Below are 144,179 nucleotides of genomic sequence, written 5' to 3' on the forward strand. Positions count from 1 at the left end.
GCTTTATCAAAAGTTGGCCTTGGCCGCAACCCACGTTAAACTGGCAGTTGGAGCAACACTGCATGAAGTCACAACAACCTGATCTCAGCCCAACGGAGCAGCTTTAGTTATTAAATACAAAACTTAAGGCAGAGACTCAGAAACAAGCGGCCGAGAGACGCCGCACTAAAGCCTGGCAGAGCATCTCAGGTAAGGAAACAGCACGTGGTGATGTCACCAGGCAGTAAAATATTACTGCAAAGACTTTTATCCAGATACTAAAATATAAAGTTTGTATTCAAATTATGTTAGGCTGACCAATTACTTCTGAGCCTCTGAGACACGGGGAAGATTTATGGGTTTTATTTATTTGAATTAAAGCTGTGAGTTACAAAAATGGTTTAATTTTCCACATATGGCCCTGACTGTACTTTCAAACAGAATATTTAATATTTACACTGAAAAAAACTTATCAAACTTTAACTTCTTTCAAATCTTTGAGGACTTCAGATTTGTACAAATTTAATTTAAAAACATTTCTAGTTTGTACAAATAAATATATTAAAATTATATCTAGTAAAACAAATACGACTGCGCCGTATAAAAACACATTAATTATAGTTTGTTATAACTTTCAGGTGACATTTATACGTTTATAACATCTTTATTATTACTAGTAGTGGGAGGAGTCATTTTATTGTTATTTAAATCTGAGGTAAAGTTTTCATTTCCAACCACTTAACTTCAGGCCAGCTTGTACCGAAGACTTTAACTTCCGTGTTGCCGTCCAATCACATTTACACCTGGAGCTCCATCGGTCTCTTGGCCAATCGGGTCTCACAACGCGCTCTGTTGTCCCGCCCCCTTTCATTCAGCTGATTGTTTACTCGACTGTAAAAGATTTTTTTGAGTTAGCTGCCGGTGTGCTAGCAGCGTTAACGTCCCTGAAACAGCGACACCGCGCTCGTTCTAACCGGATGTGAAATGCGGTGTCTGCGGTGAGTCTAGATGGAGCGAAGCGAAGTTCACACGCTGCACACAGACTTCAGTCCGTCCGCTCAGTTTTCACAGAGTTGAACGAACAATGGCAGTTTGGGCCAGCAGAGGCCGAGAGCACGCAGGACTGTAACCCGTGTGAGCCTGCGCATTGGCCGGTATGTCAGCACTGCGGCCGTGGTGGCTGTTCTTCTGTCTGTCTGTGCTCGGGCATGACCTGCGGGGGTCTCAGGCGGGCTCGGCCCCCAGCGCTGCGAACACTTTAGTATGGGGACCTGGGCTGGAGGCTAGCGTCGTCCTTCCAGCTCGATTCTTCTACATACAGGCGGCGGACAGCTCGGGGAAAAAGTGAGTAATGCCAGGCCTGTGGTATGCGAGCTGCAGAGCCTGGAGTTTACTGTCGTATCGGGGTGTCAGAATCACATCACATCACTGGTTTTCTCATTATCATGCGCATGTGCAAGCCGGAGACCTCACATGTGACCACGCAGGTGTGATTTAACAGTCAGAAGTGCCAAAGGTCTAAATGTTGCTGTGTACAAAATGACATCTTTCTCTGAGAGCAGTCTCCAATGTATCACTATCAGATATACAGTGCCATGTAAAACCCTGTTACGTTCCCCTACAAGGGTCAAGGCGATGAGGGAAAGTAACAAGAACGAGGAAAGTAACAGAGCCGGGGCGTAACAAACCCTCTGTTCTTTATGTTAGCAAAGAAAAAGGGAAACAAATGTGCCGACAAACATGGAAATACAGCAAAGAAAGAGTTTATATGATTCTAAAAAGCTTCAGAGTGAATATTTAGCATGACCGCCTTATTGTTCAGCACAGTCTGAGCTCTCTGTCAGCTCTGTGAGGATCTTCAGGAACAGTTCTCCAGGCTTCCTGAAGGACAGTCAAAGCTCTTCTTTGGATGTTTCTGCCTTTGGTTGCGTTCCCTGTCAGGATGATCCCACACCGCTTCAGTGATGCTGAGGCTCTGAGGAGGAACATCCATGATTAATATGTGTTCCTATCCGGCTCTGCTTTCACTGCACTTTCAGTGTGTTTGGGATCATCAGCATGCTGAAAAGTGTTTCCAGATGTTCCTGCGTGGTGGATCAGACTCTGTAATTCATCAGTTTATCAAAGATCTCCAACAGCACTGACTGACCTGAAACCATGACAGAGCCTCCACCGTGCTTCACAGATGGCTGCAGACTCTCACTGTTGGACCTCCTCCTGACCTCCTCGTACACACTGACCATGATGTGGATCCATCTCTCCATCACACCTGTTCCTCTGACCTTCAGTCCAGTTCTTGTGTCATTTTCAGCCTCAGCCTTTCCTCCTGTTTCCCTTCAGCCGTCCTTCACTGACAGCATTTCTGATGAGGCTTCAGTGAACGGTGACCATCGCTCGAGCTTGGTGGATTTTTATGGTTGAATCAGAGCTCCTTTGACGGGGTGTCCAAAGAAAAACACTGAGAGACCTTCAGAAAACTGGAGAACTATTGCTCAAGAGAACCTTTAGAGAACAAAGACATTTATATTTTATCTTATCCATTTGTACATGTAAGCTAAAAAACCCCCGCATGACTACAAAAGGACACTATATAAAATTTTAAATGTGGTGTTAAATCTGAAGTTTTGACCTGATCCGTAGTGTGAGAACAGATATGAAAGACAAACCACAGGCAGGACGATGTTAGACGGCCTCCAATGACCTTTTTCATCACACAGTTGCAGGAGCTTATCAAAGGTGCCGTCATCTCTGTGGTTATCATGCCTGCTACAGTCATTACTGCACCGTGAGCTGGTGCAGACACGCTAACTGTGCAAAAAGTGCACCAAACCATAAAAAACTGCAAAACAGACGTGACTCAGATTTCTGTGACAGGCAAACTTTAAACCTTCTTGTATGTAGAGAGTATAAACTGTGAGTGAGCTGAAATGAACCATACAGATGATGAACTGGCAAAGGTGAAGTCCTGTGCTTTGTAAACATTGGCTCATATTTGTTGTTATGAGATGCTGTCCGACTCTCCTGAGCAGCAGTAGATATCATTGTATTCTCGCTCCTCCCACAGTTTAACTGCATCACCTGGTGAGAAAACCTTTGAAGTAAAGATTGTGTCTCCTGTGGAGCAGTTCACCAGGATTTGGATCCAGGTCCTGGATCGTCGGGATGGGTCATTCCTGGTCCGCTACCGAATGTACGCCACCTACTCGGAGCTTCACATCCACGTTTTGCTCAAGAACGAGCACGTTGCCAAGTCACCGTTTGTTCTCAAAGGTAGGACGCAGTCCGTGAAGCTGTGATGTTCACTCTGATAAATGACGTCATGAACTTGTTTCCTGCTCACGCTCTAATCCTGAGTCTTCACCTGCTGTTTTTGCTGGATCCAGAAACTTAATGAGTCGGTGTTCCCCTCTGCAGGCCCGGTCTATCACGAGGGATGCAACTGTCCCCAGGAGAGCGGCTCTGCGTGGGAGGCCCACATGCACTGCCCTCAGTCCTTCGCACAGATAGAGAGGGACCTGTCCTTTTACCCGAGTGTCGACCCAGATCGTAACGCACAGGAGATCCCACAGCGCTTCGGACAGCGGCAGAGCCTCTGCCACTACACCGTCAAAGACAACAAGGTGATTCCACCTGTGGGAAACCAACACAGACCTATCATAGGTGTTTTATGCAGGTACGTTTTACCTGAGAGGAAGCTGAGAGAGTCAGCTTTAGTTGATGTCTGTGGGCCTCTCAGTCATCCAGTCAGGCCTTCTTAAACCATGACACCATGTAAGCCTCGGTGACACACATCAGATCCAAAGATGAGGGTAGAAGGAATGTTCCTTCATCCTGGACCCTGGAGCCGTGTGACTCACCTGTAAGAGCAGAGCCAGGTGTGCATGAGTGCTGCTGTGATAGTGATGAGTCTAAAGCCCGGTTCACACACTGCTCACATTACATGGGAATATTCAGGAACGTATCCGCTACCATGACTAGCTCCCTGTAAAAGTATGACTGTGGTAAAGTGAAATTGATGCTTTTAGTAGTAAAAACTACCACAGTACAACTTTACTACTGCATTTCATACTGTGTGTGTGTAAGTGCAGCCGAGTCCCTTTACTCAGAGGAAAATGTGATGAGCTGCTTCAGGGTTTCTGTTGCTTAGGTGAGAGTTTGCTTTGTTCTGTCCGTCCGTAAAACTGCATCAAAAACTGCTTTGTCTTTGTGTTTTTGTTGAATTTGAATGTGAGCTGTGGATCTGATAAATGTGTTCTGTGTTCATTTCATATCTGAACACTTTAAATGAATGAGAAGGATAAAAGTCATCTCTCCTTTCCACGCTTCCAAGCATGCTGAGTTGTTAGCGCTTTATTTATGTTAATGTCTGCATCGTTTTACAGCTCTGTCTGTTTTCTTTACAGTTTAATGAAATACTAAAGTCACTGTATCATTGCAGTAATGACTCATGCATAGCTGTCACTGACTCCTGTAATCCTGTGCAGCGGTGTAATCTATTAGCTGAGAAGGTAATCTTGGATTGTGAGCAGCTGTTTTCTGTAATGTGTTTCTATTGTCTTTAGATCTACGTGAGAACATTTGGGGAACATGTCGGGTTTAGAATCTTTATGGATGCCATCCTGCTGTCTCTCACCAGAAAGGTAATCTGTGTTTACTTTTGCTCAGCCGTCGCTCAGACGACCAGAAACACACTTGATTTTAAATTTCTGTATTTTATATGTTGATACATCAGGGATGAAACGTTTTAACATTCCCGTGTTCAAACAAAACTGGTGCAGTGCATGCTGGTTAGGCTTTTAGGACGTCATCATCAATGCAGATATACGGTCAGTCAGACAGTGGCAACAGTAATGATTATCATAAAACATTTTCAGGTGCGGCTCCCTGATGTGGAGTTTTTTGTTAATCTCGGTGACTGGCCGTTGGAGAAGAGGAAGCCTCCTGAGAAGCTTCATCCCATCTTCTCCTGGTGTGGCTCCAATAACACCAGAGATATCGTCATGCCGACCTATGACCTGACCGAGTCCGTCCTGGAGACCATGGGGAGGTAAAGCTGTGTGTGGAATACAGTACAATTATGGATTCAGCTAAAGTATTACTACGTTACCACAGAAACTGGCAGTAAATTCAATTCAGTTTTATTTATACAGCACCAAACAACAAAAGTCGCCTCAAGGTGCTTTATATTGTAAGGTAGACCCTACAATAATACAGACAGAGACAAATCCAACAATCATATGACCCCCTATGAGCAAGCGCTTTGGCGACAGTGGGAAGGGAAAACTCCCTTTTAACAGGAAGAAACCTCCGGCAGAACCAGGCTCAGGGAGGGGCGGGGCCATCTGCTGCGACCGGTTGGGGTGAAAGAAGGAAGACAGGATAAAGACATGCTGTGGAAGAGATAATAAGTATGAATAATAAGTATGATTCAGTGCAGAGAGGTCTATTAACACATAGTGAGTGAAGAAGAAACACCCAGTGCATCATGGGAATCCCCGGCAGCCTACACCTATTGCAGCATAACTAAGGGAGGACTCAGGGTCACCTGGTCCAGCTAAATCATCACGTGCTCCTCTTCATGTACGCTTGCTCTGCCATCACTAAGCAGCCTGAAATATGAACCTGATATAAAGCCGTGCATTTCCTCCTCTCACCTTTCTGCTCTTTGAGTTGATATTTAATGCATGTGTGATAATGAGAGCTGTTTAATGATGGACCGTCACCTGCTCACCTGTGAGGTTAGTGATGTCACAAACTGCAGAGGATGTAACATTCAGCACATCCTCTGCTCGCCGTACAGGGTGAGCCTGGACATGATGTCGGTTCAGGCCAACACGGGGCCACCGTGGCCCGAGAAGAACGCCACAGCCTTCTGGAGGGGGCGGGACAGCCGACAGGAGCGCCTGGAGCTGGTCAAGCTTTCGAGGGCTCACCCGCACATCATAGATGCCGCCTTTACTAATTTCTTCTTCTTCAAACACGATGAGAGCCTCTACGGGCCGCTTGTCAAACATGTTTCATTTTTTGACTTTTTCAAGGTGAGATGAATTATATTCCATAAAAACGCTTTTATTACGTCAGATATTCTTATACTAATGTGTGTTTTTTCATTGTTTTCATGCACCATCAGTACAAGTACCAAATAAACATTGATGGCACTGTGGCAGCTTATCGGCTGCCGTACCTGCTGGCGGGGGACAGCGTGGTCCTGAAGCAGGATTCTGGGTACTACGAACATTTCTACAAGCAGCTTCGAGCGTGGGAGCACTACATCCCTGTCAGGGCAGACCTGGGAGACCTGCTGGAGAAGATCCAGTGGGCGCGTGACCACGACGAGGAGGTGACAACAACACGTGACTGGATCCTCGCTGGTTTCACTAACGACAAGTGAAGGTGGTGTAATTTTGTTTTCTTCTTTCAGGCAAAGAAAATTGCTCTCGCAGGTCAGCAGTTTGCCCGCACTCATCTCATGGGAGACACCATCTTCTGTTATTACTACATACTGATCAAGGTAATGTGATTACAGTTTCAGAGTTACTGCACGACTGAAAAAGTATACAAAGTATACAATGTTACTACTCACGCAGTCTTACTGTGCTCGCGCTGCGTCGCATTGATACAATGCTGATTATTCTTCATTTGGACCGGCGTAAATGTGTCGCACTTCCTCACATGCCATATTTATGCGTGCGAACTAGGAGTACGCCAAACTCCAGGTCACAGAGCCGAAGATCCGGAAGGACATGGAGGTCGTGGAGCAGCCGGCTGATGACCTGTTCCCATGTTCCTGCCACAGGACAAACGTGAGAAATGCCTGAATGCTTTGTTTGCTCTGCACCTGCAGCTTGTGTCTGTGCTGTGATCAGCTTTATGAAAGATGACATGTCAGAGTCACAGGATGTCTGCGTAACCAGCAGAGGTTTTCACATGTCGTGGTAGGCAAACAGATCCTAATGATCGTATTTTACTTTTTGCATATTAAGAAGAGGAAACAACATTAAAGCTGGGATAGTTTTATTATTCTACAGTCTGTGGCGCCATCTGGTGTACGTGAGGCATCACTGCAACTAGAGTGAACGTTTGGACCAACGTGCTGTTCTAACAGGATTTTAACACGAGTGTTTTCATGTTTGTTTTTCAGGTGAAGGATGAACTGTGACTGAGCTCCTCCCACTTCATAACTGACAGCCTTTTTTAAAAAGTGCCAATTAATTGTATGACTATGGTTTGAATATCTGATTCTTATTTTTCAATAAATACTTTTAATGTGTTCAGAGTGTGTTTTTTCTCTCTGATGTCAGATTATTTACTCAGTGAGGTTTAGTGTCAGCCCTGTTGTGCAGTTGACCGCTGTGCCTGCTGGAAAATCAGCCGTGGCCACGCCTTCAGTTTACCTGACGGATAAAACAGAACTGAAAACCTTTAAAATAAAAAGCTTAACCTTGGGAAAAAGTAAACAAACTGAAGTGTCATAAAGTTAATGCTGCTGTTTATAACTGACCCTGTTACATGGTTTAGATTTGAACCACAAAGCAGCGAGTCACAGTTGCTGAGGAGTGACTGTCCTGCACAAAGTGATATTTTTGCTGAGATATTCATCCTGATATATAAAATAAAACATATAAAATCAAACATTATGCTCAGACATGGATAAAACTGGAAGTATGAAACATGATAGGGAGTATAGGGTGATGTTTCAATTGATCAGATGTCAGTAATAAACAGCAGTGTGCAGGATGACTGGGAAGGAAGGGAAGTGTTATAGAGACGAACCATTATGAAGTATGACATGCTGCGTTTCCAGTACGTCCACTGGATAAAGATATATTAAAACGTGAACAATCTGAAACAAATATTTTTAATGAAACATAACATAAACATTTCAAACCATTTTTTAAATAAAAAGTAATTTAAATACAGGTTTGGTAACGCTGTAGTGACCACTCCTCCCCGCTAGGTGTCACTAATAGGTATTGAAGTCCTCGGTGTTCCAGAGAAGAAGCTGCTTGTGATGGAGACGTTTGAGGAGGTAAGTATGAAAAATACAAAACAAACATGGCAGAAACCAGAGTCAGGTTAGAATGAAACGGCACTCGAACCAGGAACGGAGCCCGGAGCACCGACGCTAACGGCGCAGAGAGGCGGGTGCACGAGAGGCTAGCACGCGCCATTACCTGTGGGCTCGGTGTGCTTCACAAACACATAAACACCTGCGCAGGTTAGAAAGCCTGTAGGCAGCGAGAGCAGCAGAAACAGTAGGAAGTTTAAGCCTCGGTGAATTCAAAGGTTTCGAGTCTGATTTTGAATAAGTGCGTGGCTGAAACTGATCTCAGATCAGCAGGCAGCTGGTTCCAAAGATCAGGACCACAGTAAGTGAAACACCTCCAGCCCCGAGCTCTGACTCTGGAGCAGCTGATGACCTGACAGGTGTGACTGGGTTAGAGACACGGAGCAGGTCACAGAGGTGCCAAAACCACAGAGAGCTGCAGGAACTAACAGAAGGATCACAAAGGTCACAGGGACCAGTGTGAAAGTAATGTGGTCACGTGTGTGTACCTGTGAGGCTGACTGAGCTGATGATGTGGAGAGGCTTACAGTAATCTGACCTGCTGGATATGATGGACCAGTGTGTCAGAGTCAGCTTAAGACTTCTGATTTTTCAAATATCACTATGTAATCATCTTCACTGCTCTGTAAAGGTGAGGGTAAGGGTGACAGTGGTTGGCTGTGAGGTGCTGAATCAGTGCTCGCTGGCTTTCAGGAGGCGGTGAAGGTGCCGTTTGGGGCCAAATCTTTAGATGCTGCCCTGTGCGTTCCTGCCGCCGTGACAGATGCTCACACCGCCGTGATCCTCACGCACGGAGCTGGGGGAGACATGAACTTCAGTCAGCTAGTTTCTCTGGCTCACCAGCTGGCATCACACGGTTTCCTGTGCCTGCGCTTTACATGCAAAGGTTTGAACCTGGCTTACAGGCTGAAGGCCTACACTGCTGTGTGGGTACGTGTTAAAGTCAAAACTGCACTCACTGGTTTATGCGCAATATTACAAGTTTTTTGTAGTGCACCAGTATGATGTAACGTTGTGTGCTGTTAACGTGTTTCCACCTGTAGGTTTACCTGAAATCACTGCAGAGGTTCACAGTAAAACGCATATTTTTTGGAGGTAAGAAGCCTTAAGATGTTCAAAACAAAAGAGGACGGGCTCAGAACAGAAACACTAATGTCGGGTCATTTTGTAGTTGGATGCAATTTTTTGTTTCTCTCACAGCTGTCAGTGATGCAGGGAGGCTGGGCCTCACTCTAAAAGTCTCACGTACTTCAGTTTGCAAAGTATTGTTGTACTTGAACAGTTTACTTTGGTGGGAAGTTAATGTGGTAAAACAGACCCGACGTTAATGTCCTGGGCTTAAAGACCACCACCTCCGTCCATGAGTGTCTGCCTTTAACTGATGACATCACCAGATACCACATCTTTACCTCTGAACCTCCATCTGTGTTTAAAATGAAGACGAGGACGTGCAGCACTGTAGAAATAACTGAGTGGGAGTCCTTGAACACTGTGACGTTTCCACAGGCAGGTCGATGGGGTGTCGTGCAGCTGCAGCTTTAGCTAGGCGACTAAGCGAGGAATCCGAGGCCGCGGTGGAGGGTGTGATCTGCTTGTCATTCCCCCTGCACCCCCCAGGACAGACGCATGCACACCGCCAACGGAGCGAAGATCTCAGGGCGCTGCCGGCGCGCATGCGTGTGCTGTTTGTGTCGGGCACTGAGGACGACATGTGTGACAGGGTGAGGAATGAGAAGGATTCATCCCTAATGCATGTTTCCTTATTAAACTATTAGAAGACTGTCCTGTGTGCTCATTATCGTTGTTCTGTTAGTTTGCATGTAATTCTGATGTATCTGTGTAACGTGACATTGCTCTTCTAGCCTGCGGTTTGAACGTGCTGCAGTGCTCACTCTGCTCTGTGTCCTCGCTCAGGTTCACTTTGACACGACGGTGAAAGAAATGAAAGCTCAGGTTGAGATTTTGTGGCTACGAGGAGGCAGCCATGGACTGAAGGTGAAAGGCCGTTCTGAGGTGTCCGTGATGGAGGAAGTGAACCTAAAAGTCATCTCTTGGATCAGAAATCAGGCGGCACAGGCCCCTTAATGTCCTCTCGTTAAATCTGTTGCTTTTGTTCCAATAAAGGATGTCAGTATTTCACAGTGGGCGTCTGTGTGAACACACGGGGAGCTTTTATTTCTGCACAGTATGTGACAGATATTAGAAACCCGAATCTTAATGTGCACCATGCTGATGAATGTTGATAAATCAGTCTGTGCAGACATTACTCTTCCTCACACTTCCTCTCCGTATTCATCTGAAGTCATAACTCATTACAGTTTAAAGGTGTTTTTCTGCTGCTCAGACTACTTTTAACAGCACTGACAACTGATTATGCAACAAACAGTTCAGGAGTTATGCACGAGAAGAAGTTTGTTTGTGATTGAGGAACCTTAATGCGTTACATAAGAACAGTCCTGGTTTATGGGTCACGAGGAGCCCCTCAGAGGCCTGTAGGACAAAGGAGAACACAGACGTGATGATGATGCTGTCGCATCACTCTTTCACGTGCAGGTTCTCACATCAACCCCTCGCTGAAGTTTCTCTATGAGTGTAAAGTGGAAGACGACCCTCAGTTTAAAGTTGATTGTTTGCTTCCTGCCTGTACTGTCACAATAAAGTGCTTCTTCTCCTTACAGCACGTCGTAGCACAGCGGTGGTTTGTGCTGTGTTTCAATAAAAAGGTCACTTTTTCAGGGGCTTCAGTTTTGACCCTCACTGTGTTTGTTTTAATGAAATAATTATTCTGTTAATGTGTACAAACAGGAATAACATATATGTTTACAAATGCTGTGTTAATAATCCATTGCTCTATTAAAAACACTTTGAAAAATGCAGAAAAAACGTTTATTGTCATTATCCTCATTATGTTTCCATTATTTTAATATTTATTGGCTTTTATTATTTCTACTCTTTTGTTCTCATCAGTTCGTGAAAATTATTTGGAGTAATCATTTGTGTTTTTAGTACTTTAGCAGAGCAGACTCGGCGACTGCGGTGCCTTTAACACAGACGATGACGTTTACGCGTTCTCGTACGCCATTGGCTGTGGGACTTCCGGGTCGTATTTTGTTTTTGAGGCAGACTCGAGCATGGCCGTGGAGCTCTGGAACAGAGTCAACGTCCCTTTTCCCAGCGCCGTGTCCGCTGTCCGTGTGCCCTTCACCGCACAGACAGGTACGAGCCGCAGCGCGGTCACTGACGTGCTGTGTGCGAAATAACACGCCGCATGCGACCCACGTGGGAGCGCCAGGACTCGGCGCCGCGTGGCTGTGAGGTGATGATGATGGTGGTGTTTGTGTTTGTGCAGCTGCAGACGTTGAAACGCTGCTGACGGAGAGCGAAAATGTGCTGAAGCTGGTCCGCAGTGAGATCCTTCAGACGGAGGTCAGGCTGCTGTACGAGCTGCTGTACGTCCTGAACAACAGCTACAGAGGCAACAAGACGTTCAAGGCACTGAAGCAGGTGAGCGCTGTCTCCAGGGCAACCGTGGGTGTGTTCATCCCGAGCTGAGGGAAACTCGGGGCGAGCCCACCCGAGCTCCGAGTCACGTACAGGTGTACACGACAACCCGTTCCTCCTCCCGTGCCTGAACCAGCTGTCTGCAGCTACCTGTTCCTCATCCATGCAGTCAGGGCCGGAGCGTGTCGTTCACAGTAGGGATGGCAAGATACCGATAGATTTGGATATCTGCCGATACCGATATGACTCCGGTATAGTCTATTTTTAATCAGTAAAACCGTTTTTTAAATGTCATATTCAACTAAAAAAAGCAACAAAAAAACCAAACAAACTCTAAAGTTATTCTATTATACTTGTAAGCAGCCAAAGTACTGCTCAGCTCAGCTGATCTCTTTATGTAAACTTTTGAAACAAACGTCATCACCAAAACATTACAAATTACAACTTTAGATCTAAGTATTTAAAACGCAGGTTTATGCAAAGTTCTGAAAAACACATGAAGCCCAATATCAACACGAAATAATGTTTGTATTCAACAACTTGATTGATTGATTGATTGATTGATTATGCCTTAATGAAACGTTGGTGTGGCAGCACGTAGCGAGGCTCCAAAAGCTCCTTTAAGCACCAAAAACATTTTCCACAACAGAAATTCAATTCAGTTCAGCTTTATTTATACAGCGTCAGTCGCCTCAGGGCGCTTTATACTGTAAGGTCATGTGATGATGATGATGATGATGATTACAATAGTACATACAGAGACAAACCCAACAATCATATGACCCCCTATGAGCAAGCACTTTGGCGACAGTGGGAAGGAAAAACTCCCTTTTAACAGGAAGAAACCTCCGACAGAACCAGGCTCAGGGAGGGGCGGGGCCATCTGCTGTGATTGGTTGGGGTGAGAGAAGGAAACAGGATAAAGACATGCTGTGGAAGAGAGACAGAGATTAATAACACATGTGATGGTCGCTCATCGACCATCTCTGTCGATGCGTTTTCTCTGTTATCAGCTTTGCTTTGTTGCTTTCTGGATTGAGTTTCTCGCGACTCTGAATGTTTTCCAAAAGCGTTTGTTGATAATTTTCTGCTTCGCATTGAAGGCCTGGATAAACTCTGTGTACTGCTTTCTTTTGTATTTCTGTGAGTGTTTAATCATGTTTGTGGTGTTAAGGTTCCCAACACTGCTACCACATCTTCCTTTTTTCTTCTAGTAACTCCACGGCGCCGACAGATCTTGCACACGATGACCGCTCTATCACGTGACACATACTGCTCTGACGTGCTAAGGTCACGACCTCGATTATGCCGTGTCGCAAGTTTCATGAAGCATTTTTGTAATATATAAAGGATCTGGCTACATTTTTTTTATTTCTCCTGATATCCAATCAAGTAATTTAGGTCCGGATCGGACCGATGCTGTATATGGGCTCGATCCATCCCAGTTCAGAGGTTAGAAACACCCAGATTCAGGTTCAGCCTCAGACTGTTGTTGCATGTAACGTCACAGACATGGAAATCATCATTAACAGCATGAAAGGCTGTGTGTTTGTGACTCTGGGGACAATAAAACAGCTGTAATCAGACTGAGTCTGTGGGACGCTCGGTCGTTCGGTTGCTGTGTCGTCCACACTGATGAACACCTGTCTGTCACAGCTGGAGATGATGTAAATGTCTGAGTGCGGGTCAGAGGGAGTTTCTCCTGTGCAGAGGTCTGATTGTATTCTGACCACACTTCATGCTGAAATATGTATGCACATCCAGCCGCTGTGGCGATCCCAGGGGAAATACAGGAGCCGCTGAAAGTACCCGACTACAGTAACGTCTGTGGAAGTGGCTGACAGCCTGACAGCTCCCTAAATGTCCCCAGAGTCACAGCATCAGAAACACCTCCACCATAATTTATCAGTGAGCCTCCACAGACTGCTGTGTTTGTCCTTCACTGATCGATGTCAGACAAGTTTTAATACAAAGATAACCTGAGTGAAAATAAACTGCAGTTTTTAATGCTGATTGTATTTATTAAGAGAAACAAAGTATCCACAGCCTAAAACTCATACATGGCTGTGCCCAGGCAGCAGGACTGCAGTCCAGACTTTGTGATGTGTTGATGGTGAGTGTTTCATGTCTCTGTGGAGGAGCTTCGTCCCACTCTGCTTTACTGAATAGTTGTAATTCAGACACATTGGAGGTTTTTCCAGCATGAGCGCCTGTTTAAGGTCACCTTTGAGTCCACACTTTGACTCGGACGCTCCAGAACCTTCATTTTGTCTTCAGAGCCAACTTCAGAGTTGGGCCTGCTGCTGTGTTTCTGGTCATTGTGCTGCTGCATGACTGCTGGGCCCACATTCTCCTTCAGGACTTTTGGGTAGAGAGCAGCTCAGACCACCACACTCTCATCGCCGTGTCCGAGTGCTGCTGTGATGTTCTCTTTATGTTTAATGCAGATGTAACGGGACTCAAACCTCACAACGTTCAGCTTTTGTCTCGTCAGGCCACGGGATGTTCTCCCAGAAGTCTCGGAGATGATCCAGATGTTTTCACTAGCCCGGTGTTCTGGCCTTAGTCACCTCGCAGACTAACCTACATGTTCCTTCCTTCAAAGGTGGAGCAGTGTGCGAACAGGCTGAAGAACATGAAGCTCGATGCTGCTCTTCAGGAACTGTCAGATCTGTGTCCGAACAGGATCCAGAGGTAGGTCTGTGGCTCGCTGTCGTGTGTGTAACATGCAGAGCAGGTCTTTATCGAGAAGCTTTCCCTGCTGTGACCAGGTTGGATTCATGAACCAGTCCTTGGGATGCAGCTCCCTCCAAGCTTTTCACTTTATTTACTGAGTGCACAATGAAAATATGTGTAGCCCGACTTCATTCCCACAGTAGACCAGGGATGGGCAACTACATGAATGAAGTCCTCTCAGCATGCAAATGGTGAAATTCTGTGTGGATGTCAGTTTCTGCCACAGTCTGCAGTGGGGTGTGTGTGTGTGTGTTTTAGGCAGCTGAGCATCAAGGACGGCCAGTGTTTCGTTCCCAGTCAGCCCAGGCTGGAGTGGATCTGTCTCAAAGTGCTGGGGGCCGCTCGGCTGATGAGCTGCGCGCTGAGTCGCTGCAGCAGAGCTTTCACGTATCCTTCTGTGAGGCCGTTCTGTTCTCAGACTCGGCATCGATCTCCACGTGAACGACGTGCGGATGTCTCCATCTGAACCAAGTCTGACTTTCGTGCTCTCTGCGTGTCGCCTCGCAGGTTTCCCCTTAACAGCTGCTTGTTTCAGACTCTCAAAGCAGCAGATGAAGTGGGAGGAGTTTGTCATCCTGAACGTGGTGATAACCAGCATGCTCAGCCGTCTGTGGTCAGGACATTTTCTGCAGCATACGTGCATTTAGAGAGAGAGAGCACTAAGTCTGCAGAAAGTGTGAACACGTTGTATTTCGTGCGTTCTCAGGGTGATTTTCCGTGGCGTGCTGCTCGCCCTGTCCGGCCTCTACCGGCAGCTCCTGGAGCTTCTCGGAGACGTAGCCCGAGCCCAGCCCATGCCCTTCCTCACAGACTTCTCCCTGCCAGCTGATCTGGCTCAGTTCCTTGGTTCCTCTGATGCTTTGTTATTGACCAAGCATCCGGCGCACAGCAGAGCGCGGCAGGAAAAGAAGCAGGCGGCGAAGAAACTTCCAGCTGAAGCCAAGAAGACCTGCACGCAGAAAAGAAAGCTCAAAGAAGACCTCGGCGTTGCAGTTAAAAGAGGTAGTCTACATTCATGCGCTGTTTTTCCCAAAGCAAACATGACCTCAGTGAAACGTGAACATCCCCACTTACATCCCTGATATTTCTCCAGGCGTCGGCCTCGGAGCAGACAGGAAGTCTTTTTTCAAGCTCTGCAGGACTTTCGCAGAGGTATGTGAGCATGCACGTGACTCGTTTCTACTTTGACTCTTTCTAATGTTCACGTATTTAACTTCTTCTTCTTGCTACTCGAGGGCAAGTCGACGCCCAAACAAATGTGCAGAGCTGACAGGAGACACGAGTTCCAGAAACGGGTGAGAGAAGCTGCTTCTTTCTCACACATGGAGATCCGTGTAGACGAGATGATTCGCTGGTGCAAATCCCAGAGGATGGGAAAGGAAAAACGCCTTTTAACATTCCTGCGTTTAAAGTGCCGGCAGATGAAATGCCTGGAGGCAGCGGGCTACAAGTAAGAGCGACACTTTCTCAGGAAGTCTTCCTTTAGCGTTCTGCAGAGGTGCTCATGTTCTCTCTTCTCGTCCTTCAGCGTCCAGAGGAAGCTGCAAACCTTCAAAAAGGAAGCTTGCTGGGCTTCATCTCCAGAAGGATCAGCGCCAAAGACCTTACGTTCGCTCGCCTCGAGGAGGAGAAGCGTCCACGGGATAATTTGTTTTCATAGTCTCAGGAGGCGGTTTATGATGAGAGGCGGCGTAAAAAAGAAAGAGCAGGCGGGACGACAGAGACGAGCTCGACTTAGCGGGGACGACCAGAGAAGCAGGACCGCACGAGAGGCGACGCATCGGAGCACAGACTCTGACACTCACGATGACATCGATGACATTTTTGCCTCTGCAGGTCTGTGAAGCCTGAAAGCACTGATTTAACGTCACAGACAGACGAACAGTCTGACGTTTAGAAGCAGAAGCTCAGCTTTAAGTTCATCAGGCGGCGTTTTTACTCACTGTGCTCGAGATGTTTAGAGAGTTTAATGTTTTTCTCATTAAAAGCTATAAAGCATGGAAACAACTGAAATTAACCCAACCCAGTATTAGACGGTGCGCCTGATACAGTGAGTGTATGAAATCAAATGTAATAGAAAATAAATTAACTGATGGAGCTGAAATATGAGTGTGTGAGTAGAATACTTATTTATTGAGCATGCAGACTGAAGCCTGTGCTTATGGTTTGAAGCAGACTTCAGCTCCTGTCGGTCTTTACTGAAGCATGCACGCAGTGACTGCATGTTTATGTGCTTCTTCTGTCTGAAGTTTTTTCTTCTGCAAAGGAAATTAAAATCCATTTGTGCAGCTGTGCCAGTTTTTAAATCAGAATAACATTAGAAGTCACGCACTACAGATCTGAACGAGGCTTTTACAGTAGTTGGTGACACCAGCTTAGCCTTTTGTACCAGTGTATTTGGCTCCCCCTGGTGGACTCGAGGATCAGCGCACCGACAAATTCCAGGCTCGATTGATCTTTGGGAATACAGAGTGATTCTTTCATCCTACGGCTGAAGCAGCGTGAGACGGCTCAGGTGTCAGCAGGAATGAGTGTGTGCTGGAGGCGTCTCAGAGCCTGCAGTGGCTTCTGTTAGCAGGCAGACGGGCACCGGCCCTGTTCTGAGACCTTGCAGGGATCTACTGTAGCGGCTGGCACAGAACACTGTGCACCAGATTAGGAGCTAAAAGGTTTGTTTTGTTACAGCCACTATGTTTCATCATCACCTGCCAAAGAAGATGGAGTCGTCCCATCTGCACCAACGCTGCAGCTTTTATCTCCGTCAGAGCTTCACTGGGCTGAGTTACAGTCAAACATCTATTTAAACACAATACTTAACTTTGTGTTTGTCAAGGTCCACTCTGTTATTTTTCACACCCTGGAGGTGAGGAAGAGGTGCAGGAGTAAAAACATGGTCTGCATCATGTATGAGGACACAGAAACTCTGAGCTGAGGCAGAAGGTTACTGTTGATTCAACTTGTCTCATTTATCATTTAAATAAACAGTAATATTTCTGTAATATTAGGAAACTTTTTCCTGTTCACCAAAATCACCACACAGGTCTGCTGGACTTCTTAAATGTAATATCAATAACCTTGGACTAATGCTCCGTATAACACAATAAAGACAAATGTTAATAAATAATAATAATAAAAAATACAACCTACGTCAGAAGCATTAAAGCACATTTAGGTCTGTGAGTATTTTGTTGTATTTCTTTGCACTTTTGCCTTTTTACTGAGCAGTCCTGGATCACGAGAGCGCCTCTCCTGCTGATGGTCTTCAGTTCTCCCTGCAGACGTGTCTTTGTGCCGGCCAGTAACGTTCACTTCGGTCTTTGGAGGTCGGTCTACATCAGGAGTGACACATGTTTGAGGTCTTTGTCACGTTGGAAGACAAAGCAACGACCCAGACCCAGTTTTGCTGCCGAGTGTTTTCTCCATGATTCTTTCTCCTTGACGAGATTCCCAGTTCCAGATGCACAATACTCCCACCGCCGTGTTTCAGTGTGGGGACGGTTTTCTTTGGACTCCTTCCTTCTTTGTCGAGACATAAGCAGCGTCTCTAGTTTCATCTCAGCTGACCTAAGCTTGTGCTTTAGGTCTACTTGATCTTTCTCCGGGCTTCCTTCTGTTTCTCGAGTCTAAACTGGTTTCTTTAGTTTTTGATGTGACGGCTCAAACCCTCGCTGAGTCTAAACTGGGAGATGACCCTCAGTTTAGACTTGATTTTACAGCTTTGAGCGATTCTGTGATTGAGTGCAAAGATCAAAAGTGTGGAGTGAAGTTTTTCACTTGCATGTTAGCTGGTTACAGCTACACTCAGCATGCATGTGAAGGCTTAACATCAAAATAAACGGGAGCACAAACCTCGAGTCTGGGTCTGTAAACACATGAATATCCCAGTAAGATCAAACAGACTGTGCATGTGTAGCTTTCATCTTTTACAAAGTGTTGCTGTGATAAGATGAATTTATATTTCCAGGTCTTCCTTCACCTTAACTTAGACACAGCCCTTCCATTGTCCAGTATTGGTGGACTGTTTCCTGAAATAGATCCACTTTTACCATTTTCAGCATCATTATCGGGCGCGGGCAGCGAGGCGTCTGCAGCGTGTGCACCTCGGGTCAGTGTAGTGAGACCACGCTGTCTGTCTTCTGTCAGCTGGGAGGTGTTTAATAGCATAATTGTAAAGAGCTGGTTCTACACGGCTGAGTCGGCGCTGCAGATAAATATATATTTTTGTAGGTGGTTCTCCGGGGATTCATCACACGGAGCCTGTGGCCACAATAAGGCCTGAAACAGGAGAGCGGGTATAAAGGTCTGTATTCCCAGTTTACTGTTCTTCAATTTATTTTCCTCACACCTTAATAGCAGAAGAAGAATTGTGCCCATAAATGTTTAAAGGCTCTACTTTTTTTTATAGCACGGAGCTGTGGGATTGTCAACATTTATACTCTGAGGTGTGTTAAATTAATCACATCATTACCTCCACAGGAGGAAAAAAGCTGACGTGGAGTATTGGTGCCTTGCACTCCTCAGAGAGGCCTGCAGTGGAACAACAAAGGCAGAAAATCACCCAGACTGGGGAAAAGCCCAAAGAAACCATGCAAACTTTAAATTTTAAGGATGTGAGCTCTGAATATAAACAATAATTTGTGTACATCTCATCTTTGCTTTTATTTTAGAAAACTGTCTCATGTATCAGTTTTCTAGGATGAATAGAGAATAAAGAGAAGGATTAAAAAGTGTGAGAGCAGACGGTGGTTTACAAACCTCAGTGAGAACCGGCCCAGAGAGCTCACTGACATTTTATTGCCACCTCCATAAATGCAGTCTGCAAAAGTCCCCATCGTGCAGTTTCCATCCACTCATTCATTTTCTATACACACTTTTCCAGGAGGCACAGTGCCCATTACACTGCAATAAAAGGTGCACTGCCTCTGCTTCGGCTCATTCGACTAGACCAGCTTAAGGTCGGCTGGAACATCCGCTTTAACAGGACTGAGTCTCAGCATCACACCAGGAGTTTATCTTCACAGCAACAGCCATGCATCTTAAAAAAAAAGTCATCATCTCTGTTCTAACAATAGGAAGGCGAGCGGGTGCTCCAACTGTGTCTGAGAATAAAACATTTCTTCTACAAGAGGAGAACTCACATTTTGTAAAAGACAAAAACAGTCCGTGTCTGGGACGCTCTCTTTATTCTTACTTTACTTTGGTTAATATTTAGCCAGAGGTCAGGGTTCACTGATAGTAGGTGGTTTTATTGTTACAGAGCTGCTGATCTGGCATTTCTGAGCTACAACACTTGTTCTTAATATTATGTCTCAGTGGGTGTTTCCGTGAATCACAGACTGGAGGACCAACAGTGTGTATAAGAAGGGGATGAGCCGACTGGACTCTGTGAGGAAGCTCGGGTCCTTCAGTTTGTGCTGGAGAGCTTCTGTCCTACTGTAGCAGCATCAGCAAACTAGTCCACCAAGCTGGAACCTCATTGGTCAGAATCTGGAGGTGTTTGAGTCAGTGAAGGGCAGCAGGTCACTGAACAAACCGCCTTCCATCATGGACAACCGCACCTGCTCCGCTCCACAATAGGAGCAGCAGAGCTCCTCCTCCCTCAGAATTATCCAATCACGCTGCGAGAAAGAGCGGTTCAGGAAGTCCTTCCCACCGTTCTCTATAAAACGGAAATACCTCTTTGTAACAGGTGAACACACCTGTCAGGACAACTCAACAGACATCTGTTTCTCATATTTAAAGTGTTAAAGCTATAGAGCTATTTATTTGATTTTTGCTCTAATATTCACAAGAATTTGCTTTTCCACAATTCTTATTTTTTATTTTATTTTTTTCATGTTAAAAAATGATTTTCACATTGGTTTATGTAATGTTTTCCACTACCTCACATGATAAGTCCGTCAGTACTTGCTGTTTTCATTGTAGATCATACTTATTCTTTAAGCTGCTGCTGGAGCATCGTTCCCCTGTCACTGTACACCACCATCATAGGGTTCGTCTGATAGCTGTGGGGGTTTCCCTGTAGCGTCTTTACCTTACAATATAAAGCATCTTGAGGCGCATGCTGTTGTGATTTGGCGCTGTATAAATAAAACTGAATTGAATTCAGAATATTGTTTATTTTCCTGCGGTGTCACGTCACAGAAACCTGGAAGTCTTTAAAAGTTCCTACAGCATGTTTTGTGTATTGAATCCGAGGATTCATAGACAATAACTGTGCTAGTTGTACACCACTCTGTTACACTGAACTGGTTTTTGTTAATTTTTTTATTAATTAATAATTTATATTTTTTATTAATTAATAATTAATAATTATTAGTAGTAATCCCGTCCGGTTTGAAATCCAAGTAAACGCTGGCAGTCAGGCGGAGCGCTGATTACGTCACATCCTGCCGTTTGTAGCTTGTACTTCCGGAAGGTGGGGCTTTTGTTGCGGGAGCGGTTTGTATATGTGGACCGATGCCTCTGTGTTCGCTGTTAACGCGCTCAGCAAGATAGCGGCAGCCTCGGGCAGACAAGCGGATCGTGCTTCGGTAAGGCTCCGGGCAGCCCCGGTCAAGCGGAACGCCGTGAGTCCGTAACCGGGGCTTTGGGGAGGTTGACGGTACCGCACCTGCTGTAAGGACGGGCGAGCACCCCGCGGGTCCAAAGGCTGTCCTCTCAGCACCCACGGCTGTGAGGACACCGGGACACACACTGGTTACTGATTAGCTGTCTCTGTGGAAGCTAACGTCAGGCACGAGCTGTTTGTTTGGCCGGTCGTTAGGTTAGCTTCCAGTGACGGTGTAGCCTCGGTAACACGGACAGTAGCACCAGCCTGTCCTCTCCACGGCTGTGCTCTGGCACTACAGCGGCTTTACCGCTCCTGTTTGCTCTGTTGTGTAAACTTACCGTTTAGAGACGGACTGGGTAAAGTTCTACTCTGTTTGGCGGTAGTTGCTGAAAAGTTTTTACCTCTGGGGAGATGAGCGGACACACCCAGTGAGCCAGGTCCGGCTCATGTTCCTGTAGTTCAGCTGATGTCAGCTAAAAGGACAGTTTGGTGTACTAACACTGAGATCATGCTGGTGCTGTCACACCTGTCTTCTGTCTGTATGTGACGGAGAAAATCATACATGGAGGGACACCTCTGTTAGTCCCCAGACTTTGGAGGTTCTGTAATGGTCACTTTATCGACTATAACCCTCCAGTGAAGTGCAGAAATGTAAGGATGAAGGCAGCTACGTGAGTCATCCGTGTTTACATGTATACAGTACTGTTAAGGTGCTGGGTGCAGGGCCGGTGCTGGCAAAGCAGCAGCACTTTTCCTTCTCTTTGACAAAGCCAGCTGTGGGTCTGTGTGAGGGGAAAGTGACGTGTGTGGTTCATCACACAGACTGGTGTCATTCTGGGGTGACTAACACCTAATTTAAAGCAGCAGTGACATCCAGTAAGCTCGCAGTCTCATGATCTTCTGAAACCCTCGTAAACAGCTCCCGAGCACCGCGCTGATCCAAGCACAATAACAGCACTTCCAGGAAAAGCAGGTCATCAGTTTTGTGGGACTTCCTCGGGTTTCTAAAAGCTGATGGACCCATTTATTTTTGTTTTGGGGAAAATTGTGTTTAAAGGGCCCATATCCTGAAAATCAGTTTTTATTGTGTTATGAGATGTTTATGAAGTAAGTTACCTCCCAGCCCCACAAGCCTCTTCCAAGGTTCCCTTTTTTCTACACGGACACTCATGTTGAGCTAAGATCCACCCACGGTCGCTGCTTCTCTTGGGTCAGTGCTAAGTGGAGTTTGATAGCATGCTGCTAAAAAATCACTATGACTTTCACCTTAACTTTATTAAAAGTTTTTTTTTAATCTCCTTTTTTGGAAATCCTGTAATTTTATGTTCCAGAGAATGCTACAAATATCAGAAGGGCTTGTGATGGCACGTAAAGCAGGAATAACCAAGCTAACACTTTCCTGTGACCCAGAGATCTGAAATCCCAGAGAATTACTTTAGCCGGTGACATTCCCGCAGGAACAGGAAATCCTGCTGTTGCGCGTGGATAACCTAGAGTAATGGTTCGCTTTGGTCATATATCCTGAGTTCAGCGCTCTGGACAATGTGTAGCGCTGAGGAGTAACCATGAAACGACCCATTTATAACCAGCAGGGACGTACAGGCTGTGTGGAACTGTGTGCTGCATTTTAATGTAGACAAACTCACAAGTAAAGTAAGTAAATGTTTCTCTTGTCGTTGTCAGAACAACTGTGAAATCTGGGCTGTAATGTGGTCCACAGCTAAGACACAGAGCTGCTGCTCTGCACTGCTGAAGTCACATTTTCTACCCACTGTTTGTAAGTACAGCTGATCAGAGATCAGATGACAGAAAGCGATCACTGAGCAGCGGTTGAAGTCTGCTGAATGAGCCGTCCTATTGGTTGTTTCTGCCTGTCACTCACAGACGTCTCGCTGATTTGAAAGCTGCTGACACTGAAACGGTCCGTTTGCCGAGGTACTTCAGCTAGATGTCATATCGATATGAACCGAGCGTGACTGTTGTGAGTGTGGATCATTATCTTTGGTTACTCTTGACGAACCTGCTCTGTCAGACTGCTGCTGCCCACTGACTTACAGACGGTCTTTGCTGACAGTCATGCAGGTTATTTATGTAACTTAAGTTCACTGAATTATCTTGAAAGCCCGTTGCGGTCTGTTTCTGCTGTGCATTAGCATTAGTGCCATCCTCGCAGGTCTGTCATTAAATAGAAGTGAGGCTGTGTGCTGATGTAGGTAAGTGCGTAGCAGTGATAAACTGTGCCTTACTCAGCAGGGCCGACCGGGCTTTGTATATTTCTGTTTTACTTAATTAGAACTTTGTTTTTTTTGTTTTTTTTTTAACATCCTGACAGAAGTTTGGCCTGGACGAGCACTCGGTGTACTTCTCTAGAAGACGCCATTTCATACACCGACATGTACTGATGTCCAGATATTTACACACAGTAGTTGTAACTGATATGTGTAACACATCAAATATGAAAAGCATTACATCCTGTTTCCTTAAAGGAAGAGGAACTGCTTATGCAAATAAGTGTTTGCGGAACACAATGGTAGCTCAGGGTCGGTGTGTTTCAGTTTTAATTAACCCACATCTCATGCGTGGGGTCTTTTTCACTCATTCAGGCCTCTGTGGAGACCCTCAGGTTGTTTTACGTCCTTCAGGTTGTAACTGTAGCTGCTTTAATAACCGGTGGAGTTTTTTGAAGGGTAAGCACAAACACTGACATCATTTGGTTAGCAAAGCAATAAACCATCATGTTGGTACTGACTTTACAGCCGCGTCCTGGCCAACAGCCTTCTGTATCGATGCCTTGTTACAGAGTAAAATGGGTAAAGTTTAACTGTCCCGGTCGGGACTAGCAACATCTTTAAACTTCATATTTGTTGTTCGTTTCTTTTTTAGAGCATGCGTCGCTCACTCTGCTCGGGTTTTGTTGCCTTTGTTGCAGCTCGTGCTGGAAGCTCCTGGATGGTAGCTGAGCGATGTTTCAAGGTGCGACGCTGGTAGCCATGATGTTGTCATGTTAGTATGCAGGTGACGTGCGTTACAGTTTGCTCATTGTAGATGTCTGAGATTCCTCTCATCACTCAGCTCTATCCACCACTCACACCTGCAGTGTGATGCACTCTGCGCTCAGACAGGACCATCGTTTCACCAAAATCCAGCCAGAGGCCTGTCCGAGCCCGTAAACATACTGGAGTGTGCGTTTACATGAAAGCTGGATGCAAAGCCTGGGAGATTAGATTTCACACAGTTGTTCAGTCGCCTTGCTGTTTCATTAAACCCACGTCTGTGTTTAAGCTGTAGCTGCAGGCCACAGCACGATGTCTCGCTCCAGTGTGGAAGTATTACAAGGCAGATTAAGGTTGACCACTTCACCTTCTCCGATGGTACAGACCGTGTGAGAGCAGTGAAGTTTACCGCCACCGCCGGCACAGATGGAGTGGAAATGTGAGGTGGTGCTTTTATTTCTTCCAGTGGTGGCACTGCAGGCTGCTGCACTGGTGTAGGTGGTATGTAACTGGGCTCGTTGTGGTTATTTGTCAGGAAAATGAAAAAATATATTTACATTGCAATGAGAGATAAGTTGTGGGCAGCTGGGAGTTGCTCAGCAGGAACAAATACATTTGTGATGAAATGTGTGCCGAGAAGTCGACTCATCCGTCTCTCCGTGGTGAATCAGTCCAGTGGAATGCTCCGGGAATGGGAAAGACTGGAGTGTTTGGATAAGATCATCAGGGTCAGCTGCAGGATGGGGAGAAACAGCTAAAGTGTGTTTTCCATAAGTCATTCCTGTGCCACTGCAGGGATCAGTGAAGACTTCACTATCTTTGCAACTTCCATACGGGAGTATGCTTTTACGTTTGTTTGAAAAGGTCCCACTCGGTGCGGCTGGAGGGGGAGGATACAGACGATCCGGGTCTCTGCTGCCCAGTTTGGTCAAAGGCTTTTCTGTACACTCCCCTGGCTGAGGGTCGTTAGTATGCACAGTGGGGAGCTCGCTTTTTGAAGATGTCTCTCGTGCTGCTGTATGCCGTCTTTGAAAGTAGACCAAATCATTTCCTGATGCCCAGATGTTTGGTAACAATGCTCCTGATTTGCAGTGGTAAATAATCCCCGCAGGTCTTTATTTTTTTATGTGTGACCTGCTCGTACTCTCACCTCGATCATATTGTTTTATCACAGCGAGCTCTAATTATGGTTATACTGGCAGCTGTCTGGTGCCCCTTCACTTTTGCTGGAAAAGAAGGAAGTGTTGAGAGGACACGAGGACATGGCAGAAGCATTAAAGTGAAAGAGAGTTGTTTAGCATGCGACACGTATCGGTGGGCCACATAAGTGTCGTGATTGACTCAGTCGATCGGTATCGAGATGAGAAAACTAACTGATCTCCTTTGGAAATCTTTGGAATTTGGAGGTTTGTTATTTAGGGAATAAACGTCACTGTTTTCTTCATCAGACGGGGAGAGGAAATCCCTCCACCCCTGGGATCAGAGGAATGTAGAAAGACGGAGCATCCTCAGGCTCTTTACAAGTCTGGCTCAGATGTCTCGGCTTTACTCTGGCACAGAAATTCAGTTCGGGGTGCTTCACACTTTCTGTTTGCTGTAATCTTTTGTTAGGATCTGCGAGAGTCTCAGCAAACCTCCGTACGTCTTTGCCAAAGTGTGAGGATGAGTGCAGAGGGAACATCGGGCCGATCTCCAAAGGGAATCTTAATGAATTCTTGCGCTGGTGTCATCTATATTTCAGGAGCCTTAGCAACCAGAGTGGCCTTGTAGGCTCCGCCCATAACCCCACCGCCCTGAAACAGGACCAGCACCACGCAGACTCAGCTCCTGGATGTGGGTCATGCTTAAATATGAATTTTTCATATCTTTTGCAACTGTCCCTCGATTTTGACCCTACATTCAAAGTCACAGTGCAGCTGGTGGAAATGTGACACGACCCCACCCTCGCTGTGTGAACTTCCCTCGGAAACTTTCCACTAAGCACACGTGATACGCATGTTTCACACTGCCTGAGTTTATTAGCTCTGATTGCTTTATTTATGATGGTGGAGTCTGTGTCTACGCCCGCACACAGAGAAGTGGGTCACAGTAAATAATTTACATGGTGACCCCTCCTCTGTGTCAGTGCTGCCTTCCTGATGGATGTGTAAGTATGTGTAGGTTTGCGTGGGTATCCTGGCCTGTTACTGATAACAAAGACAGGAAGAGCACAGATCAGATTTCACTTCCTGCTGGATATAGGAAGACCCCGATGCCTCATCGCCTGCATCAGCAGCTATCGTGCGATGGCTGACACAGCAAGACGAGTTCTGCTCTCAGACGATGTAAAGAAACTGATGTTCTCACACACAGGTTGTTGCTGTTTAATGTCCCTCCAGGAGTTTGTAGAAGGCGTCTGCAGGGCTGTAATATTACATGTGTGAGAGGCAGGAGGTTCCTGTGTCTGTGAGCAGTGAGCTCACACTCTGTGAGCTGAAATGAATCAGCTCTGTGCTGCTGTTAGTGTGACAGCTCAGAGGAGGCTCAGCATCGTCCCGATGAGGGAACTATATGGGCTCAAAATGTGGTCATCTTTTTTACGCACGCACAAATTCTTTTTACACATACAAATCCTGATTTACAAGTACAAAACTTATTTACAAGTACAAAATATTTATGACCACATTTTGAGCCCATAGAACTAGGGTTCATATGATGTACAGACTTCATCTCAGCTCGTATGGTTTGTACACTCAAGGTAATAAGGTGACGGAGTGGCCAGGTGTTGAGCCTCAGTGGCTGATGAGTGTTCACCTGTCCGGCATGACCGTCAAGGGTGCAGCCCGGATAACAAACAGGGAGTGACGATGCTTTAAACACAGATGGGGGTTAACTAATGAGGACTGAAAGTCATCAGTGTTTATCAGGCGCTGGAATTGTGTTAGCAGGCTGCTCTGCAGGAAGCGATGGGTCATAAGCTCAGGATACAGATACAGTCACAGATGCATCCTATGATATGGATGCAAAAACAACAGTAACAAAGTGGCCGAGCTTCTCTTCATGATGATCATCTCAGTTACAGCAGTGAGCTCCTAACGTACAGGACACCTGCACAGCTGTCTGCAGTAATGTATTTCCTTAACACAGGACCTTGGACTGTTTATTGACTGCTGTGAATTTTTAGTTTAAGCTTTATGATTTTTGCAACCAAGTAAGAGAGAGCAGTAATTCTTTTTGCATGTAAAAGTGGAGCAGTTACATATAAGCACAGAGCGTGTCCCTACCACAGGTGGGGTTGCAGAAAAAAGTCCACCCTTGTGTTGGAATAATGTCAGCACGAACTGTCACATGGTTTTCATGTGTGACACTAACTGTGAAGTGTTTTTATCACCAAGGCCTGTCCACCAGCTCCACTCGTGTCTGACTTCACGCCCGTCTGTGTACAAGTTCCTGTGACACTTAGAACTTTGTGTAAAGGTGATCTGTGGTAAATAAGAAACAGTTAATGCCAGAAGAAGATTCCTCGGATCACTTTTCTAATCAGTTATTTACTAACTGATCAGATCAACAATCTTTCACACATTGCTGGTTATGACTGAAGCTGTCAGCCGCGCTCAAAGATATAATGAAGAAGCACTTTTGATTCCTGCTGGCGTCGTGCTGAGCACTGCGGGTAAATATTGTTAGACTGCTGATTTGTTGTGAACCTCATTTGATGCACTCCACAGCACCACAACAAGTCCACAGCAAAGAGCAGGCGAGGGCATGGCAGCTATCCTATCTGACACAGAGAGAAGATTGTGAAGTCAGGTAAAAGCAATTGACTGTGAGCTTTCACCTTGTGAGGGCAGAGCTATTACAGAGCAGAGAGATGGGCAGGCACGTCTCCCTGCTCTTTAACCAGTTTAGCACACGATGGCCTGTTTTAATGCATTTGTAAATGCTGCTTTGCACTGAAGAATGATGGCTTCATTACTTCTGATCAGTTGCAATGACCTTTTGATGGCGAACTTTATAAAGTTCTAGGATTCACGAGTAGGCAATTTGGCGCTTTAATGGAGATGATGGGGGTTAAGATTTAAGATTTGTTGGAGCACAGCCTGGAGTCCTGGCACAGAGTCACAGAGTGAAAGCTGCTAAGAAACAACTGCCATCTGTCCTTGCACGCGTCCACGGTATGCTTGTTTTCGGCATACGGAGGTTATTTACTGTACGCACTAATGTTTCCGCTCTTGTCCTCTACAGGTCGTGAGTGTGTGTGTGTGTGTGTGTACCTGTGCACATGTGTTTGAGTGTTTAAGAGAGGCACAAAGAAGAATCCAGTGATGGCTGCCAATAAGGGTAAAAACCAGAGCTCTCTGGTGCTGCACAAGCTGATAATGGTGGGCAGTGGCGGCGTGGGGAAGTCAGCCCTCACCCTGCAGTTCATGTACGATGAGGTGAGTTAACACAGCCTGGGAAACTAATAAGGCACCGTTGTAGCAAGGTCACGACAGCAGATGAAGGGAGGGATTTGGCTGTAGGCGTGACCAGTTCACTCTTCATTTATTTTACTATCTGGATTTTATTTGCAACATTTATGATGTTTTCAATGGTTTGCCATAAATGTGAAAATATTCCCTTGCTCCCTGTGGCCTGAGACTAACAGCCACTCCTGCCTAACAGAGGCGCTGCTGTCACTGGTCCCTGTGTCGGGGAGAGCTCCCAGCAGCATGTCTGCAGGTGTTTTTGTTCATGCGTCTGATTTGCATGTTAGCCTGCTGAATCACTTCTGATCAGGCGTCACTGCTCTGCCTCTTCATGTGTAGTTTGTGGAGGACTACGAGCCCACCAAAGCAGACAGCTACAGGAAGAAGGTGGTTCTGGACGGGGAGGAGGCTCAGATCGACATCCTGGACACCGCCGGGCAGGAGGACTATGCTGCTATCAGGGACAACTACTTTCGCAGCGGGGAGGGCTTCCTGTTGGTCTTCTCCATCACAGAGCCCGAGTCCTTCGCTGCCACTGCTGAGTTCAGGTACTGATGCGTGCGTTCAGTTTGGTACCATTAATGAAAGCTGACGAGTGGTTAAAAATGACATCGCTGATCATCATCGTCGCTCGTTACATATCTGCTGTAGAGAGTATCCAAAGTCAGCAGGAGACACTTTGGAACAAAAATATCAACAACAGTCTGCACCTAGGGCTGCTCGATTATGGCAGAAATGATAATCACGATTATTTTCACTGAAATTGAGATCTCGATTATTTGACGATATTTATTTAACAATAACAATGTATTGAATAACGGCTTTAAAGGTGTCAAAAAATAATATAAAATAGTGTGCAAATACTGATTACAGTGCAAATGTTTGCAATATAAAGAATAAATGCAAAATGTAAACATCTATGTTTAGTGAACTTCAAAATACTGCACAATATTTGATCCACGTCTGACTCCGCGAACCCAAAATGTTTCCACACCACTGAACTCGTTTTACCTCTTTTCAACCAACGGCATTCTTTCTTCAGCAGCCGTTATCCTCTCCTCTCCAAATGACTTCTGCTTAGCTTTCCGAGCTTCCCTCGAGTCCTCTTAATTGTTGTGACGCGTGTTCGAAACGCAGAGAGGTGCGCTCGATTTGCCACACGGAGCAGCGCGAGAGTAAAGCACGAGGGAGGTGCTAATAATCGGCTCAGTCATTTTTAATGATCGCTGAAAACCCAGATCGTAATCTCGATTAAAATTCGATTAATTGAGCAGCTCTATCTGCACCCACGAGTATCTTTCAGTGTCAGGCCCTGGATAATACATGAATATCCAGGTAAGACGATCGTGTAGAGTCACACCCACGTCACAGTATTAGTGGAGAGGCGTGTCAGTGTGGACGTGTTGTGGCAGGAAGGTTCAGATAGGATTAAACCACAGTCATCAGCAACAAAACACTGAAGCTTAATGCAAATGTTAGTCAGCAGCACTTTGAATCAAACACGTCAGCCGCGCTCGCTGAGGCTCGCTGAGAGGGGAGATGATTGGATACTCCAAACTGCAAATTAGATTAGTATTTTTCAGCAGTTTACATGACAGCAGCAGGTCCGTCGACAGCACGAGTGTGGAAACAGTGACTCGCTGTAAACATTAAAGCACCGTCCTGCTAATGAACCTGTAAAAGTCTTTGTTTCTGTGACGCTGCCGGCTGATTATCATGTTAACTTAGATTTGGGAAAAAGTCCTGAGAAAGACAAAATAATAATTTGTGCTCACAGGGAGCAGATCTTGCGGGTGAAGGCAGAAGAGGACAAGATCCCGCTCCTGCTGGTGGGGAACAAGTCGGACCTGGAGGACCGTCGGCAGGTGCCCGTGGACGAGGCCCGCACGAAGGCCGAGGCGTGGGGCGTCCAGTACGTGGAGACGTCAGCCAAAACCAGAGCCAACGTTGACAAGGTATCATCGCTCAGACACACCAGCACAGAGCTGCGCTCAAGTTTTAGGCACTGAAAGTGACGTAAACGTGATTCAGAAGAAATTAGTGCGCCTCCCAGTGGGGCCGTTTCCAGCATGTCCCACTGGGATGAGGCCCGCACCCAGGAAGGAGGTGGGCGGGCAGAGGGAGGTCTGGCTTCTTTGCTTGGACTCCTGAGCCCACGACCCACGCCTGCGTGCTGCTGGTCTCTGTGGGAGCCGTCACATAGACTACTGAGGAATCTGAACGTGCCTGAAGCTTTTGCACAGCTGACCTTTTGACTCTTTCACACACATGAATCCTGTATGTGTTATAAATATGTGATTGATTTCTTTCCAGGTGTTCTTTGACCTGATGCGTGAAGTGCGAGGCAAGAAAATGTCTGAAAACAAAGACAAGAACGGGAAAGGGAAGAACAAGAAGAACAAGAAGAGCTTCAGGGAGAGATGCTGTTTACTCTGAGCTCCTCATGGACCTGAAAACACAAAGCTCCACAGAACAGAGCTCAGCGTCTTTGATTTAAATGAATCTGATTATTTTTTATTGATAGCTTGTTATAGTTTCATGTCTAGAACAATCTCAACCACTATGTTGCCAATCTTAATGAATGAAAGCTGACTGGCTCTGCTGTGAGGATGGACGGTGACTGCAGGGCTTGATGGCTCACAGGAAGCCAGCGACCAAACTGCCATTGACACTAACTCTGCTGCTCGACACGTTCAGCGGTCCTACTGCCTTTCCTTTGGTTCCTTTCTCTCTACAAAGCCATGCTCTTAGTTTGTTCGCCTCCTCTAATCTGGGCCTGCAGTCACAGTGTAGGCTCCATGTAAACTGTTGCCTCTCTGTGGAGCATGTTTCCATCGCCCACTTTGTGTTTGCAGTAGCTGCTGAAACTGGAAGTTTAATGTCTGGTTTTCCCACTGCCTTCAGGTTTCTTGAATATTTTTTTTCATTTCATCTGAGGAATTGTGAGGTTTTTTTCGTCCCAGGAGGTTCATACAGTGCAGCGCAGTCGGGGCGGCTATCCTGATACGATTACCATAAATCAATGTTAAAACACATTTTCAGTGAGAAAGCTGTAAATTACATCCTCGCTGACTCAGAATCCACTCATTTCTCTTCACGTACACGCGATCAGATATTTTAACGTTTGTTCTGTATTTTAAGAATGTGTCTGTTGTTTTGGGAAATGGATCGTGAGTAGAGCTCGTCGGTGTAACGTTCCTCAGAGCGCAGACGTCACCGTTTCTACACGAGCGAGGTTTGGATCATGTCGACAATCCAGGAGGCCACCCTGCTAATGCATTCAGTCTGTGTTAGTCTCCATAGTTCTGATCTTCTTCTTCTTCCTTGTTCTTTTGAATAACATGCACTACATTGTCAGTACCTTAGAAGTGGCTTCATGCTGTGTTGAGTCACGCTGGGAGTTTTAAGCAGTCTGTGCCAACAAAATAACAACAATTCAAACTATGTTTGTGGGTGTGTGGTATGTATGTTGTGTAAGAGTGTGTGTGCATTTATGGGAGAACCTTATTACCTTACTGTGTGTCTGAGTGAAGCTCTGATGATGCTCCAGCCCAACTGTTGTGTATTCAGATGAGATGTTGATGGTGACCCTGCACCTGCTGTGTGTTTGTTGGTGGCTGAGAGCTGCTGAATAAATGCTTTTCTTCCTTTTTTCATGTCTTTGTAAGGAGCTCGATTTAATGTCCGATTTCCTGCAGACAGACGTAAAAATGTCGGTTTACTCTGTGTTGGAGCGTCAGCAGCATTTCAGCGAAAGGGGAAGCGGTGTGCTGCACAGCGCCCTCTGGTGGAGGTAGCGGAGCCACTTACTTTATGGCCGCTATACAGTTACAGCGGTATTATTCACTGAAATGCTGTCCGTAGTCCCTGTGGGGCATACGGTGGCCTAGTTTGGTCAAATAACCCAGCACTTACTCACTTTGCATCGATTGTTCCTCTGCCATCAGAAGAGTGCCAACGGCCTGTTTTTCTCCAATCTGACAGTGATATAGTAGCACCATTTATATTAACCTTACAGCCTTATCTTACACGGCAGGAATTGTGTAACGCCACCCTGGAGATGAACCGGTCGTGGGCTCTCGTAGCTGAACCCCTGGGGGCGGCCGGGTCACTGAAACTCATTTCACAGTGTGAAAACACGGTTGACTACATCAGCAGCCAAAGACTGACCATACATCACTTTGAAAATAGTTTTCATGTGAAGGGTTGGAGGAAGCTCCTTCCCTGGTGTGGTGTTACAGGAGGGGCTGGCTTTTAGTGCGCCTGCATGTCTGCTGTAGTTTCAGGTAACCCCCCCACACACACACACACACACACAGAGCTGGGATTATTCATATGTTGCTGTTAAATCTGACTTGACCTTATTCTGCTTCATTTTGAAACTTCCCCGCGTATTCACGCCGGGATTATTTATTTCCTGCGATGTTTATATAATGTTCCGGGAATATGGATTTCCTCTTTTTCAGCGGAACGCCACACTTCACCGTCCACTCTGAAACGTCCCTCACGTCCTCAGATCAATGGGTCATTTGTCGGCTGTGCAGCAGCTCCGGGCTCGGCGTCCGTACAGCGCCACAGATAAGACTGTCACTTCTCAGGTCGCTGGAGAAAATTGCATATTTACAAGTATTGATCATATAGGCCAGCGCAAATAAAGGGAAAGCTAAAGTGAGAAATAGTGTGGGGAGTTTCAGCCTGTAATGATAATGGGTCCACATTTCCTCCATACTTAACATAAACATACTAATCCCCCATAATTTCCATCTCCGGTGAAACCTACTAGGTTTAAAAGCCTGTGGCAGCACTTCCACCAGAGAAGCTAAACATGTCACAGCTCTGATAAGCACATTTACCTGCCTGACACTCACCTCTCTGGATTCCCACTCTTCGCCTGTGCCTCTAAGTAGGCAGATTAGGTGGTCTGTTAAACCCACAGGAAGGCACTTATTTAGAAATACATGAAAGGGCAAAGTGAGCCCGGCTAATGACCGATGCAGTGTCACCGGCACACTCTGGGGTCTTTTATCATTCTGCAGAGAGGGCCCCCGTCCTCTGAGTAACCCTCATTATATCTGAGCTAATGTTGGGGATGAGGATGTTCGAGTGATAAAGCACCATCACAGTCCTTCATTATACAGAAAGAGAAACAGACTCGGTGGAATTGTGCTCGCCCTGTAAGATAAATGCAGCGGGCAGAGAATAACTCCTATTTTAGCGACCGTGCCACATCCTGCTGTCTGCGTGCAGTCTCTGCGGGAAACGCCTGTTCACGCTCTGACCACAGGATGGCAGTGTTGCTGTTCTGCAGGCCTGCTCTGAGCATCAGTGACACCACTCTGCTTCCTACGACTAGGATCATTCACTGGTGACTGTTGATTGACTGAATTAATGTTTATCAGTCCTTATTAAACATTTAGTTCATGGCTGGTTTATAGCTGTGTGCATTCCATATTAATTATAGTATCGCATAATTAGTGATGGCAGATATCTTTTTATTTAATTTTTACGAATCAAGAACAGCTTTCATTGGACCAAGTTGACGTTACCTCTCGTGGTCGACTAAGCATCTAATACTATGACAGAGCTTGTTTCCACTGGTGTATGTGTGATAAACCCGCCCACTGATCTGGGAGTGAGCGCAGACAAACGCAGATACGAGATCTGCAACACAAAATAAATCAATCACCAAATATAATTTGACCATAGAGCTCCATGCTGCTCACTTTGCCCTGCATTGTGTTGCTGACATGGAGCATCATCAACAGCTGTCTCATTCTTCCTTTGGGATCGGTAAAGTCAAACCTTGGGCGAGTCCTCGGTGTGTGTTGGTCATGACAGGGTTAGGCGTCACATGATCTCTTTGCTGAATGTTGGGTTAAATGTGTCACGGTTAGGGCGCAGCAAAGATGTAGGCATACCCAGACTGACTAAACCCTGGACTGTGTGTAAAAGAAGGGTGTGGTCACCATGATGTCATCCGTTTATGAGTGCACAGTTTGAAGCTTAAAGCATTTCTTTGCTGCTATGTTTTTTGGGTTTTTTTTCTAATATTAGGGTGGAGTGCTCAGTTATCAGCTAATGCTAACAAGCTAGCTCCATCCATATACTGTATGTATCACACAGGCTCAGACACCATCTAATTATTACTAATGTGCACATGCTGCACTCTGTCAGAAGGCAAATACCCGGAGCTTCTGTTGGTGAAAGTAAGTGCAAAGCAAACAACGTGGTCCAACACTGCTAACTAGTCCTTAAAGAAAGGAAGCTAGCTTTAGCTGCCTGTATCAGTGCCCACTGACCCATGTGCAGCTGTTATGGAGGCTAATTTAGCTAAAGAGACCAAAACAGTTTGTTGAGCAGGTAGGGAAAGTTAGGCATTTTGAGCCTGAAACCCTGAAGTAGATGTGAGGGTGGTTGGATGGATGAGCAATCTAACATCAGAGACTATAGGCAACGACTAGCCATCCTCAAACAGCCACTCAGGTAATAGTATTTCTTGGCAAGTAACAACTGAAGGACCAAAAATCACCATCCAAGATCAGAAGTGAGAAACTCCTTTGCTCTTTTGGATATTTCACATTATTTGTTATCATTTAAACTGCACTACATGGTTGCTTCAGGTTTGTCAGCCGATCGTCCTTGATGTGACTCTCCTGTTGTACCACCATAGGTGCTCTGTTGGAATTGGATCAGGTGACTGTGAAGGCCATTTGAGAACACTGAACTCAAGTTCAAGAGACCAGGATGTGGCACGGTGTTGGAAGCCCCCAGAAGATGGCACTGTGGCCGTAAAGGGACGGACACAGTCACAATGTTCATTTTGACCCAGAGAACTGTTGCTCATGGGTCGATCAGCACATCAGGAACTTCTGAAATACCCTGAGCAGCCCACCTGGTACCAACAATGATACCATGTTCAGATCATATTCCTTCCTCATTCTGATGCTCAGATTCATTATGCTTCAGCAGGTCGTGTTGATCGTGTCCACATGCCTAAATGCACTGAGATGTTGCCATGTGATTGGCTGATTCGATGTTTGTGTTAACGAATGGTTGAACAGGTGCACCTGGGGGAAGCGTTAAGAGTATGTTGATGCTCTCCAGAGTGATCTGACTGATTCTGAATATGAGACGAGCAGAATAACATGAACTATGTGCTGATTTCTTCAGTTGGCTGAAAATTTTAAGAAAAGCAACTCGATTCAGTTATTGTGCATATGGAAAGTTATCTGAGCCAGAAGGCACAGCCACAGTTTTTATGGATATGCTGACCTTATTTCAGCATCTCACCAGAGACGACACTGGCAGTTTACACACATTAGCACAGTCCTGTAATCACTAACAGAGGAGACACAAACTCATTATCAGGATCTGATGCAACTGTTCACTGTAGCTTAAACTGATGAAAGCAGCTCTGCAGCAGCTCTGCAGTGACATTACAGCGACCACATCGGACCTCCACTTGGATGAGCATCAGTGTCATGACACCTGAAATGCCACGCTGTCAAAGAAGCACCGATTTAACATGTAAGACACGTCTTTCAAATAATCAGGAAGATTGTTAAAGGTGCTTTTGCACATGGAAATTGTTCTTCCACAATTATTGAAGCAAGAGGCGAAATATGTTGTGTCGTGGTTAAAACCCCAGCAGGAAGCACATTCAGCAGGTATCCAGAAACAGAAATGGAGACACTGCAGGCCGACTGATAAATAAACCATAAATCAGTTTTTTGCGCCACATTTGAAGGACTTGGCAAATTAATACTGCATCTGGTACATCAGAAAAATGTTTAAACCCCTTTCTGTCGTTGTGAAATCAGGATATCATCCTTTCATTTTTCAATTTTCATTTTTTTAACAAACAAACAAACAGTCCTCTGCATTTAAATGAGTATCTTTACACCTTGTGTTTTATCTTGAGCTTCGGTTTTCTCACCATCTGCTGCCGTGCAGCTTCAAACAGGCTGTGGAACAAACAAAATATTGTTTCACTGAACATTGTTTTTATGGTGCACTTATACTCACCTTTACTCATGCATTACTAGTTACTGCAGTGTGACATGACGGCACACTGCAAAGCTGTTTTTCTGTGGTCAGGCGCGTTTCCTTACCAACTGTAAATGATTTGGGTCTCATCCAACAGCCCCCACTTATCGAGCTGGAACATTAAAGACATTATTAAACACTTTTATTGCATTCAAAAATGTACTTATTGTTGATCATTTGGAATGAAAGAATTACAGATGGATTCTGAGATGTCAAAAAGTGAGGGTAGAGATCGACAGCAGGTGTTCTCCACACCAGCCTGCACCTATGAAGGCCTTCCCTCACAGCAGATTAATTAAGTCCTTGCACAGCCATCAGGTATCTGCTGTTTCCAATTTGAGTGTCAAAGTGTAATTACGAATGCCATATCCACTGTGGTTAGCCTGATTAAATCTTGCACAGCCGTCAGCAGCCTGTTGCAGAATAACAAAACAAACCTCTGTGCCTGTTCCACGCTGCCTGCCAGTTAATGCAGTAAATACAACCAGGAGAGTTGGAGACCCTCAATATGCAGCTCCACTAAGAAATTGAGAGAATTAAAACTACGTTTCAAAGGAAGGACTGCTTCCTGTGAGCAGATCAGATCTGGTGCGGGGGGTCCTCAGTCAAAGCAAACTGTTTAACCATGGATGGAGAGAGGAACGTCAAACACATATAGTGCCGAGGTACAGTAGATTTATGTTTGTGCACACCGGGAGAATAATGGTCAGTGTTCATTTGCTGTCAGGCTTCAGTGAAATCTCTAAGAGCCATGAACCTCGCTTTTCTCTCATTTACCACTGTGCCACCGCAAAAAGCCTCAAGGTATCAAAGATTTTCATTAAATTTTTCGCTTGATGTTGTCACAATGACAGTATCATCCATCAGCAGCTACGGGAGAAGCCGTTCATCATCCTTATCAGTGTGCCTACATGTAGTACAAAGAGGGAGCACATCGGAGGAGAGGCTTTGTTGCTCACATGCTTGGGATCTAATTACAGTGATAATTTCATACTGTAATAAAACCTCAGTCTCTGTTTACAATTAGTTATAGATGATTGATGTATGTAGAGAATAACCTGCTGTACAGTGAGAGGATGGTCACTTTGTTCCCACCATGCTTCTAATTATTTTGTTGGTTTACTCATTTTACTAAAGCTAGGTCGGCTTCTTATGCAAAAGAGGACGATAATTTTAGAATTTTGTCTTGAACAGAAAGAGGCTCTGTCTCTGCAATCAAGAGCCTTTTATGATGAGCCCAGCCTAGAAAATGCATTTGCCAATTAGAGGATTTGATGGGTTCAGTAAGACGGGTACTCGAGTGCATCTAAGTAAATTTACTGCTGTCAGTAATCACAGGAGAGAGGCGTGTTGTTTTTGAAGCCTGAAAGTCAGAGAAGGGAAGAGACTATGAAAAGAAAATATATACAGACACATGACTAATTAGCCACTTTTGGCAACTGGGAATCAGACCAACAGGACCTCCACCCCACATCACTCTGCACCGTCATGGCCCTACTGCTGGTCATGGGCCCACAGGAGGGAGGGTGAGGAGCTCGGTCATTCCTCCACATAGACACAGCTAGGACTTGGTTACCTCCTCCTCGGCAGACGTCGGGGAGCCGTTCCAGCTGCAGAGCCTGTCTGTTGCCAGATGAAGGCAGATGTATGTGGCACAGCAGGTCTGTGACGCTGATGTCGGTCTGTGAGTCAGCTCCAGAGAAAAGTCCTAACTAGAAACAGCTGAATTGAAACCAAGTGTTAAAAACCAAAGTGTTTGCAGCAGTCTGTGCTTTTCAGGACTTACTTTTTGTCTTTGGTGGTTTTTTCTGCTTCTCCTGTTCCTGTTTGGGCCCAGCAGCCAGTGTCAGACTGCACCGTGGAGCTGTTGTTGGGTTTTTGGAGGACTGCAGGTCTGAAACGTTCCTCCGCAGGCTCTCCGTAGGCTAATACCTATGTAAACAGGCACAACTGTGGCAGCTTAAAACAAGCATTAGGTGTTATCACAGCAAAATGCAGTTTCCCTGTGGTAAGTCAACAAGTTAATTAAATAGAAAAATATGACAGAGAAAAGATGCTGTAGATGCAAAAATCAGAAGAGGCCAGTGTCTGTCACAGAGACATGTAATGAATCAGCCTTTGGCCTCTTTATGAGAGGACCTGCTGAGCTGCTGTGAGCTTCACCTTAGCTTCACTGCAAATCACTGCTCTCTGTGCTACAGTAAAACCTCTCTGCTCCGATGGGAGAGTCCGAGAAAACATTAGCCCCATCCAAACGGCACAAGTATTTCAGTAAATGGTCTGAGTATGAAAGTATGAAAATGAAGTGAACCATATGCTGTGACCATCAACATCACCATCCAGTCTCAGCTGAAAAGCCGTGAAAGACTGTGGGCTGACGTCTCAGACGGTGCACGGTCCAAAATATCATCAAAACACGAAATGAAGGAACATCTTTTGTGGAAAAACGGTGTTCCATCTCTGCAGCAGAGCTCCAGACACTTGAAAAATCAATGCTATGGTGCACTGAAGCTGATCCGATGGTGTCTTACAAAGACCTTTTATGTTGGTTTATCAAAAGTACTGTGCAGCCAACAAAGTGCGATCTAGAATGAGGGAGGGCGAGAAAAGCCTCTGAAACACCTCCACGCAATGTCAGTGCAACATGTAGGGATGTGGCCAAGGCGGATTAAACTGGAGGAGGCAATAATTACCCCATCTGATGATTCCTGGCAGTGTGCTCTCATAACCACCATAACACATAACTCATGTCAAAGGCCTATCGGTAGGCTTGAAGTAACGATTCATTAGAGGCTATTTATAATAAGGAACAGCAGGATACTACAGTGCAGCTCACATTTATCTGCATGAGGTGTATGAGCAATAATTGCATCAGGAACTTAAGAGTTTGTGTGCGCATGCCATTAAAGAATAATGAATTCAGTCCGAGCACATGTGGCTGTAGGGGTGTGAAACCTTAGCGCAGCAGGTCGCTGTTGGCTGACAGGTAGGAATGAGACATGAGCTACGGAGCAAAATAGATGCACAAGTCCTTAAAAAACTCTCATGTCAAGTTTGAGATGTGTTATGAATAGTTTTCTAAAACTATTTTTTAGAAGTATAAGAAGGATGAGCCAAAACGTCACGACCACCTACGAGACGGACCTGCTGAGGCCTGGACGCTACAAGACATCTGAAGGTGACCTTCTATCTCGCAACAAGACGCGAGCAGCTGATTATCTAAGGCCTGTGATGTAGGCGGAGCCTCTGAGGATCAGACTGGTTTCATCTCCTGTCACTACGTTATGGTTTCTCCCTCCTGTGACCTCTGACCACAAGAACAGCATTTGTGAGACGTTTACAGGCAGATAATCTGGACCACGCCAAAGTCCCTGACATCTCTACAGCTGTCATGTTCTCCTGTATCCAACACACTTTGTACAACAACAGCTCACAGTTTCCTTGCCTTATCTGCTTCCTTTGTGAAAGTCCCTGTATATTTAGTACATTTGTTGTATGCTTCTTGAATGAGATTCATTATGATGTTATATTTGCTGCAGATTTCACAGGTAGGGAACTGTTCTGTACTGCAGGCTTCATTTATTATGTTGGCAGAAACATCAAACGTGTGAATGGATTCGTCTGATTCCTGCTCCGTGCATTCATTGTGTTTGTTTGGAAGGAGCCGACCTAACCGACCGTCCTGGGATTCGCTGAAGTTTGGTTCCACGGCAGAACTTTTGAACCCCATAATAATCGGCAGGCTTTCCTTCCCCCAATTATTCTGCTGCTGGTTGGCCTTTGGTGCACCAACACTTCAGCCTCCCTCAGGTATTTCAGACGTCTCAAAGAAGCATAACATTTACATACCATGTGCAGTATGACTACAAAAATTAGGTGGCAATTAGGTAACACTGGGGCAGGTTTAACTAACATCAAACAGTTATTCAGATGTGATATTACTCTTCTGCAGGTAGCGCTGTATGCATCCAGGCCTCACAGGACTTGGATCAAAGAACTGACAACCTTCTGTTCCACTTTCTGCTGTAATGTCCAAAGTGATCTATCTTTACTGTGAGGTGTCTGACTGCAGCGTGCCGTGGAGTACGGAAGATCCGAAGATTCAAACTGAATGAGAGATGCAGCGGCAGGAGTTTTCCAGTATTTTTAAATGTGGTGCACTGGGACCAAGAACAGGCCAGAGGAGCCCACAGGACATCACAGTGTTTCTACAGAAATAAAATCAGTACAGAAAAACAGGACTTTCAGGCTCATGTGCAGCCCTGTCATCTATTACAGCTTTATTATGCGAAACGTGGGGCTGCATGATAATTTCAACATAATCTGTGCAGCTAAAAGTCATGATCCTTATCAAGTACCTAAACAGTAAACAAGTTGTACTTCCAAAATATATTTATAGTAGCTAAAGTAACTGTACCCATTATGCATTTCTGTTCTATATACGATATCAGTGGATCGTGATTATTGATTTATTGATGTGTAAATCTCTTTAATGTTGCAGCTGACGATGATGATTTTAATAACTTATAAATGACCGGGCACTTTGATCTATAGTACTGAAATGTATCAGCAAAATAATAACTAAAGCCTTAAAATAAATAGTATGGAGTACACAGTGTAGTGGGTGCATCCGAAATATGCAATAAACACAGAAAGCAGCACAACATGGAAATACTTCAAATACAAGTACATGAAAGTAACTAAGTACATTAAAACTCAGTAAAGTGTTTGAGTAAATGTACACATCCCTGCTGTGAAGTCTCCACCTTTAGTTCTACTGGAACAGGCTTAAAAACTTCATGAAAGAGGTCTGACATGAAGCTGATCACAGCCATACTGAGGTGAGCTGTTAATGATACGCAGAACCTTTGTGTCTGTTTCTGCTGCTTTAGCCTCTGTTAGCCTGCTTTAGCCTCTGCTAGCCTGCTTTAGCCTCTGTTAGCATGCTTTAGCCTCTGCTAGCCTGCGGTATCCTCTGTTAGCCTGCTTTAGCCTCTGTTAGCATGCTGTAGCTGCTGTTAGTCTGTGTTAGAGGAACTTTTTTTGGGAGTGGATGTAGCTTTGTTGTACTCTGACACTTAGTGAATACACTCACACATGAATGTGATCAAAATGCTAATATTAGCTGGCATAATGTTAGCTTAAAACCAGCTACTGTTTAGCTGGCTCTCATCATCTGTCCGCAGAGGGAGGGTCACATGTTTAATCTGCTGACAATAAGTAATTGTGACAATATTGGGAACAAATGTGTGTTTATGCACGTTTTTATGTGTTAGAGCCCTGACTTCAGTTCAGGAGAAGAGCAAAGAGGAAGGACATGACGTGCCGTGGTTTCACTTTACTTTGGTGAAGGGGACCTCGTCTATCGTCGCAGATGATAAAACAGGTACGATCATTCATAGCTTGAGTCTGAAGGTGCAGACACAAATGTCCGTCCACGGCACACCTACAACTTCTCTTGTTCTTTGGTGTTTGGTGTTACATACGTGACTAGAGATCAGCCACGAGGGAACATGGCGACTTCCACAAACCTGTTTGTGTGTATTTTTAAAGGATTAATTAAAGGTTATAAAGGACGGCATAGTTACACATTAATCTATGTATATTTACAATATTTTTTTTTTCTATTGAATAACCTAAAAAAATTAAAGTGATTCTTTGGCACTGACTTTTCTGACTCTGGTCACAGCCAATCAGACCTGCCATACTGCTGTGAGAACCCTTCTACTCTATCACATTTCTATATTCTCTTTGATAAAATGTCATTTTTCATATGTTTATCTTTCATAAACATGCACAGAGTCTAGTAATTGATTGTGACGTGCTCTTCCTCATTTATACTCGTCTATATGCATCTGATGCCTCTGAGATTACTCTGAAAATCTGTGTGTACTGTAAAGTTGTCTCATCTATCTACAATGAACAAAGGGCCTTTGTTGAAACGATGAGATAGATTCTTTAATTTTTCCTTGTCTCTTTTGTCCAACAACCAAACTATTTCCCACCATCATCTGGTGAACACGACTCTTATGACACGTCCTGTCAATCTCCCTTTCTTCTTCTTTTTTTGAAATCACTTATTCTGGATTTCTGAGTGAGACGAGGGCTCTTCTTCCTCAGTGTGGACGGAAAATGCATTTTAAAAAATGTCCACAGTGGCGTGGACGTTTCCATTCTTTTAATAGACTTGCTGTTTTTGCTTTTGAGTGCTGTGAGCCACTCGTGTAAGTGCTTGTTGCTCTATTATATTATTACGTTTGAGGGTCCTGTTATAATTTTCACACATGGAAACTGCATGTGTTTAATTTTGAATTACAGAAGTGCCTTTGTCCTACTTCTCTCTGCTTTGCATTAGCTTCTGTGTTAAAGACGTGTTGGTGTAATCACCACTACAGCTTCGTGTGTTACTTTCACTAAACACTGTCCACTAATTACAGGAGCTAATACCCACCAAGGCTGCTTTTTCCTGCAGTGTGGGGGATGTCAGTGCTTCCTCTTTGTTTGAATATATCTATTCACTGTACCCGCTGCAGCTTCTTTGTTGGCACAGCCTCAAACCCACATTACTGTTTCTCTGTGGTTACCAAAGGAAGGTATTCCACTCAGGATTCTCTAACAGACACTGGAAGGTTAGTATAACAGATGAAAATATGTGTGAAAGGGGGCCTTGGCAGAATACTGATTAGACACTGGAATTAAGTTGGATTTATAGCAGGGATAAGCTCTTCATATATCCCTTGTACTCCCTCCATCCCGTGTGTTGTAAGCTCGGGACGAGGCTTTGTCTCTGTCACAGTACGCCTGCACGCTTGGCTTTTTCTTTTACCCGTGCCAGCGGCGAGACTTTAAGGAGGGTGCTGTCGATCAGTCAGCTCGACTGCTGGCGCATCAGTGCACTTCTTTGGCCGAGAATAAAACTACTGGATAGACCGCCATGAAAATTTGAACAGACACTGAGGTGAATGATTTTGACTTTTCATCTCGCACTGCGAGCCAGAATCCAAAGTGTGTGCACCCTTTAAGTATTCTGCAAATTGTACATGAAATAGTGATAAACTGAAGCCCAGAATAATGAGTATAAGTTTGCTGCTAGCAGAAGAAATGTGGACTGACAACGTTGTTTGAAGCTCTGCTGTTTTGTATCTGTCAGTCTAACATCTGTAACAGATGGGTTTCTGAAGGAAGCACAAAAAGATGCTCACTGTAACCTCGAGGCAGAAAGGACTAAATATTCTCATTAGAGAAAAATAGAGCAAATATACAAAGTACACAGAACAAGTAATTGTTGATTCTGTGTTTGTTTAGACAGAATTTAATTGGATGCTAATGAGAGAGGTAGACACAGTGTTCTTTCTTTGTAGATGTACATCCAGATCTGGGTATGAGTGAAAAGAATGAATAAAAGAGAAGCAGCAGACCGTCGTTCTGTCTGCTTCCATTCTTATTATGAATACTCTCACATACAGTTGTGCTTGGATCTTATTTTACAGTCTTTCTAAAATAAAACTCAGGGCTTAAACCGAGCCTCAGACCATCTCACGCCAGTCTGAAAGGACACCAAACCGACCCCACGATGATCAATGAGAGGCAGCAGAGTTCTGCACCGAGCCTTGGCTGCTAGTTACCTCCATAGCATGCTAACACTTATTTACTACCACGGTGCAGTTATGAGGACTTTGAGCAGCATTTGCTGATGCAGTTAAAGTGAAAGATACTAAATAAGAGTGAAACAGTAAATAATGCGAATCAGTGCAATTTCAGCAGAGATTCATTTTTTCAATTCGATTCTATTTATACAGCATCAAATCACAACAACAGTCACCTCAAGGCGCTTTATATTGTACAGAGAAAACCCAACAATCACATGACCCCCTATGAGCAAGCACTTTGGTGACAGTGGGAAGGAAAAACTCCCTTTTAACAGGAAGAAACCTCCGGCAGAACCAGGCTCAGGGAGGGGCGGGGCCATCTGCTGTGATTGGTTGGGGTGAGAGAAGGACATTAGAAATGAATGATTGTAAATATGATTCTGTCGTCACTCGTGAACTTACAAACTTTTATGTCAGTGTAACGTGAGGGCTCGCTGTGTGGACTGGAACGATTAGAAACAGCAAGATGGAGACGGAGAACTTTCTTAGCAGCCTCTCACACAGCAACAACAACCAAACACTTCCTGTGTACCGCCCTCATGAATACTTCACTGAAGCCAGGAAATCCTGTACTCGGATCAATGCAGGGAAAACAACCAGGTAGATTCAACACATACTTATTACTGCTTTGAACATGCACATGCAAACATCCAGATGTGTAAACATGTTAATATCAAAACATGTAACCACCACATGGGTACAAAACCAGCTCTATAACCCTTGTAAACACCTCTTTGTGTATCAAATGACATAAATTGATTTCTACACTTTACATCAGCATAAAGGATTCCAACACAGGGTTCATCTGTGCAGCTAAAACAGTTATTGTCAAACACACACGAAGTTCTAAAAGTTAGCTTTAGCTCAAAGAGCCTAATCGGAAAGGTGCATACTTTGGTTTTAGCGCACATGCTTAGAACATCACAGGGCTGCACGCCTGCACCGCTGTGTTTGACTGCATGCTTTCATCACTTTCACTTTACATTATAGACATGACCTTTTTAGTGTGTGCAACTTTTTTTGGTATAGTTTGTGTGGCTGGGACAATCATGACCCCCGAGTTTAGCATCAGTGTTTGGCAGCAACACCAGAGGGAGGCTGACCTTTATGAGGTGAGGTAGCACATGAGCAATGAGCTGACGGATGGAAGTGAAGTTAGACTCTGCTTTTTTCTTACTGCTCCATTTAGACTGAATAGTATTTCCATAAATACTCTGATGGATCTATTTTAGTCAGTGAGGTTTTTATCTCTGTAACAACGACTGCTGTGACTTGGCCATTAGTCTCTTAATTTGAATAATTTTTCGCTGCGTGTCCATCTTGTTTGGAGGTGGAGCTTGTACACCATGGCACATTCACACTGGGCTGAAACAGCCAACCCCGAGTTGAATACGAATCACTTTATATACTTCCAAATAATATTTTAGTTTAGCAGAACTGTGCAGGTGCCGTGAGTGTCAAGGGGCCGTTGGGATAAATGGTTATTTCAATGGCTGAACTTTACAGAGGGTCCCTGGAGCCACTACAGCATTGTGTAGTTCATTTTCTGGGTGAGTAATGGGAATCAGGGACAACGGCAGATCAGGAAGCCACGATGAGGAGCCCAATCAAAGTGTTAGCAGAAAAACCAGAGTGCAGTGGGGAAGATGGTCAGAACAGCAGCAGCTCCTCTTCGGGAACGCCATTAACCACCAGCTGTTTCCCTGTCTGTTCGACCGGTGCCGTGCAATCTGCACACCTTTCATGCGGAATAACCTTGTTTGTTCCACTCTTTCAGTAACTTCTCAGCAGCTTGCTTAATGATTAGAAAGAGGCAGAGGAATTAGAGGAAAAACACTGAAGTGCTTTGCAGCCACAGCCACACTTAATCTTTCATTAACTACACGAGGGCGTCGCTTTGGATGCGACAGCGTGACACACCAGTCTTTAAAATCAAGACAGAGAATCGCATGTTTGATGTTTAATGCTTTGTTTTCTTTTTGAACATTAAATTAACTGCAAATAATTCAAATGAAGTGATGATGCATGATGGCAGAGCTGGAGGTTTTAGTGCAGTTATTTCTGCTTTGACCTAATGGGGACCAGTACAGATACAACATCCATCCATTACTCAGAATGACAAAATATGGCTTATGAAATATTAATTATGTACCTTAGATCAGATGCATGAATGCATATAATATTACTAAAAGTTAAATAATATATAATAAATAATTTATAGTTTTGGGAATCATCTGTTAACACTGAGGGGATTTTATCAAATTATTTTCTTAATATAGTAATAATTTCCTGAACGCTGGCTACTTGTTGCCATGTGACCTTTATGTAGTTACTAAGAAACACAAAAACAACTACTGTGTGTAATTAATATAAAGCAATTTTACTGTCATATAACAACATTAATATAACGGCCAGAAGCAAAAAACAAAAAGCTGTCATGTCAGTGAGGATATTGAGCTTTAAAACGATGTTAATGATTTATATAACTATGGAACATTTGATGTGTTAAAAGCTTCTGCTTTCAGAAATGGACAACAATGCATTAGACAGATGGACGTCACAGTTTGGTGCACTGCCTGAGTTTGCAGACTGTAAAGAAAAGATGTCTGATTGATGCTGTCACTCAGTAAATGTGATTATTTACAGTAACCAGATTATAGTTTATTTGCCCGTTATGGGGCAGTTATGTCTTCTGTGTCTGTGCACATTAAAATAATTACATTTCCCTGATTTCAGGTGTTTTCCTTTGATTTTTATTTCCAATGAGCCCCTTTGACTGATGGTTGGACACGTCTGTGACACCTGGAAATGCTTCGGACTGAACGTTGTCTGATGTCTGTTTTCATAAAGTTGTTCCTTTGAGGCTTCACCTTATTAGTTTGGGGAGCGTGAGAGTTGTTAGCAATTCTTCGATTCTTCTATTGTATTATGAATATAATCTTTTTTTAGACAATTTGGGGGAATTACCAGAAAGAAAACAAGCTGCCATTCCTTTGGTGGCATCTATTATCTATAGAAGTCTACAGGAAGTTTGGCATTCTCTACTTTTACTAACTCTGTAGCGCTGTTGTTGGTAAGTATAGGACATGGATGAGATCCTGTGCAGCTGCTCCAACTGCACTTTGACACTTTGATTTTTAACGGGGAACGCCCGGCTCTGACGTCTCTCTGGGATACAAAGATCCAGGACATTTGGCAGAAATGGTACTCCGTGTGATGGTAGCACTGGATAACCGAACTCAGTGGACCTAAAGACGTGACTAAAATAAACAGATTCATATAACCTGCTGTCATCATTAATAGTAACTCCTTTTCCCCATTAGCTCACAATCTGAAAGGACTCTGCCTGACAACATTACCGCCAAACGAGTGCTTTGATGCGCACGTGTACCTCTGCAGGGCTGCAAGATTTCCTTGATCAGCTTTTATTAAAGCTTCAAAAACTTTTGGGTGGGTAGAAGAGTTTCAAGAATAACATGAAAAGAAAAATAACTTTAGTAAAAACAGTTGTGTGCAGCACGGAGGTGGACTAGAGGAGTCGTCTCCAAGGACCGAAGCAGAAAATAAGGGACTCCTTATGCTGATCGTGCCTTTGCTTGGCAGCACTCTCACGTCTCTCCCAAAGCACAGAACAGAAGGGGGATAAGAAGGAGAAAGTCTTTAGCTGTGGAGGGGTTTTCTTTTTTCCTTTCATTGTTTTGTTATGATGGATAGCGCCGACCGAGCGCCACGATGTGTGTGCGTCTCCGGGAGTGCCGTGTTGTGACCAGTAGGGTCGTTCATCGATTCCCAGCCATCTCTGCTAAACCACTAATAAGACACTTGGCATTTTCCCTGGTGCTAGATTACTCCCTTTGTGAGCTTCCTCTTCCCTCTCAGTTATTGGAGGGTGTGTGTGTGTTTCTGTCTGAGTGTGTACGTCTGTATCTGTTATTCCGTATCCATATGTGACTGTGTGTGATGGCATTAAGTCTGTTATGTTTAGCGTGACGTACGTGTCTGTACATACATATGTGCGTGTGCCGGGAGAGGATAAATTGCATCGTGTGCAGTGGGATTCGTGCGCCGGTGCTGGTAACAATGCCGAAATCCTGAAGGGGGAACAGAGAAGACCGCTATAAGAAGAGGGCTCAGATGAAAATGTCACCTTGGACGCTGTTCAAGACTTGGCGAGGTCTGACTCCCCCGGCGAAATCCAGAATGTCATCTGATTTGGAGGAGAATCGTCAGCGAATATGGTGTGATCTGTCTGAGGAGGCAGGATTAGACGCAGTGTTGGTGATGAGATCAGGACAGACAGATGGAGCATTTATTCGAGCGAGAAGTTTTAGAAACCAAGTCAAACTGACGTGGAATCTGGCTGCACTGTGTACTCCTTCTTAACTTTGCTGCCAACTGTTAAGACGCAGCTGCAAGCTGGAACTGCTGTGAAATCAAAGATATGAATAAATTAGGCGTCGTGTTTAATATGTTCTGCGGTGCTGCTAACTTGAACTCTGCAGCGATATTCGCACTTTATGAATTTGTTACCATGTTAGCGGTTTGTCCGGCACGCCAAATTTGTTCATTGCTGTTAAACGTTTTCACAGGATTGTCAGAAACGCTGAGAGCTGCAAGTATTTATGTTATCGTCAAACAGCAAAAGTGAAAGTAAAACAGAACATCAGCACGTATGAATGCATGTGTGCTCACCGGCCCAACAGACACTCGCGCCGACATGAAGGAGATGTATAATAACCCTGAGCTGGCTGCCCGAAGGCCAGCAGCCTCCCCGGTAATAAATTTGTCTGAGGAAAAACAATGACAAATAAAGGCCTTTAAATGTTCCTATTTTCTCTCCACGTCAAGAAGAATTGATGTCTCACCAAGGAGTGTCACAAATTACCCCCAGAAAGAAAAACAGCTCAGCGCAGACAGCCGAGCGTGGGGGATCCACTCCCTCTGGAGAAGTCATATTCAGACTGATAGGCTTGTGTAGAATTCAGTGAACCTGACTGCACCTTCCACCCACAGGGCTCAACTCCTTCCTTATTGGTGCAATTCAGACACCTCGGGGGAATATTCCTCTTCAGCTATCTTCAGCTTTTTTCCTCAGCTGGTTCTTTTAGAGGTGCTGCTGCCAACTCAATTTCAGATGGCTTTTACACTTCGGCAACATGCCTCCTTGGTGCCCACGCTCGTGACATCCAGTAAATCTCGGAACAATTTATTCTATTACCATATTTAGGCTTTTTCTATTTAGTATGTAGAGTCAAACTTTGGCTGTATCAGATTGCAAAGTAAAGCTCGACGCCCCCGAGCTAACCGCCTGCGAGTGTCTCGCTGTCCACAACCCCCCTCCTCGTCTGTGTCCTGCACCGGCTTCATTAACTGATAGCAGCAGAGATGGAGACATTGTGGAGACAGGAGTGTGGAGGGAGAGGAGCTGAATGAGAAAGAGTTTGTCTCCAGGGATGCCCCACACTGCTTTCACATTTTAGGTAGGTGACATGTCCTGTGTAAGGAGCCATCACGGTCATTAAAGGTTAGCATATCCAGATGAATCTAATTGGAAAAGCAGTTAGTAGGTCTGCTGAGTCGCTTCCCTGAGTTTGGAGCCAGTTTTTCACCTTCTGGCTCATAATTAACTCCTACATCACACCTCAGCGTTGTTAAAGCTGCATTACCATGGCAGCATTCGTCACGGCGACGACCCTTTTAGCCTCCCTTTAGCAGGGTTTCCGCTCACACATCTCTCCTCTTTCTCTGGGTCATCTCTGGGCCTCTGTTGGATCAGCTGTTGGCATTTGAACTGATTGCTGAGTGATTTTTGAGCGTGTGTGTTTTGACCCACGTTATTAAGACAGGTTGTATCCAAACACACGCTTTCACGTTACAAGTCAAGAAGATTTCCAGTCTGCTTTCTTTCACAGAGTATTTCCACGTGCCAGCTGAAGGTCGCTGCATAGCAGTCATGCCAGAGAGGAAACACGAGTTCCTCTGGATGTCTACATCGAGAAATTTCCTGCTTCCTTGTGATGTCGGCCTCCATTGAAGAGGCTCCCGCGTGAAGTTTGAGGTTTCAAAACGTTTCTTACAGCTATCTTCAAAATATGTCAGAGAAGACGTCTCAGTGCTGAACTAGTTTCAGACATCTGGAAGAATCCTCCGAGTATCCGCTTCCCTGAGGTAAGTGGCTGAACTCGTTTTGGAAATCTGGAAAAATGTTTCTTGCCTGAGGTTAGTTGGCTGTGTCACTTTAACATGATCCTGATTTAATCTCAGCTTATGGAATTTATTCGTAATTATAAGAAAATGATCAAAATGATCTCTCTAGTCTATGCTGTCCATCACAACATGCGACGGGTATTTGTGATTAATCAGGTGTGACTAAGTCCACCTGCTGGGACCTTTGACAAGGATTACATCTGTGGTGTCATTCAGCACTTAATGCATTTAAATGACGTATTTCCACAGTGGCTGGTTGTGTTTTAAACAGTGAGTGTTTTCACAGAAGATAAATTATTGATTGTTGCAGCAACAATGTTTCAGAAGAGTAGCCGGTGCAGAGGAGCTGAGGAAGCTCTGTGATGTTCCCCAAACCTCACTTATACTTCAGTTTAATTAGAGAAGCTCGTTGCTGCTGTTTATGAGGAGATTGCTATTTTCCTCCACCGTCTGCAGCTTTAACATTCCCACATTCTTGTTGGGAGAAACTGAAGTGTGAGTTCTTCCCAAATGCAAAATATCCGTCGCAAAGAAAAAATCTAATTGCATCAGACAAGAAAGTCACTAATTGCAGAGTAATAATGCCTATTATGCTCATGATTTACAACCTAATGCTTTCACAAGGGCAAACAGAAGTGTTTGTGAGATGAATGGTGCTCAGCGTCTTCAAATACGTTGAAGTGAAAAGCGGCTGTAAAAGCAATGATCACAGCACATCTCCATAACGGCCATCATAAAAGCCGGCACCAATGGAAAGGTGCCCGCTAATAGCTGCCGAGCAGCGTTTGGTGTCACTCACTGTGCCCAGCTTTAATGGTAAATCACTCTAATAAGAACGGCCTTGTGGACAATTATCAGGTTATTCCAGAGGAATGTGGTAGGTATCCACTTCTATAAGGGACTCTAATAGACACGCATTCATTTAGAGAATGATGATAGCATGGCAGGAGTTTATCTGTCACTTCACTTAATGGGCCTGCTGCACTGGGTGGAGACTTGAGCTCAGCATTAGACACATAGAACAATAACGAGGCCTTCACGGTCACCGCGCTGGCACAACCAAAACTGCATTTCTCTACTGTTCATATACGTATTTATACACCTAAACATAATCAAGTTCAAAAGTTTAAAGATAATAACAAGGTCAAACCTCGAGGATAATCAGCAGCTAAAGCAATAAGATCATGCTGTGGATAATCAGCAAGATGTGCAGTTTCATTTTTAAAAAAGAATTCATCTATAAGATAGTTTCCACAGCTGATCCCAGGGGTCAAATAATAAGTTATACATAGTTTTATTAAGACTAGAGCAGGAAAAGGAGAAATGTTTCATAAAGGGCTTACAGACCCGCAGAACAATTACTGAGATCAAGCTAAACAAATCCCCACTGCCTCCTCGGTCATAGCAGGTCTCCTGTTTCCACAGAATCTGTCTAAGATGAATTTTAAAGAGGAACTATTGGGGCTACTAAAGGCACTGAATAATTATTCCTGAGAGGAACTCATTTTCTGGGTTATCAGAATGTACCGATTACACTGTGACACAAACAGATGCCTTTAATTATCCACTCGTTTCAAAAAGTGATCTGAAAAGCTGTTGGTGCTGGAACCTTTTTACCCCTCTGTCCTGGGGTATGGTTGTCACCCCGCAGAGTGGGCGGGTCTTATTTTTGATGAGTTGGCAAAGGTTCTTTGGTCTTGCTGACACAGATTTGGGGTCAGTGTGCTGCTACTGCCAGCTTGGCACTGCAGCTGCTGATGCATGGTGACTGACTGCAGTCACAGGTGACCACTGTGATGTCATAAGAAGCTTTTGCAGCGATATTACTCGTGTTTATACAACATGCATTACTCTACACAGATATAAGTGCAGCTCCAGGCCTAAAACAAAGAGCTTCTAACCACACAGTGATGGATGCTTCAGGTTTGGGGTTCAGTATCCTGACCAAGGACACTTTAACCTGCAGACTTGATGATAGGGGGCTGAGCCACAGAGCCTCCCAGTGGACAGCCCAGTCACCCAGTGCCACAGTGGCTCAATGAAGCCGAATCATTTACTTCCTCAAATGGTCACTTTAATCTAACACCAGTGAGTCAGATTCAGATACAGAGGAAATAAACATTTCTTCATTTATTAAACTCACCTGTACGAACTGTATTAGAGCTTAAAGTTGGCTTCACTGGTAATGAGACACAGGTGGCACACACTGGCATTCATCTGCTAAGCAGCATTAATCATTAAGGACCCCTCGGTGGCTGTCGCCTTCTTCTAAATACAGATGAGAAACATGGAGCCTGGTACAAACGAATAGAAGGAACACTACAACTGCTCGTGTTGGGCAAACATCAGGGCGACATTATCAAAGTTTGGTTTGTATATTTGATGGTATATCGTCAGCAGGACTGTCAGATGCTATAATAGCAACATTAAATTCAGTCTTTTCATCCTAACCAATCCTAACTCTGAACCAGGGGAACAGACAGCATCTCCTGTTAAGGCCACAGCAGCCTCACAATGAATACTCTTCAATTAGGCTGAAATGCCACAGATTCAGCGGTTGTTACTGAGGGCTCGGCTCCAAAAATAACTCTAATGGATTTAATGATTTTGTTGGAGCATTTGTTTTTAATCAAGAACAAGGTACGCCGAGTCTCCTGGAAAAATGCAGATGCGTTTTTATGCTTTTTTGTCACTGTTGCATTTAATGGCTGTGTGTGACAGATTAAATGGAAGGTCCTTGGGCCCGGCAGGAATGCTGCTTGAAAACTGCCAATTTCATTTGCAGGCTGTGAGGAAGAACTGGGCTGCTGACATTCATTACTGACAGCATGTCATTAGAAAACCAATTTTCACTTTGGGAAACTTTCAAGTGTAGGCTTTTCAGACTTTTTACATTTAAATAGAAATGCTGGAAGAAGTCTCTTTTCAACTGTTAAACTGGTAAATATTCAGAATTTTTTTCTGTGATTTGAATGCAATCCAGATATTTTTATTTTATTCCAACATACCTTCATCCATTTATTGTGTGAGTAATGTTAAGTGCTGTCTCTTCGAGCAACTTAACGTTAACGTCAGAAGAATCGAGTTGTTAAATTTAAAGGTCAGCCATCAAACTGAAGCAAATTAGCCTATTTTAACTCATCTGTACAGGTGGAGGGGTGGCGTGGCCACCCTGTCGCCCCCTCCAAGCATCACAGGTGCTATTTTCTTTTCCTGAACCCGAGCCGTCCCTGCAGCAGCTCCTCGGGACTCTGCGCACGTCCCTGCGTGGTCAGAGTGGCTGCGGTCCAGACACGGTGGATTCAGCAGCAGTTGATTCAGATGTGTTGAAAGTACTGTTGATGCAAACCTCCCACCCACCACGCGTTTATTGTGAAGTGCAGACAGGAAATGTTTGGACTTTCAGCAACATGGTGACACCTGTTACAGAGCGTTTCTTAAACAGCCATAGTGTTATGTTCATAGAGAAAGACATGCACAGCTCTTTGGTGCTACAAAAACACTGTTTAGCTTGGTGTTAGGGAACCAGCAGTCAGAGTTTAGGATGAGAGATACTTTATTAATACTTGGCTGGGAAATAAATAGTTGACTTTTTTTAGTGGCAGCTCAAAGAGCCCGGTCAGACCTGTAACATCATCTGTTATCTATCATTGTCTATGTATTCTCGATGATACAGAGAATGAGCTCATACTGCGGGTGATAAGCTGAGCATCTCCTCTCAGCACAGTAACATATCAGGTGGCTAAGTACGCCTGTATCTTTGTGAGGCATTTATGCCACCTCTCTGAAAAGATCATGGCTCCACCACTGCAGTTTCTTCCATCTGTCAGTAAACCAGCATTCAAATAACTCTCAGGTGTATCTGATTCACTCATAGCAGAGGCACGTCACCTAACACATTGTTCATCTCCAGTTAACTAGAAATATGATGATCATTTAAGTGTAGCACAGAAGTCAGAATGATGGTGCAGCAGAGCCAGTCTATGGTGCACTTCAGGAAAACTGACAAAACAGGCAAAATAAAAAAGACACGGGGGGAAATGTCATTGGAAAGGTTTTACAGGTGGAGGACATCGACAATACCTGGACCCTACAGAGGTTGCACAGGAAGTTGAACTCCTCTAGGACAGGATATCAGTCTCCCAGCATGATCTCAAGAGCAGAGATTCCAGGAACAGGAAGCTGGACAGGGCTGTAAACTGTCTGCAGGACCAGTATGTGTGGAAGGATGAGCAGGATGCGCACGGCCAGAGCTACAAAATGACCTCCAGCAGCCACTGGTACTCCTGACCAGACAGTCAGAACTTCAGGAGGGTGACCTGAGGGCCCGACGCCCTCTAGTGGGCTCTGTGCTCACTGCCCTGTGGAGCCCGACTGGTATTTTTCATAGAATACCAGAACTGGCAGGTTCACCAGAGGCACGCTGTGCTTTTCACAGACGAGAGCAGGTTCAGCCTGAGCATGTGTGACAGATGTGAACGTGTCAGCATGACCTGTTTGTTGGTGGCTCAGTCTGGAGATGCACATCCATGTGGAGACATAAGCCAGGCCATTAGAAGTCAGTATGAGATTCTTGGACCCACTAGTGCCTACGCTGGTGCAGTGGGCCCTGGGTTCTTCCTGGTGCCTGACAATCGTGGGAACTGACACCACTGATTGGCCCCCATGTTCACCTGTTCCTGTTACTAATGTTAGCAGTGCCAGGTAGCACCACAGACTGAGCGGAGTGATGCTCTGGTCCAGATCTGGTAGGAGTTCCCCGGGACAGCGTCCATCATCTCATCCAGAGTTGTTTTGTCAGAATGGACCAGGCGGCTGCATCATTTTTGTTCTCTCTGATTTTCACAGCGCTGTGGTCGCTGATCATTTTCATTTCCATCCAATGATGCGACTTCCTTTCATTCCCAACACATCACCCGCTCCACGTCTGTATAGATTTCCTATTGAGATCATGTGTTTTCAAAGTGTTCCCTTAATTCTTAATTATAAACATCTTTAAATTTATTTGACTCTTTTATTTTTAATTTTCTGACCATGTATAAAATTGATAAATTAGACCAGGTCTAACAGAAACACGACACTCAAAACTGAAACCTGTGAAGTGACCAAGGGAAGCTCGTGACCCAAATTATTTGTTGTTGAACATCTGACGGAGCAGACGAGAGAAAATCAGCCAAACAGAAACCACGATGAGCAGTCTGCACATATCATCAATACTGTAAAGAAATATAACATTCATTAAATGTGGAAAACCATCAGTGAAATATTTAAAATAATTCAACATTTATTAAATGCTGAGAATGATTTCATATTTCTGTGGAATATTGGAGAGGAGTGAAACATTTATTAGATTTCTTTTAGTTGGAAAAACACATCCAGCATATTTGTTAAAAGTTAATGAAGACTCGAGCAATCACAAGCTTCATATTTCAACAGATTTTCCAGCTGCAGCTTTTGAGATGAATGACTGTGGTTTGTGACAGCAATGATCAATGCGCTCTATTATACACAGCAAGTGCATCACTGTGAAGCACGTTTCTGAACCTGTAGTCCTAAAAACATTTGTTTACACTTCATTATAATTACAAACATTTATGCGCGCTTTTCAGGAATTATTAATTGATGTTTCCATTCGTTTGTCATTAAGTGACCTCCACAGCGTGTTGTAAGTTTAAATTTAAATCTTGCTTAGTGCACAACTTTACTCTCACTTCTGTTTTGCGTAAACAGAGCAGCTCTATTAATGTCGTGTATTATCACCAATAATTCTTGAATTTCATTACCGTGGCTGCTGACGTGCATTGATTAATGGTTGTGTTTACTGCCCGTGTTGACACAGTTTTCCAATGTGGGACACCAGGTGGGAGATATAAAGCCTTCAAAAATCTCACAGTGCTCTTTTAATTGCCACTATGAGGCTGAGCTAAATGTTTCGCCCATCTTGTGCACACACCACATCCTGTGTGATGAGAATCGCTGTTACAAGAAAAGGTTGGGGCGATGCGACAGTCCTCTGTAGCGTCTGCTAATGACCCTTCATTGCTGGCATCTGTGGAGTGTCAGGCTAACTGATAACAAGGGGGCTGATCTGCACAAAAGACTGACCCCAACTCTTTATTAATACAGCAAAGTCTTCCAACAAACAACTGGGGATTCACCAGTGGCATCAATGGGTCTCAGTGGAGGTCATTACAGTGGGGATGAGCTGGGTGTCCTTACAACATACAGAGTATTCACTGACAGTTCAGCAGAGAGTAAGGACAAAGCTGTGTGTGTGCAGTCAGTGGACCAGTGTGGAAGGCAGTCGTAATTGGGGACACACATTCGGCACTGGGGACGTAGAGGAAGTAAAACCCTAATTCCAAAAGAATGCAATCGTCTGGAAATCTCACAAACCCACATTTTATCTACAGTAGAACAGATCACATTTAAACACTGTTTAAACTGAGTTCCTTTTAAACTTTGATGGCAGAAACATGAAAAAACTATTATATTTCATCTGCTTTGGTTTGAGAACCTGCTACAGACAGATGGCCCCAGTACCATCGTTTGTCCACTGATGGTGGCAGACTGGTAAACCTCTGCCTACCTCAGAGAAACTGATCAGCTGCCGGTTAACCTAATCAGTCACATAATGTTCCCATAGATGGTTCATGTTAATATCACTTACTGTTTTTGTTGCTCCCACTAAATTCAACATGAGCAAATATTTTATATGAAATAGTAAAATGTCTCTATTTAAACCTTTAATATGTTTCTATGTTCTAATGTGGAAATATATAGTTTTATGGGATCAAATCATGGCGTTCTCTTCCTGTTTACAAGTTTTTTGGAACAGGGTTGTAAAAGTTTGGACAGTCTGAACAGAGCAGCACATAACACAGAGCTAACCCTCCTCACCAAACCATCAGTATCTGTTGTCATTGTGCGTAATGATGACGTGCACAGTGGGTCGATGTCGCCTGCATACAGACTCACTGACTCCTGCTACAGCAGCATCACACCAGGATCTCTGTTTGTCAGCTCATAGCAGGAGCCTGACACTGCACTTCAAACAGACTCTGGACTATGGAAGATTAAGATTAAGGTTTATTTCTTCAAGTAACTGAGAAAACAGTAATTTGAAGAATTTTGATATGTAATTTCAAAGTGTGTTGGAGACTGCGATACTGTTGTCAGTTTCACTGGATGATCAATAAACACAACAAAGTGCTTGGAGAAGAAAACAAGACCAAAAAATTGCAATGATTAAAAAATTTAAATGTAAATTAGATAAAAGTTTGTGACTTGTGACTCTGAGCTGTGAAACCGGCCTGACACAAGTAAATACATGAAGGTGATAAACTGAATTACAACCATACTGACTGTAGTGTTCATGCTAGACAGCCCATAAATCCTGTTGTTTAGAACATCTGGGAAGCGTCCTGAATGGTGATTGTAAAGAAGAGAGAAAGACATAAACGGTCTTCTACATTTAGCAGCAGGGCTTCAGACGGCAAACAGCCTTCAAAGACATGTGTGACCGGTCTGTGCCCAAAGCTGGCTCCACTGGACGCCGAACACGATCGTTTAGTCCAATATAAACACCGTGTGGGGCTCAGCTCCTAAATCTGGTTTGAATCTTTGTTTCTTCTTTTTGGCTGATGTGTAGTGTTGGTGTGCCACAATGATGAGATGGGTCACGCACATGTATTCCTCTTTAAACTAAGCTCTGTGAGCCTATTAAGGTTTAATAAAAGGATAAATGCAATAATATCAGAAATGAAACCATGAAACAGCGCTGACAGCACTGTCTGTCTTATCGCTGTGATTCCAATGAAAATGAACCATTTCCAGTAGTTTGTCATGCTTGTTGTTTGTGAGTGACGCAGTGATTCAAACTCACTCTAGTTCTGTTTGACTTTTTAAAGGTTCGACATGTCGCCATCTGGCTTGTTTGCGTCTAACGTTTGCTGTTGAGAGCAGCTCTGCATTGATAAAGGTACAGTAGAGCGCAGTAGAGCACAGTAGAGCGCAGTAGAGCGCAGTAGAGCGCAGTAGAGGGCAGTAGAGCGCAGTAGAGGGCAGTAGAGCGCAGTAGAGGACAGTAGAGCGCAGTAGAGGGCAGTAGAGCGCAGTAGAGCGCAGTAGAGGACAGTAGAGGACAGTAGAGCACAGTAGAGCGGAGTAGAGCGCAGTAGAGGACAGTAGAGCGCAGTAGAGGACAGTGGGCGCCAGTAGAGGACAGTAGAGCACAGTGGGCGCAGTGGGGGCAGTAGGCGCAGTAGAGGGACAGTGAGGGACAGTGAGGTGCAGTAGAGGACAGTAGAGGACAGTAGAGTGCAGTGAGGCGCAGTGGAGCACAGTAGAGGGCAGTGGGCGCAGTGGGCGCAGTAGAGTGCAGTAGGGCGCAGTGGAGGCACAGTGAGAGGACAGTGGGCGCAGTGGGCGCAGTGGGCGCAGTAGTAGGCGCAGTAGAGGGACAGTAGAGGACAGTAGAGTGCAGTGGGCGCAGTGAGGCACAGTAGAGTGCAGTGGGCGCAGTGAGGCACAGTAGAGGGACAGTGGGCGCAGTGGGCGCAGTGGGCGCAGTGTGAGGCGCAGTGAGAGGGACAGTGGGCGCAGTGGGCGCAGTGGAGTGCAGTAGTAGAGTGCAGTAGAGGCACAGTGAGAGGACAGTGGAGCACAGTGGGCGCAGTAGTAGGCGCAGTGAGGGACAGTGGGCGCAGTGAGAGGACAGTGAGGCACAGTAGAGGACAGTGGGCGCAGTGGTGGGCGCAGTAGTAGGCGCAGTGGGCGCAGTGAGAGCACAGTGGGCGCAGTGGTAGGCGCAGTAGAGGGACAGTGGGCGCAGTGAGAGGACAGTGGGCGCAGTGAGAGGACAGTAGAGCACAGTGGGGTGCAGTAGTAGAGTGCAGTGGGCGCAGTGGGGCACAGTGGGCGCAGTGGGCGCAGTAGTAGAGCACAGTGGGCGCAGTGAGGGACAGTGGGCGCAGTGAGGACAGTGGGGTGCAGTGGTAGAGTGCAGTGGGCGCAGTGAGGCACAGTGAGGGACAGTGGGCGCAGTGGTAGGCGCAGTAGAGGACAGTGGAGTGCAGTGGGCGCAGTAGTAGGCGCAGTGGGCGCAGTGAGAGGACAGTGGGCGCAGTGGGCGCAGTGGTAGGCGCAGTGGAGCACAGTGGGCGCAGTGGGCGCAGTGGTAGGCGCAGTGGGCACAGTGGGCGCAGTGGGGCACAGTGGAGCACAGTGGAGTGCAGTGGGCGCAGTGGTAGGCGCAGTGGAGGCACAGTGGGCGCAGTGGTAGGCGCAGTGGTAGGCGCAGTGGAGCACAGTGGGCGCAGTGGTAGAGCACAGTGAGGCGCAGTGGAGGACAGTGAGCACAGTGGAGTGCAGTGGGCGCAGTAGTAGGCGCAGTGGGCGCAGTGAGAGGACAGTGGGCGCAGTGGGCGCAGTGGGCGCAGTGGTGGGCGCAGTGGAGGCACAGTGGGCGCAGTGGTAGGCGCAGTAGAGCACAGTAGAGCGCAGTAGTAGAGCGCAGTAGAGGACAGTAGAGGACAGTAGAGCGCAGTAGAGCGCAGTAGTAGAGCGCAGTAGAGGACAGTAGAGCGCAATAGAGGGCAGTAGAGCGCAGTAGAGGACAGTAGAGTGCAGTAGAGTGCAGTAGTAGAGCGCAGTAGAGTATATCACAGGTGTTTAGGGGAAGTAAAGCTTGGCCAGGCACATGAACATCTCTCTGCTGAGGTCTGAGTTTCTCTCATCAGTTAACTAAGAACACGGCGCATGTTGTGATAAAACAAATTTAAAGAGTTTGACTGGAATCAGATACTTTGATGCTTCAAAGCTTCATGCATGGAGGCTCTGATCGCTGTGTGCAGCTCTCCTAACAGCAGTTAGACGTGTAAACAGATGGTTCCTGTTGTCAAAATCCTAAAAAACACACTGCTGCATTATTTTGCTGACAGTAAGAATAAACATCTGGACACACGTCTTTATGTTCATGTATTCTTTTTATTCAGCGCACATGCCGACACACTCACTTGTGTTTGTATTTATGCATTTCTGTAGTTTCACACTGATATTCAGGACGTGTTATTGAATCATATACTTATATATCCTCACACTGGAATTAGTTGGTTGGCAGCTGCATTTAAAATACTGGTGAGATGTAAAATAATCCAGTTTGTGTAACTGATTCATGCACAGCCCATAAGATGCTGTGAGACAGGAACACACGTGTGCACTGGACACACGTGTGTTGCTTTGCTTGCACTGTGCAGTGAAAGTGTTTCTGTGTTTCTGCCACACGGCTGAGTTGCTTTATAAAGGATGTTTTTCAGTGCAGCTCTCTCTGCAATAGTCTGCTACATAATTTAAAAATGAATCCAATATGAGAGATCACTCACCTTATTTTCCAGCTTAGCTGTATTAGATGCCATTCTGTCCTGTTGTTTGCATACAGACTATCTCATATAAAATAATCTCTGAACTGGAGACTCTTCCTGTGCCCACTGAAGGCTCTGAGTGTCAGTCCCACTTAATCTTTGTCGTTCTGTAATGTATTATTCCAAAGATAATCCTACAGCAGCTTCATTCATTTGCATGTGATAATTGGTTTGCATCGGCGAGTGCAGCAGGTAATTGCCAATAACCAAGTATTTGGGCTTCTCACCAACTACGAGGCGCAGACAAATAAATTGATGGTGAAGTCAACCGACGCGACTCAAGGTGAGCTTTCCACTTCACAGTCTGAGCATAATGCATGCATATGTGGAGATGCAGCCTCAATCCTATCAGTATGTGTCAGACACAGAGTCCCTGCCGAGGCCTTAATTGCATCTCTCGCTAATCCCGTTGCTTGTTGGGTCCGCGGCTGCTGATGGCCCTTTACAGATGGATAATCGTCAAAGCTCGTTGGGAAAGACCGTGCACACCTGCCTGCCTCGTGCACTTTGATGAACATTTTTTTGCATTGCAGGCATTTCGGTGTGAGTCTGAACTCAGACGTCCACGTTACTGTTTAAGTGAAAAAGTGAAGATCAGATTTTAGACGTTATAATCGCAGGTCGTTATCCAACAGCGATAAATGACAAAGAGGATGCATGTAGCTCTTATATGGTGAAAAAGGGGAAAAATCATTTTTATTGAGTTCATTGTGTAACAACAACAAAAAATGACCTGTTATGTCTGCCTACTGACATCTGATCAAAGTACAGGTTTAATATTATATTTCGAGTGCTTGCTGACTCATAAGTCACTTTGTCAGTGCCTGAGTTCATTCACAGCGTTTCTGAAATGCACACTTTTCTTTTCACATTCATCAGAGTCCAGGGAGGAAACACAAGTGACTCAGCTTTGCTTGTGATGTTATATTTTACCAGTAAAATCATCTGACATGATTATACCGTTCAACCTTTTAATACTTCATGGTGACTGGGAGGACGAAGCAGTGGTCCAGACTGGTTCTGAGTGACTGGTACCAAAGGGAACAGTGCAGCCAAAGTCCTGCTTTAACCTGGATTTCAACATCTTTAAGTACTAAATTAAAGAAGGTTTCACTTTCTGGCTTCTTACATTTGAATCTTTGATGTTTTGTCAAACGTTCCTCATCTGTGAGGTCCTGCTACTGTTTGCATTCACACTGTCGAGAGCCAACCCCAGTATGGGCTCCTGTAATCCTGTGAGTGAAGTGCTGCACCTGGATATTTGATTGGTTTTTCACTGGAAGGAAGCAGACGTGCTGATATCACCAGTTACGTTAACGATGCTCTCCAGGGAGCTTCTGGTACCTGCGACGGTTTATGAGTTTATATTTCGATATCAAAGCCACCAGTGCCACACCTGCTAATCCCACTTTCCCTACATTCACAATAGGAGCTTATGTGCTCTGACCCATCCAGCTCCACCCGAGGCTTATTACCGGCATCCAGGGCTCGGACCTCTGGCAGGCAGATTAGTCCTTCAGCAAGTCATCGGTGCAAACATCAGGAGGAGAAAAAGGATGATCTCATTCAGCGCCAACACTAAATATTAGACCAAAAGATCGTATAACCGCATGAATCCTAGAAGCCATTGTTATTTATCAGGCACAAGTCTGGGCTGTTAAATCAGGACTGTGGCCTTCTGCTGCTACTCTGCATTTAACGCACATAAAACCTCACTTCAGCTGAAGGACTCTCTGACAGAAACTGAGGTTTCAGCTGTAACAGTGATCGTCAGTTAGCCAACACCTCGTGGTTCAGGCAGCATGTAATTACATGTTCACAGACGTGACTGTCAGTGACTCGTGTGGTTTCTGCATGTGCTTTACAAACATGGACGCTGCATTTCGAGTACGATCCTGTGCATCAGCAGCTTTAACAAAAATGCTGTGATTGAAAATATTTAGCCTTTTTGTTCATAATGTCACAAAAACATAAAAAATGTACAAAATGTTCCTGCTAAAGCTGCTTTACCTGTCGAAGTATAATTAATAAGTACGACAGGTGCAGTGGTGCTGAGACAGAGACATTTATTCATCCATGTTTCCCAGTTTGTGTGTTTGTTGTTAACGTCCTTCTCACAGAGGAAACCGTCGCCATGTCTGCGTCTCTCACAGGTTTTAAGAGCTAAGGTGGGTGTAACGCAAACTAACTCGCAGTCGCATGTTTTTCATGCCGCTGTCAGAAGGAGCAAGTTTGATCTGAATCAGACCGAGTAACCCGAGCTGCTGATGTTAGACGAGGTTAGCTGCAGTGTTGCATGAGAGGAGTCGCCGTCCTATCAGTGCAGAGGCACAAGAAGGACACGGACACTCGGCTTTGCCACTGTGGTGTGAGAATGAGGTCTGTAACCCTGGAAACAGCAAAATCACAATTGCAAAAACATTAAACCTTGTGATACAAAGGACACATGAAATTATTGGTTTAATCAATCTGTTAAATCGATGGCGTGGCTCGGGTCGAGGCTGCATTAGCACAGAGCACTGACAGCACATCAAATACATTTAGAGTTTTGGTGTCTTTGTTTAATAGTTGCAGATTTTAGGTAGTACATGAAAGCTCACATGTCTTAACTGAATAGGAACAGAGTATCATTTGTAGTGAGATCCTCATTAATCATAATGTATTGAGAGCATATTATCAGTGCTGCAGACATAAGTGAGTGTGTGTCATATGTGTGAAAGGTTTCCTGGGACTGTGGAGGTCTGTGTGCACCCTGGAAACTAAAAGCATGCAGAATGTGATTTTCATGCTCTCTGTGGTGTTCTTGGTAAAATGTGGGAGTGCGTCATGATGTGCACTTTGTGTACAACCTTTTTTTTCATAAAGGAGCAGCTTTGGTTTAGCTACAGTGGGACTTTTTAAAGGAAAAAAGTATTTTAATGAGTGGATGAACTGAAGACGCTTCAGATTGGATCTAATCCAGACAAACAAACTCATCCACCTTTTCTCCGGCTGCTTGGGGTGGCTGAGTTGGGATCTGGAAACTATTCCAGCGGTCAGGTGAGAGGTGGAGTGCACCACAGCACTGACACAGACACACAAACACACATGCTCTCTGATGATGTCACCAGTTTGCCTCACAAGCATGTGTTTGAACTGTGCAGGAAAATCAACACAGCACAGGGACAACATGCTGACATGTGCTTGCCCACAAGGAGGCTCAAACCCAGAACCTTCTCTCCGCTGCACCTCTGTGAAAACCAAATCACTGAAATACATCTGTGAAGGTTCCAGGTCACCCAGGTCATCGTAGTCTGAGGAGCTTGGAAAGAAAAGCGTCTGGACTTCTTCAAGTTTCTTGGAGATGTTTCATCCGAGAAGCTTCTTCAGTTCTAAGATCAACTGGTGTAGAGGAGTGTCCCCAAGAGGGTCGTGGACCCCCTGGGCCCACTCACACCCTGGGCCATCTGACCTCAGGAATTCACATGACAAGGTGGGGCCAGGTTTCACAATGGGCTCACCCGAAACCTTGGCTGATTAGGTACCACACCCGCTTTCACACCTTGGCGCATGTGATTAGAGGATCACCAGGGGGTCCTTTGTCCCTCCTTGGGGGGATACTCCCACTGGGTTTAAATCTGGGACTCTCGGCCATTTGACCTTAGAACTGAAGAAGCTTCTCGGATGAGAGGTGAAACGTCTTCAAGCAACTTAAAGAAGTCCAGACGCTTTTCTTTGCAAACTCCTTTGACTACGATGACCTGGATGACTGAGAACCTTCACAGACAGGAGCAGGGTTAGTTTAAGCACAAAGTAAATGATGTTATTCCCTGTATGTGCATGTTCCTAATGTTTTGGTCTACAGACATGTTAAATGATGCAAAGAGCCGGGACAGCGTCGTCATCTTAGTTTGAACACTTTCTTAATAATCTGTGGGATTATTTTGGTGACACTGCTTTTGTAAGATCTGAGCTTTAAATCATTTCACTTTGAACTCGTTACCTCTCAGAGTTCCCTGCAGTTATTCTCCTTGTGACATTTTCTCCAGTGGACTTTAGTCAGATGTGACTTCTCATGTTTTTTCACAAACACTACAAGCAGGGCCCCTTCAATTACGTGTAATTGTGAGCGCTGGGTGCGCTGCAGTCAGTGCAGGTTAATTTCCTCAGTTGTATTCTGTGCTCCACTCCAGTATCCAGTAGTAAAATCTGTATTGGTCTCATCTACAGGATAGAGGCAGCCTGGGGTTTATAATGGACGTATACTATTCTTATATTATTTTATTTCTACGGTGTAATAATATTATAATGTAATACTATTATTGTACAAGTATTCATATAATACAATTCAGGTAGCAGTGCTACTTGGGCACCACAGCAAGTGGCATGGACCACAGACAACGGTAAGGATGGTTTAGGCCAGCGGTCCCCAACCTTTTTGCACCACGGTCCGGTTTATGTCCGACAATATTTTCACGGACCGGCCTTTAAGGTGCCGCGGATAAATACAACAAAATAAAACCAGTACTGGTACCAATAAAAGAAGATTTATTCATAACACACGGGAAAAGACCCAGGGAAACCGAGTTAAAAAACAATTAAAGAATAACGATAAAAACGACTCGCAGCCCGGTACCGGTCCATGGCCCGGGGGCTGGGGACCGCTGGTTTAAGCTGTTTGGAAGCAGATCTGCAGTTGCTTTCAAGTGATGATGATGATTATTTATATGAAATTATTTTTTTAAATATATGATTTAGAGTTGGACTAGACACAGAGTGAAACATTTTATTGACCATATATGTGTTTCTTTAGCTTTCGCCTCACCTGTGTGGACAGGCTTTGGGGTTGGGTGTGGTGTGAGGTGGGTGGCAGCCAAAGTTGGGGGCCTGGGTGTGGGAACCCTGGCATCACAGACTGGTCTCTGGGACTGGAACCACACTGGCAGGGGTGGAACCTGCACTGTCGCAGGAGGTGGAGCTCTGCTGAGCAGATCTGGTTGGGCTCAGCTGTGCAGGCAAGTGTTCAGGATCCTGCAGAAGGGCTGGACTCGTTCCCTTTCTGTGGATCGCTGTGGGGATACTTACAACCATTCTGAAGGGTTCAGAAAGTGAGAAGGTGACCTCTGTGTGACTTCAAGCCAAGGTAAAAGGTAGAAGGTAAGGCTTTGACTGTTGTCTGTGCATGTACTTCAGAGTACTCTGCCTTTTTGGAGTCTTTGGACGGATCATAGAGGGCGCGCCATCTGTGGACTCCATAGTTCTCCTGTGAGACTTCATTGGTCACATGGACAACGATGAAGATACCTGGAGACGGGTGATTGGGAAGCCTGATCTAAACCTGAGTGGTGTTTTGTTCATGAACGTCTGTGCTAGACAAGGGCTGACCATAACACACACCACGTTTGACCACAAGGTCAAACTACAGTGCATTTGGTAGCAGAGCAACTGGACTGAGGCAGGACGTCCTGGACACTCGAGTGAAGACAGAAGCAGAGCTCTTGGTTGGTGAGATGGATCAGATGGCAGGGAAGTCTGCCGGACAAACCTGGAAAACCCAAATGAGTACTGAGGATGAACTGGAAACATCTTACTGAAGCTTTTGTCTGTAGTGGATTTAACTCCCACATCTGGAAGGATTTCTCTTCCATCCCAGGAGAGATTAGGGACGTGGTTGGGTGGGTAACGCCGAAGATTGATGATGATGTTTTGTTTTATTGAGATAAAATGATCTGTTTAACATGATGAAGGTTAATCATAAAAGTAGATACACTTGTAACATCCTGAAGGATCCAAACAAACCAGCCAGCAATGAGAAAAGTAATAATGTAATAGTCTTGGAAAATAAAAATGTATTTTCAAAGTTTCTGTGTTTGGGGAGAAGGACGGGGTAAAAATGGCGGTGCCTCTCCATGTGTGTCGAATCATAAAGAGGAAGAAAGACCAAATGATCATTATGTTTCAGTTCTAATGACGTCCACACTGAAATGTGCTTCAGTCTTTTGAATGAAATATCAATCTGTGCTCCATGAAAGGGGAAAAATCCTTCTTCTTATTGTCACGCCTTTTCTAGCAGTCCGCAGAAAGATGATCTAAAGTGTCATTATGTGGTTTCATTATGTAATCGCAGAGTTTCTGCAGAGTTTAGGAAGCTTAGTCCTTATCTGGTCAGCGGCCATTCGGACTCCTTTCAGGATCCTTTTGGCAGTTTTATCCTTGAGAGTATGATGGACTCCCATGCAGAGGAAAATTCCTCTTTGTTCTGTTTTGAGTCTATTTATGTTGGGAACAGAAGGTCCTTGAGGTGAAACGCCAAGTGTGGCTGCAGGGCTGCAGCCCCCCCCCGCTGTGCTTGAATCACTTCTACTGATAGGTAGCACCAGATGCATCATCCTCTGACTCTCTGGGGTCATAAAATGCAGGGTTTGGTGGCTGGCTTCAAAGAAAGTTGAGAAAGGCCTGTCAGAAGGCATGAAGAACATCTCCCATTAAACTCTTTTTCAGAAAGTCTCTTGGAGTAAAAAGATATTTCTGAACTCCTCAGATGAATTGTTGAGAAGAAAGCGAGGGCATCCTGTGTGAGAGAGAAAGGAGCAGCAGGAACTCGTACACACGTCCAGTAATAAAACACATCTGACAACATGTCAGCTGCTCTGAGAGGATTCACAAAAGTAACAAGCTAGTCAAATCAAAGTAGAGCAACGTGTGCAGCATTTGTCATTTTTTAATGGTATCAATATAACTTTGCAAAGACGAGCTAGTTTATTCACTGCTGGCACGCTCTTTGCTCTCTTTTATCACGAGGATCTGAGCAAGTTCCTGGACTCCACAGCAAACAGCAACGTCTGGGGCTGAAAACACACACGCCAACACAACGCAGCCAACAATGCAGCTCCTCTAGGCTGGCCTGAACGAACGAGTCGATCCCAAAAGACCTTCTTGTAAAAGTGTCCAATTTTAGAGGAGAAGTAAACACGCTGGCAGCCTGGTTGCACTCTATTGCTAATTTCCCCTTTCATAGCAGCTACATAGGTGCGATTTATTAATACTGCATTAAGGCTTAAACACAGACTATTAGAGCTTTGGCACCTTGGAGTGACGCGCGGCTGCAGCTGTGTCTGTGCACGAGGCTTTGCTAGATAATTCAGGTCATTGTGCTATCAGACGGTTTATCCTTAGTGCCAGTTATCCATACAATAATATGACCTGTTGAGCAATGCATTGTACTGAGACACAGCATCCAATCAGTCTGTAGGTCTACTCCAGTTTTGGTAACTGCGTGATACTCCTGTAACTAGCAGGAATATGCACCTGTACAGCAGCTAGCAGTTTATGAGTAGCTTGCTAATGAAGCTTGCTAGTGTTAGCTGACTTAGCACTCCACCATCTGATGGGACGTTGCAAACCAGTGGGTGATGTCATGGGTGGCTACATCCATCCTTTATATACAGTGTATGCCCCGGAGTAGCACAGCGTAATGCTAATCGTCCTCGTCTCTTATGACAAGCAGGGCACACTACACTTCCTCCACACTCGCCTCATCTCGTCTTATTTCTGCTGGATGCTAACGAAGGATCTGTCACGTCTCTGGTTTTTGCAGCACCTTGATCGGCCTGTCTTTTTGGACCAGTAACCTCTCTCTGCACCGCCCTGCAGTTTCATCTTATCTATTTTGGCACATTTTTTCTTTTGGTGCACTGTTTAATGAAGCAGCTGAGCCAAAGAGGGGGACGAATTTCAAGATATGATTGGAGCAGCCAGGTGTCAGGTAAGAAAGAAACCCCACAGCAGGCTGTACTACCTGTTTTTACTGAGCCGGGAGAAAAAGAAACGTCCATGCTGGCCTGCTGGGAATTCGCTCTGTTGGCCAGATGGCCGGTCTTGCCTGAGTACAACAGAAAATGACAAACAGCAGCACCAAAATAAACCGAAGCTTCATTATTAAAAAGAACTTAACGTGTTTTTTACCGTGTCGCATTCAACTGGAGCTGAGAAAGCCGTACGCGTAAACGTTTGGAGACGCTGTGTATGCACAACTTGGCTTAGCCAGGGGCTAACCCACATGTGATGTATATTTTTCTGTTAAGAAGTCTGTGTTCTGTATTCTGTGGATAAGTGCCAGCGTGTGCATCTATTATCAAAGCAACAAATTTCAGAGAATAATGACAACACCATATCCCAGAGGCTCCATGTCAGTTCCTTCAGTCGCTGTCAATCCGGATGAAAACACTTACAATAACATCATCAAGTCCCTTGTTAGCAGAAAAAAGAAGAAAAACACACAGACTCACATTAATACGGAGAACAACAGCAACACCACAGAGATTCCTCTGCTGTTAAAGAGTGAACGTGATCTCCCCGAGCACGACCACCTCAGGTGTGATTTTGCAGTATGCGACATAAATGTCAAATATTATCTTGTGTAATATCTGCAGCAGCAATTATGTCTATTTTTAGGTGAAGTGGTACCTGCTTCTGCTTAAGCGGCCATCATTATTCTGCACAGCTCCTCGGCTGGGTTGTCATTCTTTATAAATTGTTACCTCAGCGGATCTCCTGAGAAGCTGCTCTTACTGCTTGATTGACACACACACACACACACACACACACACTAAGCGGTAAAAGCTTTGTGGCTTGGCTGTCAACTTTTATGTGAGTGTTAGCTTTTATGCCCTTTTCCTATTACTTTAGCCTTGAAGCAAAGCGACGCCCCATCTGCAGATTATGCTGCTGCTGATAATTATGGCACAAACATTAAGAGGTAAAATGATTTACAACCATTTAATCACTGAGATACACTCAGAGGTGGGTAGAGTAGACCAAAAATGTACTCAAGTAATAGTAGCACTACCTCAACATAGTTTTACTCAAGTAAGAGGAAAAAGTGTTTAGTAAAAAAGGCTGTGAGTGTACTGAGTGATCATAAAGTGCGATTTAATGTTTAAAAATGAGAAAATCAGACACAGTACAAATATTGGTATTTTAAAGACTGAAAAGCAAAAATAAAAAAAGCGACATATAAACAACATGTTTACAACATGATAACTTTTCCAAATCATTATTAAACTAAAATTTAAGAGTAGCTAATATACCTCATATATGTGCTCATATAAGTATGAGCACATTACCCCCATTTTAATTTCACTCCACTGGCTGCCTGTACATTTTAAGATTGTTTTTAAATCTCTTAATGCCCCGCCCCCACCTCTCGGAGCTGCTACAGCCATATACACCTGCCTCGTTCCCTTAGGGCCGCCAATCAGCAGCTCCTTAAGGTACCAAAAACTAAGTATAAATTTAGAGGTGACCGTGCTTTTGCTGCTCCAAAGGATACTTTCACTGTGTGTTGTACTTGCATAACTATGCATGTGACAAATAAAGAATCTTGAATCTCTTGAATCAAAGTGGTGGAATGCCCGCGCACGTTAGGCGGGCCGCTTCTTTTTCTGAGTCTAAAACTCTTCTTAAAACATATTTATTCTTTAAGGGTTGACTCAACTTGTTTATCAACTTGTTTTAACATGTTTTATTTTATTTTATTGTGTTTATGCTATTTACATATGTACAGCACTGTGTGAACCCTGGCTTTGTGTTAAAGTGCTTCATAAATAAAGCTGGAGCTGGATATATATATATATACATATAGATAGATAGATACATAGATGGGTAATGTAAGAACAGGGTAAAGTACTTCCAGTTACATTCATGGTGTTACTTTACCAGGAACATAAACTGCAGGTTTGTGTCTGTGTCTCCATTTTTGGTTAAAACGTGTTTATTATTCACTGAACTTACTCACTCTGAGTAGAGTAGTGATACTTTGTATTTGTCCTTGAGTATTATTAGTATAATCTAGTAAAACTACACCTGAAAGTATTTTTTTTTCCCAAAAATTACTCAAGTAAATGCAACCGAGTAAATGTAATTAGTTACTAACTCATTGATTAATCAAAGCACAGACTGTAAATATCAAAATCCAGTGACGGTGATCTACATTTATTATTCTGTGAAATGTGAATTGCCGCCTAAACGTGGAGGTTGTGATGGAATAGCAGAGCCAATCAGGAGCAAAGAAAATGTGAACGTGGCTCCGGTCTCACCTGTTTGTCCTGTCAGGTCTCTGCATCAGTAACAAAGGCGGCTGCTGGAATCCGTTAATCACGCCCTGCTACGGTACAGCACGGCTATAAATATTCTCTCAGGTTTTAATTGGGCTTTGATCTTGTTAACAATCAGAGGCGGGACGCGGCACCTTACACACACCTGACCGCTTTCGCCGCTCGGCTGCGAGATGGGGTGACCTCTCCAGGGGCGCGTAGAGAGAAAGAGTGGATCTTATTCTTTCTTTCCATTTCCTGCATGAGTGGATCTGAGAGCGAGCTTTGGTCTGCTTTTGTCTTTACTCTCTCATCTGCTCCCGGCCTTACGCTTGACATTTCTTTTCCATATAGGTCAGTCTCCGTAGGACACAGAGGGGAGGGAACAAACAGAACACCAGGACAACAATGAAAAACAACTATTTAGGCAACCTGCGAAGTTACGTGCCACCAAGGAAAAGATGCTAATTGCCTCTACTCAGAGGACGATCCACGCTTCGTTTTATTTCTCGCCTCCACAAACCCCTGCGCTGGTTAATTAGGAAATGAAGGATCATGTTCTTGTCTGTTGAAGGAAAAATAAATGAGAGACAGAAGCACACAGAGGTTTCTTGATTACACAGAAGTATCTTTTAATAGAAAAGGACCTGAAACGAAGACCTGATCAAATGTGATTAGCAGCACGTTCAATGAGAGCTGCAAGTGAAGAAAAATACCTGTTTTGGAACTAATGGGAGGAGGCTTGGTGAATTTTAAGTGCCACTGAGTGAAAAAAGAAAATGACAAGACATAGAGAGGAAGAGCGTGGAGATCAGATCAGTTCTACACCCTCTTAATCATCCAGCTGTGAAGTCAAACACCAGCGCCTGGAGATAGAGTCATTTGTAAGATAAATAAAGCTAGATGCAGAGGCCTGCCCTCCTGAACCAGACTAAAGCAGAGTAGCTGGGCGTCTCTGTCATCTGTCGCAGGGCCGAAGCTCAGCCTAGAAACTATCAGGAGGATGATGTGTCTCCAGAGACGCCGACGCCTGGGGAAAGAGGCGGCTCTTAATCATCTGAGACCCACTTCTCTGGCGTTTCTCTCATTGTTCCAGGACACTCCGAGTCACGCACACACACACACCGCCTCCTTATAATGCTATTTGCATACTTGCAAATCCTCACAAAATGCAATTTTGAGCTCCCATTTGTTTTGGACTTTCAGACAAAGGCATCTCTAAACTGCGAGTGTTAGTTATTTCCTTTCATGGCTCTGCAGCGGCTGCTATTAGGCAGTGTAATAACTCTCCGAACAAGGCAAAGGCCTATGTGGCTAATTAGAGATGTGAATTCAAACATGGCTCATCTCTTCAAATAGAGTCTGGCATGCTCGAGTGGAGAATGACAGAGGGAATCCATCTCCCGTCATCTCCTCCCTCCATTAGGTCTGTATGGGAGCGCTAGCCAGCCACTGTGGGCCATTTTAGTGAGGCTGCAGAGAGCAGCCGGGAGGATGATCATTTGTTAGGAGTCAGTCAAGAGGCTCTAGACCACACTGAGACAGGATGGTGTGACCTCAGGCAAATCTGCCAGACGCCAACTGTGAGAGAAATTAGGTATGATATGTGATCAATAAGGACGGTGTGAGTCTGTTTGAAATCGAGCTGCCAGACTCTATGAATTCTCTGCAGTTCGTTGTGCCTTATGTATGTGAGTATGTGCCTTATAATGTTATAGCAACTCACTATAGATCAAAGCATCTCTAACATATGCATGTTATATATATGTGCTCTAGTCCTAATACTCCATGAGCATCATTAGCATTTGCATGTTCAAATAATCCCAATTAACAGTGCTAATGTTGGAGTATTACGAGCAGCTATGCTGGTGTGTTCTGACTGTAGTATAATATCTGCACGGAGGCTCGTCAGACTCATTCTCGTGCTTGTTGTTACTGGTGTGGCCTACAGGGGGCAGTAAGCCACCAGAAACAGACATCTCTGCAGTCAGAACCAAGGAGAAGTAAGGACAAGCAGTATCTGTCTGCTCCTCCCTCGCTCTCCTTCTCTGTCACACAGCCACACAGGAAAATGACTCGTATGAGGCAAAAGAGAAAAAAATCTGCAGTCATTGTTAGTTTAGGGGCTCATTTAATACTGCCTGAGATGAAGCCCCTCTCAAATGCTAACCTGTTAAGTAAACAATCAATGGGTGAATGAGGGAAGGGAAAGGCTGCCCTCATTTTGCCTTGTTTGGGAAACAAGGGGATCCAATAAAGGCTGCAGACACAAGGTGGGACTGCAATTAATATTCCTGTGCTGAGAAGTGGGCTTGATTTTAGGCTGGTCACGAGGACCTGCAGGCTGCCTCTCGCTCTCTCTCTGCCTCCGCTTCACACAAGTCAGATAATTACCTATTTAGATTTCACCCTGACAGCCTTTCTACCACAAGTGAAGAAGAGCCCCAGTGTGTGAGTGATGGTGAGAGGGCAGGGTGAGGCTGAGCAGGGATGAACTACGGGAGAAATTCATACGCCGTCTTTCCCGCACATGTAAAAAAACGGCGGAGGCGGTTTCTATAGTTGGGAAGTGTTTTAGACGATATTTGTTTTGCCACTAAAAGACAGCTAACAGATGTACTTTGATGAGCAGAGCGCCAGCCTGACCAATTGGATGTTGATGTCCTTTGGCTGATTCATCTAAATCAGTGGAAAAGGAGGGGACATTTGTTTTCAGTGGAGAGGGCTATTTATCAGCAGTGATTGATATCCAGCAACACCGGACCGCCTCAGGCTGCAGCCATCCATCCGCTGCCAATCACCGAGGTTTGCCAGAGAAATTCACAGCACCTTCAGCGGTGCAGCCGGTCTGCTGTACAGGCGCACACTGGGGACGCCGCGTTCATACATTTCATTCACGGAGATGGAAAACTGTGGCATATATAAACACACAGCACTGAATTATTAGCACTGCTTACATTTATGGGGAATTCGATTGAAAGAAGCACAACAAACAGGACCTCTGTGTGTCTTTGGAGGACTGAGTGAGGCCAGTCCAGTGTTTTTCAAACTGGTTGGCACGAGTCAAGACCGCTAACTTCAAGAAAGAGTACAATCACTTTGTATCACAATGACTGTTTGCATGCTGGCCATGCTGCCTGCTCGCCACCGTTAGCTAAAGAGGAAAAAGAAGAAAGGAGCCTTTTGAAATCCTGCCTGTGTGTACTCGGCTCTCCTGTGGTTATCTGGCCTGGTCCTCTCCGTTTTTCTCCTGTTTGTATGTCTGCTCACCGCTGTGCACATGTGAGCAGCATTTTGCTGTTAAACTAGCACTTTCTTTAAGGTGACTGGTATCTGCATTTTTTACTTTGGCTTAATTGCTTAGCTGGAATACAAATATTTAAGTATGGAGCTGCGTATACATGTCCATGTAACTGTTATCGCTCTCCTGTCATGCACACTTGAGGTCCTGCTTTGTTGGTCTTATTACTTTAAAAACTGTCTCAGTGGTGCGTCGTCCTCACTGACAGGTCCGGAGTGCCAACAGAGCAGTCTAAGGAACGCTGCTTTAAACTTGTTAGAGCAGCAATGCAGACAGTGTTATGGATGCAGGCTTAACTTGGACCGGATGGAAGTGTGTGCTTGTTACATTGATTAGAGCTTAGGAACAGAAGGGATTACATCTCAAGAGGAGTCCTGAATTGATTTTGGCCTTCGCTGTGCATGTTGTTAATGACTGAGAACTTTCAGTTTGTCGGTAAAAACAACAGGGCGGTTAAAATTAAAGACAAATAATGCTAACGCTGAGAGCGCTAACATGGATGTTTCAGCCTTCTGAAAGTGACTTCTGCACACGATTCAGGAGCTCGTAGAACCACATTTAGCAGCCATAACTCTTTCTTTTTCACTCTCTCACGTTGCTGTGGAGGAGTTTGGGTCCACTCTTCAGTTCACTGAAGGTCTCAGCACAGCGTCTCAGCTAGGATGAGGCCTGGACTTTGGACCATTGCAGGTGATGCTTTTCTTTTCCAGCCGTTCTGTGTTTGGGTTCATTGTCCTGTTGGTTGAATGAGTTCAGACTTTGGCTGTCGGCCTCACATTTGACTCTAAAATTCTTTGGTGTGCAGACGAGTCCACGGTCGACTCAACGACTGCACGGTGCCCGGGTTCTGTGGCCCTCCACCCCCGGCCGATCGTTTGTGCCCATGCGCTGTGTTTGCTGTTCGTCAAACATGGCTTTATGCATTATTACCAAAAGTCTCCCCTTTGGTCTTGTCTGCTCAGAGGACATTGTTCCAGAAGTTTTTACTTTGTTTCAGATGCAACTTTGCAAATCTCCAATGTGCTGCCATGTTCTTTTTACAGAGGAGACGATGTTTTTCCTGACTAACTTCTGGTGTTCACACATATCGATGTTGGTGCTAAGATGTCCTATAAAAACTTTCTTTTCATATGACTGCATCTTGAGCTGCAGGTAAATAGATTCTTACAAGATCCATATAATGACATGCTACCCTCATGTGCTCACACTGATGCTAATATGCACCAACTGCCTGCTTTCTTTCAAACCTCCTGAGGCTGTCTTGGTTCCCTCTTTGGCTCCTAAAGTTTACTCACAGTAGGCACGGTTGCCTTGTACCATGCCTGAGCACGATTAGCTGCTCACACTGTGCGTAACGATCCAGGCCAAGCATGCTTCAGTTTGTCTCAGCATCTCACCCTCTCACATTTGTTCTCTGTCGCTTCCTAAAGCAGTCTTGCAGAGCACACTGGGATCTTATTCATTTTGTAGACTGAGGCCATTTGTAGAAGCTATGACACACGCTGTCCTCTCACATGCCTTACAAAGTTTACTAATTACATATATTTCTGTTTTTGGTGTTTTGGAGTTCTGTGTTAGGGTGCAGATAGCAACCAGTCCAACAGCACCCAGGCCCAGCTCCTCAAACCAGTCAAACCAACTGGATCTGAAACCTGCACGAGGTAAAGGACTCTGTAGTGCTACAGCGCTATCATTTCACATGGTTATCTTATTGAGAAGTTAGCTATGCTCTGAAAACACTCCCAGGTTAGCTGTTAGGTGTAACGTCACAATGATCGATGATGCAAAACCTTTTCACTGGATGGAAAAATATTAATTAAACGTGAGAAAACTGAACTGTTTTAAAGTTTAAGGCTACCAGAATGTATTATGTATGTTATTAAACTATCAAATATACCAAGTGCATTTCCCTCCTCATGAAACACTAACAGAGACTGCATGCTTATAAGCCTGCAGTCTCTGTTAGACAGATCTATGCATGGTATTTCAGCATTGCCACCTGCAGATAAGACAGATTATGTGACACCCGATGCCAGCTCTGTATACTGCATCACCGTTGTGCATAAATATGTGCACATGTGCATGTGTGTCCTTATGCATATGCGATGGATAAAACTGGAGGCACCGTAGTGCTACAAGAGGCCAAGAATGATCTCACTAATATATTCCTACCACTAAGAGTGTTTTATTCACATGGTCCAGTGCGTACAATATAACCACACGTAACAACAAACGAATAGATTTGCTACTAACAAACCAGCGGCGGATGACTCCGGGGATCCTGTGGCACAGTTTAGGTAAAGTTGGTATGCAACAGTAAATTTAATCATTGTCAAATAATGTGAGCTGGCTGCTGTTTACCAGATGTCATTTCATATTCAGAGCGAATCCCATCACGGAGATACAACAAACATTTAGTCCCATTAATGTATCTTTGATATAATAAAGCACTGTGGGAAATATACAAATACAATATACAAACACACTGCCTGTGTCGTTCCTTTGAAAGTGCTTATTACGGTTTATTCGAGTTGTGGAAACTGAGCTGTTGTAATATTGTAATATAGGTAATATTGCACAGACCTGCTGGTGCTCTGGGACAGGGAGGCGTGCCAACTGCAGGGAAACTCTTTCTCTTGTTTTTAATAGCGCATAACTGATTAATTTAGCTTTCATAGTAAATAAATTCAAATGAGCCCATCAAGTTTGCATGAAGTATATTCATAAGTTACATCTCCAGCCTTCAGGCAGAGACTCAGTGAAGCGGCTGGCCCAGTGGCTCTGACTGACTGTCTGCCCTGATAAAGAGATGCATGAAAGATAGATAAACAAGTTTAAACTGCCAGTGGAGTTGTATCATGACACTTTTGATATAATTTAAAATTCTCAGAGACAGCTCAAAAGCTTATGTTTCACCAGTATCCCAAAATGATATTAAATTGGCTTTTTACCCAGTTTTGTTTAATGACTTTGCTCAAAATGTCACACAGAGTTCGACAGCTGGACGCGGAGGCGTTCGTTTCTTTTTAGAATAGATCTGTAGAGAGACTCTCTAACTCATCTGCTTTTGTTTGTTTGTTTGTTACCAGATTCTGTTGATTAAGAATCAAGTATGTGGATATTAATTCAGTTCTGTACCTGCACCAGTCTGTTCACACTGGAGCGTGCAGTAGTTTCCAACATTAAAATGTAAATGATCCCGTCACTGTTAGATGCTTTGTTCTGAGCGTGTGTGTGTGCAACAGTATCACGGGCCTCTCCTCAACACTTCAGCTCAAAGTCATTCATATGTGCACAAACTGTGGGCCTAACAGCAGTCCTTGATGTGCGCCCATTGTATATCAATAGGCAGTGACTCACAGCTGGTGAAATCTGCACGTTCAGGTGACGTTTAAATAAAAATCAGTGAAACAATAAAAAAATCTGAGCCAATATCATTTTTATTCCCTTCAGTTTGAACTGAGGCAGCAGAACGTTAAATATAGCGTTAGTGTTATGAGTAAATGAAGTTTACTGCAGAGGACAGAGCAGTGTGGATGTTTTTGATCTGCGCTGACAGTAAATAGCTGACGAGATTCAGTAACAGTACAAAACTGTGCAGCACGTGGAATAATTTCTTTTGTTAGCCCAGATACTTTCTATTCTGCAGAAACGAGAAAAAATCTGCTTCCTTTTAAGAAGCAGCTACAGCCTCTAAATGACGGCTATTATTTCCTCCTTTGATTTAAAAAAACTCTACCCATTTCATTTCTCGTAGCTTCAAGCAGCAATTTAATGAGAGTTATTCTACAGTAAAGAAAGGTGTGGGTTTTTTATTATGTCCTGATACAGAAAACCTTGAACTGAAAGAGAGTATACTTTCTTTTTCACAGGACTGTGTAAAAGGTGTGGACTCTACAGGCACTTCATTTTTGATCCATCAAGCGCGTCCAGCCTTTATGCTTTTGTGCCGTTTGGTATAATACAGCCGACGTTATAGACACACACACACATCATATATATGTACTGGAAGTTTAGAGCGTTGTCTTTGGCTTCATTCTTATCTTTTGAACGAGGCTGCAAACATCATTTATCCCTTGATAAAATGTCTCTGGCATTAACAGGGTAGAAACAAACAGTGAGCAGGTAATTCTCTTTGCTCTGCCTGTATCCAAACATAAAACAAACAAAGGAAGAAACTGCCTGCTCAGAATTCATGCACAGCCCTCCCGCGCCGTCGCTGCGCGTCATTTTCTATATGAAACTGACATGAAGCAAAGTTCTTATTCTCAGTACGACGAATGTTTAGTGTCCCGAGCTGCATTTAGAAAAGGAATCAAAAAGCTACAAAACATCAAGGTTTTCTTCACAGAGCTGCTTATTTTAGCTAACTTCAGGTCCTGAAAGCAAACGCTGCATGCAAACCGCTGTTTCTGTCTGTCAGCAGGATTTGAAAAATATTCCCCAAACTGTGACAATCAGTCGTTAATTGTACACTAATTGTGTATATTTTTGTTTGGGGTTTTTGTCCTTTTGGTGCGCAAAGATGAAATGAAGACGAGGACAGAGCAGTGCTGTGGTGCGTCCCTGTAAACGGTGACCACACCAGCACAGAGATGGCGCCCCAGCAGCCTGCACCTGTACCACAGTCGTCTCTTCAGGTAGAAGACTTTGAGTATCACATACGGTCAGAGGATGATGATGATGAGAAGTTACAAGTTCTTATGAAATTTAGCAGCTAGCATCACTTTCCCTGCAACCTGCACATATCTGCAAATGTAAAGTGGGCCTGACTGCAGGTCCTCAGTTAAAAGAGATCAGAATGTCACTTTGTGTTATAACAGTGTTCCCAAACCATGAACCCGTTCCAGTTACACATTTATATTAGAAGCTGGTGTTCAGTGAGACAGCTGTGTGACGCAGTTTGTTGTGGATCATTCAAACAGCATCTGTCAGATTCTGCTTTTACTTACATTTTAATGGGCCGGCGCTTCCATTCCCGTCCACATTACATTAGCTGAGCGCGCCGTGCTTCAAAGTCAATGAGACGAACGCTGAGCTGGAGCGCCGTTACAGGTAATGGCAAATGTACAACACCTACAGTTCCCCTAAAGTGTCCTTTGTACGACATCTGTTTACGTCTGGATCAGAATGGCGTGACTGTCTGTTACAGCGGTGTAATTAACGGTACAGACGGGCACGCGCAAATGCTCGTAGCATATTTCAGATATGTCACGAGGACAGGAGCTTTCAAGGACTTTGAGAACGATTTGTCATTATATGATCAATTTATAGCTGCAGGAAACTATAGAGGAAACTGAATTTCACCCACTTCCAGCCGAGATTACATTTTTCCGGGTGCATTATAATGACAGATCGCTTCTTTTTATTGCACAGTAGATTAATTCAAATATGTACGATCTGTAAAACACCTTGCCACACCGACCTTATGCAGTTTCTGCTTAAATGAGGATTTATGCACAGCTTTGCTGTCCCGAGGTTATCCCTCTCCTTTTGCCTCCGGTGCGGTGTACCTCGCATTAATTCTACCAGTGATGAATATATTCTTTAGTTTTCGTGGCCGTGTGGGGAGAACTGTTTCCTGACTGTTTCCAAAGAAGTCTAGCTTCACGTTTAGATGGTAGTTTCATATGGCACCACTCAGTGTGACGCCACTATCTCAGTAAGACCAGCCACCTGGCATCGCGTCACTGTACAGGGAATAAATATATGCTTTTGTAAGCTGTGTTTTTATTTATTTATTTATTAAAAAATCAGCAACTATGGAAATTAATCTTCACTAGTATATTGGATTTATCCAGTCTCTTCTGTGCTGTGAAAACTAATTTCATTTCATTTTAATTTGTTAGGAAAGATCATAAACGGTTGATGTGGACAGTGGCTTTATAATCAAATCCCTTCTGGGGATGGAGAAAGTTTTGAATGCACAGCAGAAGGTGGTGTTTGATGGATGCATGAGCCCTCCAGTGATGTGAGCACTGACTGCTGGACCATAGAAGTAAAAACAGTGCAGTTTGTTTTTGTGTGTGCATGCTGTCCCTGCATGCACATATACATGAGTACATATGCACTAAACACTGGATGCTTCTGCTAACTGCTGAACCAAAGAATGCTGAGGAGAATGCCTTTGAGATGTGTTCATGTGCCAGAGCTGCAGCAGACAAAGTGCTTGGCTGATACAATAATTAGTTTTGTTTGTGTAAATAGCATTAATTTTTCTAATTTATGTGGAAGTTGTTGTTTTCCTTTTTGCATAGTTAATTGAGTTGGCACCAAACTCTCTGTTCTCCACACAAAGAAGAGAGAAACATCTTAGTTTCCACATAAGACTCGTGTGCTTCGGCTAACCCGCGTCGAAAGGGGAAAAGCTCAGTTTTGCCAGCTGATGTAAACAGAATGATGTTAAAAGAAGGAGTGATTTAGCATAAGGTTTAACTGTATGGATGCAGATTACTGACAGAAACTTTGCTCGTCCAAAGTTGTCTACATTTAAAGGCGTTAAGGACAAAATCCAATCCCGAGAGAATGAAAACGTTTAGAGCTTTTTTACTTATTTGAAGAGTTTCAATTTTCACTTTCTGAGGAATTCTCAGTTGATTTCGGGGAGAATGGGCCTTCACTCAGAGCTGCGTGGGGTGAGGACAGTATTGATGCTGCCTGCTCTCACTGAGGAGCTTCCTGAAAGCAGGAGGGGTAGATACGACTGATTGAGAGCAGAGACACCTCATGATAGCTTATCCAAAGGTGAGCTTCATACCACCCACCCACGCAGGGGAATGAGCTGTTTCCACTTAGATGTCTCCCCAGAGAAGGTGGCTGCACTGGGATACAACGTCATTTAATCTTGCAGGGGTGGGATGAAGATGAGACACCTCCTCCCTCTGATCTTCATCCTCTAAATGAAGTGAGAGTGAAGATCATCATCATCACCTGAAACCATGTGGAGTCTAATAAATCAGACATTATGAACTTTGGCTCCTCCTTCCTGTCACTGTGCGAGGAAAAAACAGAAACGCATGAACTGCAGCTGTCATGTTGAGCTGCGTCTGATTGCTTTTGATTTTTTTCGGCTGTGCTTTGCAAAGAGGATATGAATGAGCTTCTGAATATTGGAGTTAATAATATTGAACTGCTTCAGCATCTACAACAGAATAGAAGAATAGAATAGCCCTTTACTGTCATTGTTCAATTATGGAAATAGAAGGAACTTTTTAAAAAATTGGAAAAGTACAATCTGAAGAGAAAGGATGAGATTTTTAATATCGCTACAGTAAAAATCAGTTTTTAACTATGTTGTCATTTAATGTTCTGTCGTTCTAACCAATCAAACTTAAAATATCCTCTTTATCTTCAGGTTTAGGTGACCTGTGTGAGAATTTGGCGTCTCTGCAGGTAACAGGAAGTGCTTGTATATAAAATGGATCCACTGATGTCTAAACGAATGGGCTCGGATGCTTTGGTGTTTAGAAGATGTCCTTGTGCCTGCAGAGCCAAGCAAAGAGGCCGGTGCAGGATTCACATCTCAGGGATTCAGCTGTGATCTGAATAGTGAAATACAAATCGATAAAGCACCTTATACCCGTACAGACAGCGCTTCACAGGGTGAGCTTTTTGTTCCTGTCTCTGTTTTCCACACGGGGTTTTTATCAATAAGACAAGAGTGACACCAGCCCGAGGCTTTGATGAAGGGCGGCTCAGGAGGCCTTCTAATTTTAGGACAGTTAAAGAGTTCACGCTGATGCTACAGCACAGTTATATAAACAGGCCTGCTCTCTGTTATCATCTGTGTTTGAATATTGATCAGATTTTTTGTTTTGATTGCTTATTTTTGTGTTTTGATGGTTTGCCAAGTTAACCTGAATAAAGAGAAGTTTGCATGAATTTAAATCTTTATGGATGTATATACGTGCATTTATGTTACGACTGGTTTCACATTTGTTTTAATTTGTGTAACTGTAACTGTTTCCTGTCATCATGATGTCTGTATTGTAAGGGGAGAAAACATGCTAATTGGCCGTGGGTTGGTGTAAGAAGAGTACTGCATGCAGATGATTGGCTCCTACCTGAGGACCACACTAAGGAGCCAAGATGTCCTCCACCTACAGAAGGCCTCTTCCTTCTCTTTCACCCCAGTCAGCCTGGTCAGTAGTAGTTTGTGTCTGGGAGGAAGTAGGGGTCAGGTGTTTTCTCCTGTTGTTGGTGTCACTGAGCTCCTGTGTTAGTTTTAAACAGGTCAGGTTGGGTCTTGTTAGTTTGGCCGTAGCACATTGTGATGTTATTTTACCCTCCTGGTTTTCTACAGAACAATAAATACAGCATTGATCTTGTAATATTACCACTTAAAAAAATCAAAATAAATACCATACATGTTTTTTAGGGTAAGATGAACTTCCCAAACAGTTTCTCCCTGATCCTGAGATTAAAAATGTCTGTTTTTAAAAATATCAGATATATTGAAGTTTCACAGAAAAACAAAAACAAACAACAGATGAATGTACACAATAACAGCTCAACACATGGATCAGTTTCTTTTCCACAGACAAGAACCAGAGTTCAGTAATACAGCTTCACTAGTTTTCCCTTCTTGCTCATATATTTGAATAAAAGTCATTTTTATCCAGACACGCAGCCGTGTTCTCGTATATGACGTGAACCGGTGACTGTCTCAGACCCTGATGTTAGAGTTTAACAGCACAGCCACCAGAGAGAAGACGTCTGGACACATTTTGTTGAAGTGTCTCTTAAAATAATGAGAGGGGAGAGAAGCTACGTCACATTTAGCAACGTGGTCTAAAATTCAGAGTTGGAGGATGAGATTTGTGTCAGGATGGTTGCTTGTAGTACCTTTCCCTTAAATATTAGAATGAGCAGGTAGTGTCGTTCTGCCATCAGCATTAATAGATTATTTTTCATTAAATATTCAACCAGAAGCCACAAACCAAATCCGGTCTTGCAGGGATACAATTCAAAGGCTCTAAGATGCTACTACAGAGGAACACTCAGCTTTGACTGTGACGGTGTTTAATGTGGCACCAGAGGAGTGTGACAGTTTGGAAATGTAGAAGTACGTTTAGGGACCACGGTGCGTGATCTCAGTGAGGACTTTGACCAAATTATGTTGAAATGATCTAAAGCCAACAGGATGGGCTGATGGATGGATTTCTTCTAAAAAGCAAGTTCCTGTCATGAAAATAAAGTTATGTATTTGTTTCAGAGACTTTAAAAAGACGGCAGAACGCTTTGCTGTTCCAGCACTTTCAAATCCCATCTGCAGAAATCAAGGGTGACCTCCATTAGCTGCCGCTTGATGCTAAAGCAAAGCACTAAAGCAAAAATGTTGGACAAAAAAAGTGATAGTAATAGGAAACTGAACATCCAGAGACATCGGTGCTGATATTAAATGGGATATCTGGCTCTGTCCCAAGACTCACACTTGTGGTTTGTGGATTTTTTCCAGGTTCCGACCTGCGTCTCAGGTTTCTGGTAATTACCAACGATGTTAAAGTGATAAAGTGAGAGATGTGGAGGTTTTTCAGAACAGGCTGGGACGCTCCGGGACAATGAGATCAATCCATCCCTTGGGCTAAAGCACTACTCACTGTCACATGATTTTTTTTTCTTCTGGAAATACGATCGGCTATGAATAATACATATGTGCAATTACATTCTTTGAAAAACATCCAGCCGCGAGCTGCATGCATGTCTCACAGTTTATAGTTCAATGCACTTGAACCTAAATTCAGATTAACTTCTTTTTTTTTTTTTGCATTTTACCTCATTTCTTCTGCGTTGCTGCAAACACATAAGCAAACACAGCTGTCAATCAGCTTTTTGCCCTTATGACCTCTGAGCTACAGTACATGGACTCAAAGACAAACATGGACTCAAAGACAAACATGGACTCAAAGACAGTCTTGTAAAAAGCACGTCCCTGAGGTAATGATGGTGACAAACAACAGAGAAGGATCTGGAAGGCGCGGTCCTCTGGATGATGCCTTGTTGGTCGACGGGACAACAGCCAGGACCTTCAGCCTCACAGGGTGGAGGCTCTAACTCACAGTCTGATCGACTAAATATCAGAAGATTATCATAGATTCAATCTTAATTTGATTCCTTGATGAAAACAGTGTTTGTCATGTTTTTACCAGTGAAAGTTGCTGCAGCGTCTTATTTTCATTGACACGTCATATGAAGTGTGTCCTTGTGTCTGCTCTTCTACTCCAACCGTCGACATTTTTTGGGTTTCCATGACAAACAGGGATCGTGGGCTCCACCCCCTAACCTCGCTGCACAAGGAGATTACTTCTGACTGGATCACTTCCAAACTTGCCCCGCCTCTCTACACAACTTCATGAATCCTGATTGGATCTCGAATCTCACGTGTCTCCATCTTACAATGCTGTGATTGTAGCCATGCCCCAACTCTGTGAATTGCCACTGATCAATGATCTTTGATCAATCATCATGACAGTTTGCATATTAATGATCAATGAACTGACCTCACAGCCCATTGTTCCCTCAGTGGTGCTGGTTTCAGTCATTGTACAAATGTCCTGTTTATAAGGTTGAAACCTGCAGTCAGCTGAGACTGAAGAAGATGATGATGATGAAACGTTTCTCCCGCTGAAAACATCCAGATGAACAGAATCAACTTTTTGGATCTCCAGAACATTTTCATCGTTTTTATTAGTCAACGAAGGCGTGAACACGTGTCGTCACGGCTGCCGTGGAGCGGGTCATTCACACTGAGCATGTGCAGCAGCCGTGTGACGCTGTCATCTTAACATGGACCAAAGTCTCTGAGTGGTTCACGTCAGCCTCTGTGGTTCTGAAGGCAGTGGGAGGTCCAGCTTTATCAGTGCGTTCACTTCAGTCACATAACAAACTAGAATTCAGTTGTTTTAATGCTTTTTGAATCCCATAAAACACGTTTTAAGCTTAGAGGCTCAGTTGGCCATCTGGCATAGCAGGCAGCTTCCCAGTGGGCTGACATACCTCAGGGACACATTCAGCTATTTTCCTTTTTTTCACTCTCTGAACAGCTGATAAAACACGTCGAGTCACTATTGTTCTTTTTTCTTTTCTTCCTTTTTGTTTCATCGACGTCAGTCTGGCCCCGTCAGCTCTGTAAAGCCTTACGCTTTGGTTTCACTTTCTTTACGAGTGCCAGACTGGGTCAGCCGAGATGCAAGGCGTGCATGGGGAAACTGTAGGGTTAAAAAAGATACCGATGGAGAATCCTGTTCAGCAGCCGTGGACGCTGTTAGCAGTCATGCAGAGATGGTGAAAGCTGAGAAAATGTGAAACTAACGATGGGCCGACTGACTCAACAAAATGAGGATTGATTAGTTAGACAATGATGATGAGGATTACTTCACCAGAGTCCAGAAACTCACACAGACTAATTAAAGCGAGCAAAGAGACAAACTAGCAGGTGTTTGTAAAGGTGCGCTGAGGTTTCGAGTCAAACAAACTGCAGGCTTCACGTCTTTGTTACTCTGTGTGTGTTTCTGTGTATTTATCCATACTTTTATTGCTATGTAAATGAAACATTTTACACGTCTCTCACAGGATGCCAGTGACTTGTTTGTTAAAGTCTAAATTCACCCCAAGCTGTGAGTCCACCTCCACCCACTGCAGAATTTTAAAAAATGCTAAAAGGTGTGAAAAAGGGGCTGAAGAACAGGAACTGATGTGTGAGGCAAGAGTTGTTCATTTTTCCCTGGGCCAGAGGAAAATGGAGAGCGAAACAGAATCACACGGCACCTGTGCAACAGAGGACTCTTTCTAGATGGAGGACTTTTCCCCTCAAGAATCCCCTGAAGCAGGCATTAGTGTGGTGGAGGACGCTGGTGGACCCGAGCGGTATCAATTTGAGCTGTTCTCTCCAGCTCCAGTAATGCCCAAAGTCAAAGCCCCCCCCTCGTTCTCTGTCTCCCCCCCACTCACTATCAAGGGGCCGTCCTGCATTTCTGAGCTGTATGAATGTGTGAAAGAACAGGATGTAGCCCAGCTGAGCTTCTGCAGCCACAGACAGCACACGTCTGAAACACTGCACCGAGTCATTCTCAATCAGGACGCAGTTTTAATGACTCCACAGCAAAGATCCAAACGCCTGACTCTGTGCAGCCCGGCTTCGTCTGCATCAGGAGGATTTAAAACAGTTAACATGCAAAATGATATACTGTGCACTCGCTGACCACCCACAGCGTCCTGTGAGATCCGGTGACTGTGGACGCCATGTGAACACTGTCACGTTCAAGAGAGCAGTTTGAGTTTCAGCCCTCCATCAGAGGATGGACACGGGCAGCTCCAACAGTAAAGTAGGTGGTGTTGTTCAAACTTGGTAAAATGCTGGGTTGGTGCTAAAGAGCCTAAAGTGTGCCAGGAAACTGTCCCCCCACCATCACACCGACAGCAGCCTGGACCGTTGATGCGAGGCGGGGTGGACCCACGCTTTCATGTTGTTTACCTCACGCTCTGACCCTGCCATCAGAGCGTCACAGCAGACATGGACACTCTTCAGAGCCGCTGCTTTTTGTCAATGATTTGATTGATTCTGGTGAATATTGCCTCTGTTTCCTGCTCTTAGCTGTCAGGAGCTGCACTCGCTGTGCTCTACATGCTTTCAGATGTTCTTCTGCATATGTTGGTTGTAATGAGTTACTGTCGCCGTCCCATCAGCTCAGAGCAGCCTGGTCATTCTCGTCTCACTGCTAGCATCAACAAATCATTTTCTTCATTCATTTTCAGAGAAGTGCTGCTCGCTGGATGTTTTTCTCTTTTCTCTGTAACTCCTGAAAAAGTCAGAGCAGCACGTCTGGGACCGCCAACCATGCAGTGTTCAAGGTCACTTAAATCACGTTTCTTCCCCGTTCTGATCAGTTTGATATTCAGCAGGTAATCTGGGCCATGTCTGAACTGCAGATTAGATATTTGGTTAGTTAACAGGTTTACCTAATACGTAGGTGGTGTGTGAGTGTACACTTTGAAAGAGTTGTCAATAAACACCGGCTTCATCTCATGGCAGTAGAATCACTCAGGACTGTGCGATTGATGGTGGCGTGAAATGGATGCAGGTCTGACTGGTTCAGATGCTGAACAGGATCATCGAGTGTTTATTAGTGTTTTTCATGAACACAGGTGTAATCAAGATGATTAATTAAGGGAAAAATGAATTAAGTTTTTCCACAACAAAAGGCTAATATTACTCATTATTTATGCACAGATCACAATATTTCTCTTATAAATATTAAAACTGATCCAACCAGATGCAGTTTATGATAACCTGGCACTGCAGAGTGGGCGTGGTCACCCGCACTGCTGTGAGAAGCATCATTATTCATCAGTTTCACAGGAGTGCTGATAGTTGCATTGCTGGGACAGTAGGAACGTATAAGAAGCCGTACGATGCCACACGAGGTTTCCTCCACCTTTGGGAAGCAGCACTCGTGTCCCCGAGGTTTTCCAGTCTGCATTTGTCACTGAGGCTGTGCAGTGAGGATGTCGTACAGCAGCTGTTGGGTAGGTTACTTTTAAAATGTATTCCACTACAGATTACAGATTACATTCCCCAAAATGTATTTTGTAACGTATTCCGTTACGTTACTCAATGAGAGTAACGTATTCTGAATACTTTGGATTACTTAACATATTATCAAGCTTTTTACAACTACATGAATGTACTATTGCTGTGTGATTTATTACTATTACTGAAGGTTACTCTCCATACCAACACCAACCAGATGTTTAAACCTTAATATAAATGAGTAACAGTAGGTGGACATTAGGTAAGGCTGCACTTTTGCAGCGATCTCGTATAGAAAACGATTCCAGCGTATATAAAACAGGTCCGCGGCTCTGAACCGTAGTAAAGGGACCTCTGGCTGATACGGTGGGTTCCGTGTCGGGCTCGTGAGCGAAAACTAGCTTTACTTTGTTCTGGGTCAACTTTGCTAGCGAGAGACAGAGAGAGCGCGTTGAAAGGCTGCTCCAACGGAACTTATTTTTTTCCGGAGGAAAACACGAACACAGTGTACAGTTGAGTCTTAATAGCTTACTTACAAATGGGCTCGTCAGGCACTCTTCTTGGCTGCAGTGGTTATTATTATATTTACATGCTTCCAGCTCCCGTTTCTGCTCCGTGACAGCTCGGCCTTTTCCTGTTTCTCCCTCCCTCGCTCACAGACACATCACGGGTATGACAGTCCATTCTCCCTGCAGCACGGACTACACTGCCCATCAGGCTGCATTCTTTATTATATTGTGTATATTGTGCATTTTGCTATTTATCATACTGTTTATTTTAATCTTTGTGTACAGCACTTTGTGACTACCTGTCTATGAAAAGCGCTTAATAAATTAACTTTACTTACTTACTTACATGCTTTAGGGCGATGCCTGTAACACTCTGCCTGTTGCCTTCATATTAAATCATTTTTGTGAATAATTTTATAAAATATTCCTTCACGTCATTATGCGGCCGCAAGTAGGCGTGACATGGGCCGCGAGATTGAGACACAGACATTAGAGGCTCTTAATGTGTGTTTTGTTTGAGGCGTGGAAACCAAAAATAGAGAGGGCATAGCCGAACATATGAAACAGGAAAGTACCGCCGTGTAATCCCTTTATTTCAGCAAAGTAACTGTATTCTGAATACCACCTTTTTAAACGGTAACTGTAACGGAATACAGTTACTCATATTTTGTATTTTAAATACGTAACGGCGGTACATGTATTCCGTTACTCCCCAACACTGGTCATACAGCAGCTGTTGTGTTTAACACTTGGCCTAAAATATTATTCTTGGCACTGAACGCTGATCCTGCGTCAAAGTATTGTTGAAAATGTGTTAACTGTTAATCATTTGCAGGAAATCGCTGGCAGAGAGCAATCTGATAGATATTTAGAGGAAACATGGCGAACGTCTCTCATATACAGGTAGCGGCTACATTTTTTTTTTTTTTACAGAAATCTTCTTTATCAGAGTCAAACATTTGTAATCTGCTGCCAGAAGAAGCTGCAGGATATCAGGATTAGGCTGATGTGTGAGATGAATATTCCTGCCACAGCTTCTAGAAAATGTAATTAATGCTCATTTTGGAAATCACTGTTGCCAGTGCGATTTTTGAATGTGTGCTTTTCAAAGTGACTCTGCAGAATCTTCTGCTTTATTTACAGTGACAGCTACCGCTTCATCTCAGCATCCGCCCTGGACACTCCCTTCAATTCTTACTCTAATTAAGTGCAATTAGACAATAGGCACCTAAAATATTCATGCTGCGATTAACCTCACCAGTCGTTTCAACATATAATTTACAAGTACTGCAGTGGGAACTGCGATGTGCTTCTTGAGTGTCTTAATGTCAACGTGGCACCAGTGTGTGAAACAGACCTGTAGGTGTCTTCAGAGGCTCTGACAGTATTATAGCAGCTGCTGACTGGAGTTTATGCATCATGTTCTCAATGATAATCAAAGGACAACATGAGACATGAAGTGACAAGATGCCACTTGGCAAAGGCAGGACACACAGTGTATCATTGTGGACGCTCTCGTCTGCAGAAACTATCTCCCTCTTCACATGAAAGGTGGAGTGACCATCTGACAATTTTGGCTCACAGTGATGTGAACACAGGCACAGAATGGATGGATGTGTTATTAGTGCTGTCCTCATATTGTAATCCCATCTGTCTCGTGGCGGGCCGTCGAGGGGTTCGCCACCAGTTTGACTGTGTGGATTTTTGTACCCTTTGTTTTCTTTCCAAAGTTAAAAGAAATGTTTTAATGTTAAAAGATTAAAGAGGCGGAAACGTGCCACTGACCACAAATGCGTCTGACTTTTAGTAATATTCACACTGTGACTGAGTCCAGGCGGCAGCTGCATGTGAAACATCTCCAGTCTTTGTCATAGAGCGTAATGAGAGTCATAAAGGGCTTAAAAACAGAGCTCACATTTGCAAAAACCTTTACAGAACACAAATGCAATAACTCACAGGCTGTTTGTATATTATGTGTTAGTGCCCATGTTTGTTTGTATTCTATTAAGAACCACTCAGTGCTTATTATTGTGCCTTGAAAAGAGTAGAGGTCAATTTTTCTCCCTTTCACTATTGAATTGAAAACAGTCAGATAATAGATTCTCTCTGCATATTCCTATAAACATAATTTATCACCAGGAAGGCAAAAGAAATTAGGTTTCTGTGCGGTGTGAGATAAACAAAGGAGCTGATATTACATGAGCAGCACACACGGGTGCGTCGATAGGTCGTCTGACCTCATCTTGGGAGGAAGTGCGGGGACGTTTTGGTTCCCAGACAGCTAACACACCTGTCCATTTCTTATGTTTGCTTTCCTCAAAACTACATCAGCTGATTTATTGTTGCAATTTGAGGCAAAAAGTTGTGAGAAAATACAAAGTATCCAGTTTAAAGCTGACGCAGACGTCACACTTCTTGGCAAACGGTTGCTTATTTACACATCTGACACTAACACTGTGATTTATTCAGAGTAGAGTTTTTGACCATCTGGCAAATTTAAAGCCAATATTTATTCTGCTGTACTTTTGTTTCTGGCCTCTGCAACACTTTTTAACCATTATGTAAATAAGCTAGCCAGTAAGTTTCTCGGATTTTGGATGCTGAATGGATAATGCGGAGCAGGAAAACAGCAAACTCCCTGAACGCAGCGCAGTGAGGAAGCTGAGGGTGGACCAGGAAAGTAAAGTGCAGCTGAAATTTGCTGTGAAACTCCATAAAGCTCGAGGTTCATATTGAAGGTTCTCCACTGCGAGCAACCCCTTTTAAGTTGCACCGTTGTTCTTTGGCCTTTGTTACATCATTATTAAAATATTGATTTTGTCCACTTTAAAGCAGTTCAGAAAGTGTCTCTGCATGAGCGATGTCACTGGAGTGAGGACGGCTGACAGCTAAACTGTAGTCATTAGACCAAGTGGCCGCTTCACTCCAGACTCTCTGGCTTTACAGCCATGAAAGGAAACTCACATACTTGCAGATTTGAAGCTCTCAGCAAAGCGCTTATGATAATTTGACTTGTTAAATTGTCACAAAAAAGTCTGACATTTACAAATTAGTTTAAAAGATTATTTTAGGAAACTTGTGCTTTAATTTCTTTTCCCAGTCAGGTATAATGAATCCCTCTGATAACCCTCAACCTTCTCTTTTATAACTTTCCCCAAACCTGTCATGTAAGTAGTGACACAGCACTGTCACAAGTCAACAAGAGTTTAATTAAACGGTGTGATTTTTGTGTTTTCCACTCTGTGTTCTGCCACTGATATTAGAGCAGTCGGGACCGGATGAGGCCAGATTCTGCCTGTAAGCGTTAATCGTGAGTCTCACAGAGTCTCCCGTGACACGAGCAGGAATATTGCGAGTGGGAGCAATGGACTGTGTCATTTTAATTTTAGCTGGAGCTCAGACCTCCTGCCAACCAAATCAATTGCTTTTTCACTGCTGGGCATTTGTTGATGAGTTATGTCAGACAGAAGAAGCAATAAGCCTTAATCAGGAGCACATTGTGTTGCCTCTGACACATGAAGACATCTGGAAGTCTACAGATAAAAGATATTTAAGGGTTAGGGCTCGCTCCGGCCGACCAAAAGCCCAAAATCCAGAATTCATTTAGAAAGAAATTATCCTCCAAAGTGCCATCGTCCTCGTGTCAAACCCAACCGGAGCACATCTGTACCTGTTTTATTCATGGAAATGATGATGGCAGTAATAACACCTGCAGGGTTTTCTCTGATTTTGAGCAAACACTTTGATGCACATCGACGTGCCACCCAGTTCCCTGATGGAAGAGAGCTAAGTGCAAAGGGAACAGCTCATTCAGGGCTAAATATCCAAAAACTCCGTCTGCTTTAATTGGACTGTTTGTTTGGAGCAATGATTGCTTGAAGAACGTTGTCAGACGTGATTGCTGTATCAGGTGAAGACGCACAGAGGGCCGATGCGTAGACGGGGAAGAGGAAAAGATTAATTAAGTGTGGCCAGCTGAGAATACGGTATATTAAATATCAGCTGCAAACAGGGGAGGCCCATTCATGCTGAACAAGGCACAGCGGAGTGCGTGCACCACCTCGCCACTGACATTTATGTTTTATCCTCTAAGAACCACAAAATTAGTGCTGAGAGAATCAGACGTCATTCTGAATTAAACTGAGTAAAATATAAAATACAGGAATGAAATCTGTCACTGTGAGAGAGAGATGCTGGATACTACAGCCTGCGAGCTAAGTTACCCCAGCCGAAGTGTCCTCGAGCAAGACACTGAGTCACCATGAAGCACATAAGAGCGAGAACATCTGTGTGAACGAGTGAACGTGGAGTGAAACGACACATAAAGACGTAACCTCAGACTGATGACTGTCAGCGCCCGCCTGCTCTCGGTCTGTGTGCCTGGAGCTGCTAACGTAAAGCAGCCTCAGTTTTCCTCAACATGACATAAAAATAAAATTAATAATTAAAAATAATAAAAAGGATAGTAACAGCAGAGCTGTGTAACTCCCTGTAGTGCTGATATTTCTGTCATTTCCTTAAACAGCTGTCAGGGATCAGCCAGTTTTTTAGTGTTTATTATGAAGTAATCACAAATTCAGAACTTGCTAATTATGAACAGATGAAAGTAGCAGTAAACTGAAAAACGAGAGCAGCTATATCAATATTGCATGTTATGAGGAGCTCAACATTTGGGAAAAAAGTTTTAAATGAATTTTAATTAGACTTAAACAAACTTTATACGAGCACGGGGAACAACCTGACAGCGCCTCTCCGTCATTGGACGACGATTACCTCACAAAGATCCATTAGTGGTAACAGAAATGACAAAGTGTAAGCGAGATCCAGTTTATATAAATCATATATATTTGTTAATCACCACAAGTCCCCCTGTCTCCTTAAATTATCCTGAGAATACGGCCGACGAGACAGTTTTTAATGATGGATGCCATATTGTCTCCATCTTGGCATGCTCATGGGAAGCCTAAAAACGATTTCTAATTTTAATGGTATCATCCTGTGGCAGATTTCCAAGTGACATTTATGAAATATTTAAAGAGGAACTAATGGGCTCATTGTTAAACATGTAGTAAAACTGAACCTGGCAACACTGCCTGTCCTCACAACTACCAAACACTTATTTCAGTTTAAGGGGACAGAAAATACATTATTACATTCATTTAATTCACTTTTATTTATACAACAAAGTACAGAGCCTACTATAGAATATGGAAATCTGTAATCAGATAGTCTGCTATAGGTGAGACTTTTGGAAAGCTGGGGAAGAAAAACTCCCTTAAAACAGGAAGAGAGCCAGGCTCAGGGAGTGGCAGCCATCGACAGTGACTGTTCGGGCGCTGAGCTGTAACTGTAACACTCAATAAGGAAGCCTGCAGTGTGAGAGCGAAGTGCTCTAATGGGGTGTTATGAAAGCACGAGATTTTAAAGATATGATGGAATAATTGTTCTGGATTTTGCCTTTTTTAAAAATTCAGTTGTTGAATTTAACAATGAGCCAAATACGAGAAGCCAATATGAGAGAACTGTGATCTCATTGCTGTGTTTGGATCATTTTAATGCTTTTCAGATCACTTTTAGAAGCAACAAATGCACAAACAGTTTCTCTGCATACATCTGACACAGAAAGCTGCTAATTTAGCAGATGACCACAGCATGACCCTGATGAAGGCCACAAGCCGAAACGTGTTGGTCAGTCAATAAAGTTGTTCCTCTTCCCTTAAGTGTTGCTGGAGTTCCTGCATTGTGAATTTTAGCAGATGACACAGTTCAGTCTCAGACATTTGTTTAAATAAACTCCTCACAGTGAGTCTGGAGGTTAAGGTTACACCATCCAGAATAAATATCTCTTCAGAACCATTTTTTTTTTTTCTTAAGAGATTTATAGGCACAAATCTCAGTTTTGTAAGTAGAAAATTACAGACTTTCAGACTAACTTAACTAATTAAACTAATTAGTCTGTCTCACCTGTATTCATAGAAATGTATACCTGGGTATCATCTGCATAGCAACAAGTGCAGAATGAATATATATGAATAATGTGAAAAGCACCGACATCCTGGGAACTCGGACTCATGTGTGTCTATGAGGAAAACTCTTCACTCACATTAACAAACTGAATCTATCAGATATAAAGACCATCTGTGGAAAACATGATGAGCAGTACTGAATGAGTCCACAATCAGAGGCCATTCATAACCTTCACTAGTGTCTGTGCTGTGACGATTCATGACTGATATTCTTCACATAAACCATTTTCTGCTAATGACCACAGTTACAGAAGAATTATGGCTGATTTAAAACAATGCTAACATTGTCTGTGATATGTAGCCTGTTAATAAAGGTAAATATTTAAAGCAGAGCAGTCCTGTTTGGACGAGGTGTGAAAGATCCCACATGTACAAGAAGAGCATCTGGGTACAAGGATTACAATGAGGACTGGATTTTTTCTTAATGGAAATGAAATAGCAGTAGATTTTATTTCATTAAAGTCCATAAAAATAAGCAAACAAACAAAAAGTCTTATTAGAAGAAAACCTTAGCTAAGCAGAAAAGGAAAAGCAGTGTGACACGATATCAGCAGCAAAGCTCATGTGGAACGAGTGAATTCTGCAGGACTAAAGAGTCCAGTTAGTGTGCTCAAATTAATCAGAATAATTTGCATATTGCAGGTAAATCTCTAAGGTGTTTCCAGGCCAAAGGCAGGTGAATAAAGCACAGATATGCATAGCATTAATGTATTTTTTGTATGAGAAGTATTCAGTGTTTCACATGACCACACTGTGGACTCATTAACAAAAACAGAAGAACTGAATTTTTACTTATGCTGGAGAAAAATAATAAGAAAATGTGGACTTTGCTTTTTAAGTGCACGGCTATTTAATTTATAAAAACATTTAATAAGAAGCTTGCAGAGACACACTCATGTGAAAACCTTTACTTTGTATTCAGTTATACTGCAGCTGGACTGAAGCAACCGGCCGGGGTCCATTAAAAACATCTCATGCTGATGTGAGAGTTTTAATTGGCAGCAGTGGTAACATCCTGTAGAAGCGGGGCATCGAGCCGCAGGGTGTTGGTTTCATCCACACATTGGATGGATGGAGAGCTGTTTCATTAGTCACCAGAGCCTGACTAATGCCAAAACACAGACCTGTCAATTAAACGCTGATATCAGTCCGATGAGACATGCATGAGAAAGAGGAAAGCAGGGGTTAACGTGTAATTTGATATTAATCCTGAAACTCCTCTGACGAGGTGAGGAGTCATTGTTTCTAAATCAGCACCAACACCTGATCGTATCATGTTTTATAAGAGTTGTACTTTAGTAAATGTAAACATAAAACTGGAGTCTGTCCCAGCTGTGGAGGGTAAGAGGTGTCCTGTCCATCACAGGGCTTACACAGGCAGACACACAGCCAATCACATGCAGTTCAGGAAGGTGACGCGATGGCGCCAACCACCATGACAGCGTGACAAAGAGGAACTGTGCAAAACTAACTGTCATTACAGCCGCGTAGTAAAAGTGAAAATGCTTGTATGGTAAGGTTTGGACATTCTTATGAGTTACTCCAAATTTAAAATGAAATGTTCACATAATGATATTCAATAATCACATCCTTTGCTTTATTTCCACTAAATAAACAAAAATCTGCAGTGCAGTATTTCGCTTCAAGGTCAGAATTACTCTTAAATTACTGCAGTCCCCTCAGGTAGATACACCAGCAGAGCCAGCTCTGTCTATTGATGCCTGCAGATGCTGAGTGGAGGTTTGTGGCACATCCGACGGCTGAGAGAGAGCGTGAAGTCTCCAGCAACACTTCAATACTATAGATTTACCTTTTCGCTACAACAGGTTTTGGCTTGTTGCCTTCAAAAGTTTCATTTATCATCAGAATCATATTGAAAACAAAACATCAATGAAGATAAACAAGAAGCAGAAAAAGGGACAAACACAGTGATGGGCTGGAGTCGGGGGGGGGGGTGTCACTGTAAAGGAACTGCCTGCACCAATAAACCAATAAAGCGGTTTGGTGTACAAAGTGGAAGATGCTGCAAATCAGTCTTGTAGCATATGCAGTTGCAGATGTTGCTGCTGGGTGTAGCATGCTAGCATGCTAGTGGAGGTCATTAGCTGCTGGTGTCATAGCTGTCCTGGAGCACGTATGTTCGATGTTTGTCAGCGTATTTTAAAATGTTTGGCATCTCACTGGCCCATCCTGTGACTTTGACTGATCTCATTAGTTTGCCACCCGCTGTGATGTCATCATGAATAAACACCAAACATGTAACGCAGTAATTAAACAGTTACAGAGCAGCATTTCCACCTCTGTGTCTGTTCAGCTGTTCTATCTTATTTGGCATTTTCTTTTCCTGCTGGAACTCTGGGCTTCAGCATCGTGCTGGTGGAGGCACTGCTATAAAGGGATCAGGGGATCAAGCTGATGTGTGATACTCTACTAGCCTCTAACCTGCCTCTTCCGCTGAGCGCGATAATATATGATAATAGATTCCTCCAAATCCCACCCTGTTTTCCGAGCACGATGCTGGTTTGCATCTACGCCTTCATATTTCACTCAGCTGTGTCTTCTGGACATAAACAACAAATCATGCAGGAGTGAACTCTAATTCAGGTTATTCTACGTGAGCATGAATATGATCCCAGAACAAATAATAATAAAATAATACAAAATGCAGTAATTTACTAAATTACTCCCTACTGGTGTGTTACTGGAGGGCACGGGTGCATAAAACCTAGTTTATCCGCTCCCCTTCGGTTTTGTCGGGTCCAGCTTCCCACACGTCCCTTCGGTGCATCATTTCTGTGAGTTTGGACAGTAGTTGTGTGTTTATAGACCTGGATCAGAAACACATGACTGTTTAACTGCTCAGAGCCCTCCTACAGACATTAGAGAGAGCAGTGGGAGTGCTGGGTTTGAGGAGAAGGGGTCAGGTGCTTGAATAAGACAGCAGCTGTAAATCTTTGTGCTGAACAGCAGCTTTTTGCTGGTGGCAAAAAGAAAAGCAAAGACAGATAAAACACACTGGCTGTTTCTATACATACGAACCGTGTTCGTCGTCACCTGCAGTGTGAGGAGATGATGAGCAGCAGCGAACAACTAACTTTTAAAAACAGCCGTTGCTGCTCTTTGCTGTGGTTAAAATAAGGGCTGCGATATTGTAGTGCATGGAAAATAAGCTCACCATCACCAGTTTCCTACTTTAAGAGGGTGAACAATTCATTTTTGTCCCTGACGAGCATGGCACATTCTCCTCTTACAGTGTGATTATGTTAAAAAGAACTAATGTGATTGGTTTGAATATCACTGAATTTAGTCGTGACGTTTAGGATTAATGTCAGAACGGTTTGACCAAACTTCTATAAGGAGACCCAATGACGGCTGGTTCAGTCAGCAGCATTAAAGCGATGCTGGTCCCTGTTAGCGCCGTGATCCTGAACAATTTACTGAGAATATTTTTGCAGCATCGAGATAAAGAGGACCAGAAACTCCACATCATTAAAAAAGTGTGAGTGCACTAACAGCAGGCTTTTAAGAACACAGTTAACTGTCATTACAGAGCTAAAGTTCAGCCTATTCTCTAAGGCAACAGGGCAGAGTCACAGAGGCTGCTGATAAAACAACAGGAAGTCTGCACTTGGATTACAAATGTGATTATCTGATCATGGCAGGATTGTGCTGTGTTGTTTCTTTCATAGACATGATAATTGAATTTTTGCATATTAACTGGAACAAGTGAGTTTATTATCTGGTTGACTAACTGAAATATGTTGTTGCGTTTACCTCTGCACCAGCAGTGACTGTCATTACAGAGCTAACGTGCAGCCTTTCAGGTGTAACAGTGAAGCCAAAAACATCCTATTCTCTAAAGCAATAAGGCCTCAGAGTCTCAGGCTGCTGATAGACAACAACAGAAAGTCTCCCGGGTGTGACTGTGATTACAAATGTGATTATCGGCTCATCTGTTCATGGTGGAAGTGAGCTGGGTTGTTTTTGCATTGAAATCATAATCGAAATTTTGCATATTAACTGAAAACATTGAGTGTATTATGTGGGTGACCAGCAGAAATACATCTCTCAGTTTATGTGTTTTTACATCATCAGTGCTGTGAGTCTGTAGCAGCGAGGCCAGTCTGAGATATACGTTCAGTATTACCCAGAGGAAGTTATATTAGACGACCAGGGTCACGCAGCAAATACAATTCAGTGTTTGTCAAACGTTGAGTGGCTGTGATGAAAGCAAAAGCAGCAACGTATCTATTGTTCAAAGAGATGATGAAAAACATATTTTAGCAAATGTGAATGTTGAGAGTTTATGTTAGCATAGCAGCTGTTAGCATCGGTCACCTACGACGGACACTCAGGAGTTACTGTTAGTTACTCGTGATTCACCATCACAGGCTCTATCAGACTTTCTGCTTACACGTCGTTGTGACAGACAGGTTCATAAAAATTCCATCACAGCATAATTTCACCTGTCATTTTAATTTTCAGACTGTTTCATAGTCAGACATATTTAATAGCTTTACATTTTCAGGGGTGGGAGGGGCGGGGAGCAGAGCCGGTGTTCTGACAAACCATCCTACTTTGGCAAAACGTCCTACTGTAAGTAGTTTATGCACATTTCTGCTGTCACAGAGTAATTCCAGCACAAATGTAAGTAGGTATGACGGTTTGCCACTTAACTTTGCCCATCAGAGTATACTTGTAGCTCATATTCAGCCAGGATGGTTCGCCACTTAATTTCGTGTTGTGTGCATGCGCAGAAACAACGGGTAGGATGGTTTGTCAGGTAGGATGGATTCCCAGAACACCCGGTGTGCTCCTAGTGCCGGTGTTCTGGGAATCCATAGGCAAGGTGGAGTGGGTGGAGGCGAGTGCTGGGTGATTATGACAGAAGGATAGAGAGAGAGAGGTTTACAAGATGGTAGTGAGACCTGCTGGGATGTACAGTTTGGAGACGGTGGCAGTAAGGAGGCCCAGCTGAAGGTGCTCAGTCCATCAGACGGACAGCTGAGAGTCAGAGAGGTGGAGGTGGGCTGGACATGTGCAGGGGGACAAAGGCTGTTAAAGATGGAGCTGCCAGGCTGGAGGAAAGGAGCAAGATCTCAGAGGAGGGTCATGGATGAAGGAGGACATGCAGAGGGCTGGTGTGACAGAGGAGGATGCTGGGATAGGAGGAGATCATTCGCCGTGGTGACACATAAAGGGAGCAGCTGACAGAAGGAGAAATTTCCCAAAACAACACAAATTTACAATAATCAGTATAGAAAAAAGACTGTGTAATCACACCTGCAAGAAGACTGTTAGTGCTAACACTAAGTGGACCTGCATGAGTGTTATTAAAATAGAGATGTACGAGTTTTAATTTTAATAAATTTTTAAAAACATAATTCTCCTCCTCCTGCCTCACAGGAAACTGAAAAGTGTAATTTCATGCACAGTCGGTCAGTTTCTCCCACAGAAGCGATCGGTCTCTTTTATACTGTTGCAGAGACGAGCTGTCAAAATGATACACAGCTTTCAGATTTCTGTCTTTGTTTGAATAAATTCCATCAGTGAAAATCTTGCTTAAAGTGACCTGCTGTCCTTATATAGTCTGCTATGGTGCAAAATGTTTATGGAGCTCTTACTCACAGCTACTTCTTCATTATGACAGCCAGTGTTTCTCTCCAACTGGGGTAATGGTGTTGCAGAGAATAACTCAGTTATTAGAGGGAGTGCTTTACCACACGTTTTGAAATTAACGTTGAGATTTAATCACAGCTTGGATCAGGTCCTTTGTTTTCTGGTCATCATCCAGCTGTTAATAACCACTGCATTTGTTGAGTTAGACACATGCAAAGGTTAGACTGCAGATGCTGAGGTGATGCTTTTGCTTCTTTTTTGTGTAACTTCATAATCCAAGTGAGTGGTGCGGATTTAAAACACTCTTTACTCAAAACATTAGCGAGCAACGGTCATTGCTGTTACTCAAAGAGTGTGCTAATGTATATGTAAAGTGTAGAGGTAAGTTTGGGTGTCGTTTGATACACAAAGTGTTTGCAGGGGCTGTGGAGCTGGTACCCATTTATTGATGTTTGCACGTGCATGTTCGGGGCAGTGATGGGTGTGTGTTGAATCTACCTAGTTGTTTTCCCTGCATTGGTCCGAGTGTGGGGTTTCCTGGCTCCTGGGTGGCCAGTGGGGTGTTCGTGAGCTCTGTGCACAGGAAGTGTTCGGTTGCTGTTGCTGTGTGCTAGGAGTGGACAGGCTGCTGGGAGGGTTGTCCGTCTCCATCTTGCTGTTTCTGGTCATTCGGAGAGATTCCAAGCCACACAGCAAGCCCTCACGTTACATATATTTGTGCTCTGAATAGCAGAACAAATGTTAAAAATGTTAGCCAACATGGGGACTGCTAGAGGTTATTACAGTGGCTAATTTTAGCAGCTAGCTTTAGCAGCTCCCAGCTGACATATGTTAACAGCCAGCAGCCTAGATTCATTAGAATATTGTTATGAACTGATTTACATCAACTTATGCCTGACATTTACCTTTGGGGTGACAGCACAAAGGCTGACAGGCAGGGATAGAGCGCAAAGACAGAACAAGAAAGAGGAAACAAAAGGCAAAAGCAAAAGTCCACACATGATGCCAAGGAAGCATCCTCATCCACTCATGATGATTTCACATAATTAAGCAGTGTGTTACTGTTACTGTTATCACATGTGGATCGTCAACCTGCTTTTATAATACGATTATTTTTCTTCATTTCTACGTAAATACAGAGTTTTACAGACACCCCCAGAGCATTGTGTGCTTGATATTATCGTTGGGTCTCACCTGTAAAGATTCGCTCCTAGAATCTTTCACGCGACGGCTGAAATCACAAATCTGTAATCGCCGCTTGTTTTGTTTTCTTCCACCCGTCTTGGAAGCAGCTCAGCCTGTGAGTACGAGGTTTGCATCAAATCCCACGAAGTGACTTATTCTCTCAGAACCAAGAAATGGAAGGTTTAGGTTATGTGTTTCACATCACAACGAAATGCAAAAGTATCTGCAGTCAGACATTATCAAATATCTAAAAGCGTATTTTTACCAACATTCACTTTCATTGTATCATCTTATGAGCAATCTTTGTATAAAAAAGGTGAGTTATAACTCACTTGGAGTCATGTTGAAAACTGTAACCATCTTGCAGATGAAAAACAAAATCCACGACTTAAACAGAGATCTTGTGTGTGACCTTCTATACATGTGCTGTGTGGCTGAACTACAGAAGTGTTGGAGCCAAAGCAAAGGGAAATAATATTCGGAGACAGCCTGATGGGAACCATGAGACCATGAAATGGAACCTCAGTTCTAGTGTGTCAGCTGGCCAATTTTCCACCATGTGAGGTCAGACAAATTCACAGAAAGCTTCCCGATGCCTTTGTGTAAAATTTCACAGGAGGGTAATTCTTCTTCAGATCTCTCAGGATTGTTGTGGCTGCACGTGTCAGAACCTTCAGTTTCTTTTTCTGTGTTCAAATAAAATATGTTCAGTCTCAAAGCAACACCAGTTTTATGTGCTTGTGTGCTGTGTGTGTTTGCGAAATGCAAATGGACTGTTGTCGTTCTAATATTTGCACTGAAAAGAAACCATCTGTCCGATCCATGTGTGCTGGATCAAACTCTCGATGCATTCATCGTGTGCCAGGCTGTGATTTCTGCTAGACATGAGAGTTATACCAAAACGCAGTGAGCGTCTCTCTTTCTCCTGATATTAACTTGTGATAGAAACGTGTAGACACCAGAGTGACTATCACAATTATTTTTCATCAGTACTGAGATAAAATTATTTATCACGTTGATTGATTTTAGTGAGTGAATGATTTTTACTGCACTGTCATGTAAACCTAACAAGGCCTTAACACCCACATGGTGCAGCGTCCATGTTTAAACCTGATCTTGTAAATTCAGTGCAGGTAGAAGAAAAGTGTAAATAAAGCTTTACTCACTCTGTCATTGTGCTTCACTTCTGTTAATGAAAACGTCTTTACAGACCAATAAGGTGTTTATTCCCGATGCAGCTCCTGAAAGCAAAAATGCAAAATGAATGGATGCGACATCTTTGGGGTCCCTCTGTGTTTCCACACAGCACAGGCGTCACCACTGTGGAGACGTGATATTTAATGTAATGATATGTTTTGTCCAGCGTGTTTGTTACAGTCTTGTTTGCTGGTCATGTTAACCGGACACTAGAGTTGGATGTCTCGAGACCGGTCTTGGTCTCGAGACCATTTTTACGTGGTCTTGGTCTCGAGACCATTTTTACGTGGTCTTGGTCTCGTCTTGGTCTCGACTGACTTTTGTCTTGGTCTTGTCTTGGTCTCGACTGACTTTGGTCTTGGTCTTGGTCTCGGTCTTGCGTTCTCAAATCGACGTAGTGTTCGGGAGATTTGGAGTCAACCATCAGCGGAGCGGGGGGGGCATACTGGGCTTAAGCCAGGGTCATTTTTTCAGAAGCATGGGGTCTTTTGGAGTGTAATTTATTAGTTAAATGTCTGACTGACAACTGTATAAAACAAAAACAACACACGAAGCACAGATCGCACCGTCGTAAATTCCCCCTAATTTTGGTATGATCCAAGCTCAGGCACTAGGCGACTGAGCACAGCACACATGTGAGCGAGGGGGGAGAAGCTGCTGCCTGCGAGTTTGCTGCAGACAGAGGAGAGCTTAAGTTTGACCAGGTACCAACGCAAATCATTTGTACTGTACAAATAATGTAAATATGACGGTGTATCACAAAAGATTGATATCAAACTGATCAGTTGGTTGCGTTACTTGCTCGTCGAGTGAATCAACAAATGGATAAATAAAAAGCCGAACAACAATGCTGATTTTTTAGAAAGTCTTAGCTTACATTTCATATTTTCAGTTGTTACCCTCCACGGCTAAACAAACTCTCTGAATCAGTTTCAATTGTGTACTGATGAACACAACAATGGACATAAGGAGCTTCTTTCAAAGAAAAAACTCAGGTAGATGTTATTTTATATATTATGCTTTGTATGTTGTTCAGTATATTTCTATGCAAAACAAGAGGAATTCCAATACACAGCAGTATATTCACAGCTGAAACCAGATGTTTACACTTTAGGGAGAAAACATAAAAACTTTTTTTTTTACTGTTAAACATCAATTCAGAGTGAACTTGTTTTGTTTTAGATAAATACATGTTGAAATATCTTCTGAATTAGTTAAATGTCAGAATAAAAAGAGGGAGCTGTCTGTTTTAATCACTTTCATCAAATTTAGGAGTACATATACACTAAGTTTATTGTTAATTAATAAGAAAACTCCAGACGATTCCATTCTGAGCTTAAGAAGCTTCTGATAGGTTAGTAGAGTCCATGTGACACACCTGTGGATGCATATAAGGCAAAACACAGAGTCTGTTTCTTTGACATGGGAAAATCAAGAAATGTCAACCGAAACACCAGGAAAAGAACTGTGGAGCTCCATAAGTGTGGCTCAATTTTGAATACAAAATACAAATATGTTTTTTATATTTATCAATCTAAAAAAATAAAAATTTAGTCTGATTTGATGTTACAATGTTTGTGTTTTTATCTGAAGAGTATGTAAATATCTGGTTTCAACTGTATATTTGATGATGTTGGTGTTTGGCTTGATTGTCAGCACAAAGAGGGAGAGAGAGGAACAGAGAGGGAGAGAGAGGGAGATGAGGACAGAACAGAGATGGAACCAGAGCAGGTGAGACACACATGTTAGTCAAATGGTTGTTTACCAAAACTCATCAGAACATGTATCTAGTACATAGTGTAACTTTTTAGATACCATTTGTTACTTTTCAAATTCTATATTTATTAAGTTATGCAGGCTTATGAAGGCTAAATAATTATATAAACTTTTCTGAATCTAAATAGTGTACTTTGGTAGAATTGAAAAAATAAGTGTAGTGCAGGTCTATGATGATTTTTAGTGCTACTATCATCTAGTTTTGATTCTGGTTCTGTCTTGGTTAAGTCCTAAGTAGTCCTGATTTTGAACTGTTGTAGTCCTGTTTTAATTCTGGATCAGTTCTGGGTCTGGTTGAATTGGGGTTTAGTCCCTGTGTCTTGATACAGTTTAAGGTGTCCTGCATATGTGATATATATTTTTTTCCTATATGAAGTCATTCTTTTTTGAACAAAACTCAAAACAGAGCCTAATAATCTTTCAGTCATTTCTACCCTCACTTAATTTCCTTTTGCTGCTCAGCTCTCACACAGTGGCTCAGCTATGCTTCAATCCCTCCATGTTGTGGCCAATCACATGCGAGGATATAGGATAATATCATTATGTGAAAAACAGAGAGGGTGAGAGACGCGACAGTCAAGTGGAGCGTGCGTCTGTCCTCTCAGTAAGTGAGTGAGACAGTAGACAACGGTGAGGAGGGCTGTGCGAAAGCAAAAACACATAAATATGCCTGACACACGTAAACGTAGCAGCATCTGGCTGCAGTTTAAAGACTTTTTTTGTCTCGGCCTTGGTCTCGGTCTCGTCTCGACTTGGTCTCGGTCTTGGTCTCGTCTACTTGGTCTTGGTCTTGGTCTTGTCTTGGTCTCGATACCCTCTGGTCTTGGTCTTGTCTTGGTCTCGGATTAGGCGGTCTTGACTACAAGTCTACCGGACACTAACCTTCAGCCTGCAGCTGTGTTGGTGACTTCAGTGTGTGTTGGTGAGATGAATGGATGCGTCGCTGCCAGGCTGATGGAACATTTGCATTAACAACCACTGCATTGTTTTTCTTTGCCTTCATGCAATCATTGTAGTACAGTCAGTGATGAGTTTTCAGGTGGTTGCATAAGATCCTTGTGCTGCTCTGTAGCACACACACACACACACACACGCACACACACACACACACACACACGCACACACACACACGCACACACACACACACACACGCACGCACACACAGACACACACACACACGCACACACACACACACACACACACACACACACGCCTCTACAGCACTCTGCATGTGACTCCTGTTAGCTTCAGTATCTCCAAACGAGGGACGAGCTCTTCACCTCCTCTTCGATTTTGTTTTACTGATCAGTTATTTGTAACACCGCCTTTAATGTTACTCAGTCAGGATACATACAGGGAACAGCTGTGATGGCTTACTCAGGCATGGGCAGTTACTGTTGGTGGAGTATACATTTTCATTTAATTGTGGGAAACAACTGAGAATAAAATCATAATAACTGTGATATTACAGGTTATTACAGGTTATGTATAGAACAGATTAAATGCTGGGACAGTCGTTACTCCTGCTGCGTTCATGTTGACAGTGTTGGATACCGACTTCTCAACTCTCTGATGAATATCACGTGATTTTTATTTGGTGTAAAAGGGGCAATGATATTTCTTTATTCTTATTGATCTCAAAGTAGCATTTTAAGTATAATAATAAAACTATGAAATGAAGGGAAAACTTCGATACTGGTACTTCTTCTGAGGTAAATCCTAATTTCAGTTTAACTAATTAGAATTTCAAAATTGTTCCGTTTTCTTTTTTCTTGCTTGTTTATTTTCTAAACCGATGTTTGATTTCAGTAAAGATGACGCTTGAAGGTCGGCTGTCAGATAACCAACTAGCATTTCTGCAGAGGACATAATTACTGCAAATGTCAAACGCTAAACTGACTTCTATTTATACAAGGAAGTGCTAACACACAGTTCACAATTAATTACTAATCACACCCTTCAGAATGTGAAAAAGGCATGCTAGACAGCTTAAAAGGTAATTACACTGTGATGGTTTTTTAGTTTCAGTCACTTTGTGGTTGCTCAAGCCTGCAGACACATTTGGCCTCATTGCGTTTAGAATGACATCCATATTGTGAAAAAAGGTTTTAACAGAGTTTCGTTTGAGGCCTTAAATCTGCCAGATTTATGGAGACAACCTACAATTTTCCTTCATTCTGAGGAGCCATTATAATCCCAAACACACTGTCAAATAATTTACACTAACTTCATTATGAAATCACTTGGTTGGTATTTAGGAGGTTTTCTCTGCTTCGATCCATCTTTTTACTGTTTATGCTAAGAACACGTGTTTTGCTTTATGTTTGGCTGTAGCGAGCGATGAGACTGATGTTTGCTACAGAGGTGCACTGAGTGTGAAATATCAAGACTTTAAACCAGTGTGAACACAATGGAGATACACACCAACACAAAGGAAACTAGAGTCACACTGAAGTGTTTGAACATTACATTAATAGTCTTCACTCACTGTGTCTTTAGGGATTCACTAGCTTGCGAAGCTATTAGCGTAGCTCTTAGCGTAGCTGAATCACTAGCAGTAAGGCTTCTTCATCCGTCCTCCTGCACTTTCCTGCTCAGTATGTCACATTTTCAGCTCCTCCTTTTGTAACAATGATACTTATAATATGGCCTGTTTATAGCTTTGGAGGCCAGGCTCAGCGAACCAGGCTCTGCACCCTTGAAAAACCAGACCCTCGTTCAGGTTCAGGCAAAGCTAACAGCTAATAGTTAGCTGTGATGTTCTCCTTTATCTCATAGTGGACAGAAATGATTTTTTGGAGTGGTACAAATAATTTGTCTGGCACCTTATTTGATGCAGAGGGATTATGTAATTGGTCCTGTTTGTCTGTCTGTTTGTTTGTTAGCAGTCTTATCAGTTTTCAAGAACTCGAGTTAATTTAATTTTGGTGAAAATAAGTCAAGGTTAAGTTCACATTAACTGTAAAAATTCAAATGTCATATTATTATTTGTGTTACAGCATCACTGCATATGACTCTGGATACTGTGGGTCCTTAAATTAAAAGCACTTGACTCCCTGGTGTAACGCAAACAGGGACCTTAAAGCAGATCAACAACCAGCCATCAGCACGTCTATTAGAACCTGTTCCTACAAGACTGCTCTAAGAACTCCAAGCACCGATTTATACTTTAATGTTAAACATGATCAAGAAATCTCAATTATCAAAGACAGTAACCACTGATCATTACTATTATTATTGCCAATATTATCATAGTAGTTGAATCTATCATTAGCCATATTTACTGTAGCATAGGTTGTGATAAATCGTGTGTTTCTGATGCAGAGGCTGTGCTAAGATGATTCACAGTAAGGACGAGAGTAAAGAACGACATTCCTGTTCTGTTCCTATTGTGGATCCTGACTATCCGACATAATTTAAAGGCTTATTGGACAAGTGAATGGAAATAAGACATAAAATAATAATAATAATAATAATAATAATTATTATTATCATTATTGTTATTGTTATCATTATTATTATTATTTCTGTCAAAATTCAACAACTCAAACTGTCAGCTTTGAAATATGTTGTATTGAAATAGTATTTGTATATAATATTTTTTAACTGCAATATTCTTGTGATATTTTTTCTCCTGTCGTTGCAGTTTTTGTCTCGGCTGGTGTCGGGCTGGAGTTTAGATCAGGCTAACTGTTTTCACATTTGAAGCAAATTATTGACGTGTTTTGAAAATGTTATTTTCAACAGATCTCTTTAAATTCAAACCTTAGCTGCTAATGATCTTCTGGGCAAACCTCACCCGTTATAGAACTACACAACAGGCTTTTATTTTCACCTCAAACTTCCAATACAAGTTATAAAATCAATGTTGTCTTTTTGCTTTTCCCCGACTCTCAGCCTCTTTACAATCCAACTGAGGCCCTGACAGACTCACACACTTAGACACAGTCTGTGAGATTAGTTTCCATGTTTTTATCTCCTCGCCCAGCTATGCTTACCTGCACATTTTTTCACTGCCAACATCTCTGACTGGCCTTGGCAGAATTTATATGTTTTCATGTTGTAATGTTAACAGTTAAAAAATAAATATTTAAATCCTTTCATGGTCTGTGATTCATGGCAATCAAGAAACAACAACGATGTGAGTCCAAAGTCTGAATGTCATATAACATTAAATTCTTTGTGTTTTTCCACAGTCACAAAAAATCATTGAGAAATTAGGTTAATAAAGGATAGAAGTGTCAGCTTTATGTCCTCTTATGGTGTGTGTGTGTGTGTGTGTGTGTGTGTGTGTGCGCGCGCACTAACCCTGGTGACCGTTTGTCTGATCCTATTCCCAAATATATCTCTTGCCTGAAGTCTCACCAAAAATAAATTAAGAAATTACATGAGGGAAGTAAAGGAAACAAAGGTTTCAGATGAGGAGCGTCGTGATTTATTACTGGTTTAGAAGGTGGCCCCCAGTTAAACCACGGCAGAGCACAGGAATAAATCTCCCTGATCTGACTGAGCCTGACTCAGATATAACAGTCCGTTTGGCCCCCGTGGTCGAGTCCACCGGCCTTTGGTCATGGCAGTATTTAATCTTCACTCCTTCAGCTAAGCTAAAGCTTGGATAATCCAGAGTCCCCTCACCATTCACACAGGGTTTCTCCAGCAAACCAGTCTTCACAGTGAAGCTGGATCTCCATCTGTAGTTTTGGAACTATTTGGAAAGACAATGTGGGGCGAATTATGCTGAGCAAACAGAGTATTGTCTAATATCTTGGGGGAGATATGAATTTCTGCTGGAAGTGAATGACAATCCATCCAGTACACGCCAAGTTATTTCTCTGGAGTGCAGAGCCGCACATATGAATTTCATGATCGTGCTACATGAAAAGTGTGAGGATCCAAAGTGGGATGATCGTTCGATCATGAATATCTGTGCAGATATTTCTGCCTGGACCAAGAAACCACCTTCATGGCTAAACACTGTTGGCTTCATTGTATATTTACCACTAATGCATGACTCATTTATGACCAGTGTTGGGACTAATGCGTTATTAAGTAACGCGTTACAGTAACTACGTTATTATTGTGGTAACGAGCACGGTAACTAGTTATTATGCCAAAACCAGGAACGCGTTACTCGTTACTGGGATTTAGATAGGCTCGTTACTCGTTACTTCGTGTGGTGGATATCGCGGAGCTTCCACAGATTCAATAACATTAGCAAGTGGTGGAGGCCAGCAGGTGGATGAAGGAAAAGGGAGGCAAGAGGAGAGACCCGAAGCGGCCGCCCGTCCGAGTGTCAGGTGAACTGAACTTCAGGTAAGAAGTTATGACCTGCAGTCTATCTGAGTCAGATATAAACCAAGTTTAGGTGGAGTTTATTTTCGGTATGCTGACATTTTTGTACTGTGTGCTAGCTAGCATGACGGAGTTTCTATACAGCTGTGTGGGTGCTATGTTACTGATGTTGAACTTTATTTTGTTCATACGGTTAATTATTAGAGTTGCCAACCGTCCTGTAAAAAACAGAATCGTCTGGTATTCAGAGAAAATATTACGCGTTTCGTACTGAGGTGAAAAGGAACAGTTTGTCCCGGACTTCAGCTACAATGAAAAAGACACAAAGCTGAAGCTGCACAGCTGCCTCTTCTTCTCTCATTCTCTCCTGTTTCTACTTCAATCACGAAACTGATCAATGATCAGCTGATCAGCTTTTCTCTCGTTTGTTTATCGCCCACTTTGCGCCAGAAAGAGGAAACCAGCGGATGTCGCGTTAAACAACAGCAGCACGTTTAAGCTTGATCAGCTGTTGTTAGAATTTATTTAATATTAGTTTCTAGTATCAGCTGATGTTTGTTGGAGCCACAGCTGTAAAGCTGCTGGTCATGATATCGGTTTGGTTATCTGGTGAGAGGGAAACATGCAGATGAAACCAGGAGATGTCCTTACTGAATCATCAGAGCTGAACAGGTGATGGAGAAACAGGTTTACCTTTTAGGTGACATGAATGAGTTGAAGTTATGAGCTGTTTCTGAGAGACAAATAACACCAGGATCCTTTTCTAAGTAGCTGACAGCTGGTAACTGTGCAGGGGCGGGTCTAGCAAAGTGTTGCCAGGGGCCAGGTAGGGCATTAACAGGGAAAGGGGGCACAAGGAAATACTTTTCTTTATTATTCTCATTTAAAATGTCTCGCTTTTAAAAAAATAATTATCTGAGTCTTACAACAAACGATTGATAGATTGATACATCTATACCATCAGAACAGTGTACATCACTGTCACACCAGCGTTTATTTTCATTCAAAGGCTTTATGATTTTTCCTATAATGGTGGGCGGTCTCTAGTCAAAATGCCGGGACGATTGTTTTGTCCCAGTCCAGCTCTGTATGCAGCTCATCTGCAGTCTGGTGTTACCTACATCTTCCTATTCAGAAGGCAGAATTTCCGAGTTCTGAGTACAATCAAAAGCACCACGACTGCAGTTTTTGTGTTGGATGTAAAAAGCAGGCTAGAATCATGGCGGCGGTCAACGACGGTCCAGGCGTGGGATTTCTCTCGTGGAAATGTGCACATTATTTTTTCCTTTCTGTTGGTAGGTGGCACAGTGCACTTGTGGCAAGTAAGCAAGCTAGAAGACTGGCAATCTGGCTGGGTATCCAGTTACGGAAGCAACACATTAACAAGAGAATTCTGAGTAAAACCAAAGTTACTTTCCCTAGTAACTAGTTACTTTGAAAGTAACGAGTAACTTGAAGTAACTGAGTTACTTTTTTAGAGAAGTAACTAGTAATGTAACTAAGTTACTAATTTAAAGTAACTTACCCAACACTGTTTATGACACATTGCTTTCTTTATTTGACCTCTTTAGATCAAACCTGAAATGCAGCCATCCATGCGTAAAACACCCCACCTTATAATATTTGCTTATTCATGCAGTCATCTTTTCTGTGATGTCTCTTTCTAATTGCCATTTCCTTTTGAAGTCATGATAAATTAAATGCTCAGCTTTGATTTCAGCCGGAGTCATTTCATCTTTGGAGCACTTGGTTACGGTTATCTTCCTACCTCGGACGCACCGGGGAGCACCGTCCTCGGGGTATAGCATCATCTGACTTACATTTTTAGCAGTACTTTATTTTATCCAAATAAAGGAATCTGGTGCCTGACAGCATTTCTCTCCCTGTCCAGGTGTTACTCACAGTTTATGACCCTCGTCAATGTATGGAAGTCTGTGTGCGACGGGGGTCGAGGGAGCCAGAGCGGCAGACACTGGAGGAGAGAGGACATGTAATTGAATTAGTAATGATTGAGTTCATTGACACGCACAATCCTAATCACCTACCATTTAAAGGACCCTTGAGTAAAAGCCATGGCTTGCAAGAGGGCAGATGGATAAGCAGGATAGTCTCAGTGGGCTAAATGTCAAAGGCAGACGTAAACCCCCCGAGTGTTCACACGTATCGCCGTCCTTGCACAAGAACACTGTGAAGGACAAACACCGGCCCACATTTAATTTAAAGTAGACTGTATGTGATATTTTTTTAACCAAACAATAAATAACAGTGTTTTTCTCCATCGCTTTCTTCCTTTCAGCATTTGCTTGCATTAAATTTCATCAGCTAAATTCCCATTACACACTTACAGCAGCCCAAAGACAAAAGTCTAGTTTACAGCTGTGGTTTATGAGGTTTAGTGTAACACTGTAAATCTAGGGTGAGTAGTTTGACTAGTTTGTCCTGATTTTTTAACCTTAACACATCTCAGCTTGTTTAAAATGCACAGCATCTGCCTCTGCATACCAATGCTCCCATAAATTAGTCTTTGTTTCCACCTCCAAATACTCGCAGCAGGTCTCTGAAGAATTTCAATGCCTTTCTTTTTATTCGCCCATCACATAAGTTGGTGAAGATTTGAATTTGCATTATTTACTAGATTTTGCATAAAATATTTTTGCTTATATGTGCATCGTACGCCAAAAGAGTTTGGTAGAAGACAACAGTGTCGCGATGATCATCAGCTAATAGCCGTCTTATTCCCAGTGAGCCTGACAGGAGCTCTAAAGGACAGACATGTTCATGATATTCATGAGGAACAAAGGAGATTCAGAGCACAGAGCTTGGATTCCAGCATGAACTTTAACAACACAACTTTACTTAAAGAGCCACTGTCTTAACACCAAAGCTCACAGAGCCACAAAGCATCACAGAGTCGCCGACACAGAAGACAAAAAGATTCAATCACGCTGCTTTAACACGCCGCGGCCATAACCGCAGCTTATTAGAGGGGATAAAACGTTGGCGAGAGGGGAACAAAAGGCCTCAGCTAATACAAAGAGACTTTGAACAACCTTTTATATGTTTTTTAATACGCGACTTCTGGCGTTTGAAAACCCATTCACACAAACGCAGTGATAAAAGTACAATATCTAATAATTGATCCCCTCAGCAGAAATTGACAGCCTTGGGCATTTTGATTGAACAGAATCAGCTTGCTTTGGTGAGATTAGCTGATGTCCACTTCATTTAACAAAGGCAGTCGTGGGCTAACAAAGAGCCCAGGAGAAGGTTTGGGGTGGCTGCTCGGTAAACAACATATGTGACCTTTTTGAAGGTTTCTTTAAACTAAAGTCTCACAAATAAAACTTTAGTCTGTCTTTGCAAGTGTTCCCCGGGGGTTCATCTCCTCCTTTATTTCCCTTCATTGAGACGCTGAGATGATCCCTTATTACACCACACGTTCCACCTATCACCTGTGATACTCTGTTGATGCCATGTACAGAGCGCTGAGTAATCCACTTCAACTGGCATTTTGTCAGCATGCAATTAGAATAACAACAAGGACCTAATCTTGATGAACAAGAAAATCACACATTTCACAAACACACAAACTGATTTCTACACTCCAGACAGAAGTGTGAAGGAGGAGGTGGGTGGGGTGAGAAACAACAACACCTTCACTGTAACACGTCTGGACAATGAAACAAAGGATGGATCATATACATCCACACAGTGGGAATAGACGACACACACAGAGAGACAGATGGATATATAAACCTGAATTAACATAAATATTATACATTAAATTTTTCTTTTCTCTTTTATGAACAGAAACCTAGATTACCATGCACACAAACAATGTTATAAATGCACACTGTAAGTATTTACTGTGTAAGAAATGAAACACAGATTAAGTTGTGGCCACTGGTTTTCCTTTCTTCCTCTTTTTTCTTACCTCTGACAGAGTTTGTTAGAGAAAGTTGTTCACATCTTTAGCTCAGTAGCTTTTTTCGGTTAAACATAACGCAGACCTGCAAATATGCATTTCCTTTTCTCCAATTCTCTGCCGAGTGTCTGTGTTTCAGGTCCAGAGGAATTACACCGCCTGGCTGGAGATGGGAAGAAATCAGAGTTGTGCATGCATGTACAGTTTCATCTGAATGTGTGTTTGCTTTGTGTGTGCATGGACGTGCCTCCGAGGTTTGGACAGAAATGCCAGTTAAAAGTGGACAAACAGCAAACCAGCGATGTCACTGGGAAGGTTTGTGCTGCAGAGGCATTTTACAGGCTGACATCAAAAAGCTCTTCACAACATCATCAACAACAACACCAACAATAACAAAAATGATAATAACAATAAATAAATGTAAATGATTATATTTGGTCGATCTCGTGTTCACGATCGTCTCGTTGTCCTGTTTGCTTCCAGCGGGACTATTTTTTACATAATTCATCCTTTTTGCACTTTTTCAGTGTCGAGAGTTAACCTCATGTTCTGTTTCAGACTGACCCAGATTTCATGTGCAAACTTATATTTTTAGTGTTATTTATTTGTTTTTTCAGCCACACGCAGAAAAGGTCTTTTTGTGGTGGATCACACTTAGTGAAAAGACACAGCAGAGAGGAGGTTAATGACTTAAAATATATAAGACACACCAGTGGATTCAACAAATTACGGCAGGTATTAAAAATCTACTTATGTAAACACTGATCTCTGAATATAAATATAGTTACCCCTGTAACCGTCATAAAATATGATTATACTTAATTTGGCTCCAAGTGAAAAATCAACTGAAAATGAAACTGAAAGATCTTCGTTTTGAACATGGGATGGGGCGCAGGGGGGGCAGAGCAGGGCGTCCATGGAGCGATCTAAAAGAAGCAGCCCTGCAGGACTTTATGTATATTTAAACCAGGTTAGGATTCTGGACCAACTCCCAGGACTTTTTATCACACCTCATGTTCTTTGTCGGACCTGGAAAAAGAGCGACAGATGCACTTTGAGCATTAGTGCTGAAGTGACCGAACGGGTACAGGGCTTTGCTTTTACTCTCCCCAAAATAAATTTGTTATTTAAAACAAAAAAGTATACCACAAATAAATAAATGAGCTGAACAGAAAAAAACAAAAACAGGTGTTTCAGCAAACTGAACCCAGAGCATTATATTTATAAAAAGAGACCAGAGGACCGGTGGCTCAGTTTTTCTCCAGAAGCAAAGGCAGCACCAGGAAAATGTTGCTTACATGCAATTTTCCATGAAAAATAAGTTTGATGTATTTCTTTTCTTTTTTCTTCACGTCTGCACCTGCAGGTTAATTTCCTGCATCAAACTAACATGTTTGTGGAGAGCCTGCTGAGCCTTGGTATAAGCTGGTGTGGTATCAAACAATGTTACATTACACCCGCTCAGGCCACCGCGTACCACAGAAGGAGGACAGATTCAGTAAAGGTGCACATGTGAGGATGTAAATACTGTAACATGAAAAACAGACAAGAAACGAGTCATATTTAGGTTAATAAGTGAATCCTGTTCATTTGTTGTCTTTTTCTTTGTTTTATGGTTACTTAAAGTTTGTCTGAAAAACAAAACATGTTTGACTAAACTGTTTTTGATGTATCCACATCACCTCGCGGTATGATGGGTGTTTTTCTGCTGTTAGTGGGAGCTGACTCGACAGACTGGATCTGTTCTGGGTTTTCTGAGACGTTTGTTGCAAGTGTTTAGCAGCAAAGTCACTTTGAATACTGTTCGTGTCCCCAGGATGAACCTTGAGCTCCATCAGATGCAAATCTCCAAACTCCAAATCAAAGTATTTATTTTTGTCAGTGGAGCTGATATGTAAGGTATTCGTGTCGTCTGCATGAGTCCAGCAAACCTGTGCAAAGCTCAACATGAGCCCCTCTTCTCAGGAATTATCTGTAAATCGATTCAGTACCAAGAGAAGACAAAGTTTCAGGTGTGGAGTCCTGCTGGGTGGTCAGCGGTGAGAAGACACATGATGGGTGAAGATGCAGAACTAAGAGAAATATGCTAACCTCGGTTTCCTTCTTTTCAGACCAGCTGCAGATGAAGGATAATAACATTCATACCTCTGAAATCTTTCATCTTACTTGAAAAACTTCATATATTTTATGCTTCCTGTAGCTCTCTGTATCCTCTTTACAGCAGGTTACAGGGTTTATCGTCTTAATTACAATTTGAAATGAAAATATATTTTGGACCTTGCTGCATAGAGAGGATTTTTTCTCATAGATTTCAGCTTCTCTGCTCTTATCTCACCTGCTTCTACTTTCAAGGTGAATGTGAGGTCATTGCTGAAGCTTTTCCCGACTCCACCTAATAAATGATCTCAGTTTCACATTCTTCTGATTTGTGATCATGCAAGTTCCAAAACTGCTAAAATGTGCTGTTTACGGCCCCTTGTGTTTGTGTCTGTAGATTTTACCCGTCTGTGTTCGATTTCAGGGAACTAGAGTCTTCCCATGTGGCCATGGAGCACTGCAACAATACTGCACCGTGTTCCTGAATGAATCACTTCTCAAGACACTGCAATGAAGCAGGTGGTGTTGGACTGATTCATGGTGTGTAACAGGTCAGAGGTTGGGAGTGTTGAATTTTATGCAACAAAGGGCAAAATCTGCAAGCTGCAGAGTGATTCTGCAAACGTCTGACAGGAATATCTGCAGTCTGCAGTGTTTGGACATCTGGCTGCACTGAATATGAAAAACAGTTGTGATAGGACTCACTTGTATGATTGCACCCTCTAATAAAAGTAAGATGGTTTGTTGATTATTAACACAAAAATGAGTAGTTGTTACTGCATCAGTGTGGTGGCGGCCCGTGATGTTTTCTACTGAGTTAGATTGTCGATTTCTTCTCGTTCTTGTTGAACCAAACCCAAGAAGGAAGAAGAATAACGAGCAAACATCCAGCTGCAGTCCACCCCATCATTAAAAAGGTGTTACAAGTGCAGCAACAGTCGGTCTGTCACAAACAAACGCTTTGGTAACATTTTATAACACGACCTGTAAATAAGATGTAGGCACCCTGTGCTTACGTTCTATAAAGTGTTATCCTTATCATAGTAACCTCAAGGTGCTTCACACTGTCAGGTAAAGACCCCAGCGATCAGATGGACCTCTAAGAACAAGCTCTGGGTGACAGCGGGAAGGAAAAAACTCCCTTTTAACAGGAAGAAACCAAGAGCAGAACCAGGTTCAGCGAGGGGCGGTCACTGGGGTGTGAAGGGAGAGAGGAGGAGAAAGGGCATTATTTCTTTTTCTCATCTCCTGAGAAATAGAAATAATAAAAGCTGCTAAATGGCGCTGTAGTTCAGTACTTCACACTGAAGAGTTCTGATTGGCTAGAGCCTTCCTGTGTGGGGTTTGCATGTTGTCTCTCCGTCTTCATTTTCCTGCTCAAAGCCATGCATGTTATGTTCATGTGTGATTCTCAGTTGGCCATAGGTGGAGATGCTGTCCTGGTGCCCTGTCGAGGATGTTGTGATTGCTGGTATATAAAGCAGTGCAGTGAGCGTGATGATGCCACAGTATGGAAGCAAACTGTAAAGGTGCCGTTTCTCTCTGTGTATTTAAACATGAAGCTGGCTGCGTGGGTTTCTAAAGACGAGCTTTAATTTATTTATGTTATCACAGAGTAACGAACATCATTAACGAGTGCTGCCTAACCAGATACAGCGTGGTTAAAAGTCAGCCTTGTCAAGCTGCCCTGCTGTAAGTATAAAGTAGGTGCAGATTTCTAATCGTGGCTTCATCTGAACAAACATAGCTGCATATGTGATTTCCAGTCGCTGGTGACAGCACGATGTGAGCGGCTGTCATCATAAAAAGCTTTGGATACCGATGATTGATAGTGAGTCGGCCTGTCCGGTGATGGTGTCTTTACACATAGGTTATTTTGACTGCAATCATCTGCAGATAGCACTGTGCAAATTATTGATCATTATGTTTCCAGCACTGCACATATTTTCTTGGCAGACTGTACTTTATATGACATCCCTTCCCTAACCACTGGCATATCCACGCTATTACTGAAATGTGGAGACATAGCAGGATGGCTTTCTGAGTCTGCTATCCCTCTAATTGGCGAGACACGGCTTCAGCTGTGTCTGACAATAGAAGACGGAGAGAGCAGAGGGTTTGTCAGTTGGCAGCACTGAAGTGAAAACAAGAGAAATTTAAGAATAATTCTGCAGTATGAGGTAGATAAGGCACACACTGACCACCCTCCATTTGCTTTAACTGCTTCGCATTTCCCCGTATTAGAAAATTTTGTAAAATATGGCGTTTGGTTAAAACGCTCTCTTCAATGGAACAGAGTTTGTAAGGATCATTGGCACGGGCGCCCAGAGACTTCAAACCAAGACTACACATTGGCTAATAAAAGCACTACAAGGTAAAATAAACATCAGCTCACACTAATAGTTTAACACCACATCCATCTAAACAAGTGTTTCTTTTACGGGTGGTGCAGGAAGCCCATGCAGTGATGCATGCGCCGTGTAACCTGAAACCTATTCTTGGAGTCGACTTTCTTGCTGACGGCGACAGTTGTAAACCCCCCCCCCCCCCCACTGGATTTGTCTTGCATGGATGTGGCTTTATGACTGCTCATTGTCATCAGTGATTTGTGCTGCGTTTGCATTTGGACACAGCAGGAGCTGCAAGGATACCAGACCACAAAAAGCAACACATTCTACCGCCGGCGTACCTTTGACCAACTATTGTCCCTCATTTTAAGGTAATACGCGGCTTGATGCCAGGGTGAATTTGTTATGTTTCATTTGGTGCATGAAGCAGGCTATATAATGTTTGATTTTAATATAGTGAAGTGAACTTTATAGTCCCGCTCCATGCCAGTAAAGCTTTTAAAATCTAAAGCATGAGAGCAAATTTGACGATCCAAAGCAAATTAAGACTGTCAGACATCCAGTCCCTCGGGTTTGGCACTGAACTGTCTGCGCGCTCCCCGATGTTAAACAAAAGCTGAACTCTTAAGGCCCCTTTAAATTGCTTTCCTTGTAAATTCATCATCCGCTGATTTAATCTAAATCTGGGCTTTTGATCTGGTGCTACCTGAGTTCGTGCTCTTGCGAGTCATATTTGGAGGTGCAGCGATTGCAGCACTTTGAGGATGAGTAAAATCAGGCAGCTTAGACATGCTTTACCTGCAGCGTCATCTAAACTCTGCAAAAGGAACCAGCCCATTATTAGCCTGTAGCTTTTAATTTACTCGATTTTCCCTAAAGTTCATTTGCTCACCTGTATTTTTAATGACATTAATCTCATTACTTTTAATAAAACTGTGGTTATCTCCTGTGTAAATGGAACTTCATGGTTCAAAACTAATAACTGTGACTTATTAGTCTTGTCAGGCTGTGTATTAAAAGCCAGACTGCAGAGATTCTGCTGACCTTGGTGCCGACCTTCCAGCGAATCATGATTTTAAAATGTGCTCAGTCAGTCAGTCATACCCAGCAGCATCCCAGTCTGTAGTGTTGGCACTGTTAACAACCCCAACACAAAGTATTACATATGACACAGTTTATTTTAAAGTAATGCATCACTGTTAAAAACAAATGAAAACTCCAAATATTGGAGACTGTTTATGTGAACTGTGGTTTCCCGTGAGGTTGGCAATAAAATCCGAACTTTGCTGGGATGTACCTCTGCCTCTAAAAACAGGAATTCCTGCTGAGTAAGCAAAACATTTCCAGCACCAGTAAAATAAAACGTAGCTTTCAGCTCCTGCTGCATTTCCCACAGCAGCCTGAGCTGCATCTTTGGGTTGGCACACATTTGTACTCCAGATGCTGCCCTTCCATGTATCCGGGCTCGGGACCAGCAGGTGTTGTACATGAGCTCGAGTTTTTCTCTTTTTACACTGATTACCTCACTTATTCACTGTTAACGCCACAACATAGCCTGAGAGTCACATAATTAGCAGCTAACAATATAACACAGGCCCGTCTCCTAACAAGTGTGCCAACAGTAAGGTTGGTAAAACCAGCCTGAAGAGCGTTTGGCAAGTAAAGAAAATGTTGTGAGTCCACTGCTCAGTCTCGGGTTTGAGTGCCGACAAACACTCGGCGTTAATTCGATTCTGGGTCCAGCAGCAGGAGAGAGTTGTTCCTGCCCAGGAACCATCATGCTCTCGTCCTTTTGTGCAATAAAAATCGAAATAATGTCTCCACTCCTCAAAAGTGGTGAACTCTACTATTTTTCTCCTTCTCCTGAACACTCGCTCTACAATCAGATTGTAAGTGTGCAGGAAACAGGCTCAGCTTTCTTTTTGTCTGCTGAGTAACTGTGATGTGTAACGTGGGGGAGTCTTCAGTAATGCTTTGTTATACAGGCCTATAATATATCGGTCAATGCACAGACGGTTAATAAATATAACTCACCCCTAAAAATACAGCAAACATCTTTTTAATAGACTCATTTTATCTGTATTTATTCCTTTTTTCTAAACTGTTTCCACGTGTGTGAGCTGAATGCTGAGGAAGAAACTCTCACTTTTCCTGGATAATATAAATAATAAGATGAATACATTAAAATAAAACATGCTAACATTTGTATCTCTACAGCAACAGAAATAATATTTCCTATGAAGCTTTTTGGTTTTATTTGAGCAGAAATAGTGTAAGGACAATTCTTGAATCAGTGTGTTGAATTTGTCTGAAATGACTTCAACAAATAAAGTTCAGATTTATTTCTATAATTTTTAGAATAAATTGTCACACTGTGACTTTCAGGACCGAGATAGCAATGTTGCATGGACGCATACCAATACTATGCATTTGTTTATACTTGCTGTAAGCCACGATGACCTAATCCCTGTTTGGCACGTTTGCCGTTTCGCTGAGCTGCTCGTGTCTGGTCGTGCTTCATATCAGCTGATCTAGCACAGCTACACCGTGTTTGCACAGCCTGCCCTGTGAGAATGATAAATTGAAGTGATACATGTGTGGTCTTACCTGCATGGCTCGGAGTCTCTTGGGTGAATAACTCTACTTTGTGTACGTGCACTGAACCTGTCCTTTCTCCTATGGGGGAGTCGGGGTGCTGGGCTCAGCGGGGCCTCTGGGAAGACATTATCGCCCACCCAGCTATCCCCGTGGGTTGTAGCTCCCTCCATCTCTGCCAGAGGGACTTGAACGTCATTTGTTACTCCGAGCATCTCTTTACTTGTCCTTCTGCAGGTGTGGTTCTTTATTTGTTGGAGTTATTCTTAAATTAAATCTTTTCTAAAAATAATATCATTAGTGTCCCACAGTTGCTTCCCACACATCTGTATTAGTTTTTAATGTGATGTAGTACGGTGGCCCCTAGAGACAAAGCACGTACAAACTCCAAAACACATGCAAACTCCAAAACACTTGCAAACTCCAAAACACTTGCAAAATCCAAAACACTTGCAAACTCCAAAACACATGCAAACTCCAAAACACTTGCAAACTCCAAAACACTTGCAAAATCCAAAACACTTGCAAAATCCAAAACACTTGCAAACTCCAAAACACTTGCAAAATCCAAAACACTTGCAAACTCCAAAACACATGCAAACTCCAAAACACATGCAAACTCCAAATCACAACGGAAGTGCTCCAGGACGCTAGGGGCAGTGTTGAGCTCAATTTGCAAAATAAACGGCAAGTTTGTCTGTATGGGACAGTCTAGTCTCCGTCGCGCTTCCCAGGTTGCCTAGCAACCATGATACTAACTGCTGGAAACGTGTCATACATCTTTGTTTGACAGAAATGAAGGAGAACATATTTTGTTCATTTGTTTGTTTGTTTCTACAAGAGCTTTGTGTGATTTGATAAGTATCTGAGGCTGAGACCACAGGACTGTAAAACATGATTTTTGGGCTTCATTTCTGTACTGAACAGTCATTTAAGATTAGTTAGTAAATAACAATTAGCTAATGTTGTTCATGAGACTAAAGTCATATCACTTTGGTAATGTAAATATAATATGGCCAATATTATAGTTATTATATTAATCATTATTAGCTATTACAGCAGTGAACATGAACTCTGTGTCAAATACTGAGCCTCAGTACAGATTCAAGTTGCAGTTATCTATATGTCTTATCACCTTAAATCTTCACTCAAAGTATCTTTGACAGTGCATATATAGGTGTATCATATATAAGAGACAAATGTTGTTCCTTCAGTATGTTGGCATTGCTAAATTTGGCTCATTGCTTACATATATTTATAAAAAGAAAATGTACAAACTGTGATAACTGTTTCTGATAAAATGAAGAGTAGACTGATATATTAAATATTCCTTTATTGGGTGAGAAAATCAGAGCATGTCATAACTGCTTTAAGTCATACAGAATAGATATCAGAGCCTTAAACAGGCTGACTTCTGCTAAATGGGTCAAACTGGGCAGAAAGTATACAAACACATAACATCCTTATAGAATATGATGTAACACTATAGATCAACTTGCTTCAGAATATATAAAGCATATAAACAATTACAGCAATAGGGTGCAACAAACACAGCAGTGCTACTAATCCAAAATACTCAAAGCTTCATAGAACTGAAACAAACATTTATTTTTAGCTCCATTCTGCTGCTGATACATACTTTAGGTTTCTGAATATTAAACTTGTTGCTGCCTTTCATAGTGTGTAACTTGAAGGCCCTGAGTACTTTCTCCCACACTGAAAACACTGGAATGATAACATTATTTGAACATTACCTAATAAGACTGATTCAGGACAGACAATTAGTGATGTTAAACTTTCCTAGCAGTCCTTCACAAACAGGGAACAGTCTGTCTATTCTCTCCATCTGTCAGCTGCTGCTGGCTCTTCCTCCTCCTCTTCCTCACACACTGCTGAGTTTGTCCTGGTGGATCATCAGGGGTGCAAAGCCTCACAGATGATGTGCAGCAGTGGGTCCCTCAGTCTGTCCTCACTCTGGACACTTTGCAGTTGTCACACATGGAAATCAAATGTGTGATAAGCTGCAGGATTCAAACACAAGTGTAACTTATAAATACATGTTCATACTTTTATTCCACAATCAGAGAGAAAGAAACAGAGAGAGAGTGCAGGACAGACAGACAGGTGACAGTCTCAGGTGCACACACTGCTACAAAACAGCACAAGAGAAGGAGGATTTAGTGTTTGTGTTATTACGAGAGTGCTAAACAAGAAGAGTTCCCAGATGGTCCAGTGGACACATGTGTGACTCCTGTGATTAAAGCATCTTTCTTTCAGCTTAACGAGTGAACCGTCAGCTCGTTCAAACACACGTTAAAGTCCGTTTGGCTCGACACCACCGAACAGAGGCAGCAATATAACATAGCTAACATTAACAGTGCAGTGAATCCTGCTTGTGCCGTCATATTCAGGACTGCAAACCGAGCAGCATCACTGACTTTCAGCTTGTTGTGTTTGTGGATATATGACTGACTTTAATTATCCATAAAATCATCACATTCTCTGTAAGATTAAAGTCAACTATTGAACGGCGTATATTTTGAAGTAAAGGCTTTAAAACCAAGTTAGTACAAACATCGCTAATGTCACTTAACTTTGCTGACATGTGGCCAACAGTAATGTTTTAATGTTCTTCATTATAAAAACATTTGCGCATAAATAAGTGACATAATATTCAGTACTTACTTCTGAAAGTTTACTCTTTGGCGGCTCCGCTTCCGCCGTTTTTTCGGCAAAATTATCCACACCACCGCCGCGCTATGAAATCTGGGATATGTTGGGCCATGAAGGCTACACCGACCCATCCTTAAAATTCAGGGAAATTAAGGACGCATTTGAGGGCCGCATTTCGAGCAGCCTTTGAATTGGGACAGCCTTCGTCGTGTCGCTGTGACATAATCGTCCTTAAAATGTGGCCTTTAAGGCTGCAGACCCTGAATTGGGATAGAGCCAAAATCCGGTCATTGGTACTTCCTGGCTTGTGTAGTTACTAGGTAACAAAAGCTCAACACTGCCCCTAGCGTCCTGGAGCACTTCCGTTGTGTTTTGGAGTTTGCAAGTGTTTTGGAGTTTGCAAGTGTTTTGGATTTTGCAAGTGTTTTGGAGTTTGCAAGTGTTTTGGAGTTTGCAAGTCTTTTGGAGTTTGCAAGTGTTTTGGATTTTGCAAGTGTTTTGGAGTTTGCATGTGTTTTGGAGTTTGCAAGTGTTTTGGATTTTGCAAGTGTTTTGGAGTTTGCAAGTGTTTTGGATTTTGCAAGTGTTTTGGATTTTGCAAGTGTTTTGGAGTTTGCATGTGCTTTGGAGTTTGTACGTGCTTTGTCTCTAGGGGCCACATGCAATATAGAAAGCAACAAAAACCGAAGCACAAATAGTCCTGCACAGAAAATCATATTAGCAGAGTGATAAAAGGCTCCAAAAAGCATCAGTACCACAAACACAACTGAGTCCAGTTCAGTGAGTCTGACTGGGAGACGTGAAAACACACACCCATCGATTACAGCACCAGCACAGCTACGTTCAAACCTTAGTAGAATACATCAATAAATAAACAGTGCACAGTTATTATTAGCAGAAGATATCTGCGAGGACCAAGACAGTTTTTGTATTGTTGTTTTAATATCCATTTTAATGCTTTTAGGTTTAATTTCAGGATTGTAGTCTTTGGGGTAACAGCGTCTACAGAGGATTCTCCAGAAACAGCAGATTTTGGGACGTCAGCTTAGCAGTGGCTGCATTTGGTTCAAATGTTTCCAGCTGGTTTTAATACTATTTATGATTAATGTGTTATAGAGCTGCAGAGCACCAATAATCATTTTTCTTCGTTTGTTTTTTCCTCTACAAACAACAACAGCTAAATACATATTTATGGTTCCTGCCAGCTGAGCACAACAAAGTTATAGTTAATATAGTTAAATGGACTTTGATCCACATCCTGTCTAATGACAGAAGCAGAAATATCAGAGTGCAGATGTTATCTTTCAGTACCTGCAGAAAGCTGCGTGATCGGCTCTGTTCTCAGACTAACCAGAGAAGCTGTGTCCATCGTGTCAGAGAGCGACGGATAGTTAATGAAGGCTGCAGCGAAAGTACGATGATGCATAGTTCAGAATCAAAACCACAACCACTCTTTAATCATCCCAGAGGGAAACTGAAATATGAAACGACTCGCTGTAATTGATGCAACCATAAATTCTGCCCTCTATCAGAAAATATCCGACCATCGGTTCATGACCTGAAGCTGGAGAGTCATTGCAGCAGGACACTGATCCCAGAGCAGCAAGTTCACCTCTGAATGGTTTTTAAACACAAACCAGAATCAGTGTGTGGCCTAGTCACTGTGAGGATTTGAGTTACTTTGGATGATGTTAAACATGTTGGAAAATCCTCCAGTGTGGCTGACTTCAAACAATTATGCAAAGAAGAGTGGACCAGAATCCACAGCACTATCAGAGACTCATTTTCAGTTTGATTTCAAAGGTTGTCCCATAACTGGACAACAACAGGTTTAGGGGACAATCACCTTTTCACACAGCCAGGTAACTTTTCCCATTAGTTGATGAAATACTAATTAAAAAGCTGAATTTTGTATTTACTCAGTTTATCTTTGTCTAATATTAAAATTTGTTTGATGATCTGAATGATGTAAGTGTGACAATATACAAAGAACAGAAAGAAATCAAGAACTGTTGTAGCATCTTTATCTTACAACCTCGAGGCAACTGTTGTTGTGATTTGCTGCTGTGTAAATAAGACTGAATTGAATTGAAGAGGGCAAATACTGGGTAGTGACTGAAGAATAAGATGAGCAGCAGAAATGAGTTTCCTCAAAGAGGCTCAGCGATAGTGATAGGATGCAGAGCTGTGTTACTCAGGACTGGCTCAGAGTGGAGGCGCTGCTCCTCTTCATCAAAATATGTTGGTAGGATGAAGGTTAAAAGACAGCAATAAAAGAAAGAGTAAAATACAGACGCGACTGGAACAGGCTTCACACGGGTTGATGTCATGAATTAGCCGTGTGAAGCAGGCAGGAATGGAGTCGAATGCAGAGCAGAAAGACAGAACTAACTAAACCTGGAATATACATGAAACTAAACAGGAGGCAGAACACAGCGGGGAACGAGGGACAGAGCGCTTAAACACACGATACAATGACGAGGGAACAGATGGGGAACACAGCTGAGACGAATTAGACACAACGAACACAACGAGACCAGGGAAACAAAACTAAACACACTGAACAAGGAACGCAAGACTTTCACAATAAAACAGGAAACAAAAGAAGTCAGGACTGAAACATGAGAGTAGTGGAGGAAAGGCAGACGAGAGGGGGCGAGGGAACACGAGAGAGAGAGGAGACATGACGGGGGAACATGAACATGAAACACAGACACACAGAGGACAAAGACACAAGGAGGGATCCAATAATCAAGGAACTAAACAGGGAATGTAAGAATGTCAAAACAGACTAAGATACTAATGAACATAAACCATAATACAAAATATTACTAAAACACATGAAACTCTAAATGCTGGGTCAAAGGACCAAGAACCACGACAGGTTATCTCCGTTCACCCTCATGCTGTGGAGGATATGAGCGAGTCAACGATGCAGTCACACTGCAAACAGCTGAAACGTCACAACGTCAACAGTAGTAATCAGTGGCAGGACAAGCAGGAAGAGAGAATCACATGTTGTTTTTAACTGCTATCAGCCAAAGACACAAACAAGCTCTTCAGTTATACAGTGTTCCAGGTGCACTCAGGTATAATGTCACCATCAGAGCGTTCAGCCAGGCTGAAGTGCGTTTTTAGGACACGTAAGCTCACGTCACTGCTGATTGGACTGATGGCTTCACCGTATCAGTGATTTTTGGGAAACATCGCTTTGTTTTTATATGTTTCAATCAAAGTACGCTGGACCTATGAATCCTGTTTTATTCATTGTCATGTGAAAAACTGATGCCTGCATTTAGACAGCTGGGATTTGAGCCCAGAGCCAGAGAGGATTTACATCAGAGCTTTGAAGTCAGCGTCATTATAATCTCACCTGAGGAGAGAGCTGATGTCCTGTTTCAACAAATTAATGATCGGCCTTCTGCACAGATGACAAAGTGGAGGCTTGAATGTTATTGAACGCATCACAGACTGAATGGCACTGTGTATGAAAAGCACAGCAGTTCTTTGGTTTTAAATGACATACAAAAAGCTTCGGGTTAAATTCAAGGTCAAGGTGTGAAAAATAAAGTATTAAATGGCACGGCGTGTTATTTAATTTTACTTTAGAGAGAGCCAGCTCACAGCGACAGTCACTTCAGGGCACTTTATATTGTAAGGTAAAGACCTACATTATTAAAGAGGAAGCCCCGACAATCTGATGATCCCATACGAGCAGCAAAGAGAAGCAATGAAATGTCAAGAACAACAAACAGGACAAAATACAACCTCAGGAGAGGGAAGACAAAAGCTGGTAGCATGCTATAGTGGCATATAAAAGCAGGGAAGTGGAGGAGAAGAGCTCTGTGCATCATGGGAAGTCCTCCAGCCTGAGCCCACAGCAGTATTAATATAGACTGGTTCAGGGTTACCTCACCCAGACCCGACTATAAGCTTTATCAAAAAAGCTCTGCATTTAAGCCCGCTCTGAAAAGCAGAGCGCATGTCTGTCTATTGAACCTAAAGTGGGAGCTGCTGAGAACTTTACAGCCTTCATAAAATTCATATGCTCTTTCATAACACTGGGCTGGGTGAGGTGGTGCTTGAAGATGTTAATATTTTGTTATTTGTTATAATATTAACAATATTTAACAATATTTTGTCTACATGCTTGAAAGAGTTCACAGCTGTTGTCAAACCTTAATATTAATTAAAACACAAAAAAGACTTTTTAATAATCCTTTTTGTCCAGATTTGCAATATGCTAATAATCATTTTGACAGATATGATTTTAAAAAAATAAAATTTACATTTGGTGACAAATTCGTGTTACAAGCATTGTGATATCGAGCTGTGGAAGAGCGAGCTGTGATTCAAACGATGCTGAGTTGGACAGAATCTGTGTGAAAAGCAAGCAGCACGTTATCTTCTGCTGAGAAGAATAGCTTTGAAAATGGAGGCAGTGTGATGACGAATTACTGTGCTTTGTGAAATGCAGCTTCATAGCCTCCACACACACACACACACACACACACACACACACACATCTCTTATGAGAGCAGATATGTCCCTTTTAGAGAAAATTCCCACACTGAGCCGGAGGCTTTTATTCCTGTTTAAACATCATTTATGTCTCTTTGTTTCTTTTCACGTGCATTTCAGTCTCTTCCACAGTGTCACAAAGTATCTTACTCAACATTGATAGGATAGCAGATTATCTTCAATCATCCTCTCTTTGATGCAGGTCTTGTCCAGGACGGAGCGCAGAGGTGGAGAAAGGCCTGACGGGCAGCAACGGCGTCAAAGTGCTCGGGTATGTTGCCCGAATGCGTGAAGACACCGCCGCTGCTCCGTCCCCCCCTCTGTCACGTTCCCTTTCATATGTCAGACTGATCATTGGATGGTTTGGCTCTCAGACATGTAAAATTATGCACTCGGCAAAGACGGACAAATAGAGGAGACAGCTCTGTTACGCTTGGTTATCGGTGTGCTCGGGTCCTGTCATCGCCTCGTTCACTCCTCCAGACGGCTCGTAGTCATCACTGAGATGATTGTTTAGCATTGGCACTGAGTCCAGCCTGCAGTACTACTGTTTTCCTGCACTGGGATCATTAACAAATATATAATTATTAACCAGGTCACAGTTCAGAGTGAAGTTATTAAAAACTATATATGATTTACTGTGTACAGGTTATACTGTTACTGAGTACTTATGTTTGTTTGTAAATGCTGCCTCCAAGTTTAACTGCTACATTTCAGTGCAAAATCACTCACTGTTGATACAAGACAGTACTTGTTGATGAAGATCACCTCCCTCTCAGGACTAACACTAGGATTTGTGCAATAACCTGCTATTATTACCATCTCGTAATAAGGTGGAAAACCTTACAGTACTTCACTATTACTCACTTATTTACCAGACGAACGGTGTGTCCCTCTGCTGGTCTAGCCAGTCCAAAACACAATATTTAAAATTCATTGTTTAGAAAAGTGTCTGCAAAACTATTCAATGTGAAAGTCACTCTTAATCCAAACAGTGCAGTCTCGTATCGAACCACAAGCCCTAATGATATTTTATTCCTCCCAGTCCGTGCAGTTGTGACAGCCAACACCACTGTGTACATTACCATATGTTTACAGCATTAATCTGACTGCTGGAGCCACAGCTGTGCCGGCAGAGAGACGTACTCGATCGGTGCTTACGAGTTCAAGTGTGCGATTGGCTTCGTTGTCTAAATCAATTACATTTCAATCAAATCACATAATTAAACGAAATAAATAAATAAACAAGAAATCCCAGTGTTTGCTATGAAGAGAGATGGTGTCAAGCGTTGTTACGATGCTTGTTTTATTCATCTCATTTAGCACCAAAGACTCCATTGATTCAGTCACTATAATTTAGAGTACTGTATGTTGAGGGTGCTTGTGTGCCCCGGGCCTACTCAAACCGTTACACCCAGGATCCTTGTTGTGAGGATCTCTGAGACGCTGAGGGTAAAGGGCACGATTCAACGTGACATCCAGAAGCAGAGGACTGTCTCCTTCACTCTGATCTACCGGGGGGTTTGAGAGTAGACATGTTGGTCTGCCACTTAGTCTAGAATTCACTACACAGAAATAAAAAGACCTGAAAAGATGCAGTAAGTAGCTGCGTACTCCCCATGCATAAATTATTCTGACAGCAAATTCTTCAAAAGATTGTTGAAGCGATTCCAGGATAGAGCTCGTCTTTTCAGTGCTTGAAAGAACAGGTAGAGTTTCAAACAGAGACAAAACCTCTCAAAGTTCTCTCTGCTGCAGGGAACGTCGGTTTTGTCTGTCACGAGATGAAAGGGAAGCAGCGGGGCTTCGATGAAGACTCAGCACGCCACCAGGAGTTAACCAGGCCATTCCTCCAAAGCTCGTGTCACCAGAGAGATTAATTGGCTTGGGTCTCTTCAGAGTATTACTGATTGGCTCTCACAGACACAGAAGCTTTTATCTCATTGGCTCAGGCACTGCCACGGGTAGAATGAAAGACTGAGACCTTTCAGCGGCCCCAAAGTCCGAGTTAATGTCTGACAGCGCTGTCACAACTCTGCTCCGTCTGTTGCTTCGTCAGAATGTTAGAAATCCAGACTCTGCTTTTTGCCACATGTATTCCACAGTACTCTCTGTTTGCATGTGCGGCATGCAGCGTGTGTTATGTTAAAGCGAGGAGGGGGTGTTGTGTTCTTCCTCCGCTGTTGCAGTTTTGGTCTCAGTGCACGAGACCGCAGCATCAAGCTCCAGGTGTGAATCCTGGTCTGAGGTTACAGACACTGATAGTGAGCAGCGAGTGTGTGACGTGCAGGTAATTAGTGTACAGAGAGGATGCCGTGCTTCAAAACAGCCTTCACATGACAAAGACACATTTATACACTTTAGCCAGAACATATTCAAATCCATAACTAACAGTATGCAATAAAAACAGAGTGACTATCAATATATATATCCATGAACACATAACTCCAATTTTAGCCAAACTACATTGGCTCCCTGTTAAATATCGCATAGATTTTAAAATTCTTTTGTTCACTTTTCAAATTCTGAATAATTTAGCGCCCACCTATCTCTCTGACCTACTCCACCTATATAATCCCAACAGAGCGCTTAGATCATCCAATCACTTGCTCCTTGCACAACCTAGGTCTCGAATGAAGTCGAGAGGAGACCGGGCCTTTGCGATCGTGGCACCTAGACTCTGGAATAACCTCCCTGTACATATTCGTATGGCCGAGTCTATCCAGTCTTTTAGATCTCGTCTTAAAACTTATCTGTTTACTTTGGCCTTTGATTCTAACTAGTTGGCTGATTTTAGCTTATTGTGTTGTTATCTATTGTTTGTTGTCCTATTTTATTGTTTGTTTTAATTGTCTTGTGTTTTGACTGACTGTGAAGCACTATGGTCAACACTGTTGTTTTTATATGTGCTATATAAATAAACTTTGATTTGATTGGTTTGATATAATATATCCAAGGTCTGTGGGGAAAAAGAAACAGTGAGAAGATTCACATATGAATCTTACTGCTTCCATACAGATTAACAGGGTAAGCAGCAGCTAGTTGCTGCTAATCACAATCACTTGATTAATTAATCATCATCAAGTGTTATAAAAGCAGAGCTTTTGGCAGTTTTCTGGTTTGGAGCATTAACGTATGTGTTGATGAAACGACACAGGACTGAATGTTCCAGAACGTTCGCCCTAAAGTCAAACCGTGCAAACCCGAGAACTCAGACTCTGCAGGCCTCGGTTAGCATGTTAACGTTTATGCAATCTGAAGAACACACGCAAGTACGACTTGTTTGGAAGGACTGCCGGAGAGAAACTCCTCTGTCTAAAAAGAAACATGGCAGCACAGCTTAGGTTTGCACAGATGCACCTGAAAACCCCACAAAATTTGTGGAACAGTGTTGTTTGGACAGACAACAACAAAGTAGAGATGTTCGACCATAATGCACGGCGCCATGTTTGGCAAAAACCAAACACACGTATCAGGAAAAACACCTCACACACTGTGTTGGATTGGCCCAGTCAGGTTTTTCCTCCAACACTATAAAACTCCACAACAATGTGAGAAACTGCAAAAGTCACACAGAAATTAATTACTTGAAGAAAAAATTAGTAAGTAACCAAGTACCAAATATAATATTTCAGCTTATTTATGCCCCCATATGATCTCTTTGGGAAGTAAATATATTGTATCTTTGAACTCTACTTTTACATCCCTGTAAAGCACACATCTCAAACCATCAACATTTGCAACTAAGTCAAATTTACTTACAGAATGTTTCACAGATAAAAATCACACACGCTTCACAATAAAGCCAGAAATAAAGTATTAAACAACAAATCCATTAAAAGCTCGTCTGTATAATTGTATTATAATATATAATGGTGTTGTAGAAAGGCATGTTCAGTATTTTTTATTTGGCCTTTGTTATATTAATGAAGTCACCTACAGTCATTTGAATAATACTTGTGGGGTCAAATTAGGAACAGAGGTTGTTGCACAGTGTTTTAAAGTGTAATGTGATTACAGTAGCCCCAACAGACGTGATGAAAGTATCTTAATTTATCTTTCAGACTATAGATTTGAATTCTCCTGACGGACTCTAATGAAAATGAAACCAAGGACAGCACAGCCACTTAGGAGGTACGTGCTTTCATCTGCTCGGTGGGCGAGGCAGAGGTTTAGCAGACACACTGCGGCTAACTGACCGCCACTTAGTGTGCTATGAGCTGTGACGCTGAGTGGGTAGTCAGACACCAGAAGCTTCTGTGGGTCTCTTCTTCTGCAGCAGAATGGAAAAAAAACGTCTGGCCAAGCAGTGATAGTTGCAAGAAGTGCATTCATTGCGAGCTAGCATATGTGCTAACACACAGAGGAGAGCAGGTCATCTACTAATTGGAAGGGAGGTGGTTTGATCCCTGGCTGCTCCAGTCTGCATGCCAAAGCATGCTCGGGCCTCCATCCATCAGTGTGTGAATGTTAGAAAGCACTGAGGCACAGAAAAAGGGAGTGTGTGAATGGATGACTGAGCGTGCTGTATGAGCAAGTAACTGGACTGCTGTTACAGGCTTTTGTTTTGCAGTGACATATAATACAATTTGTTTGTAGACATTTCCCTCTTGAAAATGTAATTTCCAACAATATTATGGTACAATGATGCAGTCAGTTTTATTTCAATATTAATGCTCTCAAGTCCTTTTCATAAATCAGGAGTTTAAATGTCATGAAGTTTCCCAAAGTTTAAGTAGATCTTTCATGCATTACTTTCACCTGAACTATCAGGATGTTTGTTTGCACCAACCTGCAGCACAGAGATGCTGCTCTGATTAGGGTGACCAACCGTCCTCTTTTCCCTGGACATGTCCACTTTTCACGTCCTGTCCGGGGCGTCCGCGGGGATTTTCGAGACTGATGAAAATGTCTGAGTTTTCCTATTGGCCTGCAGAGGACCCATGTGTGTGGCGTCATCCCCGAGCAGCTGCTTTGTGAGTGGTTGTTCTGCGCTCACAGACGGGACAGACAGCGCGAAGCAGCGCGCCTGATGATGTTTAAAAGATGCCAAAGCGCAACTGCAACTGCAAAAGAAATTTCCCTTGTATCGTCCTGGTACTGGTAATTTTTCTCATACAGATGATGAGGCCTTATTTCTGTACCCTTATTTAAGGTTTTTAATGTTTTTTTGCCCTTGGTGACATGTAAAAGCCTATATGGCACAGAGAAGGCATCGTTTAAGTATGTTACAATTTTCTTTAAGCTAAAAGTATTATTAAAGTTCCAAGTGTAGTCTTTTTTGGAAATCAAAATATGGTCACCCTAGCTCTGACCCACCTGAGGATCAAACTGCTTGACCCAGGTTCCTACCCTTACCTGAGGCCCAGGCTGGGCTGTTCCTTAGAGACAGCGTTAGGAGCTCAGACATTGAGGAAGGGCTCAGAGTTGAAAGAAACCATCTGAGGTGGTTTGGGCTTCTGACTGGTGATGTGGGCATGTCCTACTGGAAACATGCCCCAAGAACAAGGCCTACTGGAGGGACTGAGGAGGTGGCTGGGAGAGGGAAGTCTGAGGATCACTGCATAGAGTGCTGCCCCCATGAGTGAGGGAGGATGAGCTGTTTTTGAGTTTCACATTTTAACACACACAAAAAAAAACGACATCTAGTCCACACAAACGTGCACGCATGCAGAGCCTCGTTGCCTTGTAGCCAGGGCCGCTGCAAATAAATTGAGTCATTACTGAGAGGAATTTTGTAAGAGTATATATGTTTTTTAAAAGAACTACATGGCATAAATTTAAGATGAGTAAAATTGTGCTTACAGAAACATGTCTATAACATAATGCCACGGAGAAGCTGGTGAGGAATCAGCAGTTTGTCTCACTGTGCTGCAGCAGTGATTCTCTTTGTTCAACACAACCAGCAGGAAGTGTAATCCAACGCTGACGCTCACTTCCTTTGTGGCTTCAGCCGTCTCTGTGCTGAAACTACAGCATGTTTTGACATGAAGTGCCACTATAACAATTAATATTTGAGCTTCACATATAATGACCTTGGGTAACAGAAGACAAATGAGGCGTAGCATAGGTTGACAAAAGCCTCCTGTTTCCACATCAGTTACTTTCATATCTGGTAACAATAATGACAAAAGGATTGAAGCCTCAGTGGAAAAAGCCTCGCTGTCTTACTGTAGCTCCTTGTCATTCTCCTCGAGTGCTGTGGGCAGGGCCGCCCTCTCTGCTGGGATAAGGTTATCTTGAATGGAAGAAATCCTCGGAGAAGCAGTATTGATCCAGCCCACAATTTCACACAAAGCTCTGCATTCACCATAAAAATGTTGGCAAGAATAATGTCGTTGCTTCTCATTTGGGGCTTAACACAAAATTCTCAGGAGAAGCTGCTCAATGACTTTCCTTATTTCCTATTCAGGCCCCTTTGGGCTCCATCATAAATGTCATCATATGCAAAGGAGGATTTCTGAATGCCCAGCTGTATACATCAAGCTCAGAGGGCTGAGCGTCTTGCATTTCACATGATGATCACCTGGTGCAGTGCTGGCTTTTCCCGTCTACAGCAACTTATGAAGACCAGTAAGCAGTTTGAGCTGCAAACCGACCACCGCCTGGTGTCATCTGTTGAGATGTGTCTACATTTACTTTTGTTTCTTGCATGCTTTTGGTGTGCACCACCCCTTTGATAAACATTCATGGACTAATATGAAAAGTGCAGAAACTGTTATTCTCCTAAAGAGAACAGTATCTTCAAACCTTTTATATTTGTAGTTTTTCCTCACAACAAAATACCTGCAAACACATTTTTATGAGCATCATGTGCACAGTGTGCAAAGAGCTTAATAAGGCATAAAGCATTTAACACGCAGTGCTACTATAAATAAATACAAACACTGAGCTACAGGATGGAAACTACAAACTTTAGACACCTTAGTAAACATTTAGATCAAGAGGACAATAAATCCAAGAAACAGAAAAAAAAAGAAAAGACATCTGATAAATAAAATCATTCAAATAAAATGCTGTCAGATTGGTCCGATCTGCTTTCCTTCATCCAGAACTGAATCCCACTTTAGGCTCCGTGTGAACACCCGACACACTCTCAGCAAGCCCAACATTACCTTTCAAGGATTTACCCATGGTGACGAATCCAGGAATTTTATATAGGAGGCTGTGCTCTCCCTGACCTTCGAATGTCAGTAATGTATTCACCAATTTGAAAGGAACGAGCACAAAGGATGGCATTAACATCTGTTGGGTCAGAGATCGCACCTAAGAGCAGACGGCAGACTCTGATTTCCTTACTTCACATGTGTTTAATTGAGATAATCTGATCAGGTGCATAAAACCAAGGTCAGTGAGAACAAAGAGGAGCTGGAGGTGTGCGCTCCACAGGCTCGTCCAGTAATGAAGTGGTACAACATGTTTGTCTGTGCTATTGAAGGATGTGTTGTTGCTATAACAAACACTGGTGGTGATGTCATCCTCCATCTACACAAACAGGTTTGAAATCTCATCACGCTGTCGTATTGTTAGAACTGATGAGTGATGAGCAGGCGGTAAAGCTGCGAGACGTTTTCTGCTTGTCAGACAAATACAAGAGTATCCTTGACCTGGACTGAATAAGGAAGAAATGCTGTTTTCCAACCATATTTTCATTTTTCCGTATTTACAACATTCATCGTTTGACACAGAACATTTTATCAGGGAACAAACATTACTTCAAATATTTTGTTTATTAAATGGCAAACACCTTATTCTGATGTTTGAACCAAAATACACTCATCCAGAAATCTTCCTCTTTATGTTGTTCAATCTAAATATGACGATTAAATAACGCTGGATAATGTTTCTAATAGGTTTTTTTTTTTTTTTTTACACCTGTGAATATTGTTTAAGTAGTTGAGTTTTAGGTGTACGTCCTCTATCATTTCTTTGTCTTAAACACCATTAAAAACTATTTAGATAAAATGTAATATGTGATGACACACAGAAAAAAGTGATTTTTTTAGAGCCCAACACTGAATATTATATTATACTATATATTATACAATAATATTATCTTACTGTATATTAGGCTGTTGTGTTCAGATTGTGTTCCAGTTTCAGTAGCACATTAACTAAACAAGTAGATGTTGCAAAAGTCAAATCCTTTGCAGTCTACATATCATATCTAAAAATGGATATTGTCATGGTTGTGATTTGCATGACCAGTATAGAAACCAGTGTAGAACCATGCCGTCTGTGGTTCATTCCTGTAATTTGAAAGAAAAAATGTTCTAATATTACTGCAATACTTCTATGTTCATTCAGAAGCATCTGTGATGCTGAAACTACACTGTGGACCAGACGGTCACGATAATAACATCATTTAAGGAGACACGACCTCCAAGAATTTTCACTACGCATGTTTGCTGTAACTTTAGAGCAGAGCAGGAAATAAGACTGAGGAAATTAACCCAAACTGACCGCGCTGCGCTCAGCTGGTATGATTATGTAGAACTGAAGGTCATGCAAGTAAAACTGTCCTGTTTATAGAGCTTTGAGAAAGTCCTGCTGTTTACCCGCTGTGATAAAATACGACAGGAAACAGAATCAAAGTAACTACAAATGTAGCAACATTGATATAGATAATTTGAAAAGGAGCTGATATCCTTTGTAAGGTTAATGATTGCTGATTATCTAATAAAATATCTAAAACATAAATGCACATTAGTCAACAGGGTCCAGGTCCAGCTCTTATTTTAGATAAGAGATGGTTCGAGACATCAATCTTCACTTCTCAGTAGAACTAAATGTAATTATGATAAGCTCCTCTCTAAATGCTGGATACAAATCAACTACTTGCTGAATATTGGACCCATTTTCAAATTGTTTGATTTTGAATTTATTTCTGACAGAATTTTTTGGTCCCCCACCCGACTAGTTCCCTATTCAAACACCCCGATACTGAAGTGTAATTTCAGGATATTGTTGATAACACCTTAATAGTGCCTTGAACTCCTTCATTGGCTGTGGGAGAAATACTCACAGAAGAAGGAAAAAATCCACTCACACCTTCAGATTCTTTTAAAATTACATTTTGTGTATTTTATCATCGTCTCTGTGAAGAACATTATTTTCAGCTGAACGTAGATGAAATAACAGAATGTTTTGCTTTTATCATTTCATGTGACCCAGTTGGTCAGTTAGAGAGTTAATGAGTGAGGGTCTGAATACCCGACTGTCCTTTTTTACAGAAAGTAAGCAACGCTGGCCTTTGCATGGTGTTTAGATGAATTGCGACCTCCATTGTTGAACCAAGGTTATACTGTAAACCAGATGAGCTACAGCAGACCAGATGCTATTTGAACTGTTTTTCTAAAGGCTAATTTTGTTCTTCATTCCTCCACCATCAGTTCATGACTGTTCATTACAGATAAGTGTGAGCCAATGGAGCTGTGTTTCCTAAGAAGCCAGTAAGCGCGCCTAATCCTATTTTAAAGAGCTCAACTGGGAGAAGCTGGTTAATATCCACTTCAGCCAGAACCAAGGCCTGGAGGTGCTGGTGCTCCAGTAGACCCGGCAGATCTGGACCAGAGAGACAAAGTGTAGCTGAACGGCAAGATACAGATGGTCTCACGGGCTGTTCAGCACGTGCCACGGTGGAGCTTCACTGGAGGCATCAACAGTCTAGTTGTAAATACATTATGTGTGGCCAACACTGGAGGCGAGGATAGGATCATGGAAGGCACAGATGTGGCAAAAAATATAAAACTGCTCTTTAGGCAGAAGTGAGAAAGAAAGGACAAACAGACAAGGCCAATTAGACTAAAACAGCTGGCGTGGCAGGTAAGAAAGTTTTAGGCTGGTTCTGTTTAGTAGCTATCAGCCCTCATCTGAATCCTGCATAGGCCTATTAAAGAAAATGGTTTTATGAAGCAATGCTAAAGTAAATAATAAAGATGGTGCTCAAACATCATGGAAAATGACTCCAGTATGTGCTGGTTGAACAATGGGATGCCATCCCACAGCAGTGCCCAGCATGAGGAGGGGCCAGGCTGTTGTGGCTGTGTGTGGTTCTTCCACATGTTACTGAGGCACCTGTTGGTTAAATGGATAAACTGGTAAATTCTCTTTTTTCTCCAGACGTCAAGCATCCCATCCAACAAATGATCCAAACAACAAAAACAAAAAAACAAATTCAATAAGTGAATAAGTTGTTTTGCATTCACAGAGAAGATTTGGTGTTTTTCACGAGCTCAACCCACAAATGCATTTTCCCACAAATGTGGCACCATGAGGGGGAAATAACCAGGCTTCCTATGGCATAAGATTTAGAGCCAGGAAGGAAGGAAGGAAGGAAGGAAGGATGGAAGGATGGATGGATGCATACGTGGATTGATAGATAAAATGATAGATAAATATATAGAAGATAGATGGACAGATAGATGGATACACAGATAAATAGATGGATAAAATGACAGATATATATGTATAGATGATGGATGGACGGATGGACAGACACTCATTTCAATTTAGAAGATAATAAAAAGAGCAGGCCAAAATATTTGCAGACCTTGTCACCACCCAAACTGCAGCCTCCTCTTATATTGCCATGAAAGAACATTCCACTCTTTGCAGCGCACTCATCTCATAACACACTGCAAGGACTACATTTGCATGTTTCAAGGGGTGACAATGTAATTTGCATAAATTTAATGAGTCTTTCAAAGGAAAAAACACTCTGGGTACCTGCAGAAACAAGCCGACATTGTTCAAAGGCCCTTTTCCCCCTTATTACTGACAATATTGGCCTTGGCTTGCAGACAAAGCACTGTTACACAGATTATCAGGAGGTTTGACATCTTTGTCATCAGAGAGGCTGTTTTCTTGGGAGGAAAAACGTGCACAGAAGATGGAATTTCATACCCGCTAAATGGGTGGCATAGATAGTTAGCATGATATCGATACAAGGACTTGTTTGCTGGGAGGAGCTGACAATCTCCAGGCACTATTACCGGTGTGTCATGGCGACGGAAGTCTGCGGCATTTTGATGAAAGCAGTTCAACTGTCAGTAACAAAATGGGCAAACTAATTACCAGTGTAAGCTGATTTCCTGGTTCACGCTCCCCACAGCTGGGAACGTCTCCAAGCGCACGGCATGATTGTTAAACTAAGAAAAGGTACATGTTCTGGGTAGGTACACCAGAGACAGTGTAAATGAATGGGACTGAGTGTATGGAAATGAAATAAATGTTCTCCTCTTATTGGGAACAGCCCTGTGAATTCCAATGAGGAGACGACGGCCTCTGTGGCAGTGAAAGCAAGGATTAAAAACTCCGAACTTCTTCTCCGTCAATCACGCTCCTAATGTGAATCTATGGCATGGTGCCGCACAGGGTAGCAGAGGCCTTTTGTCTTCATATTGCCAGATATGAGATCAAAGTCTATGCGAGCACTTCAAAGATGACATTTGCAGAAAAATAAACATGGCAATACTTTGCCACGGTCATTTCAGCAGCTCCCCGTTTGTGCCGCTGTGCTCGGCCGTGCATTGTTCTCTCTCCAGAGTCATTTATTAAATACTGATGAAACAATGGTGGCACATAAGCTCTCCTTTGTCAGGCCTAAGCTAAGTTAATTAATTAGCAATCCATGCCACAGTGCCAGGAGGTTGTTGATTGTATCATCCTAAGCCGTCATCCTGTGTAAATTGACTGAGATTGAGATCTAACAAGGCTCTGACCTGGATCCCTTCCTAACAACCTGATGTGTGAAACATTGATGAGGGGATTAAGCTGGAGGAGGCTAGAGGACATGTTATCTTCAGCTCCATTATGTGGCAGTGGTCAACTATACTGTTGATGTGCAACCTTGAGGAGTGTGTCCTTTTAGCTTCATTGTTATTCGTTCTCACATCATACAAAAACGTCTCCACTACACCGAGTCAAGCACGATAAAGACATGGCAGTGAATTTCAGATGTCAGTCCTAACTTTGACTTACGCAGCGACTAGTGCTTTCTCTTTGTTCCCACAGCAATAATATCCTGAAATTATTCACACAGCAATTCAACATCTTTGAACCTGTTCAATTGCCATTCATTTGCAGTATGTGAGCAGTAATATTCAGAAAGTGTCTTTTGACCTGCTCATTCTTTTAATGAGCAAAAAATGCATCTGGGTATCCTGCATCTGTGTCCTCAGCACAAAGAGTGACACTGGTGGTCACACCAAAGTGGTTTTTGAATTTCCACAGGCCGCCCACTGCTCTGAGGCACGCTAACTGTTAGGTGAGCTGATCAGGCCCCGTGGGCCCTTAAAGAGGTTAGAAGACTACTCAGTCTCATTTCACATTAGCAAGAATAACGAGCACAGCAGCAGCGTTCACATGCCAATACACAGCTGGGCGAAGATCGGTGTGCACAGCATCGTCTGCTGCTAGAGCATCGTGCCTCGTTTACAATTAACCTGCCAACTCTATACAGCCTCACGGTGGATACACAACCAGCAAATAACAACAACGAGTTCAAGAAGCATCACAGAGTAATACAAGTGCAATAATAAGTCCTCATTTCTCAGCAGATCATAAAACTGACATGAGTGGAACTGATAAAGTTAAAAATGTCCACAGTAAATGCGTCTTCACCAGCATCCACATCTGTGAAAGTTTGTGACATTTCATGAACCAAACAGTGAGAGAAATAATCATCAGCAGATCAATAATGAGAGTAATTGTCAGCTACAGTCCTAGAATAAAACACCTTTACTCAGCGTCAGTCGTGACCTTTCATTTGTTTTCCCAGTTGCGCCATAATTACTGGCTCTCATAAATTCACATTCTGCTGTTTTTTTCTGTCGAGCGCTACAATTAAGTGCTGCAAAAATGTGGCACAAGATTGTGTTTTTGTTGCCTAGGAGAGGAAGTGTCCCTGATTTCCTTTACATGTCCAGGTTGTCCAGTCTGACATTATTCATATGCTCCCCTTGTGCATAACGGGAGGCAGACCTCTATGATGAATACTGGAGGAAACGCTTAATAAAAGCTTCTACTGTCATTACTTAATGGGCTTTGCAGTCTTGCAGTATCCACTTACATTGTATTATTTTAGTCAGCATGTGATTAGCCTCCTGTAGGCCCCAGTGTCTAGCTGAGCTGAAAATCCCCTGTGCTTCCCACAGAGAGACATCAAACCGAACTGGGCCTGATTAAACAGCCTGCTTGAAACTTCAGAAAATAGCAAACAGTTTAACCTCACAGGAAGCACAGGACTGATTCATTCTGCTCCCCTTTTACACTGCTGCAGTTGTTCACACTGGGGGGAGGTGGGGGGGTGTTAGTTTCACTAGGAACATGGGCCACAACCCACGATCGTGCTCAGTTTAAAGCATTACCATGGCTCAATGGGAGCCGAGCAGTTACTGTATGGATAATTATCAGCACCTGTGTAGCGTAATAGCACAACATCATCTTTGTGTTTCGGCATGGACAGTTTTAGCTTAAGGAAAATTTCACCTGATTAAATCAAGTTAGAAAAAAATCTACAGTGACTTTAATATTCATAACCTCACAGTTGTTCATGAGCCTGATGAGAAATAAGTACAATATTACTCAGTAAACATGATTCCTGCATGCCTTTGGTTCACTGATAGACCATCTTGTGAGAGAGAGGAAAGTGCCGCTGCACTCGCAGGTGCATAATTTTGACAGGATTATTTTGGGCAGCTGGCGGCCGTGCTTCTTTACCAGAGATGAAAACGGGGGACAGATTTAACGGCGTGGCTTCTCTGGCTTCATGACACCCTACACTGCAAAAGCCGAGGATTTACAAAAGCACTTGTGACAAGGTTATTGTAGAAAACAAATTGAAGTCACGACACTGCTGAAAGCTACCGACCAACGGTCATGAAGAGATAATCCAGAGCTGGGAGGCTGCACTTTGGGGTCGGTCCTACAGCTGGATGATTTACATTTCGTCACAATGATGCCACTGATACTAATGTACTGCATATATGACTGATGTCTAACTCTGCTGAAAGCATCCCAGAGCATAATAACGGTAAACTGTTTTCAGATGTAGGACAGTGATGGTTTCATCCTTCGGTCATACTGACTGAATTCAATCACTCAGGGTTGCTTTGATTTGATGTTTCACAGATCTTCATTCGGTCCTGGCGTTGATGAAGGAGGCAGCAGTAATGAGCATGATTTATGCCATATGTGCAAGAGACTTGTAGAAATTACACTTGTCAGTACTGACAAGGACTGAGTGTAGTTACATTTTTGAGTGCCCTGTTCTTCCTGTCAGTGTCAATAAAAGCAGTGTGTGTGTGTGTGTGTGTGTGTGTGTGTGTGTGTGTGTGTGTGTGTGTGTGTGTCAGCCTCCTCCACTTCTCACACAATCACGCTCAGAGAGAGAGATCCCTCCTCTCGATTGCAAATGGCAAAAATGCATCATAAACAAATATCTTAATCTGATTTTATATCAGTGACAGAGTTGATTAGAAATGAGAGTCATACAGAGTTCACTGCCGTGCGTGCCTGTTCGTTAATACTGCTGCTTTACTGTAGTTAAGACTTGAGCTGTGTTGAAATGTTACAAGGTCCAAACTATGAGACTGTGATCAGGAGTTTATGAAGAAGAAACCAGAATGCTAATCCAGACTTTACACGTTCAGAAAGAGCTCGAAGGCTGAAGACGCTGTTGGACACGTCACAGCACCTGTACATTAAATATATAATGAATTTGTTTTTGTGTCAATCTTTGTATTATTTGAGACATGTAAGTAAAGAAAGCGTGTCAGTGCTGACCAGCAGAAACATCCAAAAGTCTGTGCATCTTATACTCAGGAGGTACTTTGAAGAAAGTACTTGTCAGGTTGTCAAAAAGCATCTAAAAGCTTCTCTTCTCGCACCCTGTCGACACTGACAGGCAACATTTTGAACCTAACAATTTAGCAAGTACATCCATTTCACACAGATGAGAAATATGCACTATGTGAACTTTCCTCTCACATTCTTTTACTTTCTTTTGTTTTGTATTCCTCACACTTCTAAAGCTGAGAGCGCCACGTGAAAGCCTCTGAGAGAAGCTCTTCGCCTGTTTTGATGCCATTTATCTTGGCACGCGCTACAAACTCTTCTTCCAGGCTGGTTTGCAGATGATTGTGTTCACACGCTTCACACGAGGTGGATTTCACTTCAGGCTTATTGCCCCTTTTGTCCAGGTTCAGATGTGATTTTGGGGAGAGCAACAAAAAATGTGCACACCCAGCAGACACTTCATTAGGAGCCATTGCTACCACTGCATTTACTCTCCAGAGTATATCCCAGAATGCATTTCGTCCAAAACTCAACAGCGGACTCCCGGCACATCGTTTACAACCCCCCCCCTCGCGGACTTCTCACTACTCAGGTTAAAGAAACCCCAGCAGCTGTCTATAGTATTGAGTGTCCACTAGAATAGAAATAAAAGCGTTCTAACATCTCACCTGCTTGTTTTTATTAAGGTATGTACACGTATGTACATGTACACTATTTTTATTAATAGAGGTTTCACTACTGAGGTTAAAAATGATATATAAGTCACTTAGATCACTTCTAAATGTTAATGTTTGGTTCATTTCAGTGTTTTATTTGTTCCTGAGTAAACCGGTTTGGCTGTGATTACAGTTAAGCTTCATAACATGTTACTCACAGTTAAATTAAGAGGGGACGGCAGTAAAAACTCCGGACCTGTGACATCATCACGTACGCAGGTGTTCCAATTGTACATATCGTGAGTCCGTGCTCGCGTTCTCGGCGAGTACATACTCACCGAGAACGCGAGTACGTACTCACGTACTTGAGAATTGAGAAACGGCCATGGTTGGTCGCAGCAGATGGCCCCGCCCCTCCCTGAGCCTGGTTCTGCTGGAGGTTTCTTCCTGTTAAAAGGGAGTTTTTCCTTCCCACTGTCGCCAAAGTGCTTGCTCATAGGGGTCATATGATTGTTGGGTTTTTCTCTGTATGTATTATTGTAGGGTCGACCTTACAGTATAAAGCGCCTTGAGGCGACTGTTGTTGTTTGGTGCTGTATAAATAAAATTGAATTGAATTAATTGGTCATCAACAACACTCAGGTTGGCTGTGGGATTTAAACAACACTCAGTTGGTACTAAGGGACCCAAAGTGTGCCAAGCTGATATCTCTCACACAAACACAACCACCAGACTGGACTCTGACACGGGGCAGGATGTCATGCTGATTATGCCACGTTCTCATCCACCGTCTGGGTGTCACAGCAGAAACTGAGACTCATCAGACCACAAACTTTTTCCCAGTCTCCTGTTGTTCGGTGAACCTGTGTGAATTATAACCTCGGTTTCTTGTTCTTAGCTCACAGGAGTCACTCCCAGTGTGGCAGCGAATAATTATATGAGTTACAGTTTCCTTCCTATCAGCTCAAAGCAATCTGTCCATGCTCCTCTGACCTTTGACATCAGTGAGGCATTTTCTCCCAGAGAACTGCTGCACACTGGATGTTTTCTCTTTCAGAGTCTTCTCTACAAACCCTGAGGTGGCCGTCTGGGACAGTTCCAGCAGATCAGCAGTTTCTGAAATACTCAGTCGAGCCCGTCTATCATCAACAACGACCAGAGTAGCTGAAATCACGTTTCTTCTCTATTGTGATGCTCGGTGTGAACCTCGGCAGGTCTTCTTGACCACGTCTACACACCTAAATACACCGACTTGCTGTCATGTGATTGGCTGATTAAATATTTGTGTTAACAAGAAGTTTAACCTGTGTACTTAATAAAATGGCCAATGTAAATATATTTTATATGAAATAAGTACAATAACATATTCTAATAAAAACATATTCCTATTTGAACTTATGAGACACAATACTTAATAATTTAATTTACAAAAACTTAAATTCTAAAATAACTTTTAAA

The 144,179-nt window shown here is 43.2% G+C and overlaps 4 protein-coding genes and 4 long non-coding RNA genes across 13 annotated transcripts; 7 read left to right on the plus strand and 1 right to left on the minus strand.

Moving 5' to 3' along the window:
* The first annotated feature begins 846 nt into the window (after positions 1-846).
* Positions 847-7,251, plus strand: poglut2 (protein O-glucosyltransferase 2). 2 transcript variants are annotated; one of them, XM_031733157.2, is made up of 10 exons: positions 847-1,323; positions 3,044-3,249; positions 3,394-3,599; positions 4,542-4,619; positions 4,854-5,026; positions 5,780-6,017; positions 6,110-6,319; positions 6,401-6,490; positions 6,678-6,782; positions 7,121-7,251. In XM_031733157.2, exons 1-10 carry the CDS (start codon positions 1,136-1,138, stop codon positions 7,136-7,138), a joined length of 1,512 nt encoding a protein of 503 aa, XP_031589017.1. In that variant the 5' UTR covers positions 847-1,135; the 3' UTR covers positions 7,139-7,251. The 2 variants fall into 2 exon arrangements, with proteins under 2 accessions (XP_031589017.1, XP_031589018.1); XM_031733158.2 differs by having other exon boundaries at positions 857-977.
* A 693-nt stretch (positions 7,252-7,944) lies between these two features.
* tex30 (testis expressed 30) lies at positions 7,945-10,930 on the plus strand. Of its 3 annotated transcripts, none has more exons than XM_031733106.2 (5): positions 7,945-8,008; positions 8,741-8,977; positions 9,091-9,142; positions 9,554-9,768; positions 9,962-10,930. In XM_031733106.2, the coding sequence occupies exons 1-5, from the start codon at positions 7,991-7,993 to the stop codon at positions 10,130-10,132; spliced, it is 693 nt and encodes a 230-aa protein (XP_031588966.1). In that variant the 5' UTR covers positions 7,945-7,990; the 3' UTR covers positions 10,133-10,930. The 3 variants fall into 3 exon arrangements, with proteins under 3 accessions (XP_031588966.1, XP_031588967.1, XP_031588968.1); XM_031733107.2 differs by lacking the exon at positions 7,945-8,008 and adding an exon at positions 8,018-8,197; XM_031733108.2 differs by lacking the exon at positions 7,945-8,008 and adding an exon at positions 8,225-8,348.
* Positions 10,931-11,117: 187 nt separating this feature from the next.
* On the plus strand, positions 11,118-16,572 carry nepro (nucleolus and neural progenitor protein). The gene is made up of 9 exons (XM_031733159.2): positions 11,118-11,263; positions 11,397-11,551; positions 14,154-14,242; positions 14,543-14,671; positions 14,820-14,897; positions 14,991-15,286; positions 15,378-15,436; positions 15,520-15,734; positions 15,813-16,572. Exons 1-9 carry the CDS (start codon positions 11,179-11,181, stop codon positions 16,126-16,128), a joined length of 1,422 nt encoding a protein of 473 aa, XP_031589019.1. The 5' UTR covers positions 11,118-11,178; the 3' UTR covers positions 16,129-16,572.
* A 4,114-nt stretch (positions 16,573-20,686) lies between these two features.
* On the plus strand, positions 20,687-31,934 carry ralba (v-ral simian leukemia viral oncogene homolog Ba (ras related)). Of its 2 annotated transcripts, none has more exons than XM_031733160.2 (5): positions 20,687-20,817; positions 28,055-28,248; positions 28,618-28,826; positions 30,056-30,233; positions 30,592-31,934. In XM_031733160.2, exons 2-5 carry the CDS (start codon positions 28,135-28,137, stop codon positions 30,712-30,714), a joined length of 624 nt encoding a protein of 207 aa, XP_031589020.1. In that variant the 5' UTR covers positions 20,687-20,817; positions 28,055-28,134; the 3' UTR covers positions 30,715-31,934. The 2 variants fall into 2 exon arrangements, with proteins under 2 accessions (XP_031589020.1, XP_031589021.1); XM_031733161.2 differs by lacking the exon at positions 20,687-20,817 and adding an exon at positions 26,529-27,619.
* A 9,130-nt stretch (positions 31,935-41,064) lies between these two features.
* Positions 41,065-71,205, plus strand: LOC120433473. Its single transcript, XR_005608584.1, has 4 exons — positions 41,065-41,165; positions 41,601-41,710; positions 49,886-50,141; positions 71,029-71,205. It is a non-coding gene; the product is annotated as an uncharacterized LOC120433473 (long non-coding RNA).
* Positions 71,206-87,352: 16,147 nt separating this feature from the next.
* Positions 87,353-89,688, plus strand: LOC120433476. Its single transcript, XR_005608588.1, has 3 exons — positions 87,353-87,499; positions 88,848-88,915; positions 89,156-89,688. It is a non-coding gene; the product is annotated as an uncharacterized LOC120433476 (long non-coding RNA).
* A 9,383-nt stretch (positions 89,689-99,071) lies between these two features.
* On the minus strand, positions 99,072-102,083 carry LOC120433475. Of its 2 annotated transcripts, none has more exons than XR_005608587.1 (4): positions 102,009-102,083; positions 100,852-100,955; positions 100,156-100,318; positions 99,072-99,245 (listed from the first exon to the last, which is right to left on the minus strand). It is a non-coding gene; the product is annotated as an uncharacterized LOC120433475 (long non-coding RNA). The 2 variants fall into 2 exon arrangements; XR_005608586.1 differs by having other exon boundaries at positions 100,156-100,379.
* A 1,662-nt stretch (positions 102,084-103,745) lies between these two features.
* Positions 103,746-111,311, plus strand: LOC120433474. Its single transcript, XR_005608585.1, has 3 exons — positions 103,746-103,770; positions 110,828-110,906; positions 110,999-111,311. It is a non-coding gene; the product is annotated as an uncharacterized LOC120433474 (long non-coding RNA).
* The last annotated feature ends 32,868 nt before the right edge of the window (positions 111,312-144,179 follow it).

The sequence above is a fragment of the Oreochromis aureus genome, linkage group 16 (genome assembly GCF_013358895.1).
Source record: "Oreochromis aureus strain Israel breed Guangdong linkage group 16, ZZ_aureus, whole genome shotgun sequence".
In the NCBI taxonomy this organism is placed as follows: domain Eukaryota; kingdom Metazoa; phylum Chordata; class Actinopteri; order Cichliformes; family Cichlidae; genus Oreochromis; species Oreochromis aureus.

Coding starts and splice junctions, on each gene's coding strand:
- poglut2 (XM_031733157.2), top strand. CDS start 1,136: ATGTCAGCACTGCGGCCGTGGTGGCTGTTCTTCTGTCTGTCTGTGCTC. Junction 4,620..4,853: donor TGCTGTCTCTCACCAGAAAG/GTAATCTGTGTT, acceptor AAACATTTTCAG/GTGCGGCTCCCTGATGTGGA. Junction 6,491..6,677: donor ATTACTACATACTGATCAAG/GTAATGTGATTA, acceptor CGTGCGAACTAG/GAGTACGCCAAACTCCAGGT.
- ralba (XM_031733160.2), top strand. CDS start 28,135: ATGGCTGCCAATAAGGGTAAAAACCAGAGCTCTCTGGTGCTGCACAAG. Junction 28,249..28,617: donor TGCAGTTCATGTACGATGAG/GTGAGTTAACAC, acceptor CTTCATGTGTAG/TTTGTGGAGGACTACGAGCC. Junction 30,234..30,591: donor CCAGAGCCAACGTTGACAAG/GTATCATCGCTC, acceptor ATTTCTTTCCAG/GTGTTCTTTGACCTGATGCG.
- nepro (XM_031733159.2), top strand. CDS start 11,179: ATGGCCGTGGAGCTCTGGAACAGAGTCAACGTCCCTTTTCCCAGCGCC. Junction 11,264..11,396: donor GCCCTTCACCGCACAGACAG/GTACGAGCCGCA, acceptor GTGTTTGTGCAG/CTGCAGACGTTGAAACGCTG. Junction 14,243..14,542: donor TGTCCGAACAGGATCCAGAG/GTAGGTCTGTGG, acceptor TGTGTGTTTTAG/GCAGCTGAGCATCAAGGACG.
- tex30 (XM_031733106.2), top strand. Junction 9,143..9,553: donor AAAACGCATATTTTTTGGAG/GTAAGAAGCCTT, acceptor ACGTTTCCACAG/GCAGGTCGATGGGGTGTCGT. Junction 9,769..9,961: donor AGGACGACATGTGTGACAGG/GTGAGGAATGAG, acceptor GTCCTCGCTCAG/GTTCACTTTGACACGACGGT.